General features: G+C 35.7%; 7 protein-coding genes across 22 annotated transcripts in view; 4 read left to right on the top strand and 3 right to left on the bottom strand.

Annotated features, from left to right (window-relative positions):
* The first annotated feature begins 16,877 nt into the window (after nt 1-16,877).
* On the top strand, nt 16,878-25,169 carry LOC135769955 (tubby-related protein 3-like). Its single transcript, XM_073815234.1, has 13 exons — nt 16,878-17,309; nt 19,082-19,205; nt 19,283-19,390; nt 19,633-19,779; nt 20,092-20,193; nt 20,285-20,428; nt 21,729-21,811; nt 22,066-22,233; nt 22,421-22,533; nt 22,683-22,791; nt 23,349-23,447; nt 23,545-23,716; nt 23,829-25,169. Exons 1-13 carry the CDS (start codon nt 17,295-17,297, stop codon nt 23,960-23,962), a joined length of 1,518 nt encoding a protein of 505 aa, XP_073671335.1. The 5' UTR covers nt 16,878-17,294; the 3' UTR covers nt 23,963-25,169.
* Nucleotides 25,170-27,029: 1,860 nt separating this feature from the next.
* Nucleotides 27,030-71,269, top strand: tead3b (TEA domain family member 3 b). 7 transcript variants are annotated; one of them, XM_073815233.1, is made up of 15 exons: nt 27,030-27,183; nt 27,574-27,655; nt 41,211-41,462; nt 54,678-54,742; nt 56,575-56,637; nt 60,342-60,353; nt 62,166-62,294; nt 62,706-62,749; nt 62,836-62,892; nt 63,551-63,615; nt 66,941-67,077; nt 67,156-67,329; nt 67,630-67,773; nt 67,880-68,032; nt 68,805-71,269. In XM_073815233.1, the coding sequence occupies exons 3-15, from the start codon at nt 41,339-41,341 to the stop codon at nt 68,916-68,918; spliced, it is 1,281 nt and encodes a 426-aa protein (XP_073671334.1). In that variant the 5' UTR covers nt 27,030-27,183; nt 27,574-27,655; nt 41,211-41,338; the 3' UTR covers nt 68,919-71,269. The 7 variants fall into 7 exon arrangements, with proteins under 7 accessions (XP_073671334.1, XP_065135582.1, XP_065135584.1 ...); XM_065279510.2 differs by lacking the exon at nt 56,575-56,637 and adding an exon at nt 56,404-56,466; XM_065279512.2 differs by lacking the exon at nt 60,342-60,353.
* Nucleotides 71,270-72,430: 1,161 nt separating this feature from the next.
* On the top strand, nt 72,431-83,319 carry smpd2b (sphingomyelin phosphodiesterase 2b). 7 transcript variants are annotated; one of them, XM_073815230.1, is made up of 12 exons: nt 72,431-72,769; nt 72,874-72,912; nt 77,827-77,917; nt 78,295-78,391; nt 79,723-79,799; nt 79,915-80,008; nt 80,860-80,949; nt 81,035-81,117; nt 81,405-81,537; nt 81,642-81,746; nt 81,825-81,993; nt 82,142-83,319. In XM_073815230.1, the coding sequence occupies exons 3-12, from the start codon at nt 77,868-77,870 to the stop codon at nt 82,570-82,572; spliced, it is 1,329 nt and encodes a 442-aa protein (XP_073671331.1). In that variant the 5' UTR covers nt 72,431-72,769; nt 72,874-72,912; nt 77,827-77,867; the 3' UTR covers nt 82,573-83,319. The 7 variants fall into 7 exon arrangements, with proteins under 7 accessions (XP_073671331.1, XP_065135578.2, XP_073671330.1 ...); XM_073815231.1 differs by lacking the exon at nt 72,874-72,912 and having other exon boundaries at nt 72,447-72,523; nt 72,636-72,762; nt 77,825-77,917; XM_065279506.2 differs by lacking the exon at nt 72,874-72,912 and having other exon boundaries at nt 72,431-72,758.
* A 2,851-nt stretch (nt 83,320-86,170) lies between these two features.
* pkp1b (plakophilin 1b) lies at nt 86,171-104,359 on the top strand. The gene is made up of 13 exons (XM_065279500.2): nt 86,171-86,596; nt 88,208-88,305; nt 89,391-89,818; nt 91,763-91,904; nt 92,118-92,322; nt 93,057-93,216; nt 94,740-94,857; nt 97,686-97,862; nt 98,212-98,382; nt 100,344-100,500; nt 100,754-100,949; nt 101,093-101,177; nt 103,932-104,359. Exons 1-13 carry the CDS (start codon nt 86,416-86,418, stop codon nt 104,004-104,006), a joined length of 2,193 nt encoding a protein of 730 aa, XP_065135572.2. The 5' UTR covers nt 86,171-86,415; the 3' UTR covers nt 104,007-104,359.
* Nucleotides 104,087-119,027, bottom strand: tnnt2b (troponin T type 2b (cardiac)). Of its 2 annotated transcripts, none has more exons than XM_065279503.2 (14): nt 118,941-119,027; nt 118,710-118,749; nt 118,500-118,541; nt 115,393-115,440; nt 114,971-114,997; nt 114,592-114,610; nt 114,447-114,507; nt 113,945-114,061; nt 113,782-113,859; nt 113,593-113,700; nt 111,074-111,186; nt 110,825-110,915; nt 110,537-110,577; nt 104,087-104,691 (listed from the first exon to the last, which is right to left on the bottom strand). In XM_065279503.2, the coding sequence occupies exons 3-14, from the start codon at nt 118,513-118,515 to the stop codon at nt 104,652-104,654; spliced, it is 759 nt and encodes a 252-aa protein (XP_065135575.2). In that variant the 5' UTR covers nt 118,516-118,541; nt 118,710-118,749; nt 118,941-119,027; the 3' UTR covers nt 104,087-104,651. The 2 variants fall into 2 exon arrangements, with proteins under 2 accessions (XP_065135575.2, XP_065135573.2); XM_065279501.2 differs by having other exon boundaries at nt 114,592-114,613; nt 118,941-119,026.
* A 4,668-nt stretch (nt 119,028-123,695) lies between these two features.
* Nucleotides 123,696-129,256, bottom strand: tnni1b (troponin I type 1b (skeletal, slow)). 3 transcript variants are annotated; one of them, XM_065279498.2, is made up of 9 exons: nt 129,201-129,256; nt 127,847-127,874; nt 127,258-127,291; nt 126,030-126,071; nt 125,591-125,722; nt 125,342-125,431; nt 124,642-124,818; nt 124,433-124,547; nt 123,696-124,197 (listed from the first exon to the last, which is right to left on the bottom strand). In XM_065279498.2, the coding sequence occupies exons 2-8, from the start codon at nt 127,852-127,854 to the stop codon at nt 124,455-124,457; spliced, it is 576 nt and encodes a 191-aa protein (XP_065135570.1). In that variant the 5' UTR covers nt 127,855-127,874; nt 129,201-129,256; the 3' UTR covers nt 123,696-124,197; nt 124,433-124,454. The 3 variants fall into 3 exon arrangements, with proteins under 3 accessions (XP_065135570.1, XP_065135568.1, XP_065135569.1); XM_065279496.2 differs by lacking the exon at nt 129,201-129,256 and adding an exon at nt 128,025-128,043; XM_065279497.2 differs by lacking the exon at nt 129,201-129,256 and adding an exon at nt 128,025-128,043 and having other exon boundaries at nt 124,451-124,547.
* A 7,443-nt stretch (nt 129,257-136,699) lies between these two features.
* csrp1b (cysteine and glycine-rich protein 1b) overlaps nt 136,700-139,045 on the bottom strand; it is a 4,576-nt gene continuing 2,230 nt past the window's right edge. Inside the window, exons 3-6 of the mRNA XM_065279495.2 lie at nt 138,616-138,784; nt 137,485-137,614; nt 137,140-137,233; nt 136,700-136,973 (exon numbers count right to left, since the gene is read on the bottom strand). Of these exons, the coding sequence (XP_065135567.1) occupies nt 136,897-136,973; nt 137,140-137,233; nt 137,485-137,614; nt 138,616-138,784 (470 nt within the window). The 3' untranslated portion in view covers nt 136,700-136,896. The remainder of the gene's footprint in view (nt 136,974-137,139; nt 137,234-137,484; nt 137,615-138,615; nt 138,785-139,045) is intronic.

Below are 139,045 nucleotides of genomic sequence, written 5' to 3'. Positions count from 1 at the left end.
CAGGTGGCGCTGTTACCCAACTTATAAAACCCGGAAGTAGGGTTGGGAATCGTTAAAAATTTTCCGGTTCAAATTCTGCCTAACGATTCCGGTTCTGATTCCGGTTCCATATAATAAAAAATAATGCACAATACTTAAACAATTCAATTTGTGTTTATTAATTACTGATAAAATATTTTAAATGTAAAATGATTAATATTTTCACTTTTTCAGTCACTAGGCCTATATCATTTATTCCTGTTGTAGTCCTCGTAAGATCCTACCTGTTGAAGTGAACATGATAGCAGCAGTAGTTCTCAAACATATGATTTGAGATTTATATGCTGGAGCAAGTGTTTTGTCATATATCCTGAAAAGGCTGCTGTACAAGTAATAATTTTTGTATGTGCATGCGTATAGGCTTATATAAAATTCATACATATATTTTGAAATATAAAAATGTAAATGAGGATCAGATATACGTTTCTTAACAAACATGCGTGTTCATATGCGCTGACTTCTTTTCGCCAGAGGCTGCTCGTCACAACATCAAGCAATGCTTAGGTTACTTAGCAACGACAGACGCTTTGGAGCGTCCACGCGCTTTGGAGAAAAGTGGCGCGATCACGTTTTCCGCGTGGTTTTAGTTGCGAAATGTGAAGCAATTGAGCATAATGTGCATGGCCATTTCGGTGGGTGATGCTCGAGCCCCGGAGCGACCACGGGATCGGCGCGGCTATGTGCGTGTTTATTTTATCACTTTCATCCGTGAAACAACACACGGTTCAAGTGAGGATCCTTTTTGGGGTTATAATGTCTGCACAGTGCTGAAAACGCATGTTGCTATACTGGTAGTGCAGATTGATACTTTTTCGCAACCTTGACCAAGAATATCTTACTTCATTGTTCCGCCCCCAAGGCAGCGGGTCATCACTGATATCGGTTTGTCCGTTTGCTTTCACGCGAACTTGAAGACATCTCGCTGGGTGAGACTGTACTTTATATTTTTCATCGTTTGTGAAGTGCACGGCATCGCGGGGCGCACTGTACCGTCAACAGCCCTAGAATCCACACTTTTGACTTTTAGACATGTTTAACACGAAGTATACAAAGCTTACCTCAGCAGCCCGAGTGTTTTCTGTGGTAAGCTGCGTTAATTTGGTTGCGCGAGTGACTATAAACAGTGGCTCAACGTAATTAATATTCATGAGGTAAGAGACATAAGCGCTTTGCACGTGCCTTGCATCAGAACCGCTTTTAGAACCGAAACTTAAGAATTACGTGCAGTTCCGGTTCCTTTTAAAAAACGGAACCGGTTCTGAATAAGAACCGGTTATCGGTTCCCAACCCAGGGTTCTTGCAGGTTTCAGCAAGTTAAATTTAAGACCTTTTTAAGACCTTTTAAGACCATTATGAGTAAAATTTAAGACCAACACGACACATTACTAGAAGCATTCGAATGATCTCAGCAATTCTCAAAACGTTCTATTTTTATTGATTCAGTTATAGAAAAATATAAAATGAACGCAGTTTTAAAACAGATAATAAAAATACATGGAAATACATTATGCTTAACTCTATTAGACCGCGAGTGTTGGCGCCGACAAATTTTACCCATAGCCCTTTAGGAAGAGACTTCTGACAATGAAAGACCAAAAATGGCTCATAGTGAGCCATTGAAATACATTGAGTTAGAGGCAAAGAGCTGTGATTTTTCTTAATTAATAGTCAAGAAATGCATTGATTTACAATATTTATACATCACACTAATATGTGCAAGTAGTACAACAATGTTTTTTGACAAATAAAATCCACTAATATTAGATCAGTTAGTATGGTCAGCTGCTGGTTTGTGCCTAGTTTTACGCTGCCTCATACAACTTTAAAGCTTTAAAATGCATCACACTCTGTAGTACGTAAGCTTATAGGGGAGGTTTCCCAGACAGGGATAAGAGCTTTCCAAACTTATAAACAATTTGCACTGACATATCTTAAAATACATCAAAATGCACAGTTGGTTTTAGTAATGGTTTTAGTAAGGCATGTTTATTAAAACTAGTTATATGTCATAATTAAACTAAGGCCTAGTCCTTGTTTAAGCTAATCCCTGCCCGGGAAACCACCCCATAATGTTTAATGTACAACTGACTGTGTGCTGTGTATATATCTTGTGCCTGTTTATAAATATACAAAGAACAAAAGATCACTTTCAATTATGATTAATCCCTAAAAGCATTGATATATGCATTTTATTAATACAAGTTATTAATAAATTAATGTATTGCATTTAATTGAATACAGAATCACAGAGCCAAAAAAACACTCCACCCATACGTTTTATGCATAAATATGCACTATATACCGCCATCAGGTTTAATAGCCTCTCTAATTACACACTAACGGATTAATCTGCATTAAGAAAATGAAATGTACCATTAAAAGGCTGTTTGATATGCGTTGCTAACGTTATCCACTAAGACCGTTTCTCAATCCGAAGGCTGTAGCCTCCGAAGGGTCGCATTTCTAAGATGGATACGTCATAAAGACTTTTATTTCAGAATATTAACTTTGAAATTAACTTTAAAATATTGATTATTATTCTTAGTTAATCGTTAATTGTTGTAATATGCTTATGACTTGCGAATGTAATGCTCAGTTAACTTAAATAAACCAGGCGATGCCGTATGCAGCAACAAGGGCTCTGATCTACCGCTGTTCATTTAACCTTAACTCCTGAAGCATTTGCGCAATCAAAAAGTTTGTATTGTTCCTAAAAGAAGACAATTGCACTTTTTTGAAATATATGGCTTATTACGGTACTTTCTTGCTTTCCGTCTGCCAATCGCTGCTGTTTGTGGAGAGCTGACGAGGGAGCGCGTTAGGTTCGAGTGCATTGCAGCAGAGAGCAATATTAAAGTCTAAAATATAAAACTGTGTAACACTAAAGTTGACACGCTGTTGGTGGCTCGTGACTCGACGGCCCGACTGTTTAAGTTGATTTTCAATAAAGCAGCGTTGATTTTTGTTCGCTTCTGTGTCCTCTATGTTTCAGAACCTGGCAAATGCTCAGGTAAGCCACGGGCTAGTTGGTTAAATTACGTTACCCCGAAAAAGATTTTTGCTTATACAAAACTAAATTTAAGGATTGTTTCTCGCCAAACCCACAGTATACAGTCAGATCACAACACCTGAAATATAGCTTATGGCACGATTTGCGTGGATTATGACAAAGTGCGGAACGTTTCTTTTTAGAGACCCACTATACACTTTCTGCCTCCGCCCCTGAATAAGTTAGTTCTTCCGCGTTTTAAATTACTATTTTATATTCTGCGGACAACGCTTTTCGGGAATGAACAGAGGTAAGAAATTTAAGACTTTGGTAAATTAAATTTAAGACCTGGGATAAAAATCTGGCTGTTTTAAAGACTTTTTAAGGCCTTAAATTTAACATTCTGAATTTTAGACTTTTTAAGACCCCGCGGGAACCCTGCAACCCTACCCGGAAGCAACCCCTTAGGGAAAACAGTTCAGACTCCATCAAAAGTCCTTCACTAAAATGCAATTATCTCAGCTATTTGCTTAAAATTTGGTATTTTTGAAGAAACTTACCCATATTTGAGAGGTGATAAAAGAGAACTAATGAAGGTAGGATGAAACTTTGTTTAAAAGCAGCGGGTCTGTTCTTTCATTTGATATATTGTATGTTTATATATTTAAAGAAAAACATTTACTGGAAGGCATTCAACTTTTGTGAAAAGCATAAAAAAATGCTGGCGCTGGCTGGCAACTTTAAAAACTATGACGGGGAAAGAGTTAAAGAATGCTCATTTGACTTTTATGCACGTAAGGTAAACTGTAAATGCAAAAACGTTTTCAGTTTTGCGATAAATTCCAGATTCTAATTGTCAGAAAAATCACCACATGCGTGCATAAAACTTTTTTGCGATATATAGGAGGGAAATTGAGGCGTTTACATTGATTGTATTTTCAATTCGTAATTTTAATTTGGTAGTTAAAAGGGTAACAGAAACACAACTATTGTCGCAAACTGAGATTTTGCAATGAAAAGCGAGTTCATATTGAATTTTTAATGATATTTAATCACTTTTTGCAAAACCAAATTATCTTAGTAATGTAGTTTCAGTTCATTTCATTGCTCCATGCTTTGAAAGTATTTTGAAAATATTTGTATTATGTTTTTGAAACTCATCAAATCTCCTGAGCTACAAAAATGCAAACTATGGCTTTTATGCATTTGGACACTTTTATCCAAAGCAACTTAAAGCTATACATCTATACTGGATTCACTAGGAATTGAACCCACATTGTTTGTGCTGCTAATGCAATGCTCCAACTGAGCTACATGGACATAACTAGCAAATGAGGAAGTAATTTCATATAAAAAATACATTTGATTAAGGTGAGCTGGACGAAAAATACAGAAAGGAATTTGCATTCATTGACAAAAGTCATGATGGTGCACACATGCATTGTTCCACGTTAAACAGTTCAACGTTACTTCTGAGCCCATCTGACAGATCTCTAGACAGCAAATTGGCTCTGATAGACTGATAATCCCGCCCCTTTTCTGCAAGCCCTCGCCAGATGAACCCTACTGCCTTAATGACACTTAATGGCCAAAGTTGGAAGAGGGTCCTGGGCGCATTACTGGAGAGTTTGGGGAACGCTGCGGGGTTTAATCGCCGCTCGGCGCCAGCAGCTGAAGGACGCTGAACCTCTCACGAGAGCCGCTATTATCCAGAGCTCCGCTCCGCTGATGTCATTCACTGTAACTCAACTCTCAAAGTCAACCAAACTTCTTTCAAGTTCTGCCATCCACATGCAGTCACGGCGATGTGAAATAAGGACACAAAACTCACGCTTTTTCAATAGTGAGAAAAGATGTACCTGCTTTGAAAGTGAGGTATATAGTTGGACAGGTGTGGATAGATGACACCTGGTTTTCATTTACACCTTTCATTAAGAGACATAGAGGTGATTATGACAGACACTTCAGCTGTTACAGTGTTCGCATGAGCTTTAACCTAACGTGACGTTTTACTGCACTGGTTAAATATTGTCTGGTAAATGTAATTGCTTAACATAGAGATAAATAGTATTGCTCTCTTATTGCTCAGGAACTCTGGGTTTAGTAATGTTTCATTTAAATATGAACTTAAATTTGAGAATTTTGACAGATGGTAAGAGAGTACAGCAAAATGTTAATACAGTAGCATAGCTCAGATTTTGTCTTCGAGTCATTTTGAAATTTTATTTTAATTGCAGAAATGATCTTGACAAAGCTGAGCATTGTTTGAGACATTGATGAAAACTTTAGTGAAGAGACAAATAAATTGTCCCTAGCAAAACTTCCCATTTGCTCTCGGTGTAATCTCAGTACTTACTGTGACAAACAATTGTGATGTAATTTGCAGTAAAAGTAGTTTAGGTAAATTTTTTAGGTAAATGTGCATCACATCTTCTATGCTTCTTGAATCAATTCTTATATTAGAAACTAAAGTCGTCAAGAAGCGCAAAGGATGTATGGCGCCTTTCTTCTGATGTTTGCTTGTCTTTGTATAGTCCACAAACCACATGCATAATTCATCAGCAAACATATGAACACCACCTGATGGGAGTCTAATAAAAGTTGAATTCACATGTACAATCTTAGATTACAGATCTTAGTTCCATTTTTCTGTTGGTGTGATGTTGTGGGGTTATCAAAGGCATTTAACACATGATATTTAGCCTTCTGCTTGTTTAGCAAGAATACATGCTGCACAGTGTTTTGTACGTTTATTTGTTGAGCTTTCTCTGAATTTTCAGCGCAATTGATGAAATAGGATCGCGCAACTTTCACGCTTTCAAAACGAAACTATGGAGAACACCCGCAGTAGATTTATCAATGAAAGGCTAAAAAAGCGCTGTTCACCGTATGTTCACGCCAGAAGTCAAAAAAAGACGTAAAATTAGTGTTTAATACCTCAGATTAGATAAATGGGCGGAGAGAAGGCGGTCGCGTGTGGCTGTTCGAACACATTCAACCACGTTGCGTTCCGCAACTCCAAAGCGATCCGATCGAAAGTGGTTTCGACTACCTCTGGATGTGGTTGAAAGTGGTCGAAAGTGGACGCGTTCAAAACGTTTTGAACACCGTTTACACCTGGCATTAACGTCGTCCACTTGTGATCCGATCGACGAAAACGCATGTTAATGCCAAGTGTAAACAGCCTCTAACTGTTGACTTGCTGGTGACAGTCGGACATAGTTTACATTTACACTTATTACACTACACTGTAACCACCTAAAATTAAAACAAATTCAACTTAAATTTTTCACCTAAAGTGAAACTAAATGGAAATTTTAAGTTGAAAAAACGTACATTTTGTAAGTGTTACCAATTGAAGTAATTTTTATGTTGATCCAACTTTTCACTTTTTATGCATTTGGCAGATGCTTTTATCCAAAGCAATAAAGTGCATAAACAGGTTTGTATTTTTTCAAAATGTGTTTCTTAGGATTGAACCCCTGATTTTTTGTGTTGCTAACTCAGTCCACCATCCATTGAGCAACATGAACATAGGTTACATTGTATTGCACCCTGAAAATTATAAACAAAGACTGCAAAGATTAATCGATTTACATTAAACACAAACGTAAAATTTTATCAAAATATTATTTTCAACGCAACATTGGATCAAAAATGGACAAACCCAACCGTTGGGAAAAATTAACCCACCAAAAATTATTTTGACCCATAATGATTCACAATAACCAGAAATTTTGGGTTGAAACAACTTGGCATAAGTAAAATTACAAGCCAACGAGTTGGTTAATCCCTCTTTGACCCAATAACCCAGCATTATTTTGAAACATAAGTGTAATCATACACTGTAAAAAAGATTTGTTGGTTCAACTTAAAGTAAGTTACCTGGTTGCCATAAAATTTTCAACTTAAAAATATAAGTTAACTAAAAAAAATGTGTCAACTATTATTTTAAAGTTGAATTATTTCAAAATGTTAAGGCAACCTTACTTTTTTAAAGTTAAACCAACTTTTTGTGTATATTACACCTTAATAGCTTAAGTAAATACACTGTAAATTATTCCTTGTTGCACTTAGATTTTTGAGTTTAATCAACAATTAATTTCAACTTTCTTGAACAGTATTTACTATAAATTATAAAAATAAACTTAAATTAGCTTAAAGGCGGGGTGCATGATCTCTGAAAGCCAATGTTGACATTTGAAATCACTTAAACAAACATGCCACTAACCCTATAGAATCTGGACCTTCATTTGATAAACCCGCCTCAAATATACCCAACCCAGGCAACGATGTCGGTTAGTAGCCACATTTTTAGAATTTATATCACCTCCTTACTAGTCAAAATTTCCCTTTAGTTTCACTTTAGGTAAAAAAAAAGGTTAAATTAATTGTATATTCAAATTCAAGGTTTTTATAAACAGTGTATACTCTATATTACCTGTAAACTTGTTTTGTATTTCACAGGAGAAAAGAAACTTCTGCAGGTTTGAAACAACATGATGATCCTTTTAATTCTTCTCTGTTTTCCTGTATATTTCCTCAAGCTTTTTTTCACAGCGAATGTGTTAACATACAGTCACATGGCACTCTATCAGTTTAGGCTGTTTGCACGTGCAGCCAAGGTCAATATATTCATGGAGAAATCTGATCCTAGACCAGCGCTATGATGTGGTTTCGCTGGAGGGAATTTGGCGGGGCATGTCAGAGCATCGGGGGCATCTTGGGTTAAATGTGCGAGAGTAAACAACATCATGACTATTTCACTGTACTTGAACGGCTCTCAGCAGATGCTCAGCTGTCTAAGACATAATAACCTCACCGCTTGCCCGGATGGCATATGTTACCCAGACCGTGCCATACGCACACACACACACGCACAAACACACAAACACACACACGCACACACCGCTCAGTGTTAGACCCTGCAGTTAATTCAATGCGTAAATATAAATGTTTTCTAAGGCAAGCATTACTGTTAATATTTGTTGTATTCAGGGTTATGCATTTTAACAAGACCCTTAACTCTGTATCTATATACACATTTATGCATTTGGCAGATGCTTTTATACAAAGCGACTTACAGTGCAGTATACATTTGATTTTATCAAAATGTGTGAACCCACAACTTTTTGTGCTGCTTATGCACTTCTCTACTACTGAGCTACAGGAACACCTAAATATTAAACATAAAGGGATTGTAAGTAGGATTTAAAGTGTTTTATTAATCAAAATCAATGTCTTTATTTATAAATATATCCTTGTGGGTGTCAAATGACCTCTGCCAGTGATCTGACTTTTCTTTATAAGCTTAGAATTTCTTCTCTTTACTTATATTGAACGGGTAAGTCCAAGGAAGCTTCCATGTCGTTCTACCGTATTGATATACTATAATAGCAGAGAGGGACAAAAAGCACTAACCTACCAGCACGTTTCCACAATGCGTTTTCATTCAGAACACGTGAACCAGCTGAAACGGACAAGGAGATCAGTGATTACATAACGGCTACCGTAGTTGCAACACGCATTTGGAAAAGCGAGGTGCTAGAGAGCACTGTTCATTTGAATGCAAAATACAATTTTAGATGGGGGTAAATCCTACTTACAGTCCCTTTAAAGGAAAAAAACACAGTTTTTAACATTTACTGTTCTTACCTCAACTCGACAAAGGAATACATCCCTATCTTTTTTCAATGTGTGCACTTGATCTTTGTACAGTGCATCGTGAATGTGTTAGCAGGGCCTGAAGTTAACTTTTTTGACCACCAGCCACTGTGGCAGGTGGATTTAGAAATCCACCTGCCACAGTGACTTTTTACCAGCCAGTTTTTTTTTGCCTGAATAGTGAATGATAACACTGTTTTTCATTTATGAATTAAATATAATAATTTTTAGAGCTACAAAAGTGAATTTCTCTTTGTCTTAGGTTGTTTGATTAACATTAATGACACAGACTTAAGTATGTTAATTGAGGTTACTGTCTCTTTAAGACCATCACAGACACAGTTTTTGACTCTCTAGTCTCTATACATACACTTAAGTTAAGACATAACGAAATGTTTTATTAGAATAAGAATACTGTTGAGATTATTTTGTTTATTATATGTGCCCTGTCAAGAGCAGAAAGACTTTATGTACGCTTGCTTTGAGGAAGGCGTCTCTCCGATGTTCCCTATTGAGTGCCCTTAAACCCGCGCGCGCACACATATACGGAGGGGGCACGAACTGCGCACATAAATGCCCCACATACGTTTGTTTTTCATTACTCTATTCGCAAAATGTATGTTAATATACTACAGTATAAGACACAGTAGCGCAACTCTCTTTAAAGTTTACACATCCAAGAGTTCTGATCCGTCACAGCAGAACTACACATCTGTGCAACTGTGATTATACTGTAGTCTATGTCACCATTGCATTCTCATCCCATCTCATCAACAGTTTAATACTTACTCGCACATCCAAACGTAGTCAGAGAAGTGCCTCATCTTCTTTCCAATCGCATGAACGTTGCGAAACAGCAGTCGCATCCTCTCAATGAATCACTCAATTTGCATCAGTGATATGCACAGGTTGATAAGAAATGAGCGGTTGCCGGTTACCCAGACAAATATTTTAATGATATTCGGGCCGCGGTCAGTCGGTCGGGTTTAAAAACTATTTTGAACAATTCCAGGCGGGTTAGTTGAAAATGTCGGTCGGGAGTGGGTTGTTTATACATTGACCCACGCATCACTGATTCGCATTGGCTACCCGCCAATGTGGCTGGTAGATTGACAGTGTTACCCGCCAATTGCAAAATCCACCCGCATTTGGCGCGTGGTCGGGTGTTAATTTCAGGCCCTGTGTGTTAGCATTCAGCCTAGCACCATTCATTACTTAGGATCCAAACATAAAACGTAAAATTGCCACATTTTATTTTGTGCCACCATAATTACTTGTGTAATGTAACAGTCTTTAAAGGAACCGTATGTAGGATTGTGGCCAAAACTGGTATTGCAATAACAAAACTTGTGGCTAAAACTGGTACTGCAATCACACAACTGGTTGCCAATACACAACATGACAACATAAACATCAGTCGAGGGCTGCAACTCCACTTTTTAAATGACAATATCCTGGCCGGATCACTGTTGTCAGTGACATAAGTATTTGAAATGAAAATGATTTCTTAATGTCTAGTGACATATCATGGCCATTTTATGATTCATTGATATAAATTTCTTACATACTGTTCCTTTAAATAGGGAAAACATGGAAGTGTTTGGTGGCTTCTAAATTCATCCCTGTTTGGATCCTAAGGAATGAATGGGGCTAGGCTAAATGCTAACAAATTCACGGCGTGCTGTACAAAGATTAAAAGTGCAAGCATTGAAAAAAGATAGGTATGTATTCATTTAATATTAATTCATTTAATATTAATTTAAAATTAATTTAAATCTAAGTTGAGGTGAGAACATAGTAAAATATTGAAAAATAATGGTGTTTTCCTTTAATCTAACTCATCCTGCATCATTTACATTATAGATATGAACATTACCTCAAATTGTGTGCCTTGATGAGTGCTGTTTTACCAAGTAACTGAATGTATGATTTTTTTAACTGGCAGACGATAAAACAAGTCAAGTCAAGATTCAAATCAGAAAGCTTTTTGTCATTTCAACCATATCGGAGTGTAGTGCATAGTGAGATGAGATGTTTCTCCAGGACCATGGTGTTACATATACAGACCCTGAACTACATAAAACAACACAGAGCTAAGGAACGAGCCACATCAAGTGCATAGGAGTAACACAAGCTATATTTAGGTCACTTGGGTTGTGCTCAGTTCACTTGGCCCAATAAACAAACATCAGGAACCCTTTAAAACCAGGAGGTAACCTTAAAACACCTAAGCAACCACGTATAGCAACACACTGACAACTGCCCAGACCATAGATACAGTATGTATACATAGATACGTCATATTCACGAAAAAAAAATGCCTTAACTTTCACAGGTGAAAATGTGTTGTTTTTGTATATATTATTACAGGTTTCAAACTATAGGGAATGTTAATGTACGTCACCGCAGTGTTGCATTATGGGACGTGGGCGCCATGTTTAGAGGCACCGCCGACCGCTATGCCATTTAATTGTGGGTGTGTTAAGCTAAAAGTAGGTAAAATTGAAGAAGAACGGAAGAAATCGAGAATTTGGACAAATAAACAACAGATCCATATGATTTAGCAGCCCAAGACTGGATTACAGATCCAGACGCACTACCTCCGCTTACATATCTGGCCAATTACCTTGTTTTTGCAGGACTTTATTTACACTTTGCAGGAGTTTAAGAGCTATAAATCCCTTCAAGCTTATAGTAAGATGGCACTTCTTCTTTTAGAGTCTTATGACGGTCGGCAAACCAGCTATTTACTGACAATGTGTTGTTAATACCTACGTATTTTAATGATTCTATAAAAAAATTCTCCGTTGTATTCTGTGCGATGAATCAACACATGTTCATAAGATGGCACTTCTGTTTTGGCCAAGTTATTAAAACAAACAAAATGCTAAATATTTATCTAACGTTATGTCATTTTAAAGAGTCACAAGCAGTGGATTTGAGCAGTTGCATTTAATAAAAAAATATTTGTTATAATCGTCAAAATTGTCTAAAGATTTATTTTTATAACTCATGTGGTGAGGGTGATCAGAAATGAATAAATAACGTTATATAATTTACATTTACAAGTTAGTTTGACAGTGTTAGCATAAAAACAAGACAATTTAAGTGGTTCTGCTTTTATAAATCACAAATTACTGAATGACTGAAAATGCAGCAAACACACTCTCGCTGATGGAGGGATTTTTTTTTTTAAAGTAAAAGTTTTTCTCCTGATTGCGGCAGGCAAACCACGCGATCCGGCGTCTTTTCGTCAGCTCCTCCACCGACTTCCCCCAAATAAAAGCTGAAAAAACTTATTCCGTTGTTCAGTTTCCTCCCTGAACGATCGTGTGACCTGCTGTGGCAGTTCTTGATCGAGCAGTACTGACCAAACATATCGAAGTTTATTAAAATCTCGACAGAAAATACAAAAACAACCTCCAACACACTAACTCCAATACAGCGGGATAGTAGGCGATCCTGCAAATATGGCGGATTACTCATAATGGCACACGGCGTGACGTCAACTCCACATTCCCTATAGTAATGTTGTTTTAGCAAACACACTGAAAAAAATGATTCATTCAATTTACTTATTTTTTTAAGGTAAGTGGTTGCAATCAATTTATTTAAGCTACATTTAAACAAAAGTTTTTTATTCTAATTTTTTGTTTAAATGTAGCTTAAATCAATTGATTGCAACCACTAACCTTAAAAAATATAGTAAATTGAATGAATCATTTTTTAAGTGCATTTTCATCTTGGTGTATCATGTTAGTTCAACAATTATAATGCTTGAGTCCCAATTTAGGAAAACTGCCAAACGTGAAATAGACAGATGACGTTTGAAAAAAACTGCGGTGTTTTTCTTTATGAGCTTTAATGACTGTAACTTACTAAACCAGTTGCCAGTATGACTAATAATTTTACTACAAAAACTCAGTAAGTCATTGAAATGGCTACATAAAACAGTAACCTAGTGAAGATGAATCATCTACTAGAAAGCGAACATAAATGAATAAATTGAACTTACTTTAATAATGTGGTGTCCGTCTGAGAGAGTTCCTCTGGCTGCCGAATCATTTTGGCGCTCAAAACAAACGATATTTATTCTCCTTTTATGGCAATTCACGTCTTTCTCATTGAGCTTTACTGCCACCTTCTGCCCGGTTGTGTGTGCAAACTCAATTTTACTGATTTCAGTATTTAATCAATTTTAATCAATGTAAAAATAATGTCTTCATTCAACATTCAAACAAAACATTTTAATTCTACTCGATTAAATGATGTTCACAAAAGGAATAAAAATATTTGTGTTGCATACATATGTTTATTTTGTGTAATTTGTTTTTTTTTATTATTGCATGTTCACTTAACATTACAGAAAAGAAAACGTACAACATTACATAACATACATAACAGGGGGAGAAATTTTGTGTAATTTCAAAGACCCACTACAGTACGGCCATTTTGTCAATGTACATACCGGAAGCTCACTTCAGTTGAAGCGCATAAATGCAAAAACGTGTCCTACAGGTATGAAACCATCTATATTAACATATATGGACAACAATATAGCAACATGCTAAATACTACTTATAGCATCTTCCAGAATACACTGGTAGCTGCATAGCAACACCTTGACAACCACCCATACTCCTCTTAGCTTCGTAGGGGCAACTTTTGCACAAACAAGCGACTACCCTGTGTACAGTAACTGCATAGCAACACCTTGACAACTGCAATTTTTGCATTAAATTAAGTAGTTAAATCTACTTGAAGGTGCCGTAGAATGTAAAATTTTATTTACTTGGGCATAGAGGAGTAATAAGAGTTCTGTACATGGTAATATCAAATGAGCTTCAAACATGATCGTTTCCTCCTTCTTATGCAAACATTGGGCATGCAAAAGACCGCAACGCAACACCGCCTGTGATGTTATAGTTGTGATTTATGCCCCCAACATTAAATTAAGAACAATGTTGTTACAATGTTAAAACAAAGTTGTGACTGCTGAGTTAGCGCTATATAATGCTATATGCTAGCGTTTAGGCTGAAGTTCTACTATTGACGTTACAATTATCTTTTGCATTTCAATATTGAAAAAAACACAAACTTCCATTAACAATCTGCAAACAATTGATTATTCTGTATCTTCATCAGATACAGACTCAAACATAGCCGCTCTGAGAAACAGCCAATCAGAGCAGAGCTCAACATTATTATTCATGACCCTATCAAATAAGGTAATAATAGACCATTTCACTCTAAGTGCAAATCCTAGGGTTGTAAATGGACATGTAAAACTGTCTCTGGATCATTTTTGCACTTAATAAAGCCATGGACCTTCTATGTAGATGTCAGAAAACAATTTAACAGATTATTATTCTTTGGACCTTTAAACTTTTCTATAGTATTGTCCAGTGTGTTTGACATCATGGTAAAACTCATACTGTACATTTCTATGTGCGTGGTTAGCTAGTGGCATGTTCTCAACCTATACAGCATATGTTTGCCTTTGCATATTGTTTGAATCGCACAAAACACACACACACAGATGTATATACATACCCTCTGGGTATCTGCTCTACTATTACATAGGAGTTTAGCCATTTGCATTTTAGTTTAGTCATTTAGCCATTTGCATAAGGTATACATTTGATCAGTTCGAATCCACAATGTTTTGGCCTGTTAACACAATGCCCTACCACTGAGCTATAATGTACAGTAACAGTCAGAGAAATTATTGAGATATTTTTAGCAATTTCATTTAATTGCTTGGTTTGGTGACTTTTTAAAGGTGCAATTTCTCCATAATGACCCACACATGAGTTAAAACACAAACAGATGTCAATATGACATTTTTCTAATCTTTATTTCGTAAGGTTACTGTCTCTTTAAATGAGTCGTCCCTCGACTTCTCTGAGCTCACCAGCCCATGAGCCACAACCAAAACTCATGACCTGTAGTCAAGAAAACAAACGGTGGAGACAAAGACTATCACTTAATCATGCGATTGAATCAAACATTGGCTAAACAGCTTCATTTCAACACATGAAGTTTTTTGGGCCAGTTTCTTTGTTGAATGTACAGCATCTTTGCATGAATATCGCCACCTAGTGTCACGAGAGGGAATATTTACCTCATTAATAATTTTACAACTAAGTTTAATTACAGCTGGCTTTTTCTAACTATCTTAAGTGTTTTGCATTAAGTTAAATAATGAAATAAAACATAAATTAATAAACTTAATATCTGGAAGAAAACAATAACACAATAATAGTATTTAAATATTATACGGTTAGTAAGACAATTATTACCCTAATACTATTAATGAAAAAAGTAAAGTAAACCTAATTTTAATCTATTTGTCAAACGCAACATCTCTTCGTTATTTAAAAACAAGTGATGCCTTTACTGGCCTGTAGATGGCGCAATATAATGATTATAATAGCAACAATGCTCTGCAGTAATTCTTGGCAAGTCTACAGATCAACATTGTTGAGTGTAAAACATGTTAACATTTATGTCATTAATTTAAAGTAATATTTATTTTAAAATAATAATACAAGTAATAACGATTTAATTAACACTTTACAATAAGGTTGTATTTGTTAACAGTTATTTAATGCATAAGATAACATGAGCTAACAATGAACAATCCCATACTGCAAAAAATTTAATTTATTTGGCCAAAAATGGGTTTTAAATATATTCTAAATACATTTTGTAGAAGGTAAAGCTTATTGGAGCTTTTTAAATTTGAAAGTATATTTATTTTTAAGTGAAATATATATATATATATATATATATATATATATATATATATATATATATATATATATATATATATATATACATATATACATATATTTCAACATTTTATTTCAGGGGCAACAAATACATTTCTAATTTTATAACCCATAGGAAAAAATAAACTTTTATATATTAATCAATTTAAGTATGTATAAAATATACAATTACAAGTATATTTTCCAATAGAAAATATATTTATTTTTAATCTTTTCAAAACTTTAATTAGATTAAAATATTTAATTGTTTTATTTTTATAGGTTTCTCACATACAAAGTGTTTATTCCACTGTGATGTAAATATAATGCTTTAAAATAAATTTATTTTTACAATATATTAAAAAATATATATATAAAAAGTTTGTAAACATATTTCAAAATATATTTCAGTACACAGTTTTTGGCAATTTTTTAAATATTTTAAAATCTATTTAAAATTAAATTTGATTTTTTTTCAGTATGGGGTCATTTTACAGCATTTATTAATCTTTCACATGTCACATATTGGCATTTACTAATATAAAATCAAGCGTTGTAAATGTTAAAATTAATTAATGAACCATGAACTAACATGAAGAATTGACATTAATAAGAATGAATAAATGCTGAAAAACTATATTGTTCATTGTTTGTTCATGTTAGTTAATGCATGCAACCTTATTGTAATTGTTGCCAATATCTTGAGCATTTCAACTATCATTGCTCAAATAATAAAATGATCATGTTACAAAAGGTGTTAGCTTCATGTTTGATAGTAATGGCTGCTAATGTACACTATTAACTAGATTTGAATATTTTCTTAAGTGAATCTGAATGGTGTTTGCATGTTAAAAAAATAAATGCCATGGTTAGACTTTTGTGGAAGGGTGTTGAAAGGTTTCAAAGTGGTGTACTAGGGTATTTTGGGTGGTCATCCAGATTTAAAAAAATCAGATCACCCACTGAAGTTTTATAATCTGAAATTTCAATTCCTGTAGTCTGATCCCACAAACATGTTGAACAAGTTACACATTTAAGGTTAAAGGTTAAAAATGGTTGGATTATATTTGATAAATCATGTCTGGTACACAGACATCTAAAGTCACTAGTTCACTTTAGTCAGTAAACATCACCTGCTTTTCTACAAGCTACAAGCCAAGTAATGCTAAACCAATAAGATGAGAAAGCTCTACAGTTTACCCCAGAGATAAACCCCATGTCCTGCAGGATGGGCGTATTCAAGAAAGCTTTTAACCCCATGTGACTGACAGATACTAAATCCATTTCAGTGTACTATCACCGTTGTCACATTAATCCTGTTTGATAAGGCACACATCACTATCATTACTCATTAACTAACTCAAGGCTATACCAGTGAGACTTAAATTATTTATTAAAGTGGATCAGTTTGCAGTAAGTTAACAGAGCAAAAACTGGGTCTGACATGATTCTCATATAAACATATCATTTGTTTTGGGTGGATCTATGTCATGTGTAGTCAGGAGCAAGCAGTGGTCATTTTTAGTATCTACTGTTTTATCCAGGTTGTTGTTGATGTGCAGTTTTATTCTCCTTAAAGAAATATAGCAAGCATTATTTGTCTCGTACATGTGAATTTATATATGTGTGTATGATTTTGTTACCTGATCACAGATACACTCTTCCCTCCTTCTTTACATCCGGTTGACATTTCCGTGTGACAGATGGGTCAGTGGGAAATCCTCTTAGCAGTTTTCTGCTGATGGAGATTCATTGAGGAAAGCTTCAGACTTTCTCATTAACATCACCACCGTAAGGCCTTGCTTTCATTGAACTACTACATAAAAGAGATGTCTGCTGAAAAGGTAAGTTTGATTTAAATGGTTTAAAGTTGTTGAATTCGCTTGTTGATCTGAATGCAGATGGATAAAATGACATACAGAAAGCCTCTGAACATATTGTCATTCATTTATTGGTTGATTATTGATCATAGTCTTTATCGGTCACATGCTGTACAGATTATTGAGTTACAGTAAAATCACTTCTAGTTGTACAATAAAGTTGGGTAAAAACTAATCAGATGTGCATATTACCAACAAAAATGTTTCCAGCATTGTATTTCATGAAACAATGCAAAACACTAATGATTGAATGCTGAGATTTGTTTGTTTGTTTGTGTGATTCATGTTAGCGTGGCTGAATAAAAGGAATAAAAGTTTATGTTTTCCTCCACACCCATGTACAGGGCTTGTCTAAGGTGATGTATTTATAGCTGTTCTGACTGGGACTTAAGTGGATGACAAATACACACATGCACGCACACACATTTAAACTATAGATTCACTCCAGATTGATGAATGCATCATGTTTTACTGTTAAGACTAAATTAAAATATATCAAATGACTGAGTATTTTTTTTAACCATACAATAACAGACCGACAGAAAGATACTTGAATGTGTTGATGTTTTTATTTTGTGTGGTGATGTAATGTGTTTTGCACTTAATCATTGCAGAGACAACCAGAGTTGGTTGTATTATTGAATCAGGCTACCATTTCAATAGATATTTGCTACCCTGGACCACAAAACCATAATTAACCGTTTTTTGACATTTATACATTATCTAAAAGCTGAAATAAAAAAATAAGATTTCCATTAATGTATGGTTTGTTTTGATAAGACGATATTTGGCCGAGATACAACTATTTGAAAATCTGGAATTTGAGTGTGCAAAAAAATAAAATATTGAGAAAATCACCTTTAAAGTTGTCCAAATGAAGACCTTAGCAACACATAGTAATGATGAATATGAGACATGACTTTAACTTAATATCCTTTAGCATTTTTAGCATAAAAAACTGTATAATTTTGACCTAAACAATGTAATATTGACTATTGCTACAAATATTAATGCTGTAAATATAATAATAAATGCAGCAATGTTTAAACAACTTATTTATGCCAATTCAACCTACTTTGTAAAGTTTTGACTTATGTGCAAGTTGACTTAGAAAAACAAGTTGAAATTGTTTAGCTTAATTTTTAAGTTAAAGTAACAAAATATATGTTGATTTGATATCATTGTGTACCTGGTTTTGTGGTCCTGGTTTTGTGGTCACATTTATCTACAAAACTCATTATAAATATTATTTGAGAACATTATACTGTATACCCTAAATGTACAGTGTTCAAAATGTGTTATCCGGTTTGTTTTTTCATAGTTTGCATATCAAATATAACCACATTTTACCTTGCACTTCTTTATTTTGATGTAGTTTTAATAAAAGGAAACAGTAGCCTAAAAGTTGCTCTTGTCTGTGTTTTATGACATCATCACCAGCATCAAACCGATTGTTTCAAACAATATGAAACTAAATATATGACTTAAAAGGTCAAAGACAGAATCTTATATAAAAATGAAGGATGCTTTTAAATAACTTAAAGCTGAAAAGTAAAATTCAGATACATGTATGTTGTTTTTCCTACTTGCTGCCACCTGCTTCTTTACTGGTGAGTTATTTCCCTTTGGTTCAGCTCTTTTCCATCAAGCTTTTCATTTCTTTCATCTAAATCTCATTCAGGTGCTCGAATAATAAAATAATTTCATTTAATGACTGTGCCATCAGAACATTGCAGAAGCCCAAGAAGAAGAAGCCCGAATCTTCTCCTGCAGAGTCCAATGGAACCGAAACCAAACCCAAAAAAACCAAGACCAAAAAGAACGGAGATCTGTCATCCGAGAGCAGCCCGGTCACTCGAAGTACATATGTAACATCACCTGACATCTGTGTGTTTACAGCACGACTCTCACTAAACCAACATTTATTTAACTTACAGATGGAGAAAAAGTGACAAAGAAGAAACTACAGAAAGAAAAAGAAACCCCAGAGAAGGAGAAAGAGTCCAACAAGAAACCTAAAAGTGCCACGAAGAAGAAGAAGAAGAGTAAGTATCTGAATCTCAACAACTGATGTCAACTCCTAAAATTTCTTGAGAGAAATAAACTGATGACATGAATTGAGTGTATAGAGATATAAAATCCATGGCTAATTTGATGATTATTTCATTTTGAGATGTCTGACCTGTAAATTTTGGTAGGTGAGGAGATTGCTGGGGTCTCCTGGAAACAACATCTAGCATTATAATAATCTTAAAGGTCAATGTATTGATTACTGACTGGACAACAGGTTCTACAGATGACGATGATGATGATGAAGATGAAGATGGTGTGACCACTCAGAAGAAGACCAAGAAAAAGTCTTCAAAGGAGACTACGACTGACCTAAAGGAAAAGGCCAAAGAAAAGGATAAAGACAAGAAGACTAAATCTAAAGGTTTCTCATCCTTATAGATATAAGACAGACTGAGTTACTGGAAATATTTATTTATGATCATGTGTATACTCCATGTGACATATAATTTAAATACAATAAACTGTATCGTCTTTACCATCCTTAGAAATAATGAAGATTTAATAAATAAAGATTAAATCAAAACCTAGATAATACTGTGACAACTAGCCCCGGTCTCTCCTCCAATCATTTAATCAAAGCTCTTAATGGGATCTAGGGGTCAGTCTTGATTATAGCTGCTAACTAAATTGGTCTTTGGTTTGTTTATTTGGTTTACATTTATAAACTTGAAAGAGGACACAGACGCCAAGACAAAATCTAAAGCAAAGAAGAAGGAGCCAGCATCCCTGTTTCAGATTAACGGAGACAAGACAGAAACCAAGAGTAAAAAGAAAGGTGAGCTGAGATAACAGATGTTTTAATCCAAGACTCAAACAAACTCAAATTATTCAGAATATGTCCTGTGTTTTATAATATGATCTGAAAGCGGCCAAATCCGAGAGTGAAAATGAAAGCGAGCATGAAACGAAACCTAGCAAGACGAAGAAAAAGCCGAGCAGCTCAAACGCTGCATCGATGTTCCAGGCCACAGGAGATAAAGACAAAGAGAAAAAGACAAAGAAGTCTAAAGGTAAGTAATGATATACGTCATCTAAAGCTAAAAAAAAAATATTTAAAAGTTATGTTGTGCAGAGGTCGACCGATAGTGGATTTTATGGATACTGATAACTAGGTTGGTCCGTACTTGACTGATATTTTTTTTAATGGATACTGGATTAAAAAAAAACATAACATTCGAAGTGAAACAGTGGCACAATTTATTATACACATGTATTTATTATATTCACATATTTTGTTTTTAGGACAAATCTAAAACTTCTTTAATTTAGATGCATTTATTTTTATTTTTTGATAAGCAAAATTACTTAAGAAAATAAATTGTATATTTTTTTGTCTATTGCTGCGTTCACACCAGCCAAATTTAAACTATGGCAGAAAAACTGCATAAACCAATCAGGAGCTTGCTCTCGTAGTAACGTGATTACAGGAAGCGAGCGGAGTCGCAGAAGCTCCTCCCATGATGCAAATTTCCGCGTGAATGTCTCGATGACTAGAATTTCACGTGCGGCTTTCACGCACGAATGAAGTGGGTAAACGCAAACTGTTCAAGCAGCAAACTAGGTGAGGTACACGCGGCTGGTGTGAACCCAGGGTTAAAACTAGACTTAAAGGCAGGGTGCATGATCTCTGAAAGCTAATGTTGATATTTGAAATCACCTAAACAGTCACGCCCCTACCCCAATAGAATCTGGACCTTCTTTTGATAGACCCGCCCCACACATACGCAACGCACCAGGCAGCGATGTCGGTTAGTAGACACGCCCCTTATTGCTGATCGTGTACGCCACCTTTAAGTAAATTTGTGCTTAAAACAAGCAAAAAAATCTGGCAACGGGGTAAGAAAAGAAATCTTGAAATAAGCTGATTTTTTTTCTTAAAAATCTAATTCAAGAACAATTAAAGAAAAAAACTGCTTACCCCATTGGCAGATTTTTTGTTTTAAGCACAAATTTACTTAAAAGTAACTTTTTTCTCTAAAAACTAGACTTATTATGCTCATCAAAAAATGCATCTTGATGTAAGAATTTTTATATGTCATTTTTTTCAGTTCAAAAGTAATAAAACAGCAGTACTGAACCATGAAAATGCGCTAAATGAAATAAATGTATGTATAAAAATATATTAATTTATTGCTTTGTATTGCAGTGATGATAAGAAAGATCTGAATATCTGTTGAATATGTTAATGTAGCCGACAGCCACATATAGTTAGCTTTTTTAATTTAAAATATGCAGCTTAGCTGGCTAAATCATAGATCTGTGTGTGTGTGTTTTTATAAATCTTTTAAAAAATTGTGTGTTCACCTTTAGCTCCTGCTAAAGAGGAAAGTGAAGAATCTGATTCAGAGGTAACACAAAAAAAGAAAAAGGGAAAGGGGAAAAAAGGGAAAAAGGTGAGGTCACCACTTTGAAGGATTTAGTCTACTCGCATTTACTTCTGAAATGCAAAAATAAGTTAATAAAACATTCTGTTTCCTCAGCAAAGTATCATTATATTTTTTTATCTTAGTTTTTAGTGTTTTTAAAATGTATATGCACATTTTTGTTAAATAAACAGCCATATGTTAAAAAGTATTTTTTTTGCAACATTATGAATGTATTTTGTGGGAAACTAAAGAATTTTTTTTCTTCCGTTAATGCTGTGAAGGAGGAGCGAGCCCCATCTCCTGTCATCGAGTTTGACAATCTGGAAGAATTTGTACTTCAACCAGCACCTCAGGGTGTCACAGTAAAATGTAAAATGACCCGTGACAAGAGAGGGATGGACAAAGGCCTTTACCCAACATACTACCTACACCTGGACAATGAGAAGAAAGTAGGAAATCTTTCATGTCACGACTTTTAAAGTACCATTAGAGATTATAATGTTTGAAACCAAACTAAAAAAAAAGGACTGTTGGAAGCTTAGTAATGAGAGAGGCTTGGTACTTTTAGTATATGATGTTTTAATATACAAAACTTAATGATACATTGTTCTATCACATATAATGTCTTTCATCCAGGTGTTTTTATTAGCGGGAAGGAAGAGGAAAAAAAGCGCAACCTCCAACTATTTGATCTCCATCGACCCCACTGATCTCTCCAGAGGAGGGGAAAACTTTATAGGGAAGCTCAGGTATAGGCTACTTTACCTAACTTAAATATTAACATGTTTGACTTTTAAAGGAGCAGCCTGTACTTTCAGACACTTTAAAAGGACTACACATTTTCAGAAACATCTCACTGTGTCATTGATTTAAAGATTGCTTGCATTTATATTTTAAGGTCAAATCTTATGGGAACTAAATTCACCGTGTTTGATAACGCTCTGCATCCGGACAAAGCGCTTCCGGACATGTCCAACGCACGTCAGGAACTAGCAGCCATTATCTACGTAAGACAACATCCAACCAGAATTCAAGATTTTTCATTGATCCCATACGGCAAAAAAAAAAAAAAATCTAATATAATCTTAAATACATTAAAAAAAATTACAAAAAAGGCCATGAAATATATTTGCTAAAATACATTTTGAAATGTTTACAAAAATATATTTTTCACGAATATATTTTTGGCAATTTTTTTTGCATATTTTGAAATATATTTTACAAATAATTATATTTTTAAGCATTAAGAGTTACATGGCATTGAAAGAAAAACTTTTTTTATATAACGGTTATTTATATTTAGTAATTAAATTTATTTATATTTAAATGAAATATATTTTCAACTGCAAAAATATACTTTAATGCAAAAAATATATACTTTAGCTTATAAACTTTTATATTTTGGTCAGGAAATATATATTTTGCTGTATGGGTTGTAAAATAAGAAAATATGTGAAATATATGTTAATATATATGAGAGTAAAAACTAAGCTTAACTTTAAACATATATTTACAGAAATGTATTTGTTGTGCCGTATGGCTTTACGTTGCTATCTGATTCTAGGAAACAAATGTTTTGGGTATGAAAGGGCCGAGGCGAATGATTGTCATTATTCCAGGCATGAACAAAGACGGTGAGCGAGTGCCGGTACGACCACGTAGTGTAAGTATAGCAATGTTAATTCATGTTTCCTACTCTTTATATAATCTCATCGAGTATCACCTGAGGATGGACTGCCAATGTTTTTCTTCTCCTTCAGGACAACGATGGCCTCCTCACAAAACACCAGAACAGAAACATGGAGAACTTGATCGAACTTCGCAATAAGACGCCAGTGTGGAATGAAGAGACAGCATCCCATGTGTTAAACTTCAATGGCAGAGTCACGCAAGCTTCTATCAAAAACTTCCAGATTGTCCATAATAAAGACCGTAAGCCACAATTTCACAGACAGTATACCACTTAGACATCATATATATTTACACATATGAAATTAAAGACACTGAGCGGCAGATATTACGTACATGTGTGTTTTTGTTTCAGTGGATTATATTGTGATGCAGTTTGGCCGAGTGGCAGATGATGCCTTCACTCTGGATTACAGATATCCTCTGTGTGCGGTCCAGGCCTTTGCCATCGCTCTCTCCAGCTTCGATGGAAAAATCGCCTGCGAGTAGCAGCGTCTGTATGTTTTCCACATCATTTCAACACATGTGACGAATGGGAATTGAATGCAAAAGAATGACACTTTGCACCAGCTCACAAGATCAAAGCCATATCTTTAATGTTAAAGCTACGGTAATGGCATGGGGTTAATGTGATTTTACATGACCTGTCAGAGTTAAATGAAAGCTTGAATGGTTGTAAACACTCCTTTTAATGGACCGAAATCATGAAATGGGTGTAGTAGACAGAAGTGTGACTGTTTGATTTGTACGATGACCCCTGGTGGTGAGGAGGTCACATTACAGCAGTGGTTCTCAAACTGGGATTTGATCATAAATTAAAGTAATGCTACTTAACCAAAGGCACTACAATGTATAATTTAATAGGTTTTGTTTAATTTAAAAGTTTGAGCAACTGCACTGGTTTGAGACAGAAAATGTGGCAGATACTCAAACAATTTTGTAACTTGTGTCATTTTATGTTTAGATTGAATAGTATGCGGAGTAATAAAGAGTAAAAAAGTTTGGTTCCAAAAACCTCATTTTTTGATTACAATTGATATCAATCAAACAGCAGTTGGTTTGTTTTGATTAAAGGCTTCACAACTAAAAAAGTAGCACAATAAAACAATAAAAACATGATAACATAATAATAAACATGTTTTGACAGAAATTTTAAAAACATAGTTATCTAATTTTGGAACTAAATTCTCCATATTTTGTCTCACTACAAGGTAAGAAAGTAGCATTACTGTATGTCACCACAGCACATGATACACTAAAATACTTTGTTAAAATATTGAAAAATATCTGTATGTGCGCGTGCGCGTGTTTATGACAGAGAGCAAGCAATAAAAGTGGGTGTCTGTGCTGAAAGAGATTAAAGCAAGGTCTAGATTTATCAAAGCATAATGCTGTGCAATATCAGTGAGATGACAGATGCGTAGCATGTTAAACATTCACAGCGTATCCAGCATATTCAAGCTAAAAAAGATTTGAAAATCTCGACAAATACAGTCAGAAATAATGACTTGACCGTCATCAATGCATCGGTTAACACTGATGTTTGGTTTGTTTTGCCTTTTTCATGTCATTGTAGTTTTATGTCTTTTAATGAAAGCCTGTAATTCTTGTCTTGTCTTATTTTGTGTTCTCTTTAATTGTCAATGTAAATGTAGAAAATGCTTTAATTTTTTTCTTTTAAGTAAAATTGAAGACTTTAAAATGAAATAAAACACTGTTCACAATCACCTTTGGCTGATATGGCAGGTTTTGGGTTTTAGTTGACTAAGACATTTAGCAGTGACAGCAGTGTGTTGTGAAGTACTCCATGATAAACTACTTTTACAAAAGTCTTGTACAGTATAATTATTACACACAAAGATTACATGGAATAATTTTTACTTTGAAAAATTAATTTGTCACACTGCCAAGTCATCAGCTATTTAAGTAAATGTCAAAAGATGAGTAATGATAAGAAACATGAAAGGCACTCCTGACCGGTTTTAGTGCATGAGATATTCACCTGTTATTTGTAAATGATAAGTTTTTATGCCCACTGAACTAAAATATCTAAATGAAGGTAAACTTCTCAATAAAACATTTTTTTTTTTTTTTGAAGTATGAACGAATGCAATATGCATTTAGTATACACTTTTATCCAAAGCGACAGTGCATAAACGTTTTATCAGTGTGTTTGAACCCATGACCTTTGCGCAGCTAATGCAGTTGTCTAGCACATAAATTAATGAATGAAATATGCAAAGTTAAAGTCTCACCGTCAATGTTTTATAGCTTTAGCTGATATACACACTGGGTATCTCTTTGAACCATCCGCCTCGGGCCAGAACAGAAATGATCTGTCACAACCTGTTGAGTTGGTTGTCCAAACTTGTAAGTCTAAGAAAGTAAAAGACATAAAGTTTCTTTAATAGATAGAAGAACTACTTCATTGCTTGTTCCTAAGGATTTAAACTCTTGTAATATACACAGAAACACTGTGATTTCATTTTTCCTGTAATTGCATGTTTCAGGTTTGACCTATAGACGGAGCTATGTGTCTCTAAAGCTGTATGTTAATGTGGTACATAGGAAACAGAAGTTCAGAGAATGAGCATTATAATCTTAGGCTCCCTTCCAGATTATTACATCACTGACTTTGACTGTTCATGCTCTCTTGAGATGGTGAAGAGGTTTTACTGTTCACATTCATCGCTCTGGAATGTGAATGGATTCTATTGGAATTCCTGGACGATGAGGATGAAGATGATGATGACCTTGGAAAAGGTCTGAGAATTGCAAAAAAGTAAACTTGATGTTACAAATGGTTTCAAATAACTCGTTTTTATGTTGTTGCATTAAATATATCTAGTTACTTAATTAATAACTTTTTTCAGCATTTGGCAGATTGCTTTTATCAAAGTGACTTAAAATGCACATTTTTTATTAGTATGTGTGTTCCCAGGGTTCAAACCTTTGACTTTTTGCTCTGCTAACACAATGCTTACTAAGCTTTGATTTTATGTCAACATATAATATAAACAAAAGAATAATAATTAAATGATAAAAACTGAAAAAGAAAAAAAAATATATATATTTTTCAGGTTTTATGTATTTTAAACATATTTAAAATCGTTTATATTTTTATATGTATTTAAACTTACTGTCAGATTTGTATCTTTTCCATTTACAGTAGTATTTTTATTTACATATTACAGTAGCCACATAAGAACAAGAAAATCATGCTCTGGTAAATCATAATTATGAGATTTTATTGAAATTACAACTTTAAAATATAAAAAAATTAACATAAAAAGTAATTTAAAAGTCATAATTATGAGATATTAAGGATGAAATGTTGACCTTTAAAGTCATGAAATTATGACTTTTATAATTTACCAGAGCATGACTTTTTTGTTATGTGGCGGTAAGAGGCTTCCATACAGTAGCGTACAGCTTTCCTTCTTTGAATCCCCAGAGGGGGCGTGGCGTTTGAGGAAGTCCCGCCCCCCACCCTGTTGATTGACGCGTAACAATGGCCCCTCCTCGAACTTTTTCCCTCCTTCGTTTTCCACTGAAGTGCGTGAATTTCATACCAAACCCATACTTCGCATTCCACCTTTACTGTCAAACCCGGAGAAATATTACCGAAAACAATAGAGCACCGACATTAATATAACTTTACTGAAGTAAAGCTCGTGCTGCTCTATCTGTAGAGGTGTTTACCAATAAAGGTGAGTTTTCCTTGATTCTCCCGTTCTTTGTCCGATCGCGTTTTTGTCGGGGATTTCATGCCGAAGTTTTCAGATCTTTGTCATATTTCGCATTTTTCCTCGGAGCTGCCCGTGTCGGGTGGGATGAGGGACACAATTCCGCTTGGATGTGCTGTAAATGTGCGCGTGTGTTAGTGAGGAAGACAATTTTAGCGTGATAGCCGGGAATGTTATTCATGAATTAGACTTTGAAGTTAGAAACATTATTTCAACTATCGCTTCCATTGTTGCACGCTGACGTTGTGTTGAAAATGTCATGCTCTTTTGCACAGGATTGCTCTTTTGACTTTCGTAGCAGGATTGTCCAAACACTTACGATTGAAAATAAGGAAAAGGGTTTTATTTTTGTAGGGGATTGTGAAGAAGAAGAGGACAAGACCGAGAGAAGCGAAGTGTTTGGAGAGATCGTGCACTCCTTTTACTACGTTAACAGGTAAGCTTGTTTGTTTCTTTTAAGTTACACTGGGCAAACTAAAACGAGAAGTTTAGTAGTGTAAATGTTTATAAATTTAAATCGCTTTAATGTTGACAGCTAGAAGTAGAAGACACTATATAACATGGATGTCATTGTGATATGCCACAGTTTTACTTGCAGCACGTTTTTGTAAAAATGGTTACATTACATGGACAATGAAAGGAACTATAGTATTGAATTAAAAGTATGCTGTTGACTTAGTTACCTATATAGTAAATAGCTAGCTAAGACATAACTTACCATCATGAAAATGCTCTTAACTGCAATGAACCGTGACTGCTTTGGAAACGGTCATATTTGCCTGCAGGCAGTTGGCATTTTGTAATCGCATATTCACACTGATTTGTCAAAACCAAATTATAATTTGCAATGTCTGTATGTAATTATTTTGTTGTTATTTTCTGTAAAATTATCTATTTATACTTTTTTTGTAGTAATTTTTTCCCCAATCAAAACGATTAACGTTAATTCCTGTCAGTTCAAGCAAGTTGTGATCTTCCCGCCTAAAAATCTATTTCTCCTCAGATTTGGTGTTTGAATATCAACGGCTAATTTCACTAAATACGATGACATTTAGCGCTAATGTATTCGTTCGTTTTTTACAGTTATTTCCTCCTCTGTGGGTGAGCCCCAACTATTTACAGTTTTCCTCATATGTCAATCTGTTTTTCTTGGACCCACTTGCGTGTTTAACGTGTTCGGTTGTCTTTCTATAATTGGACAGGTTTCGTTAAACAGAAATGTTGTACTTCAGGTTGGACTTTACCAGTTCAGCCCAAACTGCCTCTTCAGGTTCTGCCACCTGCTTTGGGTTATCATATAATTTATCTACTTTCACAAAGGTTGGGCTTTATTTTCTAGATCCTAAAGCTTTACAAGATAATCCAAAAAATATGTTTTGTGGTTAAAAAATAACATTTTATAAATTTAGTTAAAAAGCAATATAATGCCTGTTGGTCATGTACTGCATTCTGTGTAGCGTTGACTGAGCATTTAGACTAAACAATTGATCACAGTTTTTCTAAATACATACACTGGTTACACAATCCACCAGATGTTATTAGTTAGTAATCTGCAAGCTTTTACATTGGTGTATTTTAATGTTGCATCTTACATGGTTTCACTATGATTTACTTACATTTTTCTTGTGGTTGGTCTTATAATGGGTGCCATGCATGTGTATTATTTAGAGATGTCAAAATGAAACTAATCTGGAGGGTTTTTTGACATTTGGCAATTTTCTAAGAAATCACTCCAACCCCAATGTCCCAGATTACTCTATAGCTCACCCTATACCTACCTGTATGCTGTTACGCATAATTTACATTTACACATTTGTCAGATGCTTTTATCCAAAGTGACTTACAAGTGCCCTCAGCTTTTTATCAGTATGTGGGTAGGTTCCCTGGGATTGAACCCTTGACCTTTTTACGCTGCTAATGCAAGACTCTACCAGTTAAGGTACAAGAACGCTGTGCTTTAAACTAAACTAGTCTACATTTAAAGTTGTCCTAAGTCAAGAATGGGTATTTTTAAAAGTTTTACGACAATTTTATGAAAGGTTTTAATCCACTCAAATGTTGACTAGTGTAGAAAAAAAAGCATTCATCCATGTCTGTTATTGAGAATTTAGTCTAGCTTAGCTCTCAGATAACTTTGCCATGTGATATGTAAACTTTATTATAAGTTACTATAAGACTAAGCATGTTAAAGCTATGTGTAAATAGGCATTTTTCATCCGTATAGATTTGGAGATAAGACAAATGACAAACCTCAGGTTTATGCAAATTCAAAGACCATAATAATAAGTGTGCTTTTTATCTTTTTGCATCTTCATTATCTTGTTTTCTTTTGTGTTTAATCCAATTTAATATCACGTCTCTTGTATTAATGGGAGTTTGTGGTTGTATTTTTGGGGGGGTCTCTAAAAGTTTCTTCCACAATTTAGCATTCTTGTTCAAAAATATCTTACTTTAGGAGTGCTTCGAAGACAACCCATCTGTGCATTTCCTTGTAATTTAAGTAAATGTCAATTTTTTGCGATTTTAAACAGATGCCACATGTTGTCTTTTACGGCTTCCGCAATGTGCCGCATTTGTTGTTCGTCTGCAAATTTGCTGTTCTCATTTGCAGACATAACATCCATCCCCAATCTCCTTGGCCGTCAAGCCCCGCTGAGCGGGAATGGCCATTTCGACGACTGCTTAATAGAGCTTTACTGTTTAATAAGCTAACAAATCAGTTTTAATGATTTGTTTGTGCTTGCTCCAAGGCCTTACTCTCGGTACGCAGGGCAAACCTAAAGTTTGCGATCGTCTCCGACCATTTAAGGTAGAATCGCACTCTCGTTGTGCTTCTCGATAAAGAAATTAGACGTTTTTAAGTCGTGAGCATATCCTCCTCAAGATCGAAAGCGTGTGAGATTGGGGCAGATTGTTTGTGCCATGTGTGTGTTTATGTTGCTGGCCGGTTGACAGTTTCTTTAGCTGGTTCATGTTAAGGGCCTAGCTGAGAGGGTAATGAGCCTCTTTCCATTTGTGCAGACTAAAGTGTCCTTTTAGCACCCGCAGCAGAAGTGGCTCTCCAAATGGTGACCACTTACCTGTCTGTCAACAGAGCCCTAAACAAATATCTATGTGTGTGTGTGTGTTCAAACACACTAAAAGAGACGGAGAGAAAAAATGTGACGGATTTTGAGAGAAGGCAACAAGCATTTTACATCCCATGTCATGCTCTGTTGTTTCGCTTTAGACTCTCGGTGTTTACAGAAGGAAACATTTTATATAGTCTCGAGTTCCTCAAAATTTAATTTTTCCTTTTTAAATTAAAGACTTTCCTCGTCGTGGTTGAAGGAGCCTGTGGCGAGCCGTAAGCCAAAACACACACAACGTGTCCCTGTGCTTTATTAATTATGATGGAGAAGCCGTGTTTACATTACGCTGAAAATCAATGCCTGTTCTCGAGACGCTTGTTTACATACATTTCCTGTGTGAGACATTGGCAGATAAGGTTTTTGGCATCTCCGTGGCCTTTCGAATGGAGGGAGGGGCGAGCTGTGGGCTAGAACAGTATAGCCTTTGTTTCTGTCTGTCTGAAGTTGCTAAACTTTCCAGTTGTTCTTGAAACCAACTGTTTGTGGCAGTAAGTTCGGCTTCGCTCTGTAACGCACCTGAGTCGCATCTAATCCGATATCCCTCACCGGAAAGAGAAAGACAAGTTTGTATTTATCAAACTTCAAGTTTCCGAATTACGTTGAACATTGTTGCTGTTCCTTTGCCAAGTTTTTACTAAATTCACACGTTGCAAAGTTTATGCTACGGCTATCGCACCCGAAGGTTTAAACAAACAAATCAAGTATTACGCTTGAGACGAACGTTATGCTGATTAATAGTGCTTGCATTACTATTACTCCTGCTTATTTTTAAGGTTTAAACAAATACTGAAGTATTGAACCTCAGCATATAATTCATCATCCAGAGTTTGTACTACAGACCTGAATAATATTGTAAATTGTGTCTAGTTGATGAAAGCTTTATGAATCAACTCCTCCGCTTGGCAGCGGTCTCGCACACGTCACATTTCATCTGTAGGAAATGTAAAAATGTACTTTCGAATATTATCACAAACATCTATTCCAATATGTGAGTACTCGCCGTGCCCGTGATGATCTGAACTTGCACATATATGTTTTGACATTTCATAATCTTTATCAGGTCATCTTAATACTGAAGAAATGAGTTTGCTGAAATCACATCATTTGGAGTTAAACAGCAAAAAGTATTGATGTCTCTCTCTTTCTGGCATAAAAGTGTGAGATCAGTACATGAGGCCTCTTTTTTTGCCATCCCAAAGGTCCTATGAGTCCTGTCTTGTCTCTCTTTGCGTGTCTCTTTGGTTTTCGTGGGGTTTGGCACCAGCATCTGCCTTAGCCACTAAATGATCAAGCCCTGCTTCACAAATTTGCCTGAAGATTTTCCAAGGAAAGTGCTGAATCAGACTGTACAGCGAGTTTTCTGGCACATGCGACATGCTTTGTGTCAGTCTTTCCTCTGCCGACTGAATCAGGAGTTGAGTAAACCATATGGAGAGATCTGAAGGCAGACGGCATCCTGGAAAGTCACCCCCTTGGATAATGCGAAACCCCAGGAATCAGATGCTGTTAATATACCGCAGATTGATGTCTAGCTGTCTCTTGTGGAGAGGGATGGGGTTTTATTGACTTATGGTGTCAGGCGTTTATAAGTTGGTTGTACTTATGGTAAATATCTTATTAATTCTATATTATTAATCCGTTTAATACATCTCGCTATTTCTCTCTTCTACTGCTCTGATTGTTTCCTGAGTGCCGAGCCAGAAAGGAAGTTAAAGGAAGTTATTGGAGGAGCAGGGTACAATTTATTAGAGAAAGAAAGAGAGAGAGAAGAAATGTGATGGAGGTGAAGTGGTATGGAAAGACAAAATGCAAGGTAGATGAAAAGTAAAAATGCGTTGAGACCAGAAGTGTTTACTCTCTTAGATAATCTTGCAGTACTGGAAAGGTTTTGAGGAAATGTTTTGACGCACGCTTTTTGTCTCTATCCCAAAAGTCTTTATAGCACTTGACTTTTCTGTAAACTTCATTACCGTTTCATCTAAGGCCTGATACATCGATACACAAATATGTAATAAAAGACACTTGTTGAGCTCAGTTTTATGCATTGTTTTCCAGAAGTTGTCAAAATGCATTTTTTGTAGACGTTTGTGCTAGTTTTGTTTGGCAGGTCCACTATTGTTCTGGTTAAGCAGTTTTTTATTGTTAAAAACAGGCAACATGTTACATCCACCTACCTGAATAACATTATATGTGACTAGAGGTTGACTGATATGTGTTTTTCAAGGCCAATATCGGTACCGATTATTACAGAGTAGACCGATAACCGATAATTTAAACCAATATGTTTTTAAAAATTCAAATGAATGTCAATATTAAAGGTGCAGTGTTTACATTTTAGCGGCTTCTAGTGGTGAGGTTGAAAATTGCAACCAACGCCTCAGTCCACTGCTCACTCCTCACTTTTGTAACGCACAGAGAAGCTACGGTACCCACCACGGGAAAAACATGTAATTGATGGAAACAACGTAGTAAACAAAGTTTGTCCATTAAGGGCTTCTGTAGAAACATGGCGGCACAAAATGGCGACTTCCATGTAGGGGGACCCTCTGTGTATGTAGATAAAAACATCTTATTCTAAGGTAATAAAAACATAACGGTTCATTATAAAAAGGTCTTTATACACCCCTGATAATATAGTTTTGTATATTATTTTGCATTTCTGTCAAGAGATCCTTCTAAAAATTACACACTGCACCTTTAAGACGCATGCTCTGACACAAATTTTCAACGCTTTGAAACATTTTTAATTCTGACTCTAAGAAATGTTTATTATAACTATCTTATTAATAATAACAAAAATAGCAGGGAGATAAACTGTATATACATAAAAACCATAAAAAAAATACTTGAATTGAATAAATTAAATATTTTCTAATGATTTATGCGTTGCATACAATATAGAACTATTTAGTTAATCATCTTGTACATCAATGGATTAACCAGCACAATTTAAATTCATATAATAAGTGTAAATATTTAACTGCCTTTATTTAAGCATACCTGTGTGTGTATCTGAACATTTATGTGTAATAAATAAGTCGCAAGAAATAACTCAATCTGTCAGTTGCTGTGAGCAGCTTGAGAGGTGGCTTTTAAAATAACCGATGCCGATAATCGGCAAAATGCTTAATATATCGGCGTCGATAATCTGCCAGATCGACATGTGACCCTGGACATAAGGGTCAGTTTTGTATAAAAAAATTTATTGAGATAATACATAATTTGGAAGTTGCCTAATTAAGCTTTCCATTTTGTTACGAGATACACCAATTTCAAAATTTGTAAGCTGAGGGTGCAAAAAATCAAAATATTGGAAAAAAATCACTTTTACATTTGTCCAAATTAAGTCCTTAGCTAATGATAAATATTTTTTTTTATATATTTGCAGAAAGAAATTTACAAAATATCTTCATGAAACATGATCTTTACTTAATATCCTAATGATGTTCGGCATACAAATCTATAATTTTAACCCATACAATGTATTGTTGGCTATTGCTAGAAATATACCCATGCAACTTATGACTTATGTTTTGTGGTCCAGCGTCACATCGGAAAGTAACTCTGCACTGTAAAAAATGCAGCATTTTTGTCAAATTAACATATATTTGTGTTATTTGAACTCAAAAAAGTAAGTTAAACAATTTCAACTTGATCTTTTAAGTTATGTCAACTTATCAAAAGCCAAAACTTAAAATAGTAGATTGAATTGACTTGCAAAACCAGTTGTTTGAACTTTTTTCAGTGTATTTTTGAAGTTTGTTGCATCCACATTATTGCTGTAAGTCACATTATGCGGCTCAACGGCACTGCACACTTTCATAATTGGCCAAGCGTTTGCATCTGTGTTAAGGAGGTTTCTGGTCCATTGCATGTTAGATGATATTTAGTTCCAACTAATTCTATATTTAGCTCATGAGATCATCCAGCCCAGACTCATAGCTGATCTCAGACATCACCATATACTGTAACTAATATACAAAGCTATATTATTGCATAATTATTTTTCCTACCTTTTTGGATGACACAGGGAATATTCACATAGCAGTGACTGGATGTAGCCTGAATTGAGATTGCATTACATATTTCAACGTTATGGGATGTAATGCATGTGTCACCAGAAAGGTTCGCTGGTCAAAATGGGTCGCAAAGACATGTGTTTGTCTAGCTGGCCACCCATAGGTTTTACAGTGGCCAATTCATAGTGTGTGGTCTTGTGTCTAAAGGCTATAAACACTCTTTGGTTTTAAGAGGAAGACCATCAAAGCTAATAAGCTAAAAACACCGGTACGGCAGGTTTTCTACTCTTAAGTGCATGAACATCAGTTCCTTCAAACATGTTCAGACTGCTGCTGCAGTCACATGATCAGACAACCGAAGGGTAAACCACTCAGATATTCTTTTTTTAACCCACCCAGACAGATTTGCATGTACAAGATCCTTCAATGAACTTTTGACAGCCATTTAACAACCCTGTTTTCACCTACATACATACAATAGTAATGTTGAAAAGCTGCTTGCTTCTGTTGCTATTTCATGTTTTAATAACAAAAGGAAGTTTTAATGAATCATACGGCCATTAGTTTGGGATGGTCTCATTGAATTACCCATTCGTGAGCCAGTTTCCTGGGAAGTGGACGCCTTTTTTTAATGTCCAAGATGTGAAGAGTTTGGAGTAGTTGTGTGAACGATGCGGTTTTGGCCATAGTTGGAAATCTGTGCCGGACAATAAGACGAGGGGAGAGACTCTAAACGTCTTTATCTGTAATCTGAACCCAGCCAGCAGCTGCTACACTTGTCTAACCCTGTTGTTCTCTGCTGACTGTGTGTATTTGTGCGTCTGTGTGTATCTGTGTGTGTGTAAGAGAGCGGGTGATCTACACTGATGAGTGCACGGTGTGTACGCTCTTGCGTGATTTAAGAGCGGGTGTGTTGTGGAAGTTGCCTGGAGGGATCAAATCCCTGGGGCCGGCTTTTGCCAACAAGTGTTCCAGCTGCAACAGTTTGCTTACAAATCTCATATACTGAACAACGTTTGACAGGAAAAACAATTGGGGACTTTAGTCCTTGCTTCATTACTAAATAGAAAATTGTATCTGCGACCCACCATGTTGTGAGTACTTTGCTCTTTGGTTCAGATGAATGGGCGATTGGATTTACTTCTGTCTAGACTGTGCTGTCACCTTAGCTCAGATCATTGCAAGTACCTTCAGTTTATATCTCTTGTGCCTTCTGTCTAGGTTTCATGTCCAACTAAAGTGTCCAACAAACAGGAAAACCAAAAGTAGGTTATGGTGGTTTGGCTCACTGCCGAACTACCGTTGCCTCCCTATGTTGCATCAACCTCGTCCCTTCTTTTAGTCAGAAGACCTCCCTACTGGACAGGATCCTCCACTTGTATGTTTCCCGCCAAAAACGTCTGCCTGGGATGACTAACGCACAGATGGACTCCATCGCTTACTCTCAGATGCTTGAATTGTGTGCTTGAACTGGAAAGTCCCCCTGCTCCTTTGACAGTTAGTGGAGTCGCTGAAATATAAGACTTATTGTAAGGGGCTAAGAATTTACAAAAGCAGGACTTGACTGAGAGCTTCTTTATGAAACTTAACCATCAACGACTACGTTCACGTGTACACGAATAATGTGATCATTTTCAATAATCAGAGAGTGCGTTTACATGTACAGTCTTGCGTCGATTATGCTTAATAAACTTATAATGTGTGATGTCATGTAAACGCATAAAAAATTGCCAGGATATAATCTGCCCTGATCATCAGCTGATTTAAAAAAAAAAATCTGCCAGTACCAATTATGGGCCAATACATCGGTGCATTCTTACTTATTTACCAATAATTTATTGAAAAGGTGACTTTCAGGTCATTGCTAGTGGTCTGGTGGATTATAAATTATTGGTTTAAAAGGTAAGCCATCTCTGTTGTACCCTTGAGCAAAACTTTGTTTACATCTAGGGTTGTTTGTATGAAGTGGATCTACACGGACGGCATCCCAAGCAGGTCTTGTTTGGTTTTCTGTCTTTTACAGTAGATTTTGTGCATGGCCACAGACCTTGAGTCAAAACAACCTCTTTTAAGAGGAAAATCCAAAGAGTCCACAAAGTAAACCTCAATCATTGCCTTGTTCCTGGAACGGTCCTGTGACTAAGCCATTTGGATTCTGGTAAAAACATTTTGGCAACTACTTTTACCCAAACTCCTCCAGTGTTATGTCCCCCATTGGTAAGAAATCCACTGGGAAAAAGTTGGTCACACATCCATGTTTTGTAACTGATATAAGATCATACTTTTTGAAGTAGATTTTGTTCTGAACTAGTACAGTGTCAGTGTGATCTTGTAAACTCTAAGAAGCCGTGTTGGCTACAGTTCAGTACTGCAAGCATTTAAAACAATTCATATCATGTTGGATGTCTGTGAGATAGTGGGCTGGGAGGGCTGTGTTCATTCAATGGCCGGCTCAATGAATGTGTGAGCTGCATGGCGTTTGCGGCATTATTTACATTCCTAGACCACATGGAAATTCTTCAGCATTATATACTGACTAAGAGCTCTGTTTGGTTTGAGAGAGAAGGGAATGTAGCGTTATAAAGCTAATGTGTCACTGCAAATCTCAGTTCATTCAGTCGTGAGTTGTAAAGCCTGACTGTGTTATAAGAAAATTAACAATCGTCTTTGGAAAAAAGCTTAACGTTGAGTTCATTGCTGGAGGAACATTCGTATCATGGTGGATGTTGTGCAGTTGTATCTCTAACCTTTGCCATGTCTGATTTTTACCAAATGTATTCAAGAAAACAAACAGTGAGATTAGCATTAGCGTTGAAGAACTTAGCATTTTTTCTTTTAGGCTACCTTGCAGCTCATTTCAGTATTGTTTGTTTGATTTTCAATCCAATGTGTTTTGGAATATAAAAATTGTAATCAGTATGATGGTATAAATCCGATAAAGTGCTATCCGATAAACACTGTTGCTTTTGTAAGCCGTGTCCTGGCAGCTGGAGAGTTAGCCTGCTGTTAGCTAACATTACTCTTGCTTTATCAGGACTTCAGGCGTGCTGATGTTGCGTTTCGTCCAAAACAATCCCACTGTTTTTCAGACTCTGAAGTGGATGTCTAAATTGGTCAGTCCCCCCACCCCAGCTCCCTGGAACTCTAGCACTCCTCCCTCAGCCCCCCTCCCCTCATCCTTTGCTCTCCTCTCCTTATTTGGGCAGAGTGCTTGGGAGCGCAGGGTGGGGAAAGGGATAGGGTGAGAGGGGGCTTGGTTGACATTAGAGAGAGAGAGAGAAAGAGAGAAAGGGAAAGAGAAGGAGAGAGAGTACGCCACACTTCCTTAATAAGGACATGTCTGGAATTTAAGCCCAATTCTCCAATAGAGCAGCTTGTCTTCTGTCCCAGTACACACATCCGTCTCTTCATACACACAAAATGCTTGATCAGAGTGTACGGCTGTGCCCTGTTCCCACTGAGAGCAGAGGATCATCAACAAATCAACAAAGACCTACAAAGATACAACAAACCACTTTATTAATCAATGATAGACCGTTATGACCGTAAGCGATGTCTGAAAGGGATGTTTGCACAGTATTTGCTTTTATTGACCTATAAGTAAAGCATTAAAATATGGTACAAAAAGGAGAAAAAAGTAAACCAGATTAAGGTTTTTGTTTTACAAAGGTATCTAAACTGCAGCTTTATTTGGAGGGGAAACAGCTAAATGGTCAAATCTCAAAAATACTGGGGTTTAGGGTTAGGTTTGGGGTAGGATTAGGATGAAAACTGCACTTCTGGCTAGACAGGATATAGCTATGGCCTAAATCCCCTGAAATGTTGGGTTTATGGTTAGGTTTGGGGTAGGATTAGGATGAAAACAGTGGTTCTGGCTAGATAGGATACAGCTACGGCCTAAATCCCCTGAAATGTTGGGTTTATGGTTAGGTTTGGGGTAGGATTAGGATGAAAAACAGCCGTTCTGGCTAGATAGGATACAGCTACAGCCTATATCCCATGAAATGTTGGGTTTATGGTTAGGTTTGGGTGTAGGATTAGGATGAAAAACAGCGGTTCTGGCTAGATAGGATACAGCTACGGCCTAAATCCCCTGAAATGTTGGGTTTATGGTAAGGTTTGGGGTAGGATTAGGATGAAAACAGTGGTTCTGGCTAGATAGGATACAGCTACGGCCTAAATCCCCTGAAATGTTGGGTTTATGGTTAGGTTTGGGGTAGGATTAGGATGAAAAACAGCGGTTCTGGCTAGATAGGATACAACTATGGCCTAAAACCCATGAAATGCTGGGTTTATGGTTAGGTTTGGGGTAGGATTAGGATGAAAACAGTGGTTCTGGCTAGATAGGATACAGCTACGGCCTAAATCCCCTGAAATGTTGGGTTTATGGTTAGGTTTGGGGTAGGATTAGGATGGAAAACAGCGGTTCTGGCTAGATAGGATACAACTATGGCCTAAAACCCATGAAATGCTGGGTTTATGGTTAGGTTTGGGGTAGGATTAGGATGAAAAACAGCGGTTCTGGCTAGATAGGATACAGCTACAGCCTATATCCCATGAAATGTTGGGTTTATGGTTAGGTTTGGGGTAGGATTATGAAAAACAGCGGTTCTGGCTAGATAGGATACAACTATGGCCTAAAACCCATGAAATGCTGGGTTTATGGTTAGGTTTGGGGTAGGATTAGGATGAAAAACAGTGGTTCTGGCTAGATAGGATACAGCTACAGCCTATATCCCATGAAATGTTGGGTTTATGGTTAGGTTTGGGGTAGGATTAGGATGAAAAACAGCGGTTCTGGCTAGATAGGATACAACTATGGCCTAAAACCCATGAAATGCTGGGTTTATGGTTAGGTTTGGGTGTAGGATTAGAATGAAAAACAGCGGTTCTGGCTGGATAGGATACAGCTATGGCCTACATCCCATGAAATGTTATGGTTAGGTTTGGGGTAGGATTAAGATGACAACTGCGCTCTTGATGAGATGTCATGAGATTTTGTCCATAGCTGTATCCCTTCTAGCCACAACTATTTTATTATGTGGCAAAAAAGCATAGAAATGCATAAAGCATACATTGACTGCATTATAATCATTATGTTAAAATTTTATTTGTCTTGTCTTGTTATTGATAGTTTTTCCAAAGCTATGCACAACTATACAGAAAAATATGAATGTCTTACTTGGATATTTTTACTGGAAAACAATCTCTTAAATTGACATACATTTACTTGATTAGCAAAGTGGGTTAAAATTTTAAATCTTGTTTACTGAACTAAATTATGAAAGTCAAGAGGTTTATACTTAAAACAAGTCAAAATATTTACCAGTGCGGTAAGAAAAATAAACTGATATTTTTAAGTATAAACCTCTTGATTTTCATCATTTATTTCAATAAACAAGACTTAATATCAAAAGCCACTTTGCTTACCAAGTAAATGTATCTTAATTTATGAATTTTCAGATTAAAATGTCAGATTTGCATATAAAAACCTATAATACATTTTAATAAAATATTTAAATGAAGGGTGAAGATGTCAATTGTCTTAGGCTGGAAATCACTTTTGGCCACTACATTTAACATGTATACCATCTACAGAATATACATGGTCACATTTTGCTATCCTGTACAATGTCTGTAAATACCCAGCTGAAGTTATTTTTGTGATTTACTGTTTTCAATTGAAATGAAATCAATGAGTGAAATCAAACTTTGATGCTCCTCATCTCTTTATTAGATTTTGAGACTTAAACCTGGATTTCACAAACAGTCTCACATATTTTAAATGCATTCAAAGCATAGTATTTTTTCATTTTAAAGCGTATATAAGGAGCTAGGTGGTTTTCTGTACGATATGCCATGTTGTTTGGGTGTCAGTGTTTAGGTTATTCAGAGGTTAAAGATCTATGTCCTGTGACCTTTGTGCCGTAATGGTCAGATGTGTGTGCTTGCTCATCAGAGCCCCTGGACAGGGCAAGCCTTGTCCATTTGAGACAAACCATGTCTAATAGCTCCAAATGTTTCTCTCCCAGATCCGAGGAAAGTTTCACCTCTGCTTAACCTTTAGTCTCAACTTTTTGCGGCCCTGTAACACTTACGTGAAACATGCAGCGGCCTCAGCTGTACCGGTTATAGTTTGTCATCTCTCTCAAAGGCGAATGCGCTTTGGAAACCTATTGTATGACTAATGATTCACCATTCAGCATTAGATTGTGGCCTGCAATGTCAAAGTAATTGGACTGTTCACTTATTCCAATGCTCTCCTCCTTATTCTGTGTCTCTGGACTGCCAAGTCGAGCGTATTCTTTCAACGTGTGTGTAACCGGAGCGTTTGAATATCCCCAAAGGAAGGTCGCAGTCGGAGCCCGCCGTATTTACCCAAGCTGCGTTTTTGTCAACATCAGCAGAAAGTGAAATAAAAGATTGAAATATGTGGGCACAGCAGCGACTCCCGGGACACGATCCTCACGAACAATACCATGCAAATAAAAGGCAGCCTGAAAAACGCTTAAGATCTTTTAAACGTTTTCAGACATTTCGACTCGCTCGCTCCCGACCACAAGCATTTTTGCAGGCCAGCCCTAATTATCTAATCCTTTTAAATGGGATTTTATATAATGTCAAAAATTCATTTGTCGTTTTCGGACGTTAGTGGGGAGGAAATCATAATAAGAGTCGTGCCAGTTTAGAAGGGAATTAAATGAGATTCAAGATTTGCCCAGATTTGTATAAGAGCTTGATGACAAGGGAGCGGTTTTGAGTAAAATTATGTTGTTGTTTTACTGGAAAGTCTTCACAAAGTAACGATGATAACTGATTTCTATCTCATCTTTTCTTTCAGTACTTGCATAGCGTGGGGGCTCGTGGCAGGCCCCGGTACGAGCCGGCATCATTGCGTCCAACAAGTGGAGTGCAAACGGCAGCCCGGAGCAGGGGCTGGATGATGGGGGTGATGAACTGGACAAGGCCATGGATGGAGACGCAGAGGGCGTGTGGAGCCCGGACATCGAACAAAGCTTTCAGGAGGCTCTTGCCATCTACCCGCCCTGCGGCAGGCGCAAAATCATCCTCTCGGATGAAGGAAAGATGTATGGTGAGTGCGTGATAAAGATTGTCTCTTTCCATCCTCTCTGAGTGAAAACGAATCATAGTCTCTCCAAATCACTGACGGCGTGAACTCTCCTTTCGTTTTTGTCGTAACCAGTCGTACAGGATAACCCTGCTCTTGTGCTGTAGCTTTAAGCCAACAAATTGTTGCTTCAAATTTGCTTCAAGGGAAATAATTATTTGTAGTAAAGTTTCCGCCTTCCAAACTTAATTCTGAAGAAGCTTAGGTTAAAACTATGACTCACGATACGTCATTGCGTTAGAAAAAAGCAACAGCCAAACAGGTAGATTTTGTAAAGGGGATGTTTTATTTTGACATATGAACAGGGATTGTGATACACTTTTAATGCACACTTCACATACAGCTCCACAAAATTCAAATCGGTGCCATAACGGTAGCTTTGCATTGTTTGCGATTCATAAACATTCATGATGTGTCTATTATGCATTTATAATTTTATATTTAGTAATGCTAAAGCACTGGGTATAGTCTTTTGTTTACGCATCTGTGAGTGTTGAATGCACAGCCTTGCAAAGCATAGTTCATTTTACTTATACGCGTGCGCTGACGTTCGACACATACTCGTTGCGGCAAATTGCAATAGTGTTCGTGTTGGGCTGTGCAGTTTTTATTTTCAGTTTGAATTTTGGATTCAAACTATTACAAAATTAAGATAATTGTGGTAAAACAATTATTGTGCAATTAAAATAGTGCTGGGGAAAGATTAATCGCGATTAATCGCATACAAAATAAAAGTGATGTTTTTGCATAATATATGAGTGTGTGCTGTGTGTAATTTTTATGTATATATAAATACACACACATTCATGTATGTATGTATTTGAGAAACTTTTACATGTGTATATATATTTATTTATATTTTTATAGACAGTTTCAGCAGTAACAACATAAACAAGCGGCTGTCGTGGTCCGCACGTAACTTCCGGAAAACTCCGCTAAGAATAAATAACAGCAAAGTTCTTTAAACATAAGCAAAAAAACCACACATATATTACATAGGAAACCAAAATATTTGTTATTTTCAACGAGGCATTTGTTCAAGAGATCAGTTTAGCAACTAGTCAGACCATTAAAAAAACTAAACCGGAAGTAAAGTTCGGATCCAGACGTGTATTGCGTCAGCGCACATGCGTCCGATGAAACCGTCTATATATCCTATATTATATATAAATTTAAAAAAGGATATATAAATGTAAAAATCTGAAATTACTATATGTATATGTCTGTGTGGTTTAATATACATAATAATTACCCTCAGTACACTTACACATATTATGCAAAAAAAATCACTTTTATTTTGAATGCGATTAATCTTTTTCCAGCACTAGATTAAAATATAAATTGCATGCCGCTAAACCAATGTGTTTGTAAGGCACTTCTAAAGGCACCACTGCTTTGACATGTGTAGCCTATTGCAACACTTGCTTAATAAAAAGGTTAAATAATCGTGATTAATGTGCTCTTGTATGCACATGCGTGACAATTTATTGCAGGTTTCAAAAAGTCAGCAGTGAATCTACAGTACGCGCATACTCTACTGATGACGAAAATTGCGTCAATGTTCGTGTACTTGTAAAAAATGAACTATACTGTGGCCTTAGGGGTCTAGCAGTCATTAAATGTCTTGGGCGAAGAGTGAAGAGATAAATGGCTTTATGTGTGTTCACTAGATAGTTGAGGTGAGGCGGGAGGTCAACGCTACAAAAATGGTTTCACCTCATAAGACATTTAATCATTTTCAGAGCTTTAAAAGTGGGGCACTGTCCAGTGCCATTATAAAGCTGAAAAGAGCCAGGATATTATTTAATATAACTCTGACTGTAAGAAGTCATCATATACACCTAGGATGGCTCGAGGGCGAGTAAAATAAAATTTTGGCGTGACCTTTTCCTTTAAGAGCACCTCTCAGTGCCTACATATCATGATGTAGGTGTTCAGTTTTAATTAAAAGAAACTTCTCGTTCTTTAGTGGTTTTTCTGAAGAAAATGCAACTCCCACGCACACAACCGTACACACACACTCACACAATCGTACACACACACGCACACTCATGCATGATTTAGCCAGCAGTTGTGTTTTTCTGAGCACAGGATCGGTGTAAAAAACAGGCCTGCACTTGTCCTAGAGTAGCAGTGAGGACTACAGACAGGTTTCTCAAGAACATATCTGTCTTTCCATCTTGTTTCTCAGTCTCCCGGCTCACTGTTACCCCTATTTTCTGTCTTTTTTATTTCCCCTGCACGCTGTAAGCCCCAAACTGGTTTTATTTATCAATAGCGACTCATTTCCAGCCTTGCGAAGATTGTCGTTTATTTTTCTTTTCCCTCCCTCTCACCCAGTTAAAAAAGTGGCAGAACCAGCTCCGTTTGTCTTGCTCAATCAAGATTTGTGCGCCACAAGATCTCGCGCTCAATCCTCCTCTCTTTCTTCTTTTCTTTATCCCTATTTATCTTTTTCACTTTTTCTCTTCGTTCTATCTCCTCCTTTTCTGTCTCACTTAAATTTAAATGAGCTTTATTGACACTGCTGTTCAGTATCAGTATTGACAAAGGTCAAAGCAATGAGTAATAAACATACAGTGTGAACCTACAATAAAAACAAACCAAAATACATGAACAATGAGTTAAGTAAACTAACTAACTCTCTCTCACTCTTTCGCACTTTCTATTTCTCTGCCTTTGTTTCTTTCTTTTCCTTATATATATCTTTTTGTATTTATCTTTGTTTTTCTCTCCTCCTTTGAATTAAAGAAGGTCTTTCCTGGGGCTGAGAACTTTAATGACTCCAGGTGTGAAGAAGTGTCTTCAGTTGTTTTACTCTCATTAGACTGAATAACATCGGGACAGGAATTTTTTTAAGACTTGGAAAATACACGAGCTTCACTTAACATCCTGATGGGTTCAGAAACCTTTCAATGCATTTCATATAGCAATTGTCAGTGTACGTTTAGTGTAAACTACTATAGCATATAGTAATACACATTTATCCTGTTTAATGGCACAGACCATCGCCAATGGTATTTTTATCACCTCAACAAACAGGGTTTATTACTTATGCGTTGGCCAAGAATTCACATTAGTGTTAGTAGACTTGCTTAAAGGGGACATATCACAAGACTTTTTTAAGGTGTCAAATAAACACCTGTGGTGTCCACAGAGTACATTAAGTGCAGATTAAGGGCGGTATTATCCCCTTCTGACATCACAAGGAGAGCCAAATTTCAATAACCTAATTTTCTACATGATTGCAGAGAACGGTTTACCAAAATTTGTAAACTAAGTTACTGGGTCGATCTTTTCACATTTTCTAGGTTGACCCAATTATAGCATTAAACATGGAAAAAGTAATAAGTTTTATGATATTATCTCCCCTTTAAAGAGCGTTTATTGTCTAACACTGCTAAGATTATGAATTCACCCCAGATTAAAAAATCCACATGGCTGTATTAAACATTTAGCGAGAAAAAAAAGGAGTGCAGGAACATCCAACTGGAGCATGATCAAAGTATAACAAATTATTGGCTTATATCAGCTCACTGTTTTGCTATTCTTGTTTATTTTGCAATATTTTGATGCAACTGATCTGTCTGGCCTGACCAAATTTATTCAGTGAAAGGATTGTATTTTAAGAGACTGGCTTCCCTTGTTGCTATAAGTTGATATATTACAAAACGACTAGGGATAATTTGCATGCGATATCATGCGCATTTCATCAGTAAAGCTGATTCTGTGATTAGTAGTAAATCGCATTTTAGATGGAGCGGCATTTACTACACAAAGTAGTTCACTGACAAGCTGGGCCATTTTGCATACATATGGCAGGTGATACGTCCGCGATAATTAATTTGAAATTGCCCCGATTGTCAAAGGACAACGGCTCTGTGTAGCCTTGGTAAAAGCAACATGCTTCACGTTCAGATGTGCATCGTATCTGCAGATGGGTGCTTTACTTTGGCTCCAGGTGTTTGGCTTTAGTCCCTCCTCCTCAAACTGACTGCTCTCCTTTTTTCTCTAGAGAAACAGACAAGACAAACCCTAGTGCTGGTTTGAATTAGCAAACCAAGCCTGCAGATGTAAACCAGACTGAGAAAAGTGCAGCTGAACTCAGCTCAGTGCTGGTGAAGAAAGGTTCAGGCTCTTCTTGCTTGCTGTAAACCTTGTCATTTTCCTAAAGACAGCGTCATACATCCGGCTTTATCTTTCGAGTATTATGTTTATTTGCAGTTTCAATTCTCTACTCTAAAGATTGGAGTAACACTGTCACGTTTAGACATGTTATAAATCCTAGGCGCTCATTCATTTTAGTGTTTTATGGGGTGGGGGGGGTTTGAATTGTTTAGCATTTATTTACAAGAGTGCTGACTTGAATGATCCTGCCTGACGATTCATTTCCATTTTTTTGTCAATGTCTACTAATTCATAGTTTTGGTATAGCATTACATTTCACACTGAGACTCATTCACAGAAAACCAACTGTAAATACTGATCTGAGACCAGTATATTTTTGAGTCATTGCATAAGGACTCCAGCAATCATAAATCAGTTATAGGAGGGCCACCGTGTTATTATAAACTCGCTTAAGTGCTGTACCGGGGCTCTGTTTCATACCTTAGTGTGCTGCTGAAGTAGAATGCATTTTAAGGCATCATAGGCCACGTATCTGACACAAAAGTCTGCTTGAAACCAGCAATAGCCAACAATACATTGTATGGGTCAAAATTATTATTTAATAATTATTACTAATTATTTTATGCCAAAATAATTAAGATATTAAGTAAAGTTCATGTTCCAAGAAAAAAAATTAATTTCTTTAACGTAAATATATTAAAAAAAAATTTGATTTTTTTTGCACTCCCAGATTCCAAATTTTCAAATAATTGTATCTCAGCCAAATATTATCATATCCTTAACCACGGTTTCCCACAGAAAATTTGTTAGTTAAGGTGGTAGGATTGGGCGGGTGGGCAGGGCCAGGGGCGTGGCTTACGTGTCATGATGAAAATTAAAATATTTTTATTTAAAGGGACACCATGAAACTTTTGGCCACTAGGGGGTGCTAGACACGTATTTTTCACTTCTAGCGCCCCTAGAGCCCACAAGCGCCGCAGCACTGTCGCAAAGGAAAGGAACTGGCCAACCTTAAAACTAAACTAAAAACTAAACATTTAAAATGCTAAACGATCAACATTTTGAGACAACAGGGAGAAACGCAGTCATGTTACAACTTTCTGATGAGGAACTCGTTGTGGCAGAAGCCATTTCTCAATCTGAAGGTTGCAGCCTCCGGATGTCGTATTTCTAATACGTCATCAAGACTGTCTTATTTCACAATATTAACAATTACAAAGTTGACTATTATACTTAGTTAATCGTAAATTGTTGCAGTATGCTTATGACTTGCGAATGTAATGCTCAGTTTACCTTAATAACCCAGGCTTGATGACGTGTGCAGCCTGCATATTTGACCTCCGGAGGCTGCAGCCTTCCAATTCAGAAACGACCAGACGTATTTCCTTGCCTTTTTCCAAACAAATATTGTTGCATCCGCTCTCTCTCCCTCGCCACCAGGATTTTCCGCAATGGCGCTTGTTATTCCTCTTTTTTGTGTGAAAATCGCTCCAAATCCAAGTAAACCGATGCGTTTAGGTCTGCCGCTTTGTAATACGTCACGCGAGTGACAGCGGAACGCAGCAAATGAGGAAGAGAGAAGAGAGAAACGCTCGGATCTGATTGGTGAATGAATAGGGTTTGGTTTTACACTGTGAGCAAGTTTGAGTGCTATAGCATCCTGGATTGTAATGTAAATATCATAGACACAGTAAAAAGAAAGGTAAATACGTGAACACAGCATCTGAATACAGGGAACTATATGCAATATAATCGCCGTAATTTATAAAGAACATCGCATTTATGTATGAATCAACAGTTTATATAAAAAATTGCCTTAAAGGGGAATCGAACCCGGGTCGCCCGTGTCATAGGTCCGTGACACTAAAGACTGTGCCACAGAGTCACATGTTAGAAACTGCTCTCTACACTCATTAAGTAGCCTCCAGCAAAATTCACGTTAAAAACAAATTGTGTGGAGGAAGTGACGTATGCCGTAAAGCAGTCGAATTTTGTAGTTTTTTTTTGTGCTCTGGTTACTACCACAAACCCTAAGTTTTAAAATACGAGTAAAAGTGATACAGACCCCGTCAGGCTATGGTAGACATGTCATTCAACCTATTTAAAGTCCATGTACTATCACAAGGGTCTTGAAAATGTATTATGAAGGTTGAAAAATTACATGGTGTCACTTTAAAACACTCAAACAAAACTTAATTTTGAAGAAACTATAACAGAAAATGAACACATACTAGATTATTAATGAATTCAATGTTTTTACCTCTACTGGGAATATCTGCATGATTAAGTGAATCTAAAGGGGTAATAAACACAAACTGAAGCAGATGTTGTAGAACGTCTGGCGAACGATGATAGATGGCGCAAAAAAACCTGATTATTTCCCACTATTAATTACATTATTTTAAAGGAATGTAACTGTAGCATGTAAATAATGCACATAACTAACGTGAGCAAGAGCGCTCAACAATTATATCTAATCAACAGGCACGTGAAACCTAGCTAGCAGGTTGCTCAAACAACAAAATCACCAGCTAACTTACTTTAGATTTGCAAGAATTATAGACTAATACAATAACAGGCTTTAATAAACCCAAAACATACGTCCACTAAAAGTTCTCACGGACACGCGTTTTATCAACTGGCTATCCTCCAGACATGATGGACCACGTTTTTATCTAATTTTCGGCCGTGTGGCGTGCGTGCACGCTCGCGGTGTGAAGCGCGTCCGTGCTATTCTCTGAGATGTTTTATCAACTGGCTAGTTATCCTCTGGCTAGTGACGGTCCGGACCACATCTTTCTCATTTCGGCTGTGTAGCACGCGTTCCCGCTCGCGGTGTGAAGCGCATCCGCGCTATTCCCCGAGATGCATTTGATGGCCTTTTTTAGTGCAGCAATTTTTTTTGGAACGACCTAGTTAAGGCGGTAGGGTTTCCCAACTTAGGTGGGCCGCCTGAACTGCAAAATGCTGCGGGAAACCCTGCTTACAAACCACAATGTAAAGCTTATTTATTCAATTTCAGCTGATGTATAAATTTCAATAACAAAATGTACCCTTATGTGTTTTATGGTTCAAGGTCACAGATACCTTGTTGTAACCTGTTTTGAAAAATTGCAGGAAACATTGAAACAAGTATTTTAGTAACAATAGTAAAGTTAATCAAGTTTTTCTTGCTGTTTTCCTGGGTTCAGTATCGCTTGCTAGATTTTGGAACGAGCTTAGACGGAGGTTACATCATTTAGGCTTTATCCTCCCCTTGATGTTAAATATAAACATATTTACTGACTCACTATTCAGTCAGAAGGACACCCCATTGCTATGTGTTACAGACATTGGGACTCGTCGATAAGAAAATACTGGAAAAATGACATTGTTGATAGGACATTGTTGGCATTTTTGGCAAGTTTAGGCCTGTTGTGTGTGTGTGGTATTAATATCTGCCACATATTGAACTATATGTGACCATGGACCACAAAATTATTATTTTTTGATACTTAGACTTATACATCACCTGAAGTTGAATAAATAAGCTTTCCGTTGATGTATGGTTCGTTATCGTATAGGACAATATTTGGTCAAGATACAAGAATATTTGGTCAAGAGATACAATCTGGAATCTGAGGTTGCAAATAAATCAAAATATTGAGAAAATTGCCTTTAAAGTTGTTCAAATGAAGTTCTCAGCAACACATATTACTAATATTACTAATCAATTTTTATATTTATTTACGGTAGGAATTTACTAAATATCTTTATTGAATATGATCTTTACTTATTATCCTAATGATTTTTGGCATAAATAAAATGAAAATGACCTATACAATGTATTGTTGGCTATTGCTACAAATATATCCGTGCGACTTATGACTGGTTTTGTGGTGCAGGGTCACATATGTGTGTGGAGGGATTCCTTTGATCAATTGATATCTAGTAATCCTTAATTCCTAGTTTTAGTACGATGCCGTTTTATCAGTTTGGTATAAATGGAGTAATGGTTTAACAATTGATTTTACATTTAAATTGGCCATGTTTTGCAGTTATTTTTTACAATTTAACTTCATTCAGGTATTGTGTAAACAAAGGTGCACTCATAATTTTATATTTTAATAAACTGAATTGTAAAAGTATCACAACATGCAACTAGAAAAGCGTGTGTTGACCTCACTAAGCACCGATTCGTTCCTGTCTATAAACACCTTCTCAGTTTACATACAGTCATCTGATGGTTCCCGGCCACTAAAGAAGCCATCTCACGAGGAAAATGACGTCAGTGCTTATAATACACCGCTGACGTTAGGCCTCGAACACCAACTGCTTTGGCTCTGTTAATATCGCCTGAATCAGGTTGCACAACGGTGTGCAACATGGAGACGTCTCTTTTCAGTAATGTTGATAAGTGCAAACAAGAGTCGCACTTTAATGGCTTTATATTTTGATATTATTAGTGAGGTTTGGCTTTGAATATATTTTCACATTCACTTATGTTGACCTCTGAAGAACCCATAAGCATCGCCCGAATGTGTCGCGTGCCAAATGCCAGGCCAACTTTAATTGGGTACGTCTGCAGCAAGCCATTGGAATCAAAAAGACCTTTCCTCATTTAACCCGTGTGATTTACAACCCCGCTGAATGGCAGAAATGCCGTCTGTCTGGTTTCATAGCTGTTACGGTGTCAAAATATTTTCCACCTGCAAATACTTTTCCACCTGTGTTTGAAATGGTGAAGCCTGCAGCAGTGCGTTGCACCCTAAGCACTCTTTGGATTTCTGCAGATTTTAGGTCCTCTCATTGACAAGCATACAGATTGCATGCATGCACATGTTTGGTAGTAGTAGAAGTCTGTGTTGTTTACTGTGACGGTTTTCAAAGAGAGAGAGAGCACAAACTATTTGATATTTGAGATGTCTGAAATAAAACTTATCACGAGAGAACCTCACGTCTCTGACGACTATGTGACAGACACCGCTTGATCATTTCAAATCAGTTTACAAGACAAATGCTTTTATTAGGTTTTATTTTCTTATTTTAAAAATGATCATTTATAAAAGTTATTCACATCGTTTTGTAAAAATTATGAAATTATCCTAATACACGCCAAATCAATCATGAGAACGTATTAACACAAGCTTTTTTATTTTGCTATTGTATAACGCTATAAACAATAATATATGCCATTTTAAATGCAAAACTAGTATTAACATTATTTATTGCTTTTATTTAATGCACAGTACTAATTGTATTTTTATTATAAACCTTAAATAAAAGTAAATATTTTATATTTATTTTGTAATATTTATAGCTCCCTCTTTTAAAAGTATTTAAATCCATTCTGCAGATTTTTTAAGATGAGGATTTGTTTGAAGTTGTTGAGTTTTGATTTGTTTGGATTATCATCAGGAAAGATGAGCTACTGTCATTATCATTGGTTTGACAGGAGGCAAAGCTTAAAGGTGCCAAAGAATGAATTTAAAAAAATGTTACATTTTTCTCTTATATCTACATAGATATATATTAAATTACATCCTGGGACTTTTTAGCTGTGCAAAGTCATTGTGCCCCATTTTAATATCATCCATCCATCAAAAACTAATCCTTATGATTATTAAATGTGAAGCAATGGTTTTTTGTAACATTGGATTAGAGTTTAAAACAAACATTGGGCCTTCTACCTGTCCTCAAATCTCTTAATGAACATGCATACGGCTGTAGTTTAAGTCTTTAGTGGATAGATGTGCTTTTCAGAGCTTCAAAAATGGGACACTATCCAAAAAGAAAGTCATTTACACCAATGATGGCTTGAGGGTGAGCTATCCCTTTAACCTCTATACCACCCTAAATATCCCACACCAGAAATTCAAGCATATTATTGCACCTCGAGCGCACGTGTCTCCCACTTGAACTTATTTTGCGGACACGGCCTAAGAGCAAAGGTTGAGAAGAAACTTGAAGAGGGAATGAGAGATGGGAGATGGGGATATGGGACACAGTAGGGGCCGTGTTATGGCAGGATTGTCTGTGGCAGGTGTGGGTGTCCGTTGGGGACAGCAGGGTGACATTCAGCTGCCGGTTGTTGCCAGAAACAGCGAGGCCCTTTGTCTGTCTCGCTCTCTCACGCCCACTTTTTGGTCGTTCTCTGCTTCTCTAAACGCAAGCTCCAGGCTGTTACCCTCATCAAATCAAGTTGTGTGGGGCAGATGTCACAGGCGCAGAAGAATGCAAAGAATGCGGAGGCTGAGAGAGAGAGAGAAAGAGAGAGAGAGAGAGAGAGAAAGAGAGAGAGAGAGAGAGAGAGAGAGAGGGTGTGTCTAGGGAAGGGTGTGCAAGCCTTACTGAAACTAAACCCTAGTACAGTGGTCTCGCTCAAAACTGAGACACATTTATGGGTGTTGATCATTGGGCTGCAAAAGTCATCTGCTAATTACTTCCTTATAAGACGCACGGCACAGAAAGCCAAATACTACATTGGCCCTCATTTAAATAAGGAGAAAGTCATAGAAACCTTATGGTGGTGTCACATCTTTTTGACCACTTAAAAAATCCTTATTCACTAATCACCAGTGGCTTTTGTTGGTCCATCCTGGCCAGTGTTGAGTAAAGTAACATTCAATTCACTTTATTTATATAGCGCTTTTCAGAATTGTTAGTTGTTTCAAAGCAGCTTTACATTAATAGATGTAGGAAAATCATAGAAAAGCGAGCGTAGTAATAATGTAACGTATACAGTAAAGTAGTAAGTTAAGCCAAAGGTGGCGGACTCTCCATGGGTTAAAAAAAAACCCTAGGAGAAAAACCCTCCAGGCTAGTCCAGGGAGAAAACTCCTAGGACGAGAAAAACCCCTGACAGAGATACATATATATATATATATATATATATATACTATCGGGGTATGTGAACGGGTAAGCGAATTAAACTGGTTCCGCCGGTTGTCATTGGTCAGGCATTGGCTGGGCATCACGTCAGTAGATCAGTGGTGTGATGACCTTCACAGCAGCAGGAACTGCACATGTAATGCAAGTGTCATACAGTATTGTGGTTTAAATCAGCTCGGTTCCAGACAGGCTTACTATTGCGGCATAAGTATATTACCCAGATGAGTTATGTGAACATCTACCACATTATAAAACCATATATGCTAAATGGGGCAACTTTAAAGGAATAGTTTACACCAAAATGAAAATTAACCCATATGTTATTCACCCTCAAGCCATCCTGGGTGTATATTGGAGGGGATATGACATAAATCTTATATCATGATAGGATTCATCATGATAACGATATGTATCATTTATATTTTTCTTTTAATATGGTTTTTATGTTATTAAAATCTTTTATGCAATAGAATTTTCATAATTCTAGAAAAAAACGTATAAACAAAAAACAAAACAAAAGTCAAGCTCAATGAGGGTAAGCAGTCAGTGATTTATCTATTTATTTATTTTTATATCTGATTAACATGAGTGACAGACATGAGCAAAATTAGGTAACTTTCCCTTTAAGACCAAAATCCGTATGGGTTTTCCTTTTCAGCTGTTTACTTTCTCTTAAGACCCAAATGGTCGTGTTTATGAAGATACTTGCAAAGATGAGAATTTTTACGCATATGTTTATTTAAATCCACAAAAAAAGCGGCAAAAATGCTCACAAGCTCAATGAGCAGCGAATGCGCCGCTTGCGCGCTCCTCTCACACAAAAACAGTGTGCACATTTAGCACTGTTGTTTGTGTTTCAATGGCTTAAAACAACTTGATTTTAAACTGCGGTGCCTAAATACGTGTACAAACGTTACGTTTTCATGACCACGTGCACAGCAACATGACGTTGGCGCGTAACCTCGATAGAAACGATAGTCCAAAATCTCTACCGGTTTATAAATTTCTACCGATTTATCATACCTAGCGATTTATAATAACTACTTATTTATCGCCCACCCCTAGTGTATATGATTTTATTCTTTCAATCAAACACAGTCAGAGTTATATTCAATTATATCCTGGCTCTCTTCAGCTTTATAATGGCATTGGATAGTGCCCGATTTGTAAAGCTCCAAAAAGCATATCCATCCATCAACAACTAAACTATACAGTTATTAAATGTCTTCTGAGGTGAAGCAATGTTTTTATTTTTTGGAAAGAAACATTTATATTTTAAACTTTATAAACTAAGTTGTATGCATGTTCATGAGAAAATGTTCATCCAATGCCATTATAAAGCTGAAAAGAGCCAAGATATAATTTTATATAACTCTTGACTGTGTTTGGATGGCTTGAGGGTAATTTTTATTTTTGGTGGGCTATTCCTTTAATAAATGTACACAGTGAAGATAAAACAGCAGACCTATTTTTCAGACTCACCATGTCTGACAAATTAGAGACAAGTTCCAGAATGCTAAACCATATTAGCTGCTTGTTAGATGCTGGTTCAGTAGGGCGACTGGTTTTGGATTGAATCTCAAGCGTGTTTCGTTTACCATTCGAGTATGATCTTCCTCCAGGGCCTTATGTTTGAAAGTGCCGTTTGAAGTCTTTGAGGTATTGTGAAAATGATTTAACCCTTACAGGCTTACAGGGCAACCTTAAGAAGAGAGCAAGAAAAGTTTTGCTCGTAATGTTTTCTCACTGCTGCCACCTGATGGTGGGTGATGATGTTTTGTTTTCAGTTCAGGGCTATTCAGATTCTGCAGAATAGTTTAAATACCATACAGTGTGTTTAACAGAGCCATGGGTATCTTAAAATATAATATACAGTTACAGAGGATATGTGGAACTTTTAAAGTAATTTAGTTTTTTGAGATGTGGCAAACACATTTTTATGACCGGTAGAGCATTGCATTAGCAGCACAAAAGGTCATGGGTTCAATCCCGGGAACACGTGTACTGATTTAAATGTATGGCTTGAATGCAATTATAGTCATTTTGGATAAAAGCATCTGCGAAATGCATAAATGTAAATGTGTGTTTCTTCCTTTTATTGTTCTCCTCTGTCGCCACCTTTTGGTCACTGTAGTTATTGAACATTTTCTCAACATTTTCTCTTTTTTATTTACCCTTCAGGTCGCAATGAGCTTATCGCCAGATATATCAAGCTGAGGACGGGCAAAACCCGCACAAGAAAACAGGTATTTCACTCGACATTTTTGTAACCTGCATTACATGACATTTAATATTTTATAATCATTTTTATTGAAATGTTTTTTTTTTGCATTGTGTAGAGTTGTTCACTCATATTCATATGTAAATATACACAAGAACAAATCGGATTTTAAATAGAATTTACTCAAGATAGGATTATCATTAAATAATGTAGGGCTGCAACAACTAATCGATAAAATAATATTGATTAATTAATATTATTTTTAAGTTAATAATCGATTATGAAATTTGTCAATAAAAACCGGTTAAGCAGGTAAATGTTTTCTGTGGGTTAGAGATGGAAGGATTTAGTTAATTTGTTGTTGCTATTTGGGATGTGAATAATTATTGTGGTGCTCTTAATTTTGAATGGGCTGGTTTTCTTATGCAATGTGATGCATAACTGATCTGGCAACCCTGAAGTACAATAATGGAAGCAAAAGCGCAAAAGAATGGTGGTAATAAAGGTTTAATATCGTTCTTCAATATAAGTGAGTTTGTATTTGTTTAATTGTTGTTGGGTTTTCATGCCAAAAATATTATGAATTACAAACTACACTGCAAAAAAGGATTTTCAAGAAATAAATTCTTGTTTTCAGTAAAAATATATCTAAAAATTCTTAAATTAAGCTGCTTTTTTTGATGAGCAAAACACCCCAAGAAAATAAGTCTAGTTTTTAGACCAAAAATATCAAATTTAAGTGATTTTGTGCATAAAACAAGCAAAAAATCTGCTAATGGGGTAAGCAAAAAATCTTGAAAAATTTTTGAACAACACTAAATTCAAGAAAAAATCAAGAAAATTTGTTTTCTTTTTTATGCACAAAATCACTAAAATGTAATATACCTGGTTTAAAAACTAGACTTATTTTCTTGGGTCGTTTTGCCCATCAAGAAAAAGCATCTTAATTTAAGAATTTTTTTTTTTTTTTTTGCAGTGTAAGCATCTGTTTTAAAGTAAGGGGAAGTACAGGTTTTTATTACTGTAACAATGTAGGTTATTTTACTTTCATATCATATGGCTTATTTATTTTGTTACTAACGAATAATTAAAGGTCTAAAGTTAAAGATTAAAATGAGGTTTTTTATCTGTGGCTTCATTTATTCACCGGCACATCCCTGAAGACTCAATTTTTTTTTTTTTTGACGTTTAAAGATGTTTTACTAAAGGCTGCACAAACTTTTTTATTTAAGGCTTAAAATATCAAAATCAAAAAGATTATATTTTTAAAACTCTGTAGTAGTGTGTGGCTTTTACACTTCTACATGTGAATACCCTAATTAAGTGCCTTATTTAACTAAATTAAGTGAAAACTTAAATGAGCAAATATTTAAGTTTTTATCAGAGTAGTCGATTAATTGACAAAATAATCGCCTGATTAGGCGATTAATTGTCAAAATAATTGCCCGATTAATCGATTATGAAAATAAGCGTTAGTTGCAGCCCTAAAACACCCTATAATTTGTCCTTTCCTGTCTATTTAGTCAGAATTTTCATTTTTGGTGTAAATGGGTACAAGAAGCACTTTATTTTTGAATTTACAACCAGGGTCGATTAAGATCATTAGGCAAATAGCAGTCATGTGTTGTCATGTGACCGTGGATGTGTGTATGTGTGTTTTTGTTAAACTGTCTCGAAATTCTTCAGGTATCTAGTCACATACAGGTGTTAGCGCGGAAGAAAGTCCGAGAGTATCAAGCCGGTATAAAGGTAGGTCTAAAGCACGACAGCTCAACTCTTCCTCTTTGGTTAAGGCTTCTCTCTCTTTCTCCTCTTCCTCTTTTTCTTTTCCTCCTCTCCTGCTTTACTGTTCTGCAGGTTTCTAGCCACTTGCAGGTTCTTGCCAGGAGAAAATCTCGCGACATACAGTCAAAACTGAAGGTATGCGCTTTCCTGAGGGTGGGGCGGGGCTTATTGCTTTTGCTTTTGCACGAACCAATGAGAGTTCACGATAAGTTCAGTTTATCTATTGGCTGACTAAAATCCCGACAAGGTCAAAGTTTCAGCAATGAGGTGCTTGTGTTAAAGTTCTCGACACAGATGGAGGACCATGTTTTAGTGTAGCGTAGCATGTGTTGTTTTGAAACGCATGATCGCCCCTGCTGTATCGCTGAGCTCTTTGCCTGTTGGCTTTCCTGAGGCTCACTATTTTTCAGCCTTCCTTTTCTCCATATGTGTCTCATTACTGTTTTTCTTTTATTATTTGTGAAGAATTGCTTGATGACACAAAGCTATTTAAATCAGTGGTCCACCAATATTACTTCGTTACACAGACAAAAGCACCATGCTGAGGCCATTCAGCAGTGTTTCACTCAAACATCATGAAATGTAGTGATGATATTTTGTTTTCATGGACATGCTATGCCTAAGAGGAGATATTGTATGTTTTTTAACTTTTAGCACTGTTGTGTTGTATATGTTTGGGTGTGGCGCCCCCTTCCAGTGTTTGCATGAACTACAGGAAGCCTTAGCAAATGTTATTCAGTTATATGTTTATTAAAAAATCCATAACATTTTATTTAATAGGCCTACAGTTTACAGTATGTGTTTTGGTTTTGGGAGTGTTTGCCTAACTGACAAAACATGCAAGCTTTCTACTTCACACCTAAATGGGATTTTAAGGCCTAGCAAACATTTTTAGAATTGACTGACTAGTTCTTGCAATCAGCATATGGGTCAAAACACAATACTGGTGTAGGTCTGTTGGTCACATGGACAGTTGATCTGTATCACAAAAGCTAGAATTATGATGCGTTTTGGTCGATCGGATCACAAGTGGACGACGCCAAAAAAAAGTGTAAACAGGGTGTAAAATGTTTTGAGCTCATCCACTTTCAACCACATTCAGAGGTAATCGAAAATGCATTCGACTGGTTTGTTTTTGGGGTGGGTGTAGATGCGCATGTGCTCTCCGCCTATTGATCTAATGTAATGTATTAAGCACAATGTTTTTGTCTTATAACGCACAGTGTTTAGGCTTTCATTAATAAAACTGAAGCAACTGCAAGCTTATTTCATTAATTGGGCTGAAATATTAGATAAAGCTCTTACATATACATGCACAAAATGTACATCATGTTTACTAAAAACCAAAGAAGTGGACTCTGACATAATATTAGTTCAAACACTGCAAAACATTATTTTCAAGAAAATAATTCTAGTTTTTAGATCAAAAATATCAAAAGCAAAAAAATCTTTCAATTTTTTCTTAAACACTAAATTCAAGAAAAATTCAATGAATGGTTACACTTTATTTTAAGGCGTCACTGTTACATTTTAATTATATATTTAAGTACTAAGTAATAATCATCAACAACATGTACTTACTGTAGGGTTGGGGTTAGGATTAGGGTTTGGTTTAGGATTAGGATTAGTTGCATGTAATTATGCATAATTAACTGTTATTACTATAATAATTACATGTAACATGTGTAACAAAGACACCGTAAAATAAAGTGTTACCGAAATTATTTTGCTTGTTTTATGCACAAAATCACATAAAGTTGATATTTTTTATCTAATAACTAGACTTAATATCTTGGGATGTTTTGTGCATAAAGAAAAAGCATCTTAATTTAATTTTTGATATTTTTACTGAAAACAAGACACAAATACTAAGAATTTATTTTCTTAAATCATTTTTTGCAGTGCATCAATTTAAACACTGCAAAAATGACTTTCTTACTTAGTATTTTTGTCTTATTTTCAGTAGAAATATCAAAAAAAATTATTTTTCTTTCTTTCTTTCAAAATGACCTAAGAAAATAAGTCTAGTTTATATTTAAACTTAAATTTAAACTTAAAACAAGTAAAAATATCTACCAATGGGGTGAGAAAAAAATCTAAAAAGTTTTCTTTTTTTTCTTAAACACTTAATTTAAGCAAAATTTTCTCACCCCATTGGCAGGTATTTTTGCTTGTTTTAAGCACAAATTCCCTTAAATTGTATAGTGTTTGTCTAACAACTAGACTTATTTTCTTAAGTCATTTTGCTCATCAAGAAGATACATCTTGATTTGAGAATATTTAACTATTTTTACTAAAAACAAGACAAAAATACTAAGAAAGTCATTTTTTGCAGTGAACCCATCATTTCTCTCGCTCGCATTTAAACGAAAGCGGTGGGACTCGCCCATAGACCACCCCCTCAAAGTAATCAAGACAGAATCAATCAAAAGTGGACAAAAGAGACAGATTAAAACACCAGGTGTAAACGTCAACGTATCTCTCTCCTCCACATGTGATCCGATCAACCTAAACGCATCTTAATACCAGTTATAAACAGCCTCACAGACAGACCAGCAAGACTATCTACAAGTTAATTTATTATATTTGAAGAATTCTTTAGTTTCACAACTTTAAATGAGAAAAGAAAGACCAAGTGATATGCAGTGTGTTGTTAACACAAAAAAAATTCGCCTAAATTTGGTGCTTTTCCAAATGGACATATGTGACCCGTGCTGGCAAAATGAGCAAATTTTCAAAAATTAGTTATTACATTTTTTTTAAATTCTCTATTTAAAAAAAAAAACTTCTGAAATTAATCCAATCTTCTATTCCTGTGCAAAATGCAAATTCATTACTTTGCCCTAAGAAACTTGCAACGACGCTTTAATGCAGCACTGTACAGTATGTTGTGGAGCGGACAAGCGCCTGCGTGCACGAGCAATGGGAGAGAAAGAGAGACGGCAACAAGATTGACAGGAGATGACAGAGGAAAAACAAAAAGCTTAAAACTTTTATTTATATTTTTTGTTTTATATAAGCGTGTTTGTCATTGACATGGTATTAGGAAGTTTTTATTTCATACTGCTGACGCTCTTCGTCGTCTATGACATAAGATGAAGAGTTAAAGTCTCTCGTTTCCCGTGCTTGTGCATTCAGAAGACAAATAAAATACCCAGGATCGCCGCTGACATGTTTTTCTCATACACTGGCTGCATGGTGTTCAGAATGTCTTGTTTTTAAATGATAAATGAAACTTGTAGAATTGTATATTTTAGCATTTTTCAGACACTTTAAAATGCTTTTATCAACATGTTTGCTGCATTTGCACATCTCTCACTGTGCTGGTTACATTCGATTATGTCATCAAAAACCTTATTGTTTGGTAAAATTCAGTCCGCCTTTTAACTTGTTGAGTTTTTTTGCTATTTTCGGTTTCCGAACATTCAGTGCATCCCTACATTTTTGATGTTTAATGACTATTTAGAGCATTGAGATCACTGGACAATAGCTTAATGTACTTATTTTTATTAAAACCTAAATTTCAACCAAAATCTACATTTTATACTTTATTTTGCCTTTAGCACATACCGACTCATTTTGCCAGCATGGGTAACATATGGTTGTTTTCACATTGGCGGTGTTACTGCCATCATAAATGGGTCATAATATCACATAATGTAATAAGACCCTGAGTTAATTTTGGATTATAATATGGATTTCTTTCAACTGAAGGGCGGGCTTGTGATTTTGGACCAGTATGGTCTTTTGACCCATATATCCAACACTAAAGCAACACCAGTTTGACAAAACTAGTTTTGCAATTATTGTACTAATGGTCTTTCTTTCTTTTGATTCAGGCCATGAACTTGGTAAGTGTGGAAGTGCCAGTTTTTATTTTTGCTTGGCTTTGCTTGGCTCTCCTGCAAAGGTTCATTTTACATCCAGCACTGATATTATAAAGTCCTGTCTTCTTGCTCTGCGGTGTGCATAGATTGCTTATAATTCTTATGTTAATAATACGCCTGGGCGTTTCGGTCTGTGAAGTTTCCATGTCATAGCACTTTTAGTTCTTGTGGATCATTTAGAAGCTTATTCAGGAATGAAGAGTCTATAAAAGCAGGTGACTAAATTCAACTCAATCGATTAATGTGTTTGTTATTAAATGAACCTCAAGTCTGTTTATTATCCACATTACATGTACAGCCTCTGGAAACGGGAATGACGGGAATGACCTCCAAACACACAAAAAACATCATCTTTCATTGCTGAGGGTGTTTCTTTTATTTTTTTAAATTACAAGAAGAAACTCAGCCAAAATGTTTTTCTTCAATGGTTGGTCAGATTGGCTGGCTTGTGTTGAGACATGAAATGTAATGGTGTTTGTTGATGGTGGAAAGTGTGCTTGTTTGAGAAATGTAAGGTCGGTGTTATTATATTTTAAAGAAGTAAAGATCTTCCTTTTTCCAGCTTTTTCAATTTTTAATCTATATATCCATTTATGTATTAACTTTTGTAAAACCTTTGTAAGTCAGTGAAACCATGAAACAAACAGCTATTTTAGCAAAGCATATTCAAAATGTTTATTACAAGAGCTAAAATGCAATAAATATTTAAGTGGACAGGTTTTCCACACTATTTTACTAAATGAATGCAATATTTTGCATTCATTATATTTTGTAATGTCTGCATATATATGAGAAAAAATTAAACAGTAGACACCAATAAACAGTTTTCTTTATGTATATTTTTTATGAAATGTAGAGACAAATGTTTCATAAAAAGAATTAACATTAATGTGATCTCATTGTTGAATATTTAATATTAGAGATGCACCGATTTTACATTTTTCCACCAATACCGACTGATATCTGCCGATACTGATAGTTTGGAAATCTTCTTTCTGAAGATGTAATTTATTCACATGATGACCATTAATAATAAACTTTAAACTAGTTATATTTATTTAGATTTTCTATACACAAAGCTCAAATTCATTATATTTTCCTGTTTCGTTTTGATTGACAGGATATATCGGCCATGACTAACAACTGTTTTTGAACTATCGGCCGATAGCGAGAAAATTTGCTTTTATCAACCAATACCGATTATTAGCTTATATATCGTTTCATCTCTATATTTGAATATTTTGTATATGTATATGTATATGTGTATATATATATATATATATATATATATATATATATATATATATATATATATATATATACATATACATACATACATACATATATATGTATATATGTATATATATGTATATATGTATATATATATGTATATATGTATATATATATATGTATATATATGTGTTGAATATATAATATTTTACTTTTACTTTTTCTATTAAAAAGGAAATCCAGAGACGCATGCATGGGGCATTATTAAATCATTTACTTCATGTTTCTTTTTTTTTGTCAAAATTGGTAGTGCATTAGGATTGAATAAAATGAGTATATATTGCTCTATGTGACCCATCTGCTACTCTTGATCTCTTTTTATAAACATGTCCTTTCCTCTGACCTCCTGTATCTAATGCTTACGTCATATTGCAGCAGGCTGCTTTGCATTAATGAAAACGCTATGTTTTGTCATTAACAATAATCTCACGCCGTTTTGTCGGTGTATGATTTTTTTTACTCACCTGTGTTTCTTCATCTCCACAGGATCAAGCATCCAAAGACAAAGCTCTCCAGAACATGGCGGCGCTCTCTTCTGCTCAGATCGTGTCGCCCAATTTAATCAAGAATCCTCTTCCGCCTCTTCCGCAGTCTCCTTATCCCCCCGCTGCACGGGTACTGTATGAACATCCGCATTTTAATACAAACTTATTTATTAGTTTAATATAGTTTTACGATTATAAAAAATTTCATTTTCGTTTTGGACAATTATGCAAAATGTGTTTACGGTAACCCATTACATTTAAGCATTTTGCAGACACTTAAACGTTTAGTTTCACTTAAGATATATATTTGATCACTATTTGACTTTCTAATGCAATGCAAATGCAGTAGTGATCGCTTACAACACATTTAGAAAGTAAGTCTAGCATGCAAAACTTTGTGAATGGTGCTTAGTCATGCAAAACCAAAGGCTGTTGTGAAGGTTTCTTCTATTATGTAGCTACACCACAGATGCTGCCCATAAGCCTTTTATGTTTACACATTGAAATCATTTTGGCTAATTATTTCATTCTTGTTTTCCAGTTCTGGCCGACTCCCATCCCAGGACAACCAGGACCCTCTCAGGAGTGAGTATCCAATAAAAACATCATGTGTGTTTCTGTGTGCGTTTGTGTATATGGCATGTTTAATGGATCATATTTTTATGCATCAGGCTGGTTCTTAAGCACAACCCAGTGAGAAGTCCTGGGCTTGGTCGCACCAGCTACGCGTAAGTTCCCTATGCAGACAAACCAAGTCTAAACCGAGCTTAACACGATCTTTAAGTTGCCCTGCCCTGGAAGAAAATTTGATGTTACAACATCCTTTATTTATTTGAAAACATAAAGTATGGCGATGTGGGTTCAGTAATGATGTCGAACACACAGTCTTTCTACTTTAGTACAACGTTTTATCCTCAGCCGTGTTCAAGACCTACTCGTACTTTTTGGCAGCGTGCTTAACTACGTCTGTACAGTTTGTGCTTCGCTCTCACCCTCTGATCAGAGCTCCAAAATTAAACACGAGTTTTCAGACTCTTCACTCGAGTGCCTGTTATCAGACACAGATTTAAACACATGACTTTTGTCACGCTATGCTCCTACACTGAAGTAGATGAACTTACGCTCAGCTGATACAGCCAATAAGAACTGCGGGATGTGAAACGTTAATGTGTGAAATATGCCACCTTTCATCTTAAAAATGCTGATGGGAGGTATTTTAAGTGCATACCGCGGTCTTTCCATGATCATGGAAAAAATCAATATATTTTATATATTTAAAAATTGTTTCCCCAGCCTGAAAAAAGCTTCAGGAGTCAATAAAATGTTATATAAACCTATAGTGCATTTTATTTGTTTACATATTATCTCATTCTGATCCCTTTGCAGTATCAAACCTTTTGCACCAGGCCCTTACCCGAACCTATCAGGACCTGTTCAGCAAGCCATAGCACGTAAGTGTCCTACATTGTTCACTGGTAGCATATCTTTACTGATTGTTTATTAAGATCGTCAGGTGTTGAGATGATTTATCCCAGTTGGATTAAAAATGCAAAATAGGTCTTCTCAGGTCCAAAGATATGTACCTGACCCAAATCACTTTTTACCCTATCCTACATGCATAAATATTTTTTTAAAGAAAGACCAGAGACAAACCCGAGAAAACTAAACCCGAGTCCGACTAGTGACATTTTTTTTAACCCGAATGTAAACGGCACTGAGGTGTGTGCAGTCTGCATCCCCGCACCCTCCAGTCAGACAGAAAGAAAGAAACCCTGTTGTCCTCACATCCAAATTGGGAGCAGCACCATTAAATTTCCTTAGTTATCTGACGACAACTCCATGGTAACTGCTGAAATGTGCATTCAAAATTGATTGACAGGTCTGCTTTAACAAAAATTAACTTACGGCCAGCCACACAATGTCGCAAGCGTTGTTGGCAGGGGCGGCGTTTGCGTATGGCAGTTGCCATACCCTAGCATTCAGACAAAACACCAGAAATCAACAGGCAATAATGATGCTCATTAAAGATTATTTTAAAAATTTTCAGTAGAACATTTCTGAACATTGGTACATCACTAAAATGGACAATTTACACGTTTGCTGGACTTCATGCTATAATACAGGAACCGACATGCGGATGACATTAACATGCCGCGAGAGCGGTTTGAAAGCAAACTCTTCCGATGATTCCTCGCCTCACCCTCGCGGTACTTTGATGTCATCAGCCTCTCGTTCTTGCAGCGAAGCTTGAAGTCTCTGCAGGACGTCTCATGATAACCACTGCTGTTATAATCTTTATTTTCGCAAGTAAAATCTTTTTGTTTTAACAATCAAACAGACTCACGGGTCATCCCCACACTCGCGCTATGCCTATTGCATACATTATTTCAGAAGTAATATGATTTGTTCTCTATGAATAAATAAACATGTTCTGTTCCACTGGGAAAGTGTAGCGCAGTCGAAGTGAATTGTATTAATTATTTGCGCGCATTTTTGAATATGGTCACTTGTGGAATAAAAACTGCACGACGACAAAGGTAAGACTTGTTTTTACATTTAGCCCTGTTTTACTGAGAGTTTTATTTAGTGTTTTAGTCGGTTAACTACGTGTGCTCTGTCACATCATTTAAAAGTCTTTATTGTGTGTTTATTAAGTGTTTATTGGTGGTTGTCATGACAAGATTTGTGAAGGGATGTTACAGTATGTTTTGATATTATCTTGTTTTAGTGTATCTGTTGCTGAGTTGCACTTAGTTAAGAATTACAACATTTGAAAAGCATTTTAAACAACCATGATTTCTATTTTTGTTTTTCATTTGTATTGCTTCCGTATTGTTTTCAGTAAGTGTAAAGTTACATTAGAGCAGTGTTGGGGCTAGTTACTCAAAAAAGTAATATATTACGTATTACATATTACTCTCAAAAATAGTAATGCCTTACTTTACTTTATTACTCCCTGGAGAAAGTAACTAGTTATATTACTAGTTATATTACTAGTTAAATTTTTTTTCTGGACAAGAATGTTTATTTGGGCAAGCCACGGCCAAGAAAATGCTGGCTTCCTTACCCGCTACTGGACGTGGGGCACAGCGTTTGGAGAAACATTAAAGAGTGTGCACTTCACCGTCAAGTTATTTTCCTTCCGTTGAACATAATAAAATATGACTGAATCCCCACCCGTCGAAACAAGCTTTCTGTTGCTGGGAACCTTCCTCTGAACCTTCCATTTACCCGATCTGTCTTGAGTGTGCCGCTGCCGCTCTGTGCTGCTGGCTGCCGGGTGTCAACCAATTGGTGATGGTAAATGATACCTCGTGCCATACTTAGACCAATCACTGTTCCATTCATGCCCTCCTCCCCTTCCCTTTTGTTCTCTGTGTTTTGTGCCTTGTGTGATGAAGGTGCTACTGGCGAATGTAACTTAAGTAACTAGCTCGGGAAAACTGTAATAATATTACCATTTTCAGACGGGTAATGCCTTACACTACTAGTTACTGAAAAAAGTAATATTATTACAGTAACTAGTTACTTTGTAACTAGTTACACCCAACACTGCATTAGAGCAATCGTAGTATGATTTTGTACAGGTTGGTGGAGTATGTAGTACACATATTATGTGGTTTCATCTACCCGTAGATTCGTTATTTGAGAATGGCCTTCTTGTACGAAGATTTTTTGCCATACCCTAGGTTTTCGTGAAACGCCACCACTGGTTGTTGGCAAACAGATGAGGGATTGGAACAGGACTCGATGCACACACGCTAGATTGTTCGGGTCGTCTCGGGTCTGTTCTGCAAAAACACATTCATTTTAAATGACCCGAGATGCCAAGCCGCTATTATTATACGCGACCCGTGTCAGATGCACATGTAATACTTTTAGACACGTAGGTCAGACCTGTTTTTTTTTTAACTAAGTGGACCCGTGAAGACCTCTAATATGAGGTCATGTAATAAAAAAGGAAGAGTGCTACTGTTTGTATTTAAAAGTCTACATTTTCTCTTATGAGCATTCACATCAGACGCGGAAGAGGCGGCAAGCGCCAGTGATTTGCATGTTAAAGGTACACTTCACCCATTTGCACTAAGCTTTGTATAGTTAGAACCCCAGTCATGTTTTTGAATGGTCGTGCATCATTTCCACAGTTGCAGCTGAGACAGGAGAAATACAGATTTCAGTGTTGCACTTCCTTCTTTCAATGATGTAAAAATCATCATTTTGCATCATTGAAAGAAGGAAGTCCAATATTTTTGTTGAGGGGGTGAGACTACAAACACTCCTTTTCGCGGTCAAATAGGCACCGAATGTTAAATGTATTTTACATTTCGACTACAAACATGACGCACTTTTAATAAAGATTAATGTTTCTACGGGTGAAATGCTCCTTTAAGTCAATGTAAAGACGTGAATAGGCATCTTGCGACGTGGTACACGCAAATGGTGCGGAATTGAGCGTTGCCGCAAGACACGCGCGAGTATAAAAATCTGAACTTTGGCGGATATTTGCCACGTTAACCAATCAGGAGCTTGCTCTAGTAGTCACGTGATTACAGGGAGCGAGCGGAGTCGCAGAAGCCCCTCTCGTGACATGAATTTCCGCGTGATTGTCTCGAATGACTAGAATTTCACGCACTAATGAAGCGAGTAAACTCAAAATGTTCACGCCTCCAACTACACACGAATAGCGCGTTTTTGCCCCCTCTACCGCAGTTGGTGTGAATGCATAGTTAGTGATTCTTGCCTCACTATTGCCCCCTTGTGTTTGTCCCCATCCAGCATACGAACCTCTGGCGCCCCCTCCTCCTCCGGTGGCGACCGCGGTGCCCGTGTGGCAGGATCGCACCATTGCCTCCTCTAAGCTTCGCATGCTGGAGTACTCTGCGTTTATGGAGGTTCCACAGGACCAGGATAGCGTAAGTAGAGATTGTTTATGAATTTCAAAGTGTAAATACTTAATACTTAACAGTATTGTCTAATTTTTCCATTCACAGTATAGCAAACACCTGTTTGTCCACATTGGCCAGACCAACCCCTCCTACAGCGACCCTCTGCTGGAGGCTGTGGACATACGGCAGATCTACGACAAGTTTCCAGAAAAGAAAGGTGGACTCAAGGAGCTGTACGAGAAAGGCCCTCAAAATGCTTTTTTCTTGGTAAAATTCTGGGTGAGTTACAGATATTTCATGGATGATATAGCTAAGCTGTGCAAACAAACCCTGAACCCTGGATATTATATTGGAGTTCATGCATCTCGCCCAAGAGATCTATGGTATCACAATGATATTATAATAAAGCAATCAGACAGTTTTCATGATAAAATGTGTGAAAAGATGGCATAGACTTGAATAAGAAGAACAACCAGAGCCAGAATATCATACATGGTTGACTTTGGCTGATCTCAACCATACAATAATGCCCCATCAACTGCTCAGAAAGGTCTCATGTCATTTATTTCTCCATCTTAGGCGGATCTCAATAACAGCAGCATTCAGGACGGGCCGGGCTCTTTCTACGGGGTCAGCAGTCAGTACAGCAGCTCTGAAAACATGACCATCACCGTCTCAACCAAAGTGTGCTCATTCGGCAAGCAAGTGGTGGAGAAAGTGGAGGTGAGCTTGTTTGCCGAAACTATCAAAATGTTAACATGATGGTAGTGCACAGCTTCTTTTTGACAGTCTTGCCTGCTATTAACATCCACGTTTATTCGATTTACAGACAGAATATGCCCGCGTTGAGGGGGGGAAGTGTTTGTATCGTATCCATCGTTCTCCCATGTGTGAATATATGATCAACTTTATCCACAAACTCAAGCACCTGCCTGAGAAATACATGATGAACAGCGTATTAGAAAACTTCACCATCCTACAGGTAAAAGTCACCAAAATTCACCTGCAAGGATGTTAACACATTGTGTCACTGTTGCCTTTATGCGTGCATGCTTTGCCTTTATGCGTGCATGCATTTGCCTTTATGCGTGCATGCATTTGCCTTTATGCGTGCATGTTTATGCGTGCATGCATTTGCCTTTATGCGTGCATGTTTATGCGTGCATGTTTATGCGTGCATGCATTTGCCTTTATGCGTGCATGCATTTGCCTTTATGCGTGCATGCATTTGCCTTTATGCGTGCATGCATTTGCCTTTATGCGTGCATGCATTTGCCTTTATGCGTGCATGCATTTGCGTTTATGCGTGCATGCATTTGCGTTTATGCGTGCATGCATTTGCGTTTATGCGTGCATGCATTTGCGTGCGTGCATTTGCGTGCATGCGTGCGTGCATGCGTGCATGCATTTACGTGCATGCGTGCATGCATTTGCGTGCATGCGTGCATGCATTTGCGTGCATGCATTTGCGTTTGCATGTATGCGTGCATGCATTTGCTTGCATGCATTTGGCAGACGCTTTTATCCAAAGCAACTGGCATTGCATTACAAGGTACACATTTATTCAACATGTTTGCTCCCTGTGTCCAAACCCATGACACCTAACACATTGAGCTATACATGAGCTGTTAAAGGTTTTTAGGTTTGAATGTATATAGGAGGTGAATGTACATAATGTATTTGCTCACATAAACCTATAAATGCAATCTTCAAAGATGCTTTACATGTTCTTTTCTCTGTTTAATGCATTACAGGTGGTGACCAACAGGGAAACGCAGGAGACTCTATTATGTATAGCGTTTGTATTTGAAGTGTCGACAAGCGAACATGGGGCACAATACCATGTCTACAGGCTCATTAAGGACTAGTTACTTCACAATCGATTCTGTCAGCAGACTTCTTTTGCTTCACACACTTTCTCTAAACAAACGTGGAGGACTATGCCAAATTGTTCGAACATCAGAGGAATACGCCAAAATGTTACAAAAAACCAAATGTTTCGCTTGTGTTTTAATCCAGGAGCAGAATCGAATTGAGTCCTATAGTATTACTCTGTTAAAAAAAAGTTTTGTATGTTTTTAAATGCCTTAAATACAAAATGGGTCACATTGGTTTTTGTTGCATATAGAAATCGTGATGTCTTTAAAGCTTTGTTTTGTCTCCACTGAGGGAATGTGAATGTGTTAATGGAATAGAGAGTCTTTAATGCGTAAAGACAACGTGTGCCGTCTATGACCAGAACGGTACATGCAGCATTTTACAGTGATGTACTAGGGTGAATGTCATGTGCATATTTTACCCCAATATAATAAAAAGCAGATAAAATATTTTTTTTATATTTCTTGCATAAAACAATCAAGGCTTAATTTTTTTACATTGTGACATTTTTAAGTCATCATAGCATAATTCACAACTATCATAATATCAATTCCTTATCGTATAAATATTTTATATGTATAGTATTTGTTTCAGTAATAAGAAAATGTGTTTACAATAAGCTTAATTGTCTTTATGCAAAGGAAATAAATAAAAAATATTTGGGGGTGAAATGTTGCCTTTACAACTTGTCAACGAATTCACTAGTTTGTAAATGAGGACCAGGTTGGCCAGCAGAGGGTTTACAGTCATCTTTTTAAAGGACAAGATCACACCGTAGTTACATTATCAGTTTCCTGAATAAAAAAAGATTATGGCTGTAAAGTCTGTTACTAAGCTAGCTAATGTCTTTAAAACAGTCGAAGAGGTGTCATTAAATTGTTTGCAGGTACTAAAGGATATTGATAAGTTGAAATAGTGAGTGCCTTTTTTTTAATAAACACTAAGTTGATTGATACTCTGAAGTGCCTTTTGACTACCTCTTAAAATAGTACGAATAGGTAAAGCGATCAATTTCTTTATACTACATCATGACAAAGTATTTAAGTCGGCCGTTTGTCGATGTTTTCTAGAGATTCATAAACTAAGGAAAGGTCAAACTGTTTAAAGGTCAAACCTGATCATGGACATGAATCTGTCGAGCTAAATGTCCCTGTAGTTCGAAGAAAGTGGCTTCACAGTTTCTACCCATCAATACGATAGATTTTAACCGTGTATGATGGGACAATACCTGTATAGGTATACCTCTTATTCCCTTGTCTTTTTTTTAATGGAGGATATTGTGTTGTTTCTCTGGTGCTCTCAATCCCTAAACATTTTTTTGCATTTCCAAACTTCTCGTTTTTTTCTCTTTCACAGTTTACTGTGTACCTTCCTTACATTTTCAACAAGTAAATTACTCTTCGGTTTACTTGTCAGATTCTTTCATTTTTGGTTATAGCGTCAGGTTTTATCTCTTGTTTGTTAAAAGTCTAAAAAGGGAAAGTTATTAATTTCACCCTGCACATCAGCACTCGATCACCTTACACAGGATGTACAGCACCTGATTTACAGTTCGTATGGTTTGTGCATCTCTGTAGTGTTTTTAACTCCCTTTAGATGTAGATTTGGGATCAAAGTTCAGTTGTGTTTATGGTTCTAGTTTACTCTGTTGAATGCGCCAGGTGTTCAGCATGGATTTGCTTTATCGTTGAATGCCATTTGAACCTACTGAACTAAAAGGTTTTATTAAATGAGATCATCTTTTCTACTACTGAATTTTACAAATAATTCGATCAAATTCAATGTTTGAAGTGCCTGACTCTGATGAAGCCATATTTGTTCAATCTTTTCAATTTCAGAAGGCAGCACTGTTATGGTTTAGTGCTCGATAACATTTTTATGTCCAGATGACAGTCAGTATAGTTAGTTTTCTGAAGGTACTGCTAATTTTTAAGTACATGAGACAAGCAGAAATGTAATGTATATTGGTTCAGCGTTAACCTACATTATCGTGTTTGACGACAGTTTCCTCAATTGTATTTTTTTCTCGGCTCTCTTCCCTTTTTTTATAATTATTGTTATTATAATTATTAATTTTATGTTTGCTCTTTGACTTTCGATTGATGCTGTATGCATACATTGAAAATGTTGTGTGTTACTTTTATTTTCATGCCATAATAGTGGTGTTGGCAAAACCTTTCCCCCATTTTTTTTAACAGGATTGTTGCCTTGGTTACCAATTGTGCATTGCAATTATGTATTGAATATTTTCATTGTTAGGGGTTTGTACAATATAATCAAAACAATGTATAGCAATACCAATAAAAATGGCATGGGTCTCCTTGGACCATATTTCTTACAACACATTTGTTTATTTGTTAAAGTGTTCGAAAGCTGTCAATTGTTAAAATATACCTTGTAAATTATTAAATGTATGTAGAAAAAATAAGTAGATTTGAACAACTACAATGATTTACTACAACAAATTAAATAGAATACAATAGAAATCGTAAATCATTAAAAACATAAGTAGATTATAATTTAATGTTAGATTGAACTGAAAATGTAACTTCTGTTTAATTAAACAAATATGCTATATTTACTAAATTTAAGTTAATTTAAGTGTAAGGGGAGCTAACACTAAATATATGACACTTTAGCTCATCATTTTATTCAGTTTTTTAATACTGTATATTGCAATACAGTATAGTAACGTTATGATAATCATGTAGTATTGTTGATTTGAGTTTTTTCACATTTATTTATATAGCGCTTTTTTGTAAGAGTGAAATATTCAGATATTTACTCTTACATAGATTTTTATTTTTAATTTCCAGTCACATTATAATCATATTATAATAAGACATTAAGCGTTTAAATATACGTATTGCGTACATATTAAGTATACCAATTTGTTAGGCGAATAAGATGCTTTCATCGAACACGCGCGTGATGTCTTGGTTATGCGTCTGGACAGAACTTAACTTCCGGTCTCTGTTTAATGGGTAAATAAAACTCTGGAACAAATACCTCGTGGAAAATAACAAATGTTTTGGTTTCCTAAAGACGACGATCATTTATCACAGCCATGTAACGGGAGATTTGGCAGCCGATCAGTAGTAATTAATGTATACATTAATTTTTTCTCAGTAACATTAGCTCAATGTAGTTTTTGATATGATATAACTATGATTTGAACAAAAGTAATCTACTAATTATTTTTATAATTAATTTATTTTGCTCATTATCAAAAATAAACTACTCTTAAAGGACTCTATATTGTTATTGATTCTTTGCATACGTTAACCGGAAATTACCTTTGTTCCACGATAGCCGTTTGTTTATGTTGTTACTGATACATTTATTATATTAAAAAGAAAATAAACAACAAAAAATGTAAACTGATAAGATATTATTATCGCTTAAACAACGTCAAACCGTCCCTGTTTGTTTTACTCAGTTTCCCAGCATTCCAATCGACGCCGCGCTGAGACTGACGTGCCAGTGACGTCAGAGCTGCATTCAGCAGAAGTCTTGTTGTGGACTGCGGCACTTGTGTTGTGAATTTAAGCAAAAGTTACATTTTTTGCGGTGTTATGCATTAGATATATATATGGTAAATACTTTTAAGTGTCAATCACGGGTAGTTTCTAAATGTTGTTTCAATGCTCGTCAGCTGTTATGTGTAAAAAAAGTCCAACAAAGAGTTTCTATTAAACGACATCCAGGTCACCGGACAGATGAGGAAGTAGTGGACACGATATGAGCCACACCGTCTTCCTCAAACTTTCTTCATTACAGACTTCATAACGGAACAAAAACAGATTGAGATTCATCGCGTGCAACATCAAGTAAGTTTAAGGTAAAATCAATGCTGTATCTAAAATATATAGTAATAGACACGTACTGCCAGTGTGTTTACAGTTGACATAGCGATTGATGTCTTTGTACTGCTTATATTTGAAGTTGACACACAAGCCATCGCGGGATAGAAGCGTCTTAGAAGTATATGTATATTTTTATATTTTTTAAACGACATCGTAAACTGTAAATGCCATTGCATTAGACAGCAAATGATCAAACCAAGTGACATTTATTTTAAAGAACGAAAAAAGCTTTTCACAAAAAGGTTCTTAAATAAAACGATGTACTACTCAAAATTCAGATGTTAGTGAAAGATGTCCTGCTAAACACCTGTACTATGAACTAATTTCATACACCACTAAAAACACCTTGACACGATATGTAAAAATGGTAAAGGCTAAGAAAAACTCGACACTTGCTTTGATACATTATTATTTAATGTTATTTGTTGTAAAGATCGTCTTATTACTGTATAATAATGCCACGTTCACATTCAACAGTTGGCATTCTGACACGTGTACCTGTTTATTGTTTCTGTCTGCTTATTCTGTCCATTGTGATCACTATCATTAGCCTGACGTTGTCATACTCAATTCTAGTCAGAATTTGAGTCTGATACCGCTCCATTGAGCTATAATTATGAGGCGTGTCTCAACCGAAAAATGCCTCTGCACTCAATTGGATAGACCTACGACCAATCAGAGCAACGGGGTGTGAGACGTATGTTGAAATGACGTATTTGCAGCTTGACCGAACTGCTAGTTATTTCGCTACGACACACACTACAAGTCTGAGTTTGCGAACGTACATCAACACCTACTATGTTTACAACATTTCATTTATATCACATTAAGTCATACAGTAAGACTATCTCTTACCATTTGTACATTAGTTGAACTTCATCCACGACGATACCCATTACGTTTGCTTGTTATATCCATCTCGTCGTGCACACCGAGTTGCATCGCCGTGATACCCATTTTAGTTGCTTCTTTAACTTGATCTTTCATAAGTGCGACAACTTTTGTCGAATCCCGTAGGACGGCAAAAACATCAACAAATGCCTTGCTCGCGTTTCTCTGTTCCTCTTTTAAAATCAATGCTCTGTCGATATCTTTTAGAACAGACTCAATGTCAGAGTCCACACATCTGATTTCTACCGCGGCAGCCATTTCGTTGTAAACAACAGATTCAACACACGCGCTCTTTGGTGACGTGGTTGATTTACGTTACTGATCATCTGTCCATCATCATATAAAGCCCGCCCTGACAATTTGATTGGTTCGACCAGCTTTGGGTCGAGCATAGTAGCAACTCAACGGTGAAACTCCAGACCGATCTTCCCGTTCCTCAAAATGTTGTGGGCGGGGCTAAGATCGGCTGGCACCCAGGCTACACTATCATGTGTTTTAATTACTGTAAATTTCCTTGATTGGTAATATGACAATTAGTTGCCTGAATATTTTTAATGTTCCAGGGTTAAGTACTAAAAAGAAAAGCATGTTACTACCATAAACACACAATTGCAGAATATATGGGTCATTCTACGGAAATGTCAATTTTTCTGTCTCTAGCCTTTACAGAAATATTACACTTGAAAAACACTTTAGGGTAACAATTTTTTATATGTTAAAATGAAACAGTATGTTATTTGAACAATGAAATCTTCTTGAGCCATCAATGTGACAATATTTGATTTTTATTAATTAATTAATTAGAATTCCAAGCACCACAGAAGTGCTCGGCCCCACAGGTATGCACAGAGGGAAAATGATTTATTTTTAGGTCAAAAACTGTGTTTTCTTTCATTTAAAATACAATAATGTGTCTATAACTATCAAATATATGATGTAAAAAACAAAATGGTAAATAAATATTATAAAATATATAATGAAAGTAGTGGTCCCCTGGAGTTGTGTCACTGGTGTTAACGTTTAACAAAAAAGCTCTTATTAAAAAAAAATCACACTGATGACATCACTTGACTTCCTTCTTTCAATTTCCTGGAGATCTATAAAGTTTTTTTCATGAAAATTGTCACTGGTGTTACTGTCACTGGTGTCACCTTTCTTATGGGTAACATCAGTGAAGATTATTAACACCAGTGGTTTGTTGTGTCACTGGTGTTACAGTGTCTTTTGTCTTTCACATTAAATAAAACCTGTGACATGATGGTAATTTTAAATTCATTGAATTCTGCTACACTTAAGAATTAAGCTTTAAAGGTTTGTATGATTGCTTGTTTATAACTGTTTTTCAAATATTTTCATTGCAATAGCAAATACTGGTTGTGAAATTGAACTAACATCATTCAGTCACACTTTTAACAAACCTGATAAAAAGAAATAAAACATAATCTCCTTATTAGTTAGATTATCATTCATGTTCTGACTGCATGTACTGAAAACAAAATCAGTTTAAAATATAATAATAATAATATTTCATAAACACTTTTTAATATTGCTAAAATAGTAAGGTAACACCACCAGTGACAAAAAGTGGTGTATGTGGTCTTTAAGGGTATGCTCATAAAAACTGTCATTTATGTAATATATATTAAATATATAGTATGTATAATAGTAAATGTAAATTTTATTGTTTTCATAAATGGATCAGTGATGGGTATATTGAATATTTGAGCTCATAAAAACTAATATTTCAATATTTGTTTATTTTAATGACGTTCATTTTTATGTATTTTTCATTTTGTTACAATTTCACAGAAGGCTTATGATTTGGAAATATCCACAACAAGCTAAGCTTATTTATTTTCTGTATATATGTGATTTTAAAGTTGAAAACATTGTAAAAAAAATCATTGTAAAAAAATTATAATTTTTAGAAATTATTCTTTAAAAAATAACTTACAGTAAAATAGCGTTAAAACCCCAAATACTTGGTGTTTCAAGTCGATCGTTAGTACAAATTCAGTACGGTTTGATCTTACAGAAATTATATTATACCTTTACCCCAACCCCAAGTGAAGTTTAAAGTTTGAGGACTTGACAAAGTACGCCATCATCATGTAAACAGACTCGAAAGACAAGTGAGAGCCCGAAGTGAATGAAAATTAAGTTAAAACTCTAAATACTTAAATTAGTCTGAGATCTGAATTGCCAAAGCATTCAGAAATACATACAAATTAATTTTCATGTAGATTTTACATTAAAATCTGTATAAGACAGTTAGACAGTACAGGTGAAGTGAAAAAGCATTAAATGAACAGTAACCTTAGGGGGTGTGCACACCAAAGCTTTTATGCCGGCCACCAGCGTATGTTTTAAATTTTTTCAACGGAACTGCAGCGTTTTCAAAAAAGCCAGCAGCTTTTTTCCGTGCTGAAAGCCTGCGCTTGGCGGATTTTCCCTGCTCGGCGATGAGTGAAAAGTTCAGCCCATCAATGTCAGTTCTCACATGGCCGTCCAATCAGAGTGGAGGAGGGGCAGGACAAATATCACAACAATCAACCGGCGCATCGTACAACGACTGAAAAATAAAGCAGAAGTATTGTAGCAAGCAAGGCGCTCAGCTGAATAAAGCTGGTAGTCGGCTGAAATAAAGTTGTCCGTCCGGGCGTTTTCAGACGGATAAAAGCTTTGGTGTGCACGCCTCTTAACCCTGTGGTGGCTCATTTACAACAAACAAACATTTAAATTACATTTTTTCTATTCAATTTATTATTGCAGATTGAATATTCAACCCTTCGTGCACATCCTCAAAATAATCTAACAAAATTGTATATATTTTTTCTTTAATATATTGAACATGTAGTCTTTAATGTGATAAATAACAGGCTTCATATTAAACTACACATTCCTGAAATATCCCTAAAAAGAAAAAAATCAGCCGGAGTTTTACATTACATAAATAATTTGCAATAATGGACATTGAAGTTTCTAATTACATTTCTTTGTAGAAAAAATAATACTATGGAAGTGAATGGGCCTCACGGTCGGTTTGGTTACAAACATTCCTCAAAATATCTTCCTTTGTGTTCATCAGAACGAAGAAATGTATACGGATTTGTAACAACATGAGAGTGGGAAAATAATATCAAATTTTTCATTTTTGGGTGAACTATCTCTTTAAGTGCTCCCCAGCACCACACACCTACAAAATTGAAACTGAAAATTGAAATTGAAAATGAACGTCTTTTAGATCGTAGCACAGCTATATTAACAGAATTTACAATACAGTAAGTTAAGATAATGTCAGTAGTCATTTACACAAGTTCAATATGCAGTTGATTTACGGAACCATGTCAGAAGTTTATGGAGGTTTGTAAATTACTTGTTTGATTATCCACCAGGCAAATTTGGTAAGTCTGATAACACGTAGCATGACATGACCATGTTTTTTGTACCCTGTACCATGGTATTTTGAGAATATGTTGAATGTAAATACAATAGTTTATGAATATGGTAATTAATGTATCACTGTGCCATGGTAAAGTACAACCATGGTGCTTAAATCTGATTAGTTTTACATTAAAGCTGTTTAGTTGCTGTATGGTGTCACCATGACGACACAGCGGGATCAGCAGGTGGACCTTTGACCGTCGGATTTGGCTGGAGCTATAAAGATATCCACCAGTATTGTTGGGCGCCTGCTTTATGATTTATGAGCTGTGAAGTGTTTTATAGCTGTATGCCTTTATCAGTGGATTGATTCGTAGTCCAAGCTGTTTAAATCCCCTTATAGTCTGATTGTAAGGTGTTAGCGAGTATGTCAAAAACTAGGGAGTATTGCACAACAGATACTGCAGACAGATATTTCAAAGATGGTTGAAATGTATTTTTAGTTCAGTTTCTGTTTCTTTGCATAAATCCTTATTGCAATCATTTCTTTAAAACAACCATTTAGTCCACATGCAGTCTTACTAACTCGACAAGATTTGTGTTTTGTGTAAACGGTGTTGAAATAAATGTGTTTAAGTATTGCTAGTTCTGAGAAAACCCAACTGAATTGAACTAGTTCTCAGGATTGTTTTGTCTTACCTCATTGTGCTAAACTAGTTTGAGCTGTGTAGTTAAATTCCATCCACTGTCCTTACAGACTCGCCCACACCCATTCCAAAAGAATCTGTGCTTATCGCCATGACAACCTCTGCACCAATCACACTGCGTGTCTTTTCTCTTAACTGCTGGTAAGTTTAATACTTAATAATTTCCTGATAAACTATTACTAATATTATAGGATAATATTATATTATAAGTCCACCTGTTACAGTAGATCTGAAATTCTTACATTTTAAATAGGTAAAGGGTCATGGTTGAGGGTCAGACTTAAAAATGGGTTTAACTAGTAAATAAATAAACATTATGACTAGCACTGTTTTCTCCCATAACAGAGTTGAACTTGCCTCTGTTGTGCATGTAACTGCACTTTTATTTGCAAAGCAAATATATTTATTAGGTTCATGCATAATTACAAAATAAATTATTATTATTATTATTATTATTATTTTAATAAACAGCATTGGTTTGATTGCATTGGCATTTTGTTTGACGTGTATGTTTTTAGGGGGATCAGATACCTGACTAAACTCCGCAAAGAGCGATTCCACATGATTGGAGATCTGCTGTATAATGAACAGTTTGATGTGATTTTACTACAGGAGGTAACGGATAAAAACACACACATTCACAGATGCGTGTAATTCAATAAGCAATTTTAAACAAAATGATTTTAATGTAGTCCATACACTAAAGGTTTAATGTTGTCAGCTTGTCAATCTCAATTGTACAATTTTACATCATTGAGTAAAATCAGAACTGGGTCATGTAAATATTTGATAAATGATTTATATTTTAAGTGATTTCATGCAAAATCAAAAGTCATTATTACAATTGATTTTTATATTACAGACAAATCATTATTTCTGTGGAATAGCATGCACTGATATATGTGTGTTAAAATAAATCAGTTTTGACTTTTATAGGCTGTTTACACATTTGTCTTTATATATTTTGGACTGTTGAAAATATTTTTTACTCACTAACTTAACTTTTAAAACATAATTCAGTAAACTATGTAAATGCTATGTCCATAGTATTATGATGTATGTAATTGTATGCAATTATAATGGTGTTCTTTTTAAAGGTGCAGTGGGTAACGTTTATAGGGATCTTATGACAGAAATGTAAAATAACATAACTATATTATCAGTGGTGTATAAAAACTTTACGTAATGAACTGTATTGTTTTTGTTACCTTCGAATGAGTCGTTTTTATCTACATACACCACAGGTCCCCTTACACCTGTACATGGAAATCAACGCCATGTTTTAACAGTGCCCTAACTGGACAAACTGCTTTACAGAGCGTTTTTTGTCACTACGTTGTCTCAGATGATGACATGTTTGTCCTGTGGCGACCACCGTAGCTTCTCTATGCGTTTAAAAAAAGGGAGGGGTAAGCTGTGGACTGAGCCATTGGTTGCAATTCACAATCTTACCACTAGTCGCTAAACTCTACACACAATCACTTGCCTTTAATGGCATTACCTAATATTGCATATTTCTTGAAATAAAAATTTGCACGCTGCGTTTGTGTAACTCTAAACAGTGAATCAAGTTTGTGTAATCTAACGTTAATATCTGAACTTTTGGTATAGTCATTGTGGTAGGGGAAAGCATTACGTAGTCAATTTCACAGCAACTTCATCAGCGCTGGAAGTGCGCATGCACTTGAAGTTCAAATAGATTTGATTGGCTGTCAATGGTTTATCGTTCATCAGGTGGGAAAAAAATCGCCCAGAAAGTGATCCCAACGATATTGTTTTTTTTTTATCTTTATCGTTATAGTTGTGGTGTGAACCCTGCTATTCTGTTTAATATAAAACGATTTTAAAACTATTTTAATTTTTTTGTAGTTATTGTTATAATGTGAAAGCCCCTTTAGTGAAACACAGACTATATCATCTTCTTTTCTGGGTGTGGTTGATTACAGGTTTGGTGTGAGACGGATTTTCTCTTTTTAAAGCAGAAGCTCAGCAGCGTTTATCCTCATTCACATCATTTTAAAAGGTAAATACTGAGCTTTCAATGACATGGCAAGTTTTTAATGCTGATTCTGTGTTTCAGAGAAATCCGTTGGGTTTACGTACAGGTTTATTGGTATTTTCTGTCTTTTCATCCTCAGTGGGTTTATAGGTAGTGGACTGGTTGTCTTCTCCAAACACAGGATCCAAGACGCATTTTTGTACAGATATTCATTAAATGGCTATCCTTACATGGTGGGTTTGATTACATTTACCTTTCAAACATAAACATTTACACTATCAGTATTCACTGCAAAAAAATTACTTTTTTACGTATTATTTTTATCTTGTTTTTAGTGCAAATATCTGAAATTTCTTAAATCAAGATGTATTTTCTTGATAAGCAAAATGACCTAAGATTAAGTCTAAATAAGTCTAGTTTTTAGACAAAAAAAATACAAAGTCAAATTCTGCTTAAATCAAGCCAAAAATATCTGTCAGTGGGGAGAGAATTTTTTTCTTGAATTAAGTGTTTAAGAAAAAAAGTAACTTTTTTCAAGATTTTTTTTCTTGCGGCATTGGCAGATTTATTTATGTATTCATTTTGCTTGTTTTAAGCACGATTATTTTTTTGTCTAAAAACTCGACTTATTTTCTTAGGTCATTATGCTCAACAAGACAATACATCTTAATAAGATATTTGTACTGAAAACAAAACAAAAATAAAAAAGTAAGAAAAGTAATTTTTGCAGTGTTTGTGTTGACTCTGATTCGATCCCATGACCTTCGGTTGCTGGCATCTTCCTCTGCCATTTGAGCTACAGAAAACATCCTAAACATCTTTATTTACTTAAATCTGGAAAGAAGAAGGTGTACATTTAAATAATTGACACAAAAGCATTCCCATGTAAAAATAAATTAGCAAATTTAAGCACCGGTTCATATACAACAGCAATTCATTATGATTCAGAATAATGAGTCTGTCCATCTAAAAAAAAAAAAAATCTATAGCAAACGTAAGTAATAACTGAATTATTATAAATGATGGATGCTTCTGCTTTAAACAAATTAATTCATGCACGTGACTCTTTTAAACTGGTTTTCAGGCTCAGCATGGCGACTGGTTTGGCGGCAAAGCCGTTGGGAAGATCCTGCTTGACATATCTGGACTGGCGGTTCATGTGTTTGTCACTCACGTAAGTCCATGCATGTGGACATAATGGTGGACGTCCGTGTTTGTGTGCTTGTTGCAGCGGTTCATGTGTCTTCTCTCTCCTGCAGTTACATGCCGAATACTGTCGAGAGAGAGACTCGTATCTGCCGCACAGAGTTGTGCAGGCCTGGGAGCTTCAGCAGTTCATAAGGTGAAAAAAACATTTTGCTGTATTTTTTAAATTTAGTTGTATTTTTAACATGTTTGTAGGTGTCAGTTTTGGAAGTAAAATTAACTCACTTTATTATTACTAAAAGTAACATTTATAACAGCAATTATTGATTCTAGCAGCTACAATTGTTGTGGTAATCCTTGGTAATTTTTGCAGTGACGTTTATTTTCCGATTTGGGAATTATATCGTTACAGTCATTGCTGTCTGTTAGGGTCCCCATATCGCAGTTTGCTTTGTTTATTATCGAGTGCACTTTCTCTTGAAGGCACACTAGTGCCGGAGCAGATGTGGTGATCTTGGGTGGAGATCTCAACATGCACCCGGATGATCTCGGTACCAGATTGTTGAGAAACTGCACCGGACTGCTGGACTGCTTCACGGAGACGGCCAACTTTGATGTTAGTGTTTCATTCTGACAATACATTTAATGACAGTAAGTGTTAAGTGAACAGTCGCATGGCTGTATGTATTTTAATAGCACATGTTTCATCATCAATACCAGGGATGTGAGGGGGGGAACACACACGTAAGTGAAAACCCTTTCACAAACCCGCATGAACTCATTTCATTTGGTGGAGGAGTCCGAATAGACTACATTCTCTTTAAGGTAAATGCAAAAAGTTCAAGTCGTTTTTTTGTTGTATCTAACATTTCTTGTCAAATTAAAAGTGCTGTTTTTTGGCAGAGTTTGGGGCCAGTAGATGTAAGCTGTGAATCTTTGAGCACAACTAAGGGTCCCGTCCCCGGACAACCCTTCTCTTACTCTGACCACGAGGCACTTACTGCAGAGTTCCTTCTTACTACAAATGAAAAGGGGCGTGGATGCCCAGATAGAGAGTTTGGCTGTTTTCCAGGTATTCATGCTTTTGTAGTAATATTGTCAAATATTAAGCTTTTATCTTTAGTACTCCTTTAAAGCCCCAGGCTAATGACATGATAAGATTTTTGCGAAAATTCTTTGTTTTGACAGCTCGTATGTTTTATCACTTTTTTCTTTCTCAGAAAAGCTTCCTGAACTGGTAAATACAGTAAACGAAGCTCGTACTGAACTAAAAGTGGGCCTTCATTGTGCAGAGCGCATGCGGCACACGGTGGCACGGACAGGCATCATGGGCCTCGTTCTGTTACTACTGGAACTGGCCATAGCTGCGGTTCCCCTGTTTGCTCTCGCTCCCGATCAACCCTTTCCTAAAGCCTCCTTTTACCTGTTGGGGGTGCTGTGCTTTGCCGTCCTGCTCTTTGCTTCCCTGCTGTACATCTTTTACACCATGGAGGTTAAAGCACTTCAAGGAGCTGAAGACGAGATGAGATTGGCGATCACAAGCCTTCAGGAAAGACTAAAGGAGTCCCGCAAGGGTCTGTCTTCGGGCCATTCCCAAAATCTATTAGATGGCCAAGATCCGGGTCATTTGCAAGCAGATAACTCAACTTAGTTTGTTGTAAAGTTAAACTATTAGACAGCAATTATGAGAAGGACTCTTAGGCACTATTTTAGGATCTCTTAACTCAAGGATCCTCTTTTAATGACTTGTTCAGATTTTTCACCACCTATTTGGCGGGTTTTGTATTCACAGTTATTATCTATTTAACATGACTGGGGAACAGTAATCCCTAGAGGAAACCAAAGGGAAATTAGACAATATGATAAGAACATATTTTAAAATATGGTTTTAACAGATTCGGGTAACCTAAGAATGGACCACTATGGATTGGATGTGTGGCAGCTCTTTGTTACATATTACAAAGACATATTTTTAGGTTATTATTTATTAACTCAGTATTATTTTAACATTTGTAAATTGAGACCTGCAGGGCATGTGTCTCAGTTTTTTCTATGGTTAGTGTCATCATTGTCATCTTTTGTGTTTTAAATGTGATTGGTATTGTACACTTGAGAGTGTGTCCATAAAAAATGTAATTTTGAGTAGTACCAGATACAACCTCGTTTCTTGAGTTATTTATGGTTTCTGTTTAAAACAATCATGGTGGGAAACATTTATCAGTCTGTAGGTGGTGCTATGATTACTTTGTTTAATTGTAACACTCCATAACTGTATACATTAAGACACTTTCATTTTGTCTAACCTGTCAATAACCTCATTTATCTCTGATATACTGTAACACTTCATGCATATATCTTTTATAGAAAGAATAAACAATAGTCATCAGTTTGCAGGCCAGTGGTGTTTCAAGTGTTTCTTTGTATTTTTCCGGTTTAATAAAACAGGATGATCATGGGTTTTTATATGGGTTTATAGGGAGCATGCACTGATAACGTGTATGTAACTTTAATGCACTAAATTATTAAACAATATTCAACAATAGGGAATGCTGCTAAGGCGGAGTGTAAAATAAAGATGCTTTATAGTAAGGGTATTTAAACTTTGGGTCATGCATTGAATGATAAAACCTGTTTAGTCCAGTTATTAGCAACGCCAACAGTTTTAAAATTTACTTTGATGCATTTTGGTATTGCAATTAAATGTAAATTTCATTCATACAATGACTAGGACAATTGCAACGATTCTGATTTAAAAAACAATGATCCCCATAATTTCCATTTAAAGATAGGTCCAAAAAACGGCATATGCGCTCTAATAAGTGGTGTCATGGGTCTCCAGTTTTACTGTAAGTGATTTGGATGTATATCGTTTTGCCACTAGAGTGCAGTGTTGGCTATAAGTATTTACATCTCAGCAGTTTTAATAGAGCTGTATGTTTAGGTAATTATATGTTCAGATGCTATAATTACCCAAACATACAGTTTAACTTTTGAAGAAAAAAAAGGAGAGTTTTACTTTACATGTATAGAAAATATTACCTGTGGGCACACATTTAATTCAAGCCAAAAGGCAGTATATTTATATGTATTAGTAATTTAACAGTCTGTTATTTTGTGTCAGGTGTATGTTTGAGGTGTATTTAAAAGGAGAGAAAGTGACCACTCCTCATCGTTGTTTCTGAGCGGTGTAAGACAAAGCAAACAACTTTCCCATTGACTGGGTCAAAGTACAGATTGTCATCTGACAATAATGATGATGCATTACTTGCGCTGCGTGTCATAGGTGTGGCTCTGCATGTACAGTTAGTAATACAGTGTGTGTGATCTGCGCATGTGCAGTTAGTAATGCTGTGTGTCTGTTTGCACATGTTTAGTTAGTAATGCACTGTGTGTGTCTGCACAGGTGCGGTTAGTAATGCAGTGTGTCTCTTTCTGCACATGTGCAGTTATTAGTAACACAGCGTGACTGTCTGCACAAATGCAGTTAGTAATACAGCGTGTCTCTGTCTGCACATGTGCAGTTAATAATGCAGCGTGTCCGTCTGCACAGGTGCTGTTAGTAATGCAGTGTGTCCGTCTGCACATGTGCTGTTAGTAATGCAGTGTGTCCGTCTGCACAAGTGCTGTTAGTAATGCAGGGTGTCCGTCTGCACAGGTACAGTTAGTAATGCAGTGTGTCCGTCTGCACAAGTGCTGTTAGTAATGCAGGGTGTCCGTCTGCACAGGTACAGTTAGTAATGCAGTGTGTCCGTCGGCATATGTGCAGTTAGTAATGCAGCGTGTCCGTCTGCACATGTGCAGCTAGTAATGTAGTGTGTCTCTTTGTGCACATGTGTAGTAAGTAGTAATACAGCGTGTCTGTCTGCACAGGTGCTGTTAGTAATGCAGCGTGTCCGTCTGCACAGGTACAGTTAGTAATGCAGTGTGTCCGTCTGCACAGGTGCAGTTAGTAATGCAGCATGTCCATCTGCACAGGTGCTGTTAGAAATATAGCGTGTCCGTCTGCACAGGTGCAGTTAGTAATGCAGCGTATCTCTGTCTGCACATGTGCAGCTAAAAATGCAGTGTGTGTCCGTCTGCACATGTGCAGTTAGTAATGCAGTGTGTCCGTCTGCACATGTGCAGTTAGTAATGCAGTGTGTCCGTCTGCACATGTGCAGTTATTAATACAGCGTGTCCGTCTGCACATGTGCAGTTAGTAATGCAGTGTGTCCGTCGGCATATGTGCAGTTAGTAATGCAGCGTGTCCGTCTGCACAGGGGCAGTTAGAAATGCAGGTATGTCTGTCTGCACAGATGCAGTTAGTAATGCAGTGTGTCCGGCTGCACAGGTGCTGTTAGTAATGCAGCGTGTCTAGCGCAGTGTGTCCGGCTGCACAGGTGCTGTTAATGCAGCGTGTCCATCTGCACAGGTGCTGTTAGTAATGCAGCGTGTCCGTCTGCACATATGCAGTTAGTAATGCAGCGTGTCCATCTGCACATATGCAGTTAGTAATGCAGCGTGTCCATCTGCACAGGTGCAGAAAGTAATGCAGCGTGTCCGCAGTAATGCAGAACGCTGCAGTTTTCATGGATCTGTATCTGAGCTGCTGCAGGGCTGCAATCAATAAGCCTTTGTTTATAGGCAAACAATATGTGAAATAAATAGGATTAAAGTTAAAGAAACCTTATTTGCAATGTTAAGCAATGCAAAGACAAGCATCAATACTGTTGCTCGTGTTTAGGGAACAAACATCTAATATGAAATAATAACGAATTATAGGATCTGTCAAATCTTTAATTTTCCTAAGCAGAAATGTGCCTTCACTGAATAAAATTTTATTGAAGTAGAAAGAAGAACAACGAATTGTGTGTTGATTTATCATGCTTGTCATAGTAATTTAAATCAATGCAATACATTTAAGTACTTAAACTTTAATGCATTTTATGAAACTGTTGCCGGTTAAGTATCAATGCGCATCAGCACGGTTATTAATATTCGATTACATGTCATTGAACTTTATCTCCAAGCGGAAAGATTGCGATTGAATGAATAAATACATTTTGTTGCCTAATTATCCTAGTATCCGTATTCTGCAGTAAGGAGCAAGGCTCTCTGGTCTGTATTGTGAAAGTAAACACCCTGCGCGTCGCGCCCTTTAACGCCCTTCGCCCGAGACTTAATGTCTCCTGTGCTTTATTTTGCGTGATTTTTTTCTCAAAATGTAGACTTTTGTTAAACACGTCTATTATGTTTATTTAAAGTGATGACGGGGACATTTGATCGGTCATTAATGTAGTTTAATGAAGCGTAATTGCGCGTGTGTCCAGCAGAAGAGTTTCGTTTGCCTGCTGGGTGTCATATGGGCGTGACTGCGGGCGGGTCCAGGTGTATCCACCTATGAGTCAAACCTTCAATCACACACGGAGCAACGAGACGGAGCGGATAGTTGGAGCTTTACGCATTGGACCTCACCTGTCCCTGACCGGAGACAAAAGCTCTTTTGTCCGCCAAAATGATGCCAGAACCTTTAAAATCAGCCCTGTCTTTGGGAGATGTGGAAGACACGTCGTTGGCTTTACCCTCGGATCGTGAAATGAGATCTGCGCAACAGAGAGTTTTGGATCAGGTCCACACCATAAAGAGAAAGTCGAAATACGGCAGTAAAAGTTTTTCTGGACTTCCTTCACCCACCAGTGAGTTTATTTACTCATTCAGATGGGAAACCAGTGTATTAACATATGTATTACCGTGTTTTCATATATTCTCGTTTATTGGTAATGCCAAGCTCAAGTTACTAAGTAGCTACTTCATGAGGTTTTGAGGTGTCACCATGGATTTGGCATTATGGTGGCAATATCATTGGTTTAAGCCATTTATTATAGTAATATTAAAATCTAATTTTTTTTAGATCTTGTTAAAATATTTACATTTACATTAAAGGTTTTATTGTAGCAATTTATCAAATATTCTTGTGCTGATTCTGTCTTGATGTTTACACACCAGGAAAAGCCTACAGTAGAAGTAAACGTGGCCACTATTTAAATTTGTGTTTTCTAATATTGAGAACAAAAAGTTTGAGAACAAAATCACTGCACTAAAGAAATATATATTTTTTCTATCTATGTTTCTATATAAACAGTAATATACTTATTTTGACAAGATTATTGAATTTGAGCATTTATGATGTCTATTACAGATTTATAAACACTTTTACTTGCAAAAGGTAACTCTGAAAGGTTTAAAGGTTTCTTAAAGGGACAGTTCATCCAAAAATGAAATTTCTGTCATCATTTTAAGACTCTCATGTTGTTTCAAACCTGTATAAATTTCTTTATTCTAAAGAATATTTTGAAGAATGATTGTAACCAAACCAATAATGAGCCCTATTCACTTCCATAGTAGGAAAGGAATACTATGGAAGTGAATGGGGCTCATGAACTGTTCGGATACATATTTATTTATTTTTTATATCTTCATTTGTATTTATTGGAATAAAGACATGTATGCAGGATTGTAACTACATGAGAATAAGTAGATGATGAGAGAATTTTCTTTTTTGGTGAACTATCCCTTTAAGAAAGCTATTTCTGACCCATCTGTTCTGACCCTTAAATAAATTTTAATTCATTTCTTTAGCTTGAATTTACATAAATAACTTTTTTGCCAAACAATTTTTTTTTTAACTTCAGTAAAGACAACAATCTCTTGATTTTTTTGGATATTAGAGCCTACATTTAAAACATTTTTGGGTGGTTTTCCAGACAGGGTTTTTCCTAGATTTAAAAACATGTTGCACTGACTTATGTTAACATACACCAGTGCCTCAAAAAGGTTTTTTTCTAAGGTGTTTGTAAAAACTACTTAAATGTCTTAAAATAACTAAGGCCTAGGCCTGGATTAATCTAAACCCTGTCCCATACATTACAAATGTATGAAATACTACGTAAGGAATAATTTACTATGGGCCGTTGAATTATTTAAAAATAAAGTGTTAATGCGGCATGACGCGAAGCGGGTTTGCATTATTATTTTTAAATAATTCAAAGGAGCACAGTCAATTATTCCTTACGTATATTTGTAATGTACAATGGGACAGGGTTTAGATTAATCCAGGACTAGGCCTTAGTTATTTTAATTTTAGACATTTGACAGATTAGGTGTGATTATATAATGATCAAAATAATCAACACCTGTGGAAAATTTCTCAACCAATTAGAATAACGCATTCAGCAGGCTCGTGGTATAATTTTTTTTGAAATATCCTACACCTGTAATCCTAAAATATTTGTCTTTTTAACCTTTAGGCCCTGAAAGTGACAGCGTCTTTCTCGATTTCAAGCTGACGTCTTCTTCATCTCTCAGCGGACCCTCGATAAACAGAGGAAACACTATGACCAATGGGGTAAATATTACCATGATTATTAATAAACTGTATGAATTTAAGGGCAGATATAAGTCATCATCATAGTTTCTCACAGCTGGGCGGTTTAAAATGATTTTCATTCTTTATTTCACCTTTCTTCAGCTCTTAATCTCGTCTATGTAGGGAACAATGGAAACCGTGTGAAGTGTCAAATGGTGTGTAGATTTAAAAATGCAATTTTAACAAAACCAACAATGGTTAACAACAGAGTAACGCATACGTAAGGTTTCATGTCAATGGAAGAAAAGCAAGTCCTTGACATTCACCCCAAACTATTTGAAAAGTTGAAGTTTTGTATCTGGTTGTGTCTGTGTTGGTGATACAGAAGAAAGTGAAGTAAAACCACTCCCCTTCTTCACTGTTTATGACTCACGCTTGTGTTGTGTTTCCAAACTGCCTGGCCTTAGGGTATTTTGCCAAACCTTCTTCGTTTCAGGGTGCAGCCGTAAGAATCTTAATGTCATTAAATGTTTTGCTTGGGTTTAATAAAGCATGTTATGATGCAATGCATTTTGCTTTAGCGTCCTGTAAATGTTCGAACCGACAGATTTGTAATTAAATTATGCACAGACACAAACATGCACAAGCATTTGGGTAGTTTCTGGGAAATGTTGCAGAACGTCTTGTTCGGACAAAAAGTTCCCACATATTGATTTCAAATGTCAGGTTTATAATTAAAATGTTTTCAATACCATTGTGTATAGTTACTGTGTAAGAGTATATAAGTAAAGTGTACTCCCTTAAAGTATATACATACTGTACCGCCCATATGTCTGAAACTCTTTTGATTCAACAAATTTAGTAATTGATTTGGAGAATCTCAAATATTTCTTAAGATTTTTATTTTTATTTTAAAAATCAAAGCATTTCTAGATTCAAATTGAAAATTAAAATCCATGTTTTGACTGTACCATATATGTAGGATAGGATATTTTGAGTGCACTTATCATACAGCACAGATACTGCTTGTTATACTAGACATTTATACCTATGCTGTATATACATATACACAAATAAGTACTAAACACCTGTAAATCTGACGCCATCATGTTTTATATGTGCAGACTAAGCAAAGGCAAAACTATATGCGCAAATCCATCAACTCCCGGCACTCCAGCGGCGCCTCCAGGAAAGATCAAACCATATATGTAGCTTCAGGCACCGCCCCTACCCAACCCCGGCCTAACAGCCTGTACAGCCCCAAAGCCACCCGCAGCGCTCCAGACCTGGGCTTGCACACCACGGCCAACGGCGGGACCGCCCATCGAAACCAAAGCGTCAGACAAACTTCAGAACGAGTGGAGACGCATTATTTCCCATTATACAACGGCACTAACCAGTCTCATGCTAATGGCACTTATAAAAAAGTTGGAGTCAACCGGGTCACCAGTAACCCGACTGTCAGGATGCGACCATTATCCATCCACTCCAATGGAGAATCCAAAATGTCACAAGTGTCACAAAACAAGAGCGGAGGAGCTGGTTACTCTGTGTGAGTTGAACCAAATTCATTCAAACCTTTGGACGCACAATGAACTACCAATTTGATATTAACAAAGATTATTACAATTTTATTGCTTATTGTTAGTTCATGATACGTAATTCATTTACTAACGTTAAAGGAGTAATCCACTTTAAAGATGGGGCCCATTGACTTACCATAGTATTTTTTTTCCTTTGTCCTACTATGAAAAGTCAATGGACCCCATGTTTAAAGTGGACTATTTTTACTTTATTTTTGTAACACTTTGCAATAAGGTTGTATTTGTTAACATTAGTTGTAATTGCATTAGCTAACGTGAACTAACAATGTGCAATCTCTTTGTTTGCGTTTATTTATCTTTCTTAATGTTGGTTAATGCCAGTGTAATTGTTCATTGTTTGTTCAAAATATTTTGTTGATTTAAAAAATGTATTAGTACATACTGACATTAAAATGAAACAAGATTAAAGTTGCTAGTTCACATTAACCTAGTTAACACCAGTTACTGTGGTTTTACCATTCATGTTAGCAGCATTAGTATTAAACTTTATTGATAGCATTAGTATTATTTACTCACTTTCTCTCTCTTTCACACACTCACTCACCCTTTACTCACTCTTTTACTTAATCGTTCACTCACTCACTCACTCACTCACTCACTCACTCACTCACTCACTCACTCACTCACTCACTCACTCACTCACTCACTCACTCACTCACTCACTCACCCTTCAGTCACTTACTCTTTTACTTAATCTTTCACTCACTCACTCACTCACTCACTCACTCACTCACTCACTCACTCACTCACTCACTCACTCACTCACCCTTCAGTCACTTACTCTTTTACTTAATCTTTCAATCACTCACTATTTCACTCTCTCTTTCACTGTCTGTTTCACACTCACTCACAGCTCTTTTACTCTCAGTTTCACTAACTCGCCCACTCACTCTTTCACTGACTCTTCCTCCCTCCCTCACTCACTTACTCACTCTTTCACTTTCTCCCTCTCTCACTCACTCACTCACTCCCCCACTCACTCTTTCACTGACTCTTCCTCCCTCACTCACTCACTTACTCACTTTTCACTTTCTTCCTGTCTCACTCACTCACTCCCCCACTCACTCTTTCACTGACTCTTTCTCACTACCTCACTCACCACTCTTTACTCACTCACTCAATGACCCACTCACTCTTTTTACCGACTCTCTCTCTCTCTCTCTCTCTCTCTCTCTCTCTCTCTCTCTCTCTCTCTCTCTCTCTCTTTCTCTCTCACCCACTCTTTCACTCACTCACTCTTTCACTCACTCACTCACTTACTCACTCTTTTACTTTCTCCCTCTCTCACTCACTCACTGACTCACTCACTCACTCACTTGCCCACTTACTCTTTCACTGACTCTTTCTCCCTCCCTCCCTCCTTCCCTCCCTCACTCACTCACTCACTCACCTACCCACTCTTTAACTCACTCTTTCACTCACTTACTCACTCTTTTACTCACTTCCTCTCTCTCACTCACTCTCTCACTCACTCACTCTCTCACTCACTCACTCACTCACTCACTCACTCACTCACTCACTCACTCACTCACTCACCCACTCTTTCACTCACTCATGCTTATTCACTCTTTTCTTCCTCCCTCACTCACTCACCCAATCACTCTTTCACCGACATTCTTTCTCACTCTTTCCCTCACTTACCCACTCTTTCACTCTTTTTTCCCTTACTCACTCTTTCACTCTCTTTCACTTGCTCACTCACTCACTTACTCACTCTTTCACTCTCTTTCACTCACTCACTCACTCTTTCACTCACTCCCTTTTTCACTCACTCACCCTCACTCACTCTTTCACTCACTCAGTCTTTCACTCACTCACTTACTCACTCACACTCTCTCTTTCTCTCTTAGTCACTCACTCACTCACTCTCTCACTCATTCATTTGTCGGCAGTATAAACACAGAGCGACTGATCTCTGATATGACAATGACGGAGGCGATTGACCTTCTAAGGAGTCCAGATGAGAATCATCAGCTTTGTGGAGCTGCCTACATCCAACACAGCACCTTCACAGATGAAAAAGCCAAGCAAGAGGTGAGGATTACTATCATTACTAATACTATCATTGTACCATGGTACTGCCGCATTATAGATGTTTACTGGACCACACCCCTTGTTTTTTACTCTCAGCAACCTTAAGAATACAAATAACCGAGCAGTGCCAGTGAAGGCTAAAATATTCCCCTGAGCCTCATCACTTTATAAAATCACACGTCTGACTTTCTAAACCTCTGTCCCACATGACAGGTGCTGACCCTAAAGGGAATTTCTCCTCTGCTAAAACTGTTAAACAGCCCAAGCCCTCAGATCCAGGAGACTGTGGCCGCTGCGCTGCGTAACGCTGTGTTCAAAAACCAACAAAACAAAGATCAAGTGCAAAGCAACGGAGGAATCGCACAGGTAGTGCAGCTGCTCGGAGAAACCAACGATGAAACACAGAAGCATCTGACAGGTAAGCAATATTCTCAGTTACAGAACACACATCTGCTGATCAGAGATGATACATTAACAGTGGATATAACCCATTATAAATCGCTTTTTAAAGAATAGTGCCAAGTAAACAAATAACCAAATTCATCATAAGACAGACAAGAGCATAAGAAGTTTTATATATTTATATTGAAGTCCTACATTAAAACAATGTGCACAGTAATGTTATCAATGGGTGTCAGTGTTTAAAGGTTAACTTTCTCTTAAACGTTGAAGAGAAGAAAGCAAACAATCTGCTGTTCTCTGCACTGAACAGTTTAAGGAACAAGGGACCCAAAACTTATTTGGATCTAAAATTAACGCTGGCCCCATGCCAAATACGAGTAAAAATCGGCACTGCCGTGTAAGAAATGGTTTTGGCCGACATTTTTTATAAATTCTATCTCACCAGTTGGTGATTATGACATAAATGTGTACAGAGAACGAGTTGAAAATGGTGCCTACGAATCGCTATCTTGTAAAATCTCTTATTCAAATATTTATGGCCGGCCATTTGCAGGTGTGACAAAAAGTTACAGGCCCTGCTTATAAGTGTGTGAATGTCATTGCATTACAAAACAAAATATCAGACTCCAAATATCAGTGTTTAAAATAAAATATTTTTTAATCAGATATGAATGTAATAAAGTGATCACCTCTGTTTGGGTGGAGACCTTTGGTTGATGATTTAATGTTGTGATCTTTTCGTATGGACAGGTCTCCTGTGGAACCTCTCCTCAGCAGATAACCTCAAACCTGAACTTCTCAAAACCGCTCTGCCAGCCCTCACCGAAAAAATCATTGAACCTTTCTCATCCAACACAGGCAGCACAATAGTCTCTCCAGATGTCTTCTACAACGCCACGGCATGCCTACGGTATGAGCTGACTGACACACTGCAAAAATTATTTTCAAGAAAACATTTTCTTAGTATTTTTGTCTTAAATTAAATTAAGATGTTTTTTCTTAACTGCAAAAAAATGATTTTCAAGAAAAAATCGTCTTAGTATTTTTGTCTTGTTTTCAGGAAAAATATCAAAAAATTCTTAAATAAAGATGCTTTTTCTTGATGAGCAAAACGACCCAAGAAAATAAGTCTAGTTTTTAAACCAAAAATATCAAATGTAAGTAATTTTGTGCATAAAACAAGCAAAAAAATCTGCCAATGGGCTAAGCAAATTTTTCTTGAATTTTTCTTGAATTTAGTGTTTAAGAAAATTTTCAAGATTTTTTGCTTACCCCATTGGCAGATTTTTTTGCTTGTTTTATGCACAAAATCACTTAAATTTGTTATTTTTGGTCTAAAAACTAGACTTTTTACTGAAAACAAGGCAAAAGTACTAAGCATTTTTTTTCTTGAAAATCATTTTTTTCAGTGTTGATGAGCAAAACGACCCAAGAAAATAAGTCTAGTTTTTAAACCAAAAATATCAAATGTAAGTAATTTTGTGCATAAAACAAGCAAAAAAATCTGCCAATGGGCTAAGCAAATTTTTCTTGAATTTTCTTGAATTTAGTGTTTAAGAAAATTTTCAAGATTTTTTGCTTACCCCATTGGGAGATTTTTTTGCTTGTTTTATGCACAAAATCACTTAAATTTGTTATTTTTGGTCTAAAAACTAGACTTTTTACTGAAAACAAGGCAAAAGTACTAAGCATTTTTTTTTCTGAAAAATAATTTTTTTCAGTGTTGATGAGCAAAACGACCCAAGAAAATAAATCTAGTTTTTAAACAAAAAATATCAAATTTAAGTGATTTTGTGCATAAAACAAGCAAAAAAATCTGCCAATAGGCTAAGCAAATTTTTCTTGAATTTTTCTTGAATTTAGTGTTTCAGAAAAATGTTCAAGATTTTTTTGCTTACCGCATTGGCAGATTAAGCATCTTAATTTTTTGATATTTTTACTGAAAATAAGACAAAAATACTAAGAATTCTTTTTCTTGAAAATCATTTTTTACAGTGCACATGTTGAATGAAAACGTAACATAGCGAAAACATCATTATTATTATAGTAGAGGATTATTTTGGTTGTAGACCTGTCTTCTATTTTTGCTGTATTTGTGCATGAGGAAATGAAGGCAGTCAAATATTTTATCTGCATTTGTATTGATCGAGTGTGTATTTGCATAAAAAGGCCATGTTTAAAAAATTATTAACTTGAGAAACAAAATCGTGTCTTGTTTTAAGAGATTTATGCTTGTAAGCTTCCTTCTTGATCTTTTTTGTGCTGGAAAACAAGACGTTTATTAAGTTTAAGGTCTTTCCTATGACCCTGCGTACAATTGCTCATACACATTTGAATTAATTTTGGTCTTAACTGTCTCTTATGCTTTTATGAATTCTGGGATGTAACTCTTACGCAAAGATAGTCACCATTTTTCTCTTTGTTTGTCGACAGAAACATGAGTTCTCCCAAACTGGCGAACCGTCAGGCAATGCGCAACTGTAAAGGACTCATCGACTCTCTCATGCACTACATGGAGAACTGTATTAAAGATGAAACACCAGATAACCCGGTAAGTGAGTTTTCTTTAACCTCTGTTTGGGTGGAGACCTTTGGTGGACGAATGATTTAATGTTGTTATTATTTCATTATGCGCAAATGTGATACGCCCTCGATGACTGTAAGATAGCTGGGCGTTTCCCACACCGAAAACTTTGACAGTAAAACTATTGTTGTAATTAAAAGAAGGGTACATTACTCATTGACAGCAAGAGCCGGTTTAAAGTTTTTATAGTATTTAAAAATGCTTTACAAAAGATGACTTATTTATTCATATTTATGGCCTGTCAGGTTTTGAAACAGTTGTACCAAACGTTAGGAATAAAAACTTGTACTGAGCCAAAAGTCTGAGAGGCGATAAAAGTTGGGCAGGTGACGCATAAAGTTTGTGTGTTTATCGTAAAGAACTGTCTATTTACACTGAGTGCAAATAGCGTTTCTTGTTGGCAAACATCCAACACCAATGTCTGGTTGTATTACTAAGGTTTAAAGAGCACCTATTGTCCGATTCACGATTTTACATTTCCTTTGGTGTGCAAATGTGTATTAGAACATGTTAACGATATTCAAAAGGTACAAACCCCAAAGTAAACGATGATGCGGGTTTCCTCCGGCTGCGGCCTGTAAGTTAACTCCTGTTAGCATCCGAATCTTTCAAACATGGTAAGGAGCGTCACATTTCCTGCTGATGTCAGAGGTCTTCAGGCCAATCACAATGTACAGATTAGCTGGCCAATCAGGGACACAGCGCTTTTCAAATCCGTGCATTGAGAGTGAAATCTGGAGCTACAAAAATGTACAGAATGTGGAAAATAATTCCAGTGTTTTTAACCATAAACCATGCGAACACGTTGTATTATACCAAATAGACAAAATTACTTTGTTTTTAGCAATGAAATAGGTGCTCTTTAAAAAAGATGCACTGAAATCAACGGCTTCAGTGGTGTAGGTGATAAAGCGTATGGTTCGTGGGACTTGCTTATGATGTGATGTCGCTGGTTCGAATTTGCCTTTTGCCGATTGCGCTTCCTTTTTTTATTATGAATAATATCGAAAAGGAATTTATTGTCAATAAAAATGAAGAAAATGTTTGAAAAGTGGAAATAAAGTGCCTACCGATTGTTTATTAAGAATTAAAGTATTTATTTGGTAAGTTAGGGGTTGGTTTAGGTTATTCTGCCAATAATGAAGTATCCAATTTTAATAAATATAATCATTTATGCACACGTTATTATTTCATCCTGTTAATCTACAAAAATACTAAGGTGCAAATACTATTTGCTATATAGATAGCATCTTATTATTATTTACACTTATTGCAATTTAAACTTATTTCCGTGTTAATAGTAGCCTGGGTGCCAGCCGATCTTAGCCCCGCCCACAACATTTTGAGGAACGGGAAGATCGGTCTGGAGTTTCACCGTTGAGTTGCTACTATGCTCGACCCAAAGCTGGTCGAACCAATCAAATTGTCAGGGCGGGCTTTATATGATGATGGACAGATGATCAGTAACGTAAATCAACCACGTCACCAAAGAGCGCGTGTGTTGAATCTGTTGTTTACAACGAAATGGCTGCCGCGGTAGAAATCAGATGTGTGGACTCTGACATTGAGTCTGTTCTAAAAGATATCGACAGAGCATTGATTTTAAAAGAGGAACAGAGAAACGCGAGCAAGGCATTTGTTGATGTTTTTGCCGTCCTACGGGATTCGACAAAAGTTGTCGCACTTATGAAAGATCAAGTTAAAGAAGCAACTAAAATGGGTATCACGGCGATGCAACTCGGTGTGCACGACGAGATGGATATAACAAGCAAACGTAATGGGTATCGTCGTGGATGAAGTTCAACTACTGTACAAATGGTAAGAGATAGTCTTACTGTATGACTTAATGTGATATAAATGAAATGTTGTAAACATAGTAGGTGTTGATGTACGTTCGCAAACTCAGACTTGTAGTGTGTGTCGTAGCGAAATAACTAGCAGTTCGGTCAAGCTGCAAATACGTCATTTCAACATACGTCTCACACCCCGTTGCTCTGATTGGTCGTAGGTCTATCCAATTGAGTGCAGAGGCATTTTTCGGTTGAGACACGCCTCATAATTATAGCTCAATGGAGCGGTATCAGACTCAAATTCTGACTAGAATTGAGTATGACAACGTCAGGCTATGTTAATAGCATATTGCTAAGAAAATGCTGATATTGTCACTTAGTAAATAGGAAAATGCAGTATATCTTTATTGTACTTTTGTGTAAATTGCCGCGGCCTTATTGTACAGCCTTACAGCATCATAAATTGAGAAAAACATGTTTTTTTTGTTGTTTTTTTTTGGTCCCATTTGCTTCACTGGTTTTGTGGAAAACCTTTTTTTTGTTCTAATGTTTTTGTCTTTAATGCAGTCGATGTTACAAATTTGTTTAGCTTCTGTGTAGCTTTTTATGTGTTGAAATAAAATTTTAAGCTAAGATACTTAATGTGGTCTCACATTTTTGGATCTAACTTAATATATAAATGAAAGACTAGTCACAACACAATTCTAACAACTTTACATTTTTAGTTTATTTTAATAGTCCTACAGAACGATAAACTCGAAAAAAGTTATTTTCAACCCAGCATTGGGTCTAAAAGGGACAAACCCAGCTGCCGGGTTAACTTAACCCTTAAATGTGACCCAACAATGGGTTAAAACAACCCAGCATAGGATAAATTACAACCCAATAGGTTGGGTTCATCACTTGGTGACCCATCACGTTATAACGGTTTTAAAATGTACAATCATTAGAAAGATGTTGTCTTATTCGAATGTCTGTTAAAGTCAATTTGTCATCCTGTTTCAGTCTTTGGAGAACTGTGTTTGCATTCTTCACAACCTCACCTATCAGCTGGAATCTGAGATGTCTTCAGTCTTTATAAAAATCAACTCTCTGGCGAATCAGGACCGTTCGCGCAGCAGCTCAATAGACGCCAGTGCCATCGGCTGCTTCAGTTCACAGAGCCAGAAACTGCAGCAGGAGGTTTGTTGACATGAACATCACAGCTCACATCTCAGTCTCACTTTTTATTAAAATGCTGCTGCTGTTTGATCAGCCCGACACTCAAACCTTATCTTGAGGACCACCCTATTAAAAATACAAGATGCCAAAGAAGAACCAGTTTTGTCTGAATGGTTCCTTAAGGAAGCATCTGCAGAACCTTTCGGTTTCACAAAAGGGCTCTTTTAGACCAAAAACTGTGCATGGGAAAACCAAAACTGGTTCTTCTATGGCATCACTGTGAGGAACCTGATATGATATATACAACTATAATGTTAAGCTGTTACAACCAAACGGTGTGATATTTACTGAGATATTTGGTTTGTTTCAGAGCCACTTTGACTATCCAGTGATGGAGGATCGTAATCCCAGAGGAGTAAACTGGCTCTTCCACTCGAAAGCCCTGCAGATGTATCTGAAACTGTTGAGCACCAGTGAGAAAGATGCCACACTTGAGGCCTGCTGTGGAGTCCTGCAAAACCTTACAGCCAAAGACGGCATAGTAAGATTGACCATACGTCAGCTTTATTCAGCAGCATTAAACATATCATGCATTAACCTGTTAAACCATCATTATATGGATAACCATATGATACTTTATAATACTTGGATGCAAATCCAAGTGTGGCTGACTTTTTTTTTTTAAGTGGACATTTTTTATCAGGCTCTTAGATTTAGGTTCAGTAATTTCACTTTAATGGCAATGTAAAGGTTATTAGTCAGTCACTGAAATGCTTAACCTTTACAAATGTCACTTTAGTCATTTCATTGGTATTTGACTGTCTTTTGCTACAAAACCATAGGTATATGCAAAAAGTCTCCAGTCACTCTTCACTGATCTTTCTGAAAAAGTGTAAAAGGCTAAAGAATTCGGTCAATATCCTAATCTATTCAGTAAACCTCCTTTAACTCTTTCACACCCAGCGTTTAAAAAATTGCTAGCCAGCTCCAGGATTTTTTTTATGATTTTCACAGAGGCAGTCCTACTTAAGTATTTTTACTTTTTACATAAAAGTACATTTTTATTTTATCAGTGGGTTTTTTTTTTGGAAACATACAGTCCAAAGCATATTATCATAATTTTTATTCCACTACATTTCATAATTTCAAGTTTTTGGTTTATATTTAATATTTAAGTACATTAAACATCTAGTATTTTTTACTTTTACTTGAGTAAAAAGTACTTTCATACTTTTACTCAAGAAAATAAAAGTACACAATTTTAATATGCAATATAAAAGGAATACACAGTATAATTCTATGCTTTAGAATGTCGTAAAAAAAATTTGTAAAGTAAAAAAAATTCTCTGATAAAGCACAGATGCTTGGAAAATGTAACTAAAATAGTCAATGTAGTGTCCACTTCTGGATTTTCACAAAAGTTAAATTGCTTCCAGAGATTTTTCTTCTTTAAATATATAAACATTAGTGCTTGGCAAAGATTAATCGCGATTAATCGCAAACAAAATAAAAGTGATTTTTGGCACAATATATGAGTGTGTTCTGTGTGTGATTACACACACATTCATTTATGCATTTAAGAAACATTTGAATATATATATTTATTTATCTTTTTATATATTATATATTAATTTCAGAATTTTTAATTTATAATAATTTATATATATATATATATATATATATATATATATATATATATATAAATTATTATAAATTAAAAATTCTGAAATTAATATATTTATGTGTGTGTGGTTAAATATACATAATAATTACACGCAGTACACTTACACATATATTATGAAAAAAAAAACGCTTTTATTTTGTATGCGATTAATCGCGATTAATCTTTGCCCAGCACTAATAAACATACAGTATATCAAATGAAAGCACATATCCTCTGCTTTAAAAAATAAAAAGTTACTCTTTTACCACCTCTCAAATATGGGTAGATTTCTTCAAAAATTCCTAATTTTGAGCAAAAAGCTGAGATGATTGCATTTTTGTTAGTGATCAGATTCAGAGCGGTGATCAAAAGATACACAGAGTTTTCACTGTTTTTGGATCAGTGGATGCTTCAGTGTTTTATAAGGTAAGTGCGCCACCTAATGGATAATAGCGGAAATATTGATCGCTGTAAAAACTCGTAATTGGCAGGAAAACGTTTTCCCTTAATTGACGACATAACTCGTCAATGGGGGGAGAGTTAACTGGTGAAAAAAATCTTGCACCTTGACATGCGCGTGCCGTCGTTCATCCAATTCTTCTTATGCAGTTTGAGGATTTTGCTAAAAAATCAACAGATTCTGCCAACAAACCGATATTTCTGTATGGCCTGGGGCTGCGCAAAACTTTTTGATGAACGTACAATATGTGTCGAGAGCTTTTGGTCAATATCGTTATCTCATTGTTGACGGCTTTATCTCATCTGAGCTCCTCATATATAATGTGACTTGTTTCTTTATATTTTCTGTTAATCTGTGTGTGCCATATCTTTCTTTAAAGGTATCGGATGTGTTAAGTCATACAATTGTACATAAGCTGGACGGTATGAGAAGCATCAGTCCATTATTGCAGTCGTCCAATCCTGCTCTACAGGACAGCGCCATCGCTCTGCTTGGGAATCTCTCCAAATCTTCCCGTACAGCAAACAAAAGCATGGGTAAGCCGGTTAGATCATGACATCACATCCATTATTGAAGTTATATCACATTGTTTTTACTCGAGTCCGAGTCGAGACCGAAATAAAATGTGCCGGTTATTGATAATTCTGCAGTATATTAGTGTGCACGTATTTATTGCTGTTGAATGAAAAATTTGCATATGCATAATAATAACAAACAAAAAATAAAAACTTGATTTTCACCACACCAGGACTTTAAAGGTTAATGGTGTAAAAATCTTTCTTCTTTAAGCTCAACAAAGTCTACCCCAGCTGGTGAGATGTCTGAATTCAGACCTAACAAAAGATGATTCCTCACCCAACTTTGACAAGAGTACGGCGACAGCCCTTTACAGCGCACACACCCTGTTAAAGGCTGATCCTGAGATGGGCAAACATTTTGTAAACAATGGTTTGATTTCCAGTCTCAGACAAATGAGTCTCAACATGTAAGTGATACTTTCTGCTTGTGTAAGAACTATATTTCATTGCGTGAAACAAGATTGTTTTATACGGTGGCTGCTGTATTAATGCACACCTTATGTGCGTGTTATACACTTTCTGATTTATTCTCTCAATGTTTAAACATCAGGAATCTGCCAAAGTCCAGCATCGCAGCGGGAGTCCTCCTGCACAGCCTGTGGTCAGATAAAAACACACAGAGTCTCCTGAAAAAGGTACGACTGGGATTATAAACAAATGTTTTTGATACTGAAAGTGTTGTTATTGAAAATTAGATTATACAAAACAAATCCTCTCTGGATGATTTTTCTAGCACAAGAACCCTTTTTTATTGTGTTTTTTTAGAGATAGGCTGAGAGAAACATTTTACATCACTTAAAAATCTCGAAGTTTGTGTTTTTTTTTGTCCCATTTACTTCATTAATTTTGTGCAAAAAAAAACTTTTTTGTTCCAAAGTTTTCATCTTTAATGAACTTTTTTGATGTTATATTGTTTAGTAAAGTTTTGCAGCAACTTTTTAAAATATTTTCTTTATTTACTTTCATACCGAGCCCCTAAGGTGACATTGAAGTAAAAAAAATCTTAAGTTTAGTTTCATGTGCTCACGTGAAACTTTCATGTTCTCACGCGAAACTTTCATGTGCTCAAGCGAAACCTGCATGTGCAGAATTTTTTTTTTTTAAGTTTAGTTTTCCGTGCTCACGTGAAACTTTCACAAGCGCACTTGAAACTTTCAAGTTTAGTTCCGTGAAACTATCGCGTGCGCACGTGAAACTATCGAGTTTAGTTTCGTGAAACTATCGCGTGCTCACGTGAAACTTTTGTGTGTGCTTTTGCGATAGTTAAATACAGTTTAGTTTTGCGTGCGCACGTGAAACTATCGAGTTTAGTTTCGTGAAACTATCGCGTGTTCACGTGAAACTTTCACGTGAAACTTTCGTGTGTGCTTTTGCGATAGTTAAATACAGTTTAGTTTTGCGTGCGCACGTGAAACTATCGAGTTTAGTTTCGTGAAACTATCGCGTGCTCACGTGAAACTTTCACGTGAAACTTTCACGTGAAACTTTCGTGTGTGCTTTTGCGATAGTTAAATACAGTTTAGTTTTGCGTGCGCACGTGAAACTATCGAGTTTAGTTTCGTGAAACTATCGCGTGCTCACGTGAAACTTTTGTGTGTGCTTTTGCGATAGTTAAATACAGTTTAGTTTTGCGTGCGCACGTGAAACTATCGAGTTTAGTTTCGTGAAACTATCGCGTGTTCACGTGAAACTTTCACGTGAAACTTTCGTGTGTGCTTTTGCGATAGTTAAATACAGTTTAGTTTTGCGTGCGCACGTGAAACTATCGAGTTTAGTTTCGTGAAACTATCGCGTGCTCACGTGAAACTTTCACGTGAAACTTTCACGTGAAACTTTCACGTGAAACTTTCGTGTGTGCTTTTGCGATAGTTAAATACAGTTTAGTTTTGCGTGCGCACGTGAAACTATCGAGTTTAGTTTCGTGAAACTATCGCGTGCTCACGTGAAACTTTCACGTGAAACTTTTGTGTGTGCTTTTGCGATAGTTAAATACAGTTTAGTTTTGCGTGCGCACGTGAAACTATCGAGTTTAGTTTCGTGAAACTATCGCGTGCTCACGTGAAACTTTCACGTGAAACTTTCACGTGAAACTTTCACGTGAAACTTTCACGTGAAACTTTCGTGTGTGCTTTTGCGATAGTTAAATACAGTTTAGTTTTGCGTGCGCACGTGAAACTATCGAATTTAGTTTCGTGAAACTATCGCGTGCTCACGTGAAACTTTCACGTGAAACTTTCGTGTGTGCTTTTGCGATAGTTAAATACAGTTTAGTTTTGCGTGCGCACGTGAAACTATCGAGTTTAGTTTCGTGAAACTATCGCGTGCTCACGTGAAACTTTCACGTGAAACTTTCGTGTGTGCTTTTGCGATAGTTAAATACAGTTTAGTTTTGCGTGCGCACGTGAAACTTTCGCATGCGCTTTTGCGATAGTTAAATACAGTTTAGTTTTGCGTGCGCACATGAAACTATAAATCTTTTTTTTGCCAAAGATGACAATCGTTTTGCTAGATAAGACCCTTATGCCTCATTTATGATTGTTTAGAGACGTTAAAACTGCAATTTTAGACTGCATTGAAACTGTAAACTGTTGGGGGTCCAATAAAGTCTATTAAATTGAGAAAAATCTTGGAATGTTTTTCTCAAAAAACTTCATTTCTTCTCAAATGAACAAAGAAAGACATCAATGTATTTTGATGACATGGGGCGAGTAAATTATCAGGATTTTTTAAAAGTAATCCTTTAATGCATCGGCAGATATCAGTCTGAACTGTCGGCTATCGGTGGAAACATTTCATATCGGTGCATCTCTAGTTAAAACCTTTCATTTTAAAAGTTGTTAAAACAGCAATAGAGAAATAAATAACAATGTTTCCATCCAAACAAGCAGTGACAGTTTGGTTTAGTAAACTACCATTAGCATGAATGAAATAAACGTAAATATGTGAGGTCATGGAATAAGAGGTTTTTATACGACATTCCTAGGATCGACTGTCTCTCTCGCTGGCTCGCTCGCTCACTCTGTGTCTGGGAGGTGAGGATTAGATTTGGGTGTAACTCAGACGGTGTCGTGTGAGAATGCTTACAGTTGAAATCCAGCCACACCTCATTGCACCACATTCTGCAGACGCAGCAGAGAAAGGGGAGGGAGGTTTGGGTGTGTGTGTCCAGATGACCCGCGTGAAGAATCTAACCTCACTGGTTATGAAACCATCATGTTGAGATAATGTCGCAGCTATAACATATTACAACACACACAATATAATTGTCCAAAAAACGCCTTTTTCATGGGTACTGTGTTTAAGATTATGGTAAAAGTATAGCTTAAGTATAGGCTATAGGTAATAACACTTCATAGTGTACTAATGATGAATTGTTTGTGTTTTTACAGCAAGGGATGGATAAGAAGCTTTTTGTAAATGACGTGACATCAGCAGCCATCAAAACTCTTCAGGTCATTGACTGACCGGCATGAACCAATGCAGCGGATCAAATGTTTAAACTTTAATTGCATTTTTATTCTGGTTAAGTATTTCAGAAAAATGGTAAGAATTACAAGCTTTATTTCTTTTGGGGAGGTAGTAACAATAACAGTAAGTAACAATGCATGGGAAATGCAATGATAAAAACATGATATTTTTTTATTTCATGTTACAATAAACAGTAAAATTGTATTCAGTAAAAGCATTTTTATATGTCATTGTTTGTAACTCTTTGCAACTGTTTCGAAATGTAAAAGTATTTTTATGATTCTCGAGTGTTACAGACTGTATTGCATCGTGTTTGTGCATGTTTAAATAAAATATAGATATAAATCTCGTATGATCAAAGAGTGTTTTACACCATAGATCTCATGTTCTCATATATACCTGCAGTATATTATGGTTATAACATTAAATATGGGCATACGTTTGTCAGCTCTCAGCAAAGTTTAATAAAGTTTTCAACAGCAGTAGTTCTGTGTCACCCCATTAATGCAGTGCTGATTTAATATTTTATTATTTCTACAACTATTGCATTATTTATTCAAGAAGAAAGACAAACTATAAAGCATAAATCTCAGTGGGCTTTGAACTCATACAGGTTGAAGCTCATTGCTGATGAAGCGGCTTTATTTTCTCAGTCGTCTTTTACTTCTCGAGCCTTTGGTACTAAGAAACAAAAAACAAATATGAAGTCAGTATCGTAAAGTGGCTATAATTTTTTCAAACCAATATTTTATACCAACAAAAGAGCAAAGCTATATTTACTCTAGCTATTATTACTAGTAATTTGGTTTTCAGCAATAAAGGCAGCTCACGCAACCTATCTGTGCTGGTGTCTGTCTAATGATAAGATGAATAATAAAAGTACCATACAGAGTTCAGATACGTGTCCTTTCCCAGAAATAACAGCACATGTGATCATTTTTTCTTAGCATATAAAAGTCCAACACAAATTATGGCCATTCCTACATTTTTTAAGAGGTGGCCAATGCATATAAATTTCTATTACAAAATACGTACGTTTTTACGATTTGCTTTCGCCTCTGAGCTGTCAGGTTTTTGGGTGGAGTTTCATCATTGTTTGTTTTTCATTAATCATATATTTTTGAACAATTCACTTTGTATGAATTCATATACATTAGCCAACTCGTAAAATGCATACGAATTCCGGTGAGATCAGGTAAAAATGTTAATGCACAAAAAAAATAGCACAAAGCTGTACCTTTACTATCAATGGGGTGGTTCTCAAAGGTTTCTTTTTGTATCTTCATGGGTATACAAAACATCGACGTGTTTGACCTTTTTGGGCACAATATTATTCACTAAGGACCTATTGTGTACTAGTTAAATGTTAAGGGTACAAAACATTTAACTGCACCTTTAAAGGTGCAGAAAGGTAGGCAAAATTTCCACATAATTACCTTTAATTCCAACTTGGAAAATTTCCAAAATTCACGAGCTTTGCAACCCTCCTTTCAACCAATGAATGTCAACATAATTACACTTGGACCAATCACATACTTATACGTCATAAAATGCAAGAACTCAAATATACAATAAGAGACACTACAACATTATACATTAAAGCGGACATTTCACAAGACTTTTTTAAGATGTCAAATAAATCCAGAGTACATATGTGAAGTTCTAGCACTAAATACCAAATAGCTAATATATTATAACATGTTAAAATTGACACTTTGTAGGTGTGAACAAAAATGTGCCGTTTTTGGGTGTGTCCTGATCTCTGCACTAAATGGCATTGCCGTGGTTGGATAGTGCAGATTAATGGGGGGGGTATTATCCCCTGCTGACATCACAAGGGGAGCCAAATACCAATTACCTATTTTTGCACATGGTTGCAGAGAATGGTTTACCAAAACTAAGTTATTGGGTTGATCTTTGTCACATAGGTTGATGGAAGGACTGGGGAACCAATTATAGCACTTAAACCTGAAAAAAGTTAGATTTTCATGAAATTTGCTCATTAAACTAGAGGTTAAAATTTGTGAACAAACTTTGGTGTTGAATTGACAAAAGCTAAATGTGCACGCGCATCTGCCAGACTGCTTATCTGACTCATCATTGTTGCTCTCTCTCATCAGACCTGGCAAAGTCTGTGGGAATTTTGACAGTTTGGTCATCCTTTTTACGAATCCCGTAAGTCCGATCCTTTGCCAATAATACTCCATAGGCCGCTTGCCAGTATGAATCATATAATTATATACAATTTATCACAGTAGGATAAACACATTGTTTCATGGGCATTCCCTTCACCATCTCTATGGGGCGATATGGGGACAGCATTTGCTACCCCGGTGTACAGGCTACAACTTATTTCGAGATATGTTCTTACATATCAAATGCTGTCCAACCTCTTCAAATATGGTAACCCACATGTTTCTATGAAATCCTCAGACCCAGCCGTGGGAATTTTGGCAAGTCCGATCCCTTAGAAAAGATATAGCGACCAAACTCAGATCAGTCTGAAGACTTGTGGAAAGTTTGGTGGATTTAGCTTGAAAGCTCTAAGAGTTTCAGTCAACCTCCCTTATGAAAATTAACCATGGGTTTACTACAGTTAAAACAAAAAAAAAACATGCTTACTGTACATGGTAAACAAACAATAACCATGGTTTTGACAAACATGGTTTTTAAAAACCATAGTTAAACCATGGTTAGTTGCTGATAGTAACCAAAAAAAAAAAAAAGGTCACTACACTTTTACCACAATAAAACCATGGTTGATTTTGGTAAGGTAGTTTCAGTAAGAAGAAAAATAAGAATATGTTTAAAAGCTTTAATAATGACCAAACTAACATAATAATGCTTCATCGTTTATACCCAAAGGTTATCAAGTTTGCAAATTTACAATCTCTGACAATTCACGTCTTAACATAGTTTCAATATCATCCACTCAGATATAAAAGGCACGTTTCAACATTACATTAAATAATGCTTTATCATTTAAACCCAAGGGTGATAAAGTTTGAAAAGGTTAAATAAGAAATGGTTCTCTTAAGAAACTTCAACTGAAAGTCTGAATAATAAAAAAAAAACGCAACTAGTTCTTCAGTAGTCCTCATCCTGAACCCCTTTGGTTCTGTTTTAAATCTAACTTTATTTTAAGAGCAAGATGGCAAACATCACGCACCGTAACCGATTTGTTTGTGTTGTGTGTGTCTTTCCACTGTCATCTTGCTACTGTGCAGTTAATCTCTCATAATCCACTCATCGCTCACCTAAACCCCTTTCTATTCTTCTAGTGTTTTAAACAGGAGCCTCGGGCCTGACTTCACATTCACTGTGTTATGACCCTGTAACAGCTGCTGGGACTTTCTCCAGTCTCATGCCACTCCCTATGTGCCAGGCACAAACAGAGCATCACATCCACCTACGTGACTCACATTAGTGTTTGAATGCGGCTCCTGAAGGGCTTACGTTGGCCTTGAGAGCCCTCATGAAAGCCTGTAGAGTCAGTGCGAGGTCAAATGTGCAAAATCCTTTCTTAGACACGTTGTAAGTCCTGCTTTAACTTCACAATGGAGCAACATGTTCCCTAATGCGCTTCAGTACTATAGCTGGATTACCAGAAACAAATACGCAAGTCAGTGCAGGTCGGCCGTGAGTCAGTCAAGCTGGGAGAAAGTATGACCTGCTCTAAATGAATGCATTGGATTTTAATGGGGAATGGATGCGAGATGTTCAAAATAAAAGCTTTGTTGTTTGTCTTTGTAGTTTACGATTCAAAGCCCCTGAATTCACATGGCTTACCGCAGCTGTCCGCATGCTGTCATCCCTTTAGAAAGTACCGGATATACCGTGGTAAATCCCGTCTAATACCATGGACACTGGCTGGCTGCTTAATCCAATGGTGTACCATTGCAGTTTTACAGTTATACATTTTTTTCCAAAAGGTTTACTAGCAGTGTCTCTAAAAGTCGATGTTCGTGCCAGAAAAACGGGCCAGTTGTTGCAAAAGTGCTGGAAACATGAGACTACGCTACCGATGAGCTGAGCTACATCACACGCCTATCATGTGTTTATTGATAGCATCTGATATACTAAGGTAGCTTGATTCACTTTCCCATATCCACTACTAGCCTTTACACTCTTAAAAACAAATGTGCCACAAAAGGTTATTCTAAGCGATGCCATAGAGGAACTATTTTTGGTTCCCTAAAGAACCATTCTCGTCTTTAAAGGTGCCAAAGAATGCATTGATGTGTGTTACATCTTTTTCTGATATAGAAGGCATGTGGCTTTATTAAGTGCAAAACTTATCCAGAGATGGTGTTACATGTCCATTTACAACCCGCGTATTTGCCTTTAGAATGAAATGGTCTATTATTATCTTATATGAAAGGGTCATGAATAATAATGAGGAGCTCTGCTCTGATTGGCTGTTTCTTTGAGCAGCTCCTTCAGTAGCTCTCTGTGTGTGTGTAAATCAGCCCAGTCTCACGAAATTACGTACCTATGTCATGTAAATTTTTTATTCTTTTTCGTGATACTGTCACGAATTTCTGTATTTTTTTGTGATCGTATCATGAATTTCTGTTTACGTATCATTGTCATGTATTGGTTGCTCAACTGTTTTGTCCTATTATCTTACCATTTTCGCTTCAGTTTAGGCTTAGATTTACATAAAATGACATCCTTACACAAACCCAACTCTAACCCTAACGCCAAATATAAAAAAATAAATCAGAAAAAAATAAATAGTATAAACCAATAATTAAAGGGATAGTTCGGCCAAAAATGATATTAAACCCATGATTTACTCACCCCGAAGCCATACGAGATTCATATGTCCATCATTTTTCAGACGAACACATTTTCAGTTATTTTAGAAAATGTTTTAGATCTTTAAGTTAATCAAATGTGAAGTTATGGGGTCCACGTCCTTCAAGTCCAAAAAATCTGCATCTATCCTTCACAAAATAAATCCAAACGGCTCCACAATGATAAACAAAGGTCTTCTGAGGATAATCTGTGCCGTTTTGTTGTAGAAATATCCACATTTATAACTTGATAAATGAAAATAACTACCTTCCAGTAATGCCGCCATTCAAGATGAGAGCGTATGCAGGAGGCTACTCTGCTGCTGCTCTGTGCCCCCGCCCTCCAAATTTGTCAAACGTCACTTAGAAAAGTGCGTACACTACACTAAAACTCTCGCCTGAATACAGAGGAGTCTTACATGGCGGCGCTACCGGAAGGTAGTGATTTTTGTTTAGAAAACTTTAAATATGGATATTTCTACAACAACAACGCGCAGATTACCCTCAGAAGACCTTTGTTTATCATCCTGGAGCCGTTTGGATTTCTCTGGGGAAGGATATATACACATTTTTTGGACTTGAAGGACGTGGACGTGTTTAGCATGTGTTTGTGTGAAAAATGATGGACATATGCATCTCAGACGGCTTCGGGGAGAGTAAATCATGGGTTTAATATAATTTTTCGCCGAACTATCCCTTTAGAGTGAAATCCTAATGCTAAAACCAAACCCTAAACCGAAGCGACAATTGTTTGAAAATAGGAAAAAGCAATTAAGTAACCAATACGTGATAATGACACGTAAACAGAAATTTGTGATACGATCACGAAAAAAACTTGGAAATTCATAACAGTATCACGAAAAATTATAATAATATAGGTACGTAATTTCATGAGACTGGGTATGTGTAAACGTAAAGATTTTGAGGAATAATCAATTGTTTGGAGATTGTTAATGGATGTTTCGGAGTGGTGTTATTTTCAGTATGGGCCTGCAAAATGTAGCTGTAACATCAATAGTAGAACTAAACGCCAGCATATAGCATTAACTAGCATATAGCGCTAACTCAGCAGTCACAACTGTTTTTAGCATTGTAACAACATTGTACTTAATTTAATGTTGGGGCGCACACCTCGACTGTGACGTTACAGTTGGTGTTATGTTGAGATTGGTCTGTTTTCCAGCAGTCTTTTGCATGCACAAGTTTGAAGGAGGAAACGATATATGTCATTACCTTGTACAGAGCTCGTATTATTCATCTATGCCTATACAGTTTTACATTTTACGGCACCTTTAAAAAACATTTCCTTCTTACATTTGAATAATTTTTTATCACTTTTTGGAAACAGGAAGGTTTCCAAGATGTCAAAAGTTTATTATGGAACCAATCAGCCAAAAATGCTTCGTCTGTGACATCACACTCTCACAAAAAATGAATAAAAGTTAGCATTCAGCCGGTACCCTTTTATGAAGTGTATATCTGTACCTAAATTGTTTTTGTACCATTTTTTCTGCCCTTATATATGAAGTATAAACAGCTAGTTTGTTTGTCACACTGAAAAAATAAAACAATATGATATGATGAAGTGTGAAGAATCACTTTAACTCATCGTCTGATCTGGGTCACCGTTAAACAGTCATACGAACATCATCACATCTAAATCAGACCTGAGCGGGAAATGGTGGTCATGTTGTCTGATCTAGAAATCAACAGATAAAATTACTCACATCTTTTGATGTTCGCTGACTCGATTTCTAAGCACAGTGATCTATAAAGAAGAAATCAGAAGAATGAATCAGTGTGGCAGTGATTCACGAGGCACAATTTGGTTTCCTTCTCATGTCAATCAAAAACATTTCTGGGAACCGGCCCAAAGAGATCACAAGAAGACTCTACTGCCAAGTCTAGGATGGGTGTGACTGCTTGTTAAAATCGTCTCTTTATGCTATGACTTTCTCCTGTAACGTCCTGTTCAGGTCACAGGATTTCATATTATTTTTTAAACAAAACATTACCTCATATTTCTGGCACATATGTTTGTATTGCAGGTCGAATTTCTCCCCTTCCAGTTGCCGCATCCACTTCCAGAGTTCGTTTGCTTTCTCTCTGCATAATAAAAAAACGTGCTTGTGAAACGTGAATAACCGGTCTCCGAATGCCTGTAGCTTATATACGTTGTATAGTGTAGCTATTTTACTGCATATCTTTGACTTTGTGTGGTTTGTCATGTATATAGTGTGATTGTATTGTATTAACTCTTTCACCTTAGCTTATCCTCACTGAGGTTGTCCACGTTCAAATCTTTACGTCGCTCATTGAGAATCGTTTTTTTCTTCTCTCTCTCGGTTTGTTTCTTCGGTCCGCCCTTTTTGTCTGTCTGAAAAAAATATGAAGCAGTTGTGTTTTTAATTACATTTTACTAATACCACTTTTATTTCTGCACTACCATGTGTACTACGCAAATTATGTCAATTTTCTGTTTTGCACAAACACTACTACGTAACACATCCCACAATGCAATGTGTCGTTTGTATTTATAAACTTGCAAGTTGTGTTTACGGTTTTTTATAAATAAAAAATGTTTAACAACAGATGTTGATCCATTGATTTTGCCAATATTAAAAAACAACAAAAATTAGTCATTGAGCAAGTCCATAAAAATCTCATCTCCTTACCTTTGATAGCTGGGTTATGTACCAGTAACAACATAAACAAATAGCTTTTGTGGAACAAACTTTAGTTCCGGGAAACATACATAAAGAATTCTGTTAGAATAATTTATTTCTGATAACAAGCAAAATAAATAACAAGTAGATTAACTTAGTTTAAATAATAGCTAAAGCGTTACAAAACCTACACTGAGTTAGAGGGCGTTCACTTATCAAATCTTTTGCACGCTCAAGTTCGTTATTTTAAATGTAGGCGCGCGGTATGCGAACTCATAATGAAAGTGACGCGGTTACGATGTTCACGACACGCCAGTTTGTTTTTTTTGTGCATGCGCACCACTTTTCAGAATACCGCAAGCGCACCGCAGGTCATGTGACAAGAACCTACGCATTTTCCACGCGTTTTACGCGCAACGTACGAACGGCCCCTTAATGTGTAAAATTAATGTATACAATGTTAACTACAAATCGGCTGCCAAACCTCCCTTCACATAGCTGTGATCCATGATCGCCGTCTTCCCTAAAGAAACAATAAGTTATTTGTTCCAGAGTTCAGTTTAGCCACTAGCCAGACCATTAAACAATCAGAGACTGGACATTAAGTTCTGTCCAGATGCTTAACTGCGACAACACGTGTGTCTAATGAAAAGATCTATACAATGGTAAGTTTGTAATAATTGGGTCAGATTTTTTTAGGAAAGTTTCATGTCTTTTTTGCGTCTTTATTAAGTCTTTTTAACTTTTTACATTAGTCAAAACATTGTATTTATTTTTTTTGCAAAATATTTTGTTAATAAATGTTTATTTTAAAGGCACACCGAGGAACTTTTTGGCCACTAGGGGGTGCTAGACATGTATTTTTCATGTCTAGTTCATGTCATATGAATATAATTTCATGGGTTTTATTTTTTTCCAAACGCCAAAAGATTGCGTAGCTCACGCATACAAGCCAGTTTTTACGGTGGTCGCTTGGTTAAAGTTTATATAAAAAAATATTGCCTTAAAGGGGAATCAAACCCCAAATTTTACTATTCCGTCACTATTCCGTTTTCTCTTACTGGTCTTCTCCGACAAAACCTTGGGTTTTTTTTCTTAGTTGCTGCTTCGGCCATGACAAAACATCCGGAAAATAAATATTTGCGCTCTCACGTCCGAATTTGAGGAAGTGGAGGAAGTGACGTATGCCGTAAAGCAGATTTTTGTAGTTCTTTTTGGGCTCTGGTTACTACCCGAAACCCCAAGTTTAAAAGTACAATTATAAGCGATACAGACCCCGTCAGGCTATGGTAGACATGTCATTCAACCTATTTTAAGTCAATGTACCATCACAAGGGTCTTGAGAATATATTACGAAGGTTGAAAAACTACAAAGTGTCACTTTAAGAATTTTAAGATTTTTTTTATTACTTATCTATGAGCTTCATTATTATTATTATTATTATTTTGGTTCATGTGCCCTTATAATCTATAATCAAAAAACGCAAATCACCTCCCCTCCTTGAAACGTTATGGCAGGTGGGCGGAGTTTGAGAAAAGATTGCAGCGATTAGCAATTAGCAACATGACCCAACTTCAAACAATCCAATCAATTCTCAAGTCCAGTCCTACCTTTTTTCATTTCAGAAGCCATTTCACTCAGATATACGTTATGATGGGGAAAACAAGACAATCACTACTTCTGTTTTATGGCAACTTTAACTACTTAATTATGACACTCAAACCACACACAAAAAGTGTCAACAATTACGAAACTGTATATTGATCTGTTGAATGTTATGTAAACTGATTTACTACCTTTGTTCTTTGTTTGTTGTTTTATTGTATCATATCAGTTTTATTTTCTTTATTCTCTTCCTTTATTTTATTTATACTGTCATTCAGTGTTGACACATTTAAATGTTCAAGAAATTAGTTCTACGTTACAGATTTAGCTCACTAAACTAAGCATGCAACCTGCAGGTCATGTGACAATGGTTTGAATTTTCCATGCAATTATTATTGTGTAATAATCCTTCATATATATTTAGTATAGAAAATGGTATACAGCTCATGTTGTGCATTGTTTAGTTAGTAGTATGCTAGTAAACTAGTTTTAAACACAGGTCAAGCGTTACCCTCTGCATGTATCCTGTATACTGAAAGCTTGCAAAAGCTTTCTTCTTCTTTGCATCATCATCAGCCTTCCTCTTTGCCTCTTCTTCCTCTTTTCGTGCCTTTTCCTCCTAACAAATAAGCAAAGAAATTGTTTAAAACTTAAGTGAACTACAACCATGCACTACACTTTGTCCTCTCCAGAGACTCACGGCGAGTTTGTTTTGACGTTCTTTCTCTCGTTCTGCATGAATCCTCTGCTGTTCGGCCCGTTCTGACCTCCGGTTCTCCTGAGGTTTATGAAACAAATCAGTTTACCCAGCTTAAAGCACATAAGATTTTTTTAAACCTTTTTACGGGAATCTAAAGTCTTACGATTCTCTGAGTGAGGACGATGAGTTCCTCTTCGTCCTTCTTTCTTTTCTCAAAGTGAGCATCGATAAGCGTCTGCAGCTCTGTTAGGTCTTTCTCCATGCGTTTGCGATGAATGTCCTGAGGATATGGTTTTGAAGTTATGAGGTAAAATAACTCATTACACAGTTTATTGCAGTACAGGGTAGTAAAATAGGCATAACATTGTTCTGTGTGATTTATGTCGAAACTCTTTAAAATGGCTTCCTCTTTATCTGAGTTTAAATCCCGTCTCTTTTCCTTGGCTTTTTGGTATTTAGCTTTGTCTTAGACATGTTGTTTCTTTTTAATACTTAATAGTTTTATTTCTTGTGTACTTAAAATTGATATTGTAAAGCACTTTGGCCTCCTCCTCCTCTTAGAAATAGAATCAACTTGAACCTAATGGTCTGAGATTCATTCAACAAGCATTTGCAGCTTAGATGTGAAAGATAAATGGTGTTGAGTGAAAAGTAAAAGTACTCACGTCAAAATCAACTTTCTCTCCATCAGGAATTTTGGGAGGAACCAACGCTGGTACAAATGATCTTATAAAAATACAGCAAGACAACATGATGGTTTTGTTATACATGGGGTCTGGAATATTTGGATTTGGTTAAAATTTAACTCACTTCTGCTTTGGTTTCGATCCTTCTGGACCACCAAGACAATGAGAAAGAAAAGGTTTTAAAATATATTTAAAGAATAAGGTCTCCTTTATTAACAGTAGTTAATGCATACACCAACATATATATGAGGAATAGATTTCAAAATGGATTTTAAAATTTTTATTGATTGTGTGTTCACTGAATTTTTTTAAATTAATGTATTAATGTTGAAAATAACATTAATTGTTCATTGTTAGTTTAACTAACTAATGTATACAAGAAACTTTATAGTGTTAACACTACAATATATAAGTAGAGCTAATGATTTAGATTAAGTTTGTTTTTTAGGATGTGTCATTCAAGTAAAACCAGTTTTTAAATGATCTGATGGTATCACATTTACCTTCGTCTCCAGGTTCCTCCACAGCATCTACAAGTGAAAGCATTGATGTCAACATTGACAAAGTGCTTTAAAAATGTGCTTTTACATACGAAAGCCCTAAAACAGTCAACAAAAGCCCTGCATGCTTTAAAGATCTCATCAGAGACTTAAATCTAAACAAAAAAGTTTTTTGTCTAAACTTTCTCTTCTTGCAGTACCGGTCGCTCAGGTTTTTGCTCAGTCAGTATGTATTTTATGTTTAAAATGTTGATTTCTGCAGACGTAGAGACATATATCAATAGTGATCAATACAGTAATTAATGCTAAAAGTTTGTATAAATATGTGAATGATTTTTTTATTAAATCAACGATTGTGCTCATATAATGAAATATAAATATTATATTAGGCGTACTATTGAATAATGTTAAACTTGCTTTTACACCTGCTTGCTGTCGAACAGATGTTTGATCCTGACCAGACTTTACAAGCCCTGAAACAAGAGCAAAACAGATTTGTTTTAAAAGAGATATTTATCCAGAAACACATTTATTTAATTAAGTATCCTGTGCATCTGTGTATTCCTCTTTCATTTTATTAATATTTGTTTTGTACAATCTCTGATTAATCTTACAAAAATGAAATATTTCACATTTAGAAGCGTATTTAAAAACTTTAATGACGTTTCAGTTTTTTTTTTGTTTCTGTATAATTGCAATGATTTTTAATGGTGATTCTCTTCAGATTAAAATAAATGAGTAAAATCTAAATAACATGATTTATGTTAATTAAAATCTGCAATGACACATATATAACAAATACTACTATGGTGTGTCAATTCTTAAATGCTATTTGACTAATATATAATTGCCGTATGGTGTATTAAAAGCCCAATGAAAATGATACATAATGATTTAATAATTATACATTATTTAAAAGGACTTTTTTATGCAAAATGCATTTTAAGTATTTATATCATAATAGTGTTTCTTGTGCTGCCTTTAATCTATGTTGATCTAAATAAAACAAATGTCTTTGTCCAGACATGATGGTTTTTATTACTGTTTTAATTCATCTTTGAATATGAGAATCATCAAAGGAAAATAATGAAAGAACAAATTGAATAGAAAAAATGTTCTTCAAACATGCTTCAAAGTGATTTTATTTCTTATGGGATGAAATATAAGCCAGGCATGTTTTTAATGGACTTTGTGAGTTTCTCAATTTTTTTAAATTAAACTGCATGGAAACCTCAGATATCATTAGATGTGCCATAGCAAAAGCAATGCAACCTTCATCCATTTTCTTCTCCTCCTCATCCTCCCACATAAGTTCTCTGGATGAGGGGGGTCTGTATGATTTTAATCAAATGACTACCCAATAAGAAACCCATTGGAACAAAGTTTCTAAACTGTTATTATTTATCTAGATGAGGATATCCTCAATGGATTTTATTAAACTCCAAACATAGCTGTTTAAACACATCCATAAACCAACTGTTTAGTTTTACCAATTTCATGGTTCACTAGAGAACCAAGCTCCATTCACTGACATAGTTGTGGATTATGTCGCCTGAAGGTGTTACATAATCAGTAAAGTTTGGGATAACTGTTAGAAATCAAGATTCTCCACCCTCGATCTCATTCAGCTAAACATCAACACACCCGGTAGTTTAATATCAACATCTGCTGCCAAAGAACACAATATGACTTTACACACCTCCCTAAATCTCATTCTTCAGCAGATGAAGGGCAGGTTCAGACATTAAGAAACGGTCAAATGCCCTGTGACAAAAACAAAACATTTCTGTCTCTTTAATACTTATTTCGATAGACATGTCTTCGTTCGGTGAGCTAAATGTATATTTATCAGATTGTGTTCGGATGAAAGTTTGAATAAAGCACATGCACTTTACTAGTCTCGGTCAGTAAAGGCGAATGTGACATTTCTCTCTGTATCAAGGTAAAAGCCAAGAGCTGATGTATAAACCGGATCTACTGGAGGGAGGAAACCTGAGTCTTTTTGAGGTCAAGCCAAGACAGGGAAAGAATGAGACTCCTTTGTGCTATACAACAGTCTGAAACCGATCCAATTCACTTCTCAAACACTACACTGCTTGTTCTGAATACCTGATCCGTACTTACTTCATGAGAGAAATGAGAGTTTGAGACTAATCGGATGCTGTAAATTTAAGCTTAACTTTTACATTATCACTTGAAAATGTTTTGTCAGGTGTACATAAAAACATTATTTTTATCACAACATTAGAGGGAAAGGAAACAAACCCAGCTGTTGGGTAAAATTAACCCAATTTTTTTTTTTAAATTTGACCCAACAATGGGTCGAAAATAAAGGGTTGGGTTTGTCTGCTTCTGCATTTTTTTTAAGAATGTATGCAGTAACAACAAAGAAAAACATATTAAAACATAAGTTAAACCAATATTTAAAGGGTCAGTTCAGTTAAAAATAGCTCTTTAAAGGTAACAAATGTACATTTTTTGAGTAATTGCAAAGACTTTTTCATAGATATTTGGTGACTGCTTTGCATCATTGTGAGTAATACAAACTAAGCAATTTTGTGGGTGTCAGTATCACTGAATAATCTCTTTTATATCCCTTCTTATTTGCACTGGGTCACGTAATGACAGTATGAATTTAATAACCCATTATTAATTGTAATCTCATCTCCATGCATTCGTTTCACAATAGTGCAGTTTTAGTTCTCAACCATCATTGTACATTTACAGGACAATATCATGCCTAAACGGCAAAAAAAAAAAAAATTCTCTTGCCCAAAATATTTTTAAAATATATGCTAAATACATTTTGTAGAAAGTAAAGCTTAAATATATATTTTTTATAGTTTTAACCTTCATATATAGCATATTTTTTATGTTTATTTTAAAGGCAATAAATGCATTTTATAATTTATATTTTTCCTGGCCAAAATATAAAAGTTTGTATAAAATATATAAAGTATTAATGTATATGTATTTTTAAAATATAAAGCTATAAGTACATTTTTGCAGTTGAAAATACATTTAATTTTACCCTTTTCAAACCTGCTATGTTTAAAGGTTTGTAACATGCAATTTTCAAAATATATTTCACATTTTGTGTATATTTTGAAATATATTTAAAATTCTATTTGAAAATATATTTTGTGCTGTATGGGTGTGGATAACTGTATTTTACATGGGGTGTTGTTCAATGTAGAAATGTGCTTTCATCAGCAATATAGTCAGAATAACAGAGCAAACTTACCATCCTGCTCCCTGAAAAACAAAAACGAGTTTGAAATTCAATCACAAACGTATTCAATGTTCTTGAGGTAAATAAGTTTGTTCTTTCTTGATGAATCAACCATGTTTATTTTGGCATTTTGGTTGCCATATTGGTTTTCCTACAGTAACCATGATTTATTTATGCAGTAAAACAATGATTATTTTGTGGTAACCATGGTTTAACTATAGTAACCAGGGTTTACTTTATATGTAGATTTATATGAAATTCAATCTTTTGACAATCAACGGTATAATCTCAAGTACTTACTCATACTCAACTTCATCTCTCTCTGACATGTTTATTTAAGCCCTGTTATACATAAAGATCAGATATTAGTTTGCAGAAATCAAACTTGTCTGACAAAATGTAAAATTTAAAATATTTAGCCAATTTATTACATAATAAAATATAAATATTTTCATACATATGTACACTGTCAGACATAAAGGTGCAAACATACAAAACATGTATACCTACCTTTAAAGGTACACAATAGATGCTTAATGTTTTTGTATACCTGTAACAAAACTGACTTTAGGGTTCCACCTCAGTGACAGAAAATGTACCTTTATTTTCTAACAGTGTACTTTTGTATATGCATTTACAACCTCAAAGACTTGACTACAAATATATGTTTGTTATTGCATAAAAATTCAGTTCATGACCCAATAACCAAGCCTGCAATATAAGTGCTGATATTTCTCTTACCTGGCTGCAGGCACGAAACTGAGGTTTCCTTAAAAGTTTGTAGCCAACAACTGTGTGCCCTTAAATCTGAGACCCAACGATATATAAAATACCCCAAGATCACATGACCATATATGTAATGTTTTGTTGTTATTGACGTCGGTGTGAGAACACATGCCATATTCATCTATGATCACATACATGCACACAGGTCAACGAACAATAGCCCGACACATTCTTTGGTTTACATGGTGTCTATTTATAGATCCCTTACTGACTGTAAACCGATACGTCCGACTCGAAGGTCTTTGGCAATCTTGCATTAATAGGGATGACAGAGATTTATACAAAAACTAAAGTGAATTTAACCCATTTTTTAAAACCCAAGTTACCCATTAACATATCATAGTTAAACCATGGTTACTATATAAAACCATTGTTTTGCTAATAGTAATAAATACACACACAAAAAAAACATGGTTACACTTTTACCACAAAAGCGATGGTTAATTTTTGTAAGGGATGGTTGGGTCTGAATTAAAAAAATATTGTATCAACAAGTTTTTGTTTTTCTTTAACTTAATAAATTAGGTTAAATAATTTCAACTTGATTATAACGTATACTAGTAAAAACTTAAAATAGCAGGCTCAATTGACTTGCACGAAGCATTGCCGTTAGATATGGACAAACCAAACTGTTTAGTTAAATTAACCTTCAACCATACTCATATATCATGATCATGACATCATAAAAAAATACTGTGATGGTACAGTTATGTTTTAATAGGCACAACCATAGTACTTTGATGTTTACCATAGTGCACTATGGTAATTTTGTGATTCTTCTTTGGTTCATTTCAAATTCATTTAACCTAAATTTTCAGACAAAAGTGACATTTATTGACTGTTCATTTCCTGTCTTCATTAGCAGGGTTCACAGATGTCAACCCTGAAGGCGAGAAGCTTAACACAAAGAATCCACACCTTCATTTATTGAGTAACTAATGTGATGTATGTGACCTTCTGTCTTCACTCATCTGTTATTTATCACCTGACATCAATCTGAATTCTGTACTAAAATAGCGTTAGACTTACAACACATTGGTGTTGTAATCTAGCCCTGGCTGGATCATTTCAACAGAAACAGACCTGTTAAGTCATATTTGTGATTGCGAGACATTCGCTTTTTTATAGCTTGGGAAAAGAAAGATAAATAAAAAGACTCATAGAACAGTGACTACTGCAATAGAAACACTATTCAGACAGTTCATCTTGTAAATTATTATGCTACAGGAGAGAAATTGTGCTACTATGAATACATAGCAGTGATGTAGTTCACATATATGCATTTATTGCCATGTAACCATAAAGGGATTTAAGTGACACAGAAAGTACCATGTTCCTATATCATGGATTTTTTTCATTGCCATGATGTTTTTGTAGTATCTCTGCGTTTGTAAATACCATTTAATATGAATATAGTAACTTTTATAGTAACTAGTAACTCTTTTTACTCAGAAACAGACTTAATAATAACTTTGTATATATATATATATATATATATATATATATAATATAATATAAGGTGTAGTAACTCTATACATTTGACTTGTGAGGTACTAGGTCAAACATTTATAGGTAAAATATTGCACCTTTTTGCCCTTTTCCACTAAGCTTTTTCACGTTGTGACATAGGGCCTATTTAAAAAAAAAATGTTGGTCAATATTTTGTTTCCCAATGCATTCTTAAAAGAATCATTTAAAGCTGTAGTTGGTAAACACTGCCCTCTAGTGCTGGTAAGGGTTGTTGCACGTCATTATGCACCGTTGGCGTCTTATTGATTTTTGTGTTGATCATGTTTCTTCATATTGACACCAACTATTGTACATTTTTAATGATTACTTTAAAATCATTGTACATTAAAATGTAGGGTACTATTAAAAACTCGTAGATTTATCTGTGCTTGTTCATGACATCCCGTTGACAATTAGCCTACTGTCAATACCCAGTGCATAGCCTTCATGTATGTACTGCGTAATTAGGGTTGCCACCTGTCCCGGTTTTACCGGGATTGTCCTTCTTTTTAATAACCTGTCCCGGGAAATTTATCAACTCTCCCGGGACACTGAATGTCCCGGTTTTCGAAAAGCTATGTGAATATGAAATTTAGGCAGAGCCAGAGAGTGAGACCTTGCGTCTGTGTGTGTGTTTGCCTCATTTAGCGCATGTAAGACAGAGAGCATCCTGATTGGCCTGTTTCAGAAAATCAACCAATCAATTGTCAGTGTGGGCGGGCTTTTATCTCTTCTCCCGAACCAAACTAATCAGTGTATCTAGAAACAGGAGCGCCATGGCAGAGGGAGAGTGCCCCAAAAGCGAAAATATAAGACACATTTTACACTAGACTACACGAAAGTGTATCCCTGTCTTAAAAGAGTTAAAATCTTGCATGGTGTAGAGTTTGTAACAGTGACTTCAGCTTTTCCCATGGCGGGTTAAATGATTGTAAAATACATGTTGAGGTGAGTTCAACAAGTTTAATTTCATGTGCATATTTGCTAGATGCTATTTAGACCTGTTTAGAGTTGCAATGGAATATAAATAAAAACAGTTTACATAAATAGTATAAGCAGCTTTAATAAATTGTAAACTTGATTTACATTTTTTAACATAATGAACAAATTGGGTAACACTTTACAATAAGGTTCATTAGTTAACACATGAACTAATAATAAACTGCACTTATAGCATAAAGCAATTTTTTATCTTTGTTAATGTTAATAATACATTTATTTAAATCTTGTTAACATTAGTTAATGCACTGTGAACTAACATGAATAAACCATGAACAGCTGTATTTTTATTTACTAACGTTATCAAAGATTAACAAATACAGTAACAAATGTACTGCTCACGGTTAGTTAACAAATAAGAATTGAAAAAAAAGAGAGTTGTAAAGTGTTGCCAATAATGGCATAGGCCTATAGAAATATTATGCTATGGGGGCTTGTGAGCAAACCAATTGGCCGGGTCATCATCGATATGTCCAGGTTTTTTATCAGACATGGGTGGCAACCCTATGCGTAATATATCAATTAATATTAAAACAATTCAATACAATCATTTTTGTTCGTCATAATATTATATTATAATATTTTTGCTACATTAATAATTTATATTAAATTTATACTTTTAGAAATTTTAATAATCGTGTGTGTAGGTGAGGAAGCGTTTCAGTTCATTACTACGGAAGCCGGGCGTCACGCTCACGCTGTCTAGGTGCATTGTGGGATTGATAGCGGATTTCGCTCAAAAGAAACTTCAGGTAAAGCTTTGTGACAGAAAATATAAAGCGATTTGAGTTATTTGTAAATGCTGACTGTATTGTAATCACTCTATATTGAGCAAAAGACTTAAGTTTGCTGATTTGGATCTTTATTTCTTCAGGCACTGTGCTGTTTGTAAACTATGATGAGCTGAACAATATGCCCATAAGGCAATAAAAAAAAAACATTTATAATCACTTCCCAAACATAACAATATATTTTCAACTGCAAAAATATACGTATAGTTTTATACATACTGCATTTTATACTTATATATACATTTTATACAAACTTTAAATTTCAGCCAGGAAAATATATTTTTTGCCATATGGGTTGTAAAATTAGACATGTATTTGTTGCCCCTAAACAAAGGTGTATAATACTACAGTATTTTAGTTACATTTTCCAAGCATCTGTGCTTTTTCAGAGTGTTTGTCAAAAGTACAAAAAATTACTAAATGTTTATTGTACTTAAATATTAAATATAAACCAAAAACTTAAAATTATGAAATGTAGTAGGGCTGGGCAAAAAAATCGATTTTTCGATTAATCGTTTTTTTATACGTGGTTGATTCAGAATCGATTCTCAAAGAGCAGAATCGATTTTTTTCCTGCAAAAAATGAAAGTAAGATTAACATTAATCAAATTACTAGTCTTCTTCACTAGATGTCACCCTCTTTTTTGCCTTGCGCGATGTTACCAAGGAGCCTGTCATTCTTTCATTCAGTGCTTAAAATGGCGGTTTTAGGTGCTTCATCGACTTTGATGCCACCTAAACTTAAAAAGTAAGAGGTATGGAAGCATCCCGAGAACCGGAATCGAAAATTGAATCGAGAATCAGAATCGAATCGATTTGATAGCTGGTGAATCGAAATTGAATCGATCTGGAACATCTGGATCGATACCCAGCCCTAAAATGTAGTGGAGTAAAAATTATATTTTGGAATGTATGTTTTCCAAAGAAAAACACTAATAAAATACGAATAATTGAAAATGTACTTTTATGTAGAAGGTAAAAATACTTAAGTACTATACAACTCTGCCCCTAAAATACATTTTAAAATATATTAATATATTCAAATTCAAAAATATATTTAATTAAGCTTTACTTTCTACAAAATATATTTAGGATATATTTAAAACATAATTTTGCCCAAATAAATGTATTTTTCTTGCTGTATGGGCACAGACTGTCTTGTTTTAGTCTTAACTAAAAATTCAAGTTATGTTTTTACTTAATATAAAATGCATTTTAATCATAATATCTGTCACTTGGTACTAACTCAGTCCTGACACAATAATAGTATTTAATGTGGGAAGGTTACAGTAACTGTACATTGTTATACAGTTTATTAGTGTATCATTGCTTCTCATTAGTAAACACAAACATTTTCACTTTAATGCAGGGTGTAATCATTTATATAAAACAAGAAATCATGACTGATATCTTCAGATGATAATTATATTTTATTTACATTATGATGTTGATGACACTTTTCACTTGACCTATAATTATTCTTTGGTTTTGGATTTTTGCAACATTAAGATTTCAGGATAAAATGTATAATTAATGAAATCCAATTAGTAAAACAAATTAAAATGCATTTATATTTAGTTTTCGATGGGGTCTTCTACAAATTTTACATTAAGGCTTTTTAGTTAGTTTAAATCTATTGTATGACAGATGAAAGTTGCAAATGTTTTACATAGTCTCTCAGTGACCGATGTCATAAAAACAGCATTTGTAATAATTATAGATAAATGAGTCATATTTGTTTATGAATTATACCGTGTCACGTGTGAGTCGTCCTTCTGAAATGTTGCTAAAAATTTGACGTAAAAAATACTCATGCTTAATTTCTACACTTTTATATGACTTTGAAATTCATTAACAAAATATAAGATATCTCTTCTTCATCACTTCTTGATCTTCGGCCCATCTTGAATTACCTGCAGAAAGTCAGAAATGCATCTTGTTTAGTTTGATGTCCTCAACTCAAATGTTGTACAGATGTGACACAGTTTTTGTTTCTCTCTTTCAGTAATTCATTTATCAATCAGGCCAAAATGAATGCCTGAACATGAAATAGTACTGTATTTGCTAATGATAAACAAAAAGATAAAAATCTACAAAACCTGGAATTTTACAAAGTTATGTTTTTAAATTGATTTAAATAATCCTTACAGAAGTGATTGCACTGACTTGTTTACTGAGCTGCATCAAACATTTTCTTCCTTCCCTCCATCCCAGACATGGCCTCAACATTTTTCCTCCAGTCGCTGACCTCCACTGTCTTTTCCTGTGAACACAAATCAAATGAAGGTCGGGCTCGAACAATGCTAAACTCTTTAATTTCACGCAACATGTATGCCACAGACCCTCAGGCAGCCCACCTTCTCTGTGTCTTCCTTTTTAACAGACTTGAGGTTCGCTCTCAGATCCATGGACACCTTATGTTTGGAGCCAAGCAGAGATCTCAGGATGGCGTCTGCAGAGACCCTCACCCTTCTTAGGGTAGGCCGCTTAAATTTACCTCTCAGGTCCAGAACTTTGATGTTCAGATCCTTGATCTGCAACAGGTTTATTCACAAGCTTCTGATGATCAGTTTCGATTACTCAGAGAGAGAGAGCATTCAATAAGATACCACATTTTTTCAACACATCTACATTAGAAATTAAGTCTTAAAGGGGACATTTCACAATAATTTTTTAGGATGTCAAATAAATCTTTGGTGTCCCCAGAGTACATATGTAAAGTTTAGCTTAAAATGCCATACCAATGGCAGTGCCGTGGTTGGATAGTGCAGATTAAGGAGTGGTATTATCCCCTTATGACATCACAAGGGGAGCCAAATTTCAATGAGCTATTTTTTCACATGCTTGCAGAGAATGGTTTACCAAAACTAAGTTACTGGGTTGATGTTTTTCACATTTTCTAGGTTGATAGAAGCACTGGGGACCCAATTATAGCAATTAAACATGCAAGTCATATTTTCATGTCCCCTTTAATTTTAGAGTTAACCCCGATAGAGATGTTTACGGTATAGTAAGCGGTTTAATGAACTACAGCCTGTGAAGAGGTAAATCCTTAACCTCTCTCGTGTTGTGAAGCACTTTCGCCTCAATGTCGTAGCGTTCTTCGTCCACAACGTCAATTTTAACGTGTAGTTCTCGACACAGCTCCTGGTACAAAGAGCAAATATAGTATTTATGGACCTATAGCAGATACATGTGTATCTGTATTTACTGTGATGTACATCAAAGAATACCATATATTACAATGATTTTCTGACAGTAGTATTCTGTGCAAGAGATTTATTTATGATTTTGCACATATCTCACCTGAAGTTCAGCAAAAGACATTCCACTGGTCTGTAGCGGAGGTGCTTTCTCATATAAATATTTCTCTTTCTCCTCTTGTTTATCTGCCAGCTCCTGCTCCAACTCTTCTTTTGCTCTAGCTACCATAAGACTCTGACACACACACACATATAAACACACTTTTTACAGTCTGATTCACACCACAGTCCCAAAATCCTAGCATTGTGTTGCCAAGATTCACACGGACAAGCGGTACTCAGGTTTCTTTAGGAATTTTACAAATCCCAGCATTTTAAAGATGTCTAATAGCCATCCAAACACAGCACAGATGTCTAGGCTAAAACAAGGTTAACCATAGCCCAAAAATAAATGAAATAAAATAAATAAACCAAACATCTTGTAATCGCTGTTGAAAATTTGTGAAATAACAAATGCACGAGATTGTGATATGCAAACGTACCTTTAGCATCAGCTTGCGCGATGCAGTGATCTTGGACTTTTTCTGTCAAATTTAAAATAAGCATTAATTTCATAAAAATGTGTGAAGTTTTGAAATATCTTTACAGTAAGTTAGATCAGGGGTTTTCAAACTTTATGATGCCAGGACCCCCTAACATTTAGGGCCTAAATATGTTCTATATTTTTGCGTATAAAAATATAATTGGATTTTCAATTCAGATTTATTTGTACTGCAGCAATTTTGACAATAAATATCGTTTCATACAGTAGCAACTTTACAAGGATTGGTGCCTTACAAATCCCAGTGAATGAGAGAAAGTGGGCTGAAATAAGGAAAACACACTAGAAAGATACAAAGCAACTGCGGTATAAACTATTTTGCAACGTATGTATTAAAGGTGCCAAAGAATGCATTGAAACAATCTGTTGAATTGTTCTCTGATATCTACACAGAAGGTTTGTGGCCTTATTAAGTGCAAAATTGATCTAGAGTCAGTTTTACATGTCCATTTACAACTCTAGGATTGGCCCTTAGAATTAAATTATTACCTTATTTGAATGTCATGAATAATTATGTTGAGCTCTGCTATGATTGGCTGTTTCTCAGAGCAGCTCCTTCAGTAGCTCTGTGTGTATGTAAACAGATCTTATGTTTGAGTCTGTATCAGATTTTGAGGAATAATCAATTGTTAAGAGATTGTTAAAGGACGTTTCTGAGTGGTAAGTTTGTGTTTTTTGTATGGACCTGCAAAACGTAATTGTAACGTCAATAGTACAACTTCAGCCTTAACGCTAGCATATAGCATTAACTAGCATATAACATTAACTAGCATATAGCGCTAACTCAGCAGTCACAACTTTGTTTTTAGCATCGTTACAACATTTTACTTAATTTAATGTTGGGGCGAACATCTCGACTGTAACGTCACAGTTGGTGTTATGTTGAGATTGGCCTGTTATCCAGCGGTCTATTGCATGCACAAGGTTTATATAAGAAGAAGGGAACAATCGTGTTTAAGGAATTTAAGTTAAATTCGTATTATTTATCTTTGCGTATGAATACAGTTTTACATTCTATAGCACCTTTAAGGAATGAGAGATAAATTAAAACCTAAATGAAAGAAAAAGTTCTGTCTATTTCTCTGAAATTTTCTACGGACCCCAATTTGAAAACCCCTGAGTAAGATCGCTGGTTTAGTGTAAAACAAACTCTTTAGATGGCAACAAACTTTGGGAAGCTGGCTTTTCTCGCTTACCTCTTGCCTGCAAAGAAGTGAAAGAATTCAATTGGATCAGAATGTTCATTGTTCATTTATTAACAAATATTGTACTTTGAAAGTATATATAAGAATACTTTTTTTAAAATGTGACCTCAAAACCAGTCATAAAGGTCAATGCTTTGAAATTGAGATTTATACATCATTTGAAAGTTGAATAAGTTTTTGAGGTTTTCATTGATGTAAGGTTTGGTAGGATAGGACAACTATTTGAAAATTATAAAAAAAAATCTAAATATTGAGAAATTTGCCCTTAAAGTTGCCCAAATGAAGTCCTGAGCAACTGCACCAACTCACAAAAATAAAGTTTTATCCTAATCCTAATGATTTTTGGCATAAAAGAAAAATCCATAATTTTGACTCATGGCTATTTCTACAAATATACCTGTGCAACTTATGACTGGTTTCGTGGTCGAGGGTCACACGTAATAAACTTTTATTAACATGGGGTCTTGAAGACGGTAAGTCTAAGAATAGTGCACATTTGTTAAGAGGGCCGTCTAGGATTTCACACAACAGAAAACAAAGACACAATACTTACTCGGGCATCTTGACAATGAAGAGTAAACCTAGGGGACAAAAATAAAAGCATTTGTTTTTAAAGGGCAGGAGCATTGGGAGGCTCTTCGAGGGGTTCAAGTGTCAGACGGCTTTATCAGAATTCAGACCTGCTAATCAGATCAGCATTTATCTGTCATTATGTTTCTCAATATACTCACGCATCTAAACTGGAACGCTGTAATCTCCAGTGTTTTACAGTAATCATCACCTTTATAAGCAGCGTTGTTTCTCATTCATGTGATGCTTTTATTTCAGTGAAACACTGACCACTAATTGAATGATTGACTGATTGATTGATGGAGAAACAGGGACGTTAAGCTCGTCTGGTCTGCATCTGTTAGCCACTTCAAAGTACTGACAGTGGCCAAAAACACACACACACAAACACACACAGAGTTCAGAAGTGTTCCCTTAGGAAGAATGTGTTGGCAGATGCACACCGTGGTTTGGTGATATGTATGGTAACTATGCCGCACAGATAACAATCCCAGCTTTCTCCATCCCATATCCACTCATGTCCCATAAATAGACTCACACTCAGCTTCAAAGACCCTGCCCATGTTTCCGCTCGATGATGATAAACTTGTACACCAAAGGATAAATGTTGCATGAAACAAGAGATCACATCTTCATGTGCGTATTGAAACTGGATTGCTATAAAAATAGCTGGTTTGTTTTTTTTAGCCATGATCGAGTCAGAATGGGACAAACCCAAAATGTCCATATATGACCCAATCATGGATTGAAACAATAACTTATAAAACATATAACACAACTGTTGGGTTTGTCCCTTTTTGACACACCCATGGGTCGTAAAACAATCCAGAATTTTTAAAGCGTAGGCATGTGCGGTGACGTGATTGTTATTTAAAATAACAAATACTATATAAATGACATATATTTTTAATTGTATATTAATATAAATATTAATATTGAAATGTAATTGTTTCTGACGACAGAGTGAAGAGATACAGTACATTTTAAATCATTTTAAAATATTTTATATAGAAAAATATTAATAGAAATTGTATAGAAATTTATAGAAAAGTAATTAGAAAAATTGTTTATATATTATAAATTAATTGTAATTGTAAACTAGTTGCTAATGTAAACTTCATTTAGTGAATTAGTTGTTTGGCAAAAACTCGACCGATTGTGTCAATGGTTCGCTATTGTTAATATTAACTATAGACAGTCACACTTTAACTATCACCCAGTTTGTTATTTGAAAATAAAAAAATTTCATCTATATTTGACATAAAATGCAATCTGAAGTCTAATATTCTGAATAGGAATAATGGAAAAAAAAACCTGTATCTGTAACACAGACTTACCTTACAGCGCACGGATGGGCAGATCTTCAAATGATGCTCTAGAACAATCCCGCTGTTTTTAAGAGACCTTTTATTGTTCATCCCCAGTCTGTAACTGGATGGTATTATTAGCAACACACACACACACAAAGCTTTTATCCATCACTTGTGAGAGCTGTAGTTGATAGGCCTTAACCAATGCTTATCACACTGCCCGCTGTGAGCTGTGTTTCCTCTGTGTGCGTCTTACGACCTGATTTAGCTCGCTGGAGTCTTGTTAAAGCACATTTACATTCATGCAAAATCGCAAATGACTTCTCATTAATGTTTCTCAAAGAGCGCAATGAGATTTAATGGAGACTTGTGGATGCATACATGACGTCTCATCTACATTGACATTTATGCATTTGGCAAATACTTTTATCCAAAGCGACTTACAGTGCATTCATTGGATAAAAGCATCTGCCAAATGCATAAATGAAAACTAATGCAATGCTTTACCGCTGAGCTAGACGGTTTCATTGGACGCATGTGCGGTGACGTGATACGCGTCTGGTCAGAACTTTACTTCCGGTTTCAGTTTTTTAAATTGTCTGACTAGTTGCTAAACTGAACTTTTGAACAAATACCTCGTCGAAAATTTTTTTTTGGTTTAAACTATGTTTAAAGTAATTTTTTTTTTTCGACGAGGTATTTGTTCAAAAGTTCAGTTTAGCAACTAGTCAGACAATTAAAAAAACTGAAACCGAAAGTACTTTGCTGTTATTTATTCTTAGCGGAGTTTACCGGAAGTTACGTGTTGACCATGAACGGGACTTGTTGATGTTGTTACTGCTGAAACCATCTATAGGAGCAGCTTTGAGATCTCAACAATGTCTCGTGTGCTTGGATTTGTCTTCAGAAATCAAGATCTTATTGGAGCCGATGGTATAGTGGCCAGTGCTCTGACATATAGTGCAGACACACTTTTAGCGACCCAAGTTGGAATCCTGGCTCGAGGTCCTTTGTTTAACCCCTACACCTCTTTCCAACTGTTGCTTTTGTAACTTTTTACTTTTACTCTGTCAATGTTTGTGTCTCTTTATTTCTCTAAAAGAAATTTAGAAGAAACAGTTTGATGCCCACATGAATCACAACTAAAAACTCCTTCAAGTCTCTTGAGTAATGTTGGAGCTGATGGTATGGGCAGTGCTCCGACATATAGTGCAGACGCACTTTTTGCGACCCGAGTTCGAGGCCGAGTCCTGGCTTGAGGTCATTTGCTAAACACCTACCCCTTTCTCCACCATGTACTTTTCTTTCCTCTCATTACATTACTATCTATTAAATAAAGGCAAATGTGGCCAAAAAAATAATCAATAATCTAGAATAAACCCAACAATGTCTCATCAATTTCAGCATATCAAAATTCAGCAGGTGAGATCTTCTGATTTTATAACTTTTTACTTTCACACTGAAAACCCAAAAAGTCAAGCAGTCATGATTTTAATGTTGCATTTTGGATTGATAACTTAACTATCTTTATTCATTTAATTTATTAACTTACAAAAACCACAAAATTCAAGTGCAATTAACTTAAAATAATCAGTTCAAAATGCTGTGAAGAATAACCATAAGCCATTGTGCCTGAAATTTTTGAATGATTTAATTTTGCTCCAAAAATGATCTATGTCTACCCTCAAAAAAATTGTTTGTTCAATCAACATAATTGAATTAAGGAAAACTTTTCCACGAAATTAGATTAGGCTTGTACAACAAGAATACAATAAGTTAATTTAAGCAAATAATCTTTTGTTGCACCAACTTAATAAATATATTTATATTGGTCATAAAAATATCTTGTTCAATAAACTAAATTCAGTTAAGGAAAACTTTTCCACGCAATTATTTCTGGTCTGTTCAGCAAAAACAAAACAAGTTCATTCAAGCAAAAAAGTCTAGTTAAACCAATTGTCAGTTTCTATATAATACTAATTAGCATAAGCACACGTTAGCATGCTAATGACACATTGGATGAACATGTGAAAAGAGACTGATCTTCAAACAGTCATTAACACAGTTAGTGCTTTTTAAAATAAGTACGTATGTCACATCCACAACTTAACCACAAGCGCCACTCTTCTGTACAATGGTAACCAAACAATTCGTAAAAATATAACACAAAATCTTCTAAATCAATAAGATAAACCAACATTAAACACTATAAAGTCTTTCTCTTTACCTAAAAATGCATAAAATAACACTTAATTAAAAAAATTACTCTCCAAAGGCAGTTGCATGCAAAGCATGCGGGGAAATACAGATTCACGGCCCAGTAAGTAATAGCAACAAAAATCATTAATGTGGTCCCAATATAAAATTATTGAGTTCATGTAATTTTTTTAAATTTAAGCAGATTGAACATTATAAAAATAGGTTGAGACAAAAAAAATAAAAAATTGTGTTGTATTAACTTGTTTCATTTAAGTAAATTAGACAAGGTGCAAAAATATTTTTTTTGAATGTATGGTCACTTACGGCTGTGTGTTTACCATCATTTCTCAAAATATCTTCTTTTGTGTTCATCAGAAAAAAGAAATTCATACATGATGACGAGTAAATGATGACAGAAATTTCATTTTAAAGTGAACTATCCCTTTAAATACAGTTTACTCAATCAAATGAGTATTTATTAGGGTTTTCATTGTTCTCTGTCAATGTTTGTGTCTCCTTATGTCTCAAAGGAAACAGTTTGATGCCCACATGAATCACAACCACAAACTCCATCAAGTCCCTTTAGTAATGAAAGACAACTTTAACACAGTAAATCTTCGAAATATGAGCATTGTCTCTGAGTACATTTTTAGATCCGCCTCACACATTTGATCATATTAATATTCGTAGTTCTTGTCTTTTGTATCATCACTATCAAATAACGCATTTAACTCATTGGGGTCCAAAAACGTGGTGCTGCGGTTTGACGTGTTTTCTTCTCATCAAAGCAGAATCAACTTAAAATACTACACTTACGTGTTAGACATCTATTAGATATTTGTATATACATTCACAATAACAACTGCCTTCCCGAGTGACTTGGTGTTTGGTTTCACAGGGAAGCTTTGCTTCATGCTTGACCTAATATTTGATTAAATGATTAACTGTAGACAGCATTAATCTCTGTAAGAATGTGTTAAGAATGTATTGTAGCCCATACATTGGCTTAGCTAAACATAGAGCAGTTAGACAGCTGATACTGCCACTCGACTGCTTGTGAGATACTGAAAACGGTTTGGATGTCTAGAGATAAAAACAAGTTACAAAACAAAACATTTATCTAAGCTAAAGCTTATTTTGCCATAATCCAAAGTTTCACATAAATTAAGTTCTTTTACAAACTGTTCGTATAGATCAGTAGTTAACAAACTTTTCGGCATGCCCCCCCCCCCCCCCCCCGGGTGTTTAATTTCACAGAAATTATGATGATTTAATGTATTTTTAAAAATGTCATAAAAATGGGGGCCCCATGGGACCATCTCACGCCCCCCCAAGAAAGGCCTGCCCCCCAGTTAGAGAACCACTGATGCTGTCGACCAAGGGTTAACCCTGATTATTTTCTTAATGCATGTTCCTGGTGGGATAAGTATGTATTTCATAAAAGTGTTCAAACTTGCTCCACAACTTAATTGGTTACATCCCTTTTATTTTGAACCCCTTCCATCCAACTTCATTTTTATATGTTGCATTTGCATTTTTGCATTTGGCTGATGCATTTATCCAAAGTGACTTGCATTACACTTTCATAAATATGTATTTGAGGATCAAACCCATAACTTTTTCGTTACAAACACATTGCTCTACCAGTTGAATTATGTAAACATTTACTTTGCACAAATCAGCCAATTCCAATGGATAACTCAAACCCCGTCCAATGTTATTTCTTGTTGAATATCCTGTTTAACTCGGACGGAGTAGTAAAATAGGTTGTGAATGGGTTGTCAATCACTTAATGTCTTTTTGCTTATCTGTGTTTAGTCTCTGTACCCATGGTAGTAAACACTCGCCGTCTTCTTGTGGATATCATTCCAGCGATCTTGCCCCTTGGCAGTATTGTTGCCATCCAGTGTTTGTGTTGTATGGGTGTGTAGATGTGTGTTTTGGCATTGCTTACTCCTCGCAAACGTCATTATGTGTGTATCTAGATTAATTTCTGGGTATTGCCACCTGAGAGATATATAATATTAGTGATCTAACATCACAAAAGCAACTTGATTTTTACTTCACTAATGTATAGTCGGCCATATGACAAGAGATGAAGAAGGGTCAGTTTGCAAGCAACACCTGTCCTGTTTGCTGCCACGATGGTCTCGGTTGGATTTGGGTCTTGGCTGATGTGGAAACCCTGGATTATGGCAACTTCATATTGGCCGTGACGGGAACATATATACATGTTGTGCAGCTGTCAGTATTGGTTTAAGAAAGCTTGGCACCGTTCAGTGTATTGTTCTTATAAGCATTGCTGGATCTGTGTTTGTTTTTTGTCTGGTGAGGCTGTGCAGGAATTTGAACTTTCATATCTGATGTAGACTTGTTTTGTGAGAAAATAAAGCTCCTAGAGAGACAATTATCACCTGCTTTTTATATACTGTTAAGCTGTTGTTAAACCAAAGGCCAGACAGTTTAAACGTTAAAATCCGTGTTCGGATAAGCTTTTATTGTGCACTAAACAAACTGAAGTGTGTTGATGAAGTGTGAAAATGTGGATTTTGTTTATTAGGTTATGTCAGTACTGAAAACAACATCTTGATGAAAGCAGAGACACTGTAAGTGGTACATGATGTGGTGCCATCTAGTGGAAGTACTTCTGTACTTTGTACTTTCCTGAAGTGTGCAATAGGTCAGTGGTTTACAAACTTTATTTTACCTTATATGGTAATATTCTTTTATTGGTACATGAAGCGTATTTGTCCATTTTGCATTTTTTTTTTCTGATATATTGTGTTGTGTAGTGGTCACATGCCTATCTATAATTTATATCTATAATTTAGTTGAACACTGTCAGAAAAAAAGGTACAAAGTTGTTCCTTTTTCTGTCGCTGGGGTGGTACGCTAAAAGGTACCTTTTTGTACCTTTATGGGTATAAAACACATTGAAATGTTGTACCTTATGGGGTACAATATTATACTTTAAGGACCTATTGTGTACCTTAAGGAACAATTTTGTACTAGTTAAATACAAAACTGTACTTTTAAGGGTATAAAATAGATCCTTAAGGAACAGTAATGTACCCCAAAAGGTACAACATTGTGTTATGTTTATATACATGTAAAGGTACAAAATGGTCCCTTGGGGTACCACCCCAGCGACAAAAAATGTACAGTTTTGTACTTTTTTCTGACAGTGAACAATGTCGTATTGTTTAGTGTTTTATGTACATTTTATGATTTTATTTTAATTGATTCATTTTTTCCTCAACTCGTGAACCCCTCTGCAATTCCCCTGCCATACACTAGGGGTTTGCAAAGCCCAGTTTAAAAGCCCTGCAATAGAGACTGTCAACATACAGTAATGTATGTTTGGGCTAGCATACTATTTATACATTATGCAAAGGGTAGGAGAAATAATCCATGATTTTGGCCTACACCTCATACGCCATTTTTTTAAATATACAAAAATATTTTTCACACATATAAATTTTAAGCCATTTTTTTTGTATATTTTAAAATAAATACATTTTAAAGCATTAATAAGGTCATTAATCTAGGTCTTCATATATTTTAATCCAAGGAAATATATTTATATCGCATTGGAAGAAAAACCTGTAAACATAAGAGGTTTGAAAAGGTTAAAATTAAACAGCAACTGCAAAAATATATAAAATTAACTTGTATTTAGCATATATTTAAATTATTTTTTGGCAAAGAATTAACCTTTTGCCATATGGAATGTAAAATTAAAAATGTATTTGCTTGTCCTTAAAATACATTTTGAAATATATGTTATATATAAATTCTAAAATATATTTAATTGAGCATTTCTTTCTACAAAATGTATTTAGCATATAGTTAAAATATATTTTGGCGAGATAAATGTATTTTTTTGCCGTATGGGACCTTTTTCAGTTAATGTATTTCATGGTAAAAGGAATTAATGAATTGAATGAATGAATGATATATCCAAAGAATTTGATCTATTAATGGAAAACTTAAATTTAAATGGACATTAATGTTTTCCAGCAGCTTATTTGAAAAAGGTTGTTTGTTTGTAATTTGTGCTAAAAGACTTCAGTCCTAAAGATGTCTTGAGCTTTTGTCCATCTGTGTTTTGGTCTGTATAGCATCATCTCATTGGATCAGAGCAGTGACTCTTTTGATGTGTGTATGATGTCATCAAACAAGCATGTCATCTGAAAAGATCTTCAATGCTTTACACTGTTTACAAACATCTGTGCTTGAATCTTTGCTTCACGTTCAAATTGCAATCTAATATGTTGACTCATTTTGGTTATTTTTAATTCAAAAGATTCACAGTGATAAATCACATACAAAATAAAAGTTTGTGCATGCATAATATATTTGTGTGAGTAATTATTATGTATAATTACACACATACATGTATACATTTAAGAAATGTTTTATGTATGTATATATTTTTTAATTTAAATAAATTAATGTAAATGTATCTTAAATACATGCATGTATGTGTATTTATATATACAAAATAATTACACACATATGTTATGCAAGAACAAACTTTTATTTTGTATGCATGTATCCTAGGGGCTGTTTCCACTTGGTATTAAGATGTGTTTTCATCGATCGGATCACAAGTGGACGAGAGAGACACATTACGTTTACACCTGGTATTTAAATCCGTCTCTTTTGTCCACTTTCGACCGCTTCTGTCCTGAATACTGTGAGGGGACGGTCTGTGAGACGGTGGGCGAGTCTCTCTGCTGTGATTCAAACGCGAGCGGGTGTAATTATGAGTTTATATGGATGCAAACTAATATTATGTCAGAGTCCACTGCTTGTTTAGCAAGTAAACGTGCTGCACAGTGTTTTGTACGTGTGTATGTAAGAGCTTTCTCTGAATTTTCAGCGCAATTGATGAAATAGGATCGCGCAACTTTCACACGCTTTCAAAACGAATGTATGTCCCCGTATGTTCACGCCAGAAGTCAAAAAAAGATGTAAACCTTGTGTTTAATACCTCAGATTAGATAAATGGGTGGAGAACAGGCGGTCGCGTGTGGCTTTTCGAACACATTCAACCACATATGCGTTTCGCAACTCCAAAGCGATCCGATCAAAAGTGGTTTCGACTACCTCTGGATGTGGTTGAAAGTGGTCGAAAGTGGACGAGCTCAAAACGTTTTGAACACCGTTTAAACCTGGCATTAACGTCGTCCACTTGTGATCCGATCGACGAAAACGCATGTTAATGCCAAGTGTAAACAGCCAGTTATTATACTTATTAAAAATATAAGTCTAGACAAACAATAGATTTTATCAGTCTGAGTTTCAAACTAATGCATACTTAGTAAAGTGAAAAATAGCCCAGTTTATTATTATGCATGAATATATGTTTGATAGGAATATAACTGGCCCTTAGTATATATTGAGCTAAAACAATGAACGCAAATAAGCACTTATGCAAATAATGCACTCAAACATTGGGAGGTTTGCAGGTTTTCCTCATGCTCTTAGCTGTCGTTTTTACTGTAGTTTTACTGTAGGTTTACTGGGCATGTGCGAGAGCACCGGCTCCCTGTCCAAACCCGAAGCCTTTTGGTCCAAAATTCTTGGCATAGCAAGCTGTGTAGACATAAAGGCATAACATGTTATATTTTGTAAGTACTTTTTTTAATGTGCAGAGACAGATTACAGCAAGAATGAGCTTTTATGTGCTGTCTGTGTTTTTTCTAACTGATTCAGGAATTATGCAATGCCCAATATTTAAAATATTAAACAGCACACTGACCTTTACAGTAGATCTCTCCATCTTTATCTGCTAGCGTGGTTGACTCCAGACTCTTTCCACACTTTGCACATCTGAAGCAACTCTTATGCCATGACTACACGTGGATACACACACAAAAAATATACTTGTACTGTTTCTGTAATATACAGTTTGTACAATTAAGTTTTAATTTTACTGTGTTGTTATAAAGAACAACAATGCAGCTCATCTGTTTTGGTAAACAAGACCACAGTAAATCCTTTCATTCCTAACAAACATAATACTAATCTTGTAAATTGTGTTTTCTTTGGGACGATGTTTAGGGTAAGACCCTGGACAGAGTCACTTTATTGACCAACAACTCACGTTTCCTCCTCCAACCACCTTCTCTGCGGCGTATACGGCTTTCCCGCAGCGAGGACAAACATCCGTGCCCCCGAGCTTCTGAGCAAGCTTTGATGGATTGGGGTTGTTGGTCGGATGATGGGGTGTTTGTCTGTTTGAGAAACAGAGACAGTGATTGGTTGAGCCAGTGGAGCCAGTCGACAAACACGGATAAACAGTAATGTTTTGATAGCACTACAGCAGGGGTCTTTTTGTGAGCAAGAGCTACCACAATAGATAAAACAGTCTGGAGGGCTACTTTTTTGATACTCAAAACATTTTTGTTTTATTTGTTAATTTTATGTTATTTTACTTGTTGATATGTTTTTAGCATTGTTAACATACATAAAAAAGCAAAGCTAATATAAAATATGTAATAAATAAAAATTGAGGCTATAAAAAGAATGTGCTTTGGCGAGCAACTCACAGACTCCGTGTGGGCAACCTGGTGCCCGCGGGCACCGTGTTGGAGACCACTGCACTACAATGTGTTTACACAACCCATGCTGTGTTATCTTTATATATTATTCTGTGACAGGAGGGATTATTATAAAATTAATACAAATAATATAAAAATAATACATACTATAACTTTAAGAAACAAAAAAATATTGTATGTTTTAGTTTTTCTAGTTTTATAAGATCAAAAATAGCTACAATATAAACAGGGTGAAATGTTCAAGTTCTCTGGCTAGAGTAAGATGTTTTCATAATTTTTTTTCCCCCTAAACCAGTTCCCAAACAGACAGTGCCGGGGGGGTGACAGTTTTATGACATTTTATAAAATACATGATTTTGTTTAAGTTTGGGATTGTTTTATGTCATTAATTAAAACATAAATATATAAATATATAGTTTGAGAACCACTGCCCTAAACAAATGTTTCAATTAAAGCATGTTTTGGGGTCTTCGAATTGTGCTTTCCCCCTGTTATTATTTGTAATATCTCTTTAACAGAAGATCCATGATAAATTCATCCTACAGGATGTGACATCATTTGGTTAGGAAAAAACTGCACAAAAAAGTGTTGTGTTATTACTTGTTTTAGTTGATCTAAATGATTAATTTACATGTGCAAATCTGTTTTTAAATGATGCCCATTGATCCACTTACCCGGCTGGTTTGATGCCCAGGGCCTCGCCCGTGTCCATGCTCAGGGTTCCTGCTCCTCCACCGAACCCATATCCTTTCGGCCCATATTTCTTTCCATAGCAGGACTTGCAGTAGATCTCATCCTGATGTACGGCTACGGTTGTGCTGTCCAAATTCTTTTTGCACACCACTACAATAAACATACAAGGTATGCATAAGTAAAATTCGAGACAAAGTTTTGCTTCACACAGTTTTATTTCTGCTCATTTGAGGAAACATCTAAACATCTCATTTTCTGCCTTTATTTAATAGACAGTATTTAAGGAGATGACAGGAAAGTACAGGGTGGATAGAGGAGGGGTATGGGATCGGCAAAGGACCTCGCCGCAAATGCATCTGCACCATAATATATAATAACATAAAATATATATATATATTAGGGATGCACCGA

The sequence above is a fragment of the Paramisgurnus dabryanus genome, chromosome 7 (genome assembly GCF_030506205.2).
Source record: "Paramisgurnus dabryanus chromosome 7, PD_genome_1.1, whole genome shotgun sequence".
Lineage (NCBI taxonomy): Eukaryota > Metazoa > Chordata > Actinopteri > Cypriniformes > Cobitidae > Paramisgurnus > Paramisgurnus dabryanus.
Note: the sequence above shows the minus strand (reverse complement) of the source record. Positions and strands in the feature narration are given on the sequence as shown.

Coding starts and splice junctions, on each gene's coding strand:
- LOC135769955 (XM_073815234.1), top strand. Junction 19,780..20,091: donor CAAGAAGACTAAATCTAAAG/GTTTCTCATCCT, acceptor TAAACTTGAAAG/AGGACACAGACGCCAAGACA. Junction 22,234..22,420: donor ACCTGGACAATGAGAAGAAA/GTAGGAAATCTT, acceptor TCTTTCATCCAG/GTGTTTTTATTAGCGGGAAG.
- tead3b (XM_073815233.1), top strand. CDS start 41,339: ATGGATGGAGACGCAGAGGGCGTGTGGAGCCCGGACATCGAACAAAGC. Junction 62,295..62,705: donor CTTATCCCCCCGCTGCACGG/GTACTGTATGAA, acceptor CTTGTTTTCCAG/TTCTGGCCGACTCCCATCCC. Junction 67,078..67,155: donor TTCCACAGGACCAGGATAGC/GTAAGTAGAGAT, acceptor TTCCATTCACAG/TATAGCAAACACCTGTTTGT.
- smpd2b (XM_065279506.2), top strand. CDS start 77,868: ATGACAACCTCTGCACCAATCACACTGCGTGTCTTTTCTCTTAACTGC. Junction 77,918..78,294: donor GTCTTTTCTCTTAACTGCTG/GTAAGTTTAATA, acceptor GTATGTTTTTAG/GGGGATCAGATACCTGACTA. Junction 81,747..81,824: donor TAGACTACATTCTCTTTAAG/GTAAATGCAAAA, acceptor GTTTTTTGGCAG/AGTTTGGGGCCAGTAGATGT.
- pkp1b (XM_065279500.2), top strand. CDS start 86,416: ATGATGCCAGAACCTTTAAAATCAGCCCTGTCTTTGGGAGATGTGGAA. Junction 92,323..93,056: donor AACACAGAAGCATCTGACAG/GTAAGCAATATT, acceptor TCGTATGGACAG/GTCTCCTGTGGAACCTCTCC. Junction 93,217..94,739: donor AACGCCACGGCATGCCTACG/GTATGAGCTGAC, acceptor GTTTGTCGACAG/AAACATGAGTTCTCCCAAAC.
- tnnt2b (XM_065279501.2), bottom strand. Junction 114,614..114,970: donor GGAGGAACCTGGAGACGAAG/GTAAATGTGATA, acceptor TTGGTGGTCCAG/AAGGATCGAAACCAAAGCAG. Junction 113,860..113,944: donor TCGTCCTCACTCAGAGAATC/GTAAGACTTTAG, acceptor CATAAACCTCAG/GAGAACCGGAGGTCAGAACG.
- tnni1b (XM_065279496.2), bottom strand. Junction 127,292..127,846: donor TTCATTGTCAAGATGCCCGA/GTAAGTATTGTG, acceptor ACTTCTTTGCAG/GCAAGAGGTAAGCGAGAAAA. Junction 125,723..126,029: donor CGCGCAAGCTGATGCTAAAG/GTACGTTTGCAT, acceptor TGTGTGTGTCAG/AGTCTTATGGTAGCTAGAGC.